The 144179-nt window shown below is 45.0% G+C and overlaps 1 protein-coding gene across 1 annotated transcript; it reads left to right on the top strand.

Annotated features, from left to right (window-relative positions):
• Window positions 1-43194: 43194 nt before the first annotated feature.
• LOC109415593 (homeobox protein slou) lies at window positions 43195-139175 on the top strand. Its single transcript, XM_019689489.3, has 5 exons — window positions 43195-45479; window positions 62691-62997; window positions 138451-138607; window positions 138689-138812; window positions 138892-139175. Exons 1-5 carry the CDS (start codon window positions 44571-44573, stop codon window positions 139105-139107), a joined length of 1713 nt encoding a protein of 570 aa, XP_019545034.3. The 5' UTR covers window positions 43195-44570; the 3' UTR covers window positions 139108-139175.
• The last annotated feature ends 5004 nt before the right edge of the window (window positions 139176-144179 follow it).

Here is a 144179-nt window from a genome sequence, read left to right as displayed (position 1 = left end):
TCCCTTACAATTTCTTCGGGGTTTCCTTCTGAAATTCCTTCGGTGAGTCTTCCTAGAATTCCTTCGGGGATTCCTCCTTCCTGAGTTCTCCTGGAATTCTTTCGGGGATTCCTCTTGGAATTCCTGCGGTCCTCTTAGATTTTTCTTAGGAATTTCTCCCGGAATTTATTCAGAGATTCCTCCTGGATATATTTCGTTTATTCGTCCTCAATTTTTTTTGGGGATTATTTCTTGAACCCTCCTTGAAATTCCCACTGCAATTATTTTAAGGATTTTTTCTGGAATTTCTTTCGTGTACTGCTTGAATTCCTTTGAGATACGCGCTGGTATTTTTTCGGGATTTTCTCTTGGAATTCCTGCGGGAATTCCTCACAGAGTTCTTCCGGGGATTTCTTCAGGGATTCCTCCTGTACTTCCCTCGGGGTTTCCTCTTGAAACTCCTTCGAGGATTCCGCTTGGTGTGCCTTCGGAGATTCCTTCCGGAATTCCTTAAAGGGGTTCCCCCTGGGATTTCTTCTGAAATTTCGTCGGGTATACCTCCTGGACTTCGTTCGGGGATTTCTTCTGGAATTCCTTCTGGAATTCCTTCGGGTATTTCTCCTAAATTTTCTTCGAGGATTCCTCCTAAAATTCCATCGTGGATTCCTCCTGGACTTTTTTCAGGGATTCCTCCTGGACTTTAACGAGGATTCCTCCAGATTGTTTTCCAAAGATTTCTCCTGGAATTTCTTTGAGATTTTCTCCTAGAATTCCTTTTGAGGTTTCACTTCAAATGTCTTCAGAGATTTCTTCTGGAAATCCTACGAGGATTCCTGGTGGAATACCTTCGGGAATTCCTCCTAGATCACGCCGAGGACCTGGGATCGAATCCCACTCCCGACAAACTCGCAAAATGTGAGTTCTTCCTTCGGAAGGGAAGTAAAGCGTGGGTCCCGAGACGAACTAGCCCAGGGCTAAAAATCTCGTTAATCCAGATAAAAAAAAAAAAAAAAAAAAATTCCTCCTAGAAACCCCTCAGAGATTTTTCCTGGAACTCCTTCAGAGATTCCTCTTGGATATTTTTCGATGATTCCTTCTAGAAATCCTTAGGGGATTCTTTCTCGAATTCACTTTGAAATTCCCACTGAAATAATTTCGATCTGGATCTGCTTGGAACTCGTGCCGGAATTATTTTGGGATGTCCTTGTACAAATATTGCGGGAATTTCTTTTAGAATTCTTTCAGGACTCCCTTATGGAATTCTGATGGCTCCCTTCTCGAAGGTCGAGCAGGTGCTGGTGTTTATTCTCGTGAGCTAAGGCTGTATCTGTCTCACTCACTTGGTAGACACTGCACCGTTTTCCAGGCCGAAATCTTTGCTCTTATGTGCGGAGTGCAGACAGCACTTCAGCAGCACGTAATGAGCAAAGTAATATACTTCTGTTCAGATAGCCAGGTTGCTATTTAAGCACTTGCTTCGGCCAACTCCAGGTCGAAGATAGTTATCGCTTGTCGAACCCAAATAGAGGAGCTGAATTCAGTAAACGCTGTTCACCTTGTATGGGTGCCTGGCCATTCTTCCATCGCTGGAAACGAATTGGCTGATGAGTTAGCTCGCACTGGAGCATCACATGACTTCATTGGCCCTGAGCCAGCTATTCCGGTATCCAAGTGTTGGGTAAAGCTTCAGGTTCACACCTGGGCTGCCACTCAACATAGACAATACTGAAATAGTTTGGAGTCATGTCGTCAAACCAAATTGTATTGTACTGAGCCATCTCCAAGGGTGGCGAAGTATCTTACAAATCTGTCAAAGCAGCATTGCAGCATTCTGGTCAAAGCGTTGACTGGCCACTGCCGACTCAGCTATCACATGGCGAATATTCAGCAAGCTGATTCATTTGCATGTGATAGCTGTGAATCCGATTATGGAACTTCGTATCATATGATATGTAACTGTCCAGTATTTGCGCAACTGCGTTTCCGAGTATTCGGTAAACACTTATTAGGTGAAACTGACTTCAGATACCTATAGGCTCTCTTTCGCTTTATGCGTTATTACAGTGCCCTTTTCAGGGAGCTGTTTGAACCCATTGTGGTACGCTCATGCGTTAGTATCCTCTTCCAGGGTACTTTTACTATTTCCCTACATGTCCTTATCCCCATCCTTATCCTTATTTCCTTCCATTTCCCTCAGGTAGATGATGAAATAGGCTATTATTTTGGCGATGGCACAAATGTCCCCAATGGAGGATAACGTGCCTCTGGAGCCGGCCTTCTGATACCTGATACGGTCCGAAATAGCACAAAGTGTCGATTAGTCGGTCGGTTGAAGTAACATCATGTTCAAAGTGCGTCGAAATGTGCCAGTGTCGACCAGATTGCCCGTAACTAGGTAACTCGACAATTTTTCAAACCTTTATTGTTTTTATCAAAGGTTTAAACCAAAAAAGTTCAAAATTTTCTCTTGTGACAGAAAGAGTAGAAACTGAATTAGCATTCAAATCTAAAAAAAAGGATTTATTTTAAGGCTCCATTCCTTTGGAACAACTGTTTTTCTCAAAACCTTGATTTTTGAGTTCTCTAGTTCTAGCATTAAGGGGACGATATGTATTTGTAGCGTTGATCTCCGTAGGCAAATTACTTAACAGTTCGATGTATTCTAAAATATAACATAAAATACGCAGGGGTGTCCATTCTGCCCCGATGGGTGACTGTCCATTGCACTCCGTACCGTAGAACAATGACCAGGCAACTGGCCTTGTTGAATGAAATAAACATAACGTAGCTACAAATATATCTCCAATGACGATAGAGTAGCCTTTTTATAATGCATGCAGGTACAAGATTCCTAGTTTGCTTTTTGGGAACCCGCTTAAAATAACGGAGTTAAATATCTTTTTCATTCTGACCGAGTATTAAACATTGAACTGAAAAGCATCACAATCGTTGTATTTGCATTTCCTCTTTTGTTAGTAATATAAACGAAAAAGCAAATATTGCCAACCACGCCACGATAATATGAATATAAAATCATTGGCACCACATGTTACGATCTTTCGAAACGACTTCTAATAACTTCGCTCCTCCTGCATGAAAGAATATTTTTGCGATAACCTGAACGGAGCAACACCCACCAGAGATTGGTTGGTCTTTTTTTGTTGCTTTTCACGTGCCAAGCGTTTTCCACTCCCGGTGTTCCCCTGGCCACCGCAGTTCGGTTATTGGAATATTTTCCACCACGCATTCGGGCTCTCGAGAGCTGCTCCAGTCTTTCCAATAATATCAGTGATGTTTACAGCTCTTTTTTTTTTTGTTTCTTATTTCAACCAGGGAGCATAAAAAATTCACCACCCTCACGCGTGTAGATTGCGAAATAAATATTTAATGATGCGTTCCAGCAGCAGAGCATCAGCGAGCGTGGCTAACCGACTCAGTCAGGGAAGGGCCCTTCGCACACTTTCCACGGCGAAAAATTTTACTGGTGCTGTGCAATCGGTCCGTGTGTATGTAGTCCTCCGTTGAGTGAGATGCAATATAAATGTATACAAAACTGGTCATGAAAAGCCACAATCAGTTCAAACCAAACCCCTGCATCACACGGCGGTAAAACGGTGTAAGATCGAACCATGTGTTGCACGCTGAAATTTTGATTCACCATTTCCACCTCGATGAGGAAGATGGGTCCACAGTTTGAAAGAAGAATCATTAATTTTATGATCAAAATGATGCAACCAATTTTGTTATTCTCTCTGCATAAATCTCCTGAACACCGCCATAGATTGTCCGTAGCACACGACGCTGTGGCATGGTGCAACGCTTGCGTCCACTCATAAGTTTTCATGTGATTGTTATGCACATTCATGAAATAGAAAATACCATGTGTATGTTTGGTTGTTGTCTTTGTTCAGTTCATATATAGAAAGAAATTATTTTCGTGTCACAATTTTCTGTTTACACCTAAACCTTGATTTACGTCCACTATTGGCTTAGCGAAAAAAAATCTACCCACAAAATAATGATCAAAATACACATTTTTATATTTTTGTACACTTCTCCTAATCACGAAGATGTTTCAAAAAATATAAAACTGTTGAGTTTGCTCATTGTCTTAGCGGTAGAATTTTTTGTCGCTCAGCCAAGCATGGACGTAAAAATAAGGACAAGGTGTATATCCACAGTTGATAAACATTCCTGTTTTGAAGAAACTCTTATTCCTAATCGACAAAATCTAATTAGCACAAACAATGGAAACAAAAGAAAGCTCTTAAGGCCAACATAAAAATGCAGACCCAAGCTAAACAACCGTCCCCGTTTGGAGCAGATCCGACTTCAAGAAAGGAAATGAACCAAACGAAAAGCCACTTTCGAAAACATTCTAATAAGTTGTGCACACAGCTGTCGGAAATGGGAGAAAAAGCTCATTAAATTAATCCCACAGAATCGTTTCCATTGTTCTGGCAAGGGATGAAGCAACCCGGTACCCTCTCCAAATGGGTTGTTCAGATGTGGGAGGGAGCTGGGTTAGTGGGTGTTGGTGGTGAGAAGAAAGTTGTTTTGAATGAATATTGAGCAAATAGAGCTAAACCGGAAATAGTTCAGAAGCAAAATATGAGCTTTTGTTCCAGCTGCTAGAAGGATGGCGAGGGTTAGGCTTAAACAACGTTGTAGAGCTGCAAAAGCATAGCAGTTTTCTTTTTCTACTTGGCATAACGTCCCAGTACAAAACCTGCTTCTCAACCTAGTGGTCTATGAACACTTCCACGGTTATTCACCAAAAGCTTCCTCTGATAATAACCATTTTGCATGTTAATATCACGTGCCATGTACGAAGACAGTTTATGCCCAAAGAAGTCTAGGAAGTATCCTTTACGAAAAGTTTCAAGACGGACCGGGAATTAAACCCGCCGCCCGTCTTGTTGAATAACAGGCACATTAGGTTGCACATCTGCTGCTTGTGTTGCTCGTTTACGCACGTCATTTTATTTGCTCCGCTTTTGACGTTTGAAACTGCAGAACTAGTTGTTTTAAACTGCCGAAATTGATCACGAATGTTAATTGATATCCGGACTTAGTGTTATCAGTACGAGATCTGCACCTCTGTTTTTGCCAACGAAAATAATTCGACAATTAACTGTGAACCCAACGTATTACTTGATCACACCATATTCGTTCGCAATGGAGAAAAAGTTCAAGAAGTGCTCCCTTTCTATCAATGTTGACGACGAGCCATACACAGTGTGTGAAGGTGATTGCGCCAAATCATTCCATGCTGCGTGTGTTGGTGTTACTGAAGACGACTTGTGTGCTTTATCGAATAATATTATTTGGATGTGCGACCCTTGCATGGTGGTGTTCTGCAGAAAAAGAGAGAGAATGCATGCCGATGCGACTACAAATACGGAACCTACTCGATCGATGGAACATGAGATTGATGATCTTAAGCACACCGTAACCCAAATTGTGAGCACGCTTGCAAATGTTATGCAGAAGTTAGATGTAGCTACTCCAGTTCATCATTCTACGCCTGTGTCGTCCTCTAAACTGCTCGATGGAACAAACGAAGTGAGCGCTTGTGACAATATACAACCTGAGGAATCATCGCAGTGCCGCATGCAGATACCTGAAAGTGAAACTTTTTCGCTATACCTCACCAATATTGATAGTAGAGCAACTGAAAATGACATTAGTGTGTTGATATCACGCTCTTTAAATGTCCCTTTGTCATATTGTACCGATGTAATTAAGCTAGTACCACAAAACAAAAACGTGCGTATATTAGATTACGTGTCATTCAAAGCTGTGTTGAGTAGAGATTTGAAGCCACTAGCATTGAGCTCTTCTACGTGGCCGAAAAGAATAAAATTCCGCGAATTTGTAAACCATATGAACGAAACCTGGAAGCCTTCGTCGTAAACATAACTTGTCAAATAATATGTGTTTTATATGTTCAACTCCAGCAATCGATATTGTTTTATGTGTTTTTTTTTTGAATGATACGTACGTTGGTTTTAAATTGTTTATGTGTTAATAATTAAGCATTGAAATGTGAAATAGTGTTGTTGATGTGTTGCTTAATGGTGTAATGTAAATTTGCTGTGAATGTGTTTTATTGTACAATAGTTATAAGGAGTTCAATGAGACCATTATAGGTCAGTTGGATATAATCAAACAAATAAACAAATAAACAAATACAATCCAGCAAACCACGGTAGCTGTCGTAATCATCGCAAAGCCGACGATGGCCACTCCCACCGGGATCTTTAATCTAACACCTCGTCGTACACGACTCCTGAGATTAGGTGAAAGCACTTTCGACCCACCTCTGTTTCGTAAACTAGTACTAGACTCTGGAAGAAACTTCAGAGAATCTTGTACAGGTACCCAAGTATCTACAGATTCAGGAACGCATCGGCAATAGCCACCCAACTGTCACTATTGCACGCGTTCTTTACATCCAGATTCACTACTGCACAGAAGCGAATCCCCCTCCTTTTACGCTGGTGCGCAATCTTGGCGACCGACAAGCTAGCGTCTATGATCGACCTCGCTTTCCGGAAGCGTGTGCTTTAATAGTCTGCTGAGGATGATGTTCTCAAGCAACTTCTCCGCCGTGTCGATCAAACATATTGGTCTATATGCCGACGACGGGTCTGGGTGGTTTGCCACCTTTGCCCATAGTACCAGACGCTGCCACGTCCTAACCTCTGGAAAACTCCCTTGTCCATGCATTTCTGTCTGGCAGATCTAAACATTCCGGGAGACTCTGCAATTCCTGTAAGTTCCTCATCGTAGACCGTCTCCTTATCGCCAACCTCAGCGGTCCAACGAAATGATGCCAAAAATGAGGATCATGACGCAGAAAGAGCTCTTCGATGATCCCCTCCAACATCTCTGGAGACTGTTCTGTAGAAACTATTGCAACTCTTGTCTTGGTCATCACGATCCTGTAGGGCTGTAGGCCACGGATCCACATTGACAGATAGGTACCTTCAAAGCAGGCCTCTTTCCTTGCCCTTTTCTCGGTCTTCAGTGCGACTTTGGCAGCGGCGAACACCACCCGTCACTCATTTCGCTCATCATCGTGTTCGCTGTATCCGCCTTTTGACCCCTAGGCAGGTGCGGCGTAGGTCCACAATCGCTTGAGTTCACCAGTACGCCGGGTGGTTTCCAATTTCTAGGGCGGACTAGCCTAGGCATGGTCGCATCGCATGCACGCGCATTTCGCTCACGGCGAAGCACCTCCCTAAATACACCTCGTCGTTGAAGTATGATGCCTTCCACCTGCGAGGGCTTGGCCCTAGCCTAGCCGCCTCTTCATCTACCCACTGGCTGCTGTTGTTGTAGTCGGTATTATAGCGAACCGCCAGGTGGTCGCTGTGAGTGTAGCCATCATCGTCTACTCTCCGGTTAGAACTAGGGTCTGGGACCATTTGGGCAGGAGCACCTATTTTGGGCACTTGCTGCTATAACTCAGTCAATTTCAAACCGATTGACTTGAATTTTTGTACATCGCTAAATACTGTGCCTAGCTGATCGTGTCTCAAAAATCAAGCCAATCGTTTGAAAATTGACTGAGTTATAGCAGCAAGTGCCCAAAATAGGTGCTCCTGCCCAAATGATCCCAGACCCTACTTGTTAAGTCAGGACTACAAAAAGTAACGGCAATAATCGACTCCACATCGTTCTAATCAAAGGTACTCTTGGTACCGACTAAAGGTACCTGGCTAATGCCAGGTCGACGTCAATAACATGGCCACTGGCCAGGATAGGTGACAAAACAGGTCAAAAGACAAAACGTCGAATGTCAAAACGTCGAATGTCAAAACGTCAAATGTCAAAACATCGCAGGGACAAAACGTCGAAAGGACAAAACGTACTGTTCAAAACGTAGACAAAAGGTCTTGGCGAGAACGTAATCAGGATAATTGCTCCCTAAATAATTAAGAGCTACTGAATTACCTGCATTGTGGTGAAAGGTCTCTCCACTCGCACTATTCTTTAAAATTTTCGACTCCACACTGCAATGATGATCTACACGCTTGCCTGATTTGAAGTGGGCGATGGACGCTCAATAATCAATGTCAATGTCAATGTTGCTTTCCGATCAGCAACACGAGAGCGAAATGAAATAGGTACTCACACTCGCACGCAGCGTGCTGAAAGCGAGAGCTGACAGGGCTAAATTTCCATTCAGTTTTCTGTAGTTGAGTGTTTTCACCCGTGGTAACGTATAGGGCACTCACTCTCACAAGCCATCACTTGAGACGAATGGCCTTTCAGCATGAGTAGTATATGGATGATTCGGAATTGATCTTGTTGGGTCGCTCACGAATGGAGCTCTCGGACTCTGTCAGTTCTCACATCGAGGAACTGAAAACGACCGCCGCAGTCATTCATTTTCGGCTGAAAAATAGGCACTGAGACTGATATTTTGCAGGACTGTTGCTGGGGGCCTAACAACGGTCGCAACCACCCGTTCCCTTCCATCCGATGCGAGCCAGCCTTTTCAAGCTCACCCTTTCAGCTTTCCGGGACGCGTGGCTGGGCATTCATGCTGACCTTCGGGGTTAGTATTCTCCCAACCTTGCGAGTACCGCCAGACAGCTCCTAACCCGACAGCCTCATCCGCTTCTGCGAGTGGTTATCATGAGCAGTCGCATCCGCCACACCTTTTTGACTTCCTGCAAAAGAGAAGGCCTCCGTCTAGCTAGACTTTGAAATCTTCATCTTCATGGGTTGTGTCACTGCCACAGTTGCCACGAATTTCTCGTGATCCTGCCTGGTCGCCATCATTGATTTACGAAGTCTAATAAGGGCCTGCTTGAGGTCCTTGCTAATATTATACAACGAGGACGCAAAGTCAATGATGGAGTCAAGCTGCTGCGCAGCCACCGCCATCGTAGAGAGCCCATCTCGGTTTTCGTTGTTGGCTCTCATCAACCGCGCTCCGTCCATTATCTTACCTGACACACTAGCCTGGTCAGGGGTGCCTCGGGTACATCAGGAGCAACGCCAGTAAGTTCCTGATTACGGCATACTGGCGCGCGTGCTGGAACTGGTCAATAAGATGGTACACTCCTAGATGACCGAGGAGTCGAGGTGTGCTGGTGGCGACGGCATTCTATCCTCTTAGTAGGGCTGGGTGACACTGACCTGAAACGACGGATGGGCTAAAGCCGGAGCTGCCTTCCGTCCCATAAAACCTTGGCAAGGCCTAAGAGTACGTTCCCGATCTGTACCCAGCTTAGGAAACTAACTGGGTGGAGGTAGGTTCAGTTGAAGTATTTATCCTGATTAGCGCTGATCCTGGCTCTGAGCTCAGGTCCCATAAAGGCCTGTGCCAACCCGTGGGTGGCCTACCTGCTTGCATAGATAACCACCGGGATCCTTGGGCGACTACTTCAGTAGCAGTGAGGGATAGCGGCTCTAAGGGGGTCCCTTGTAGCAGTGATGGAAACGTTTTTAATCAAAGAGGGTGAGGTGATCAACCCGTTCGCGAAAAGCGGACTGGTCAGATCACCAACGCAAGCGGCGAGGGTGGAATCCCCTCAAGTGTCAGACTACGGCACACCGAGGGTCGGGTCAGCGACCGAGGACACGCAGATGAGTGGAGCGGAACTCTGATATGTGTAGTGACGAGGCCGATGGTTTAGTACTGAATGACGTTTATTCCCATAACATTAATTTCTATGATTACTAGATCCTACATCCCTCCCTTCATTTTATTATCAATCTCAATTCTTTAAGTATTATTTGCAAATTCCAATTTCATTTAAATCATAATCGTTCAAGTACATTGGTTTCGTTCTGGTACGCTTCGGCCGTGGTCCATCATCGTTGCTGGTATCTTCAATATTGTCAGCATGTTCTTCTCCTGTAGATACGGGGTTCTTGCTCAGGATACATTTGGTATGGTTCACGTGGCGGCTTGATGTCACTCCAGTCTTCAAGTTCTGCAAGGTCAACCGCGTTCCTTCTCGGCGAATTACAACGTGTGGGTCAGGATGGAAAGTACATGTCAGTTTGTTTTTCTTCACGAAGTTCTTTACGACCACGTGGTCCCCGACATCTATAACGGAAGGTTTGGCGTTCCTTTTACAATCAGCATACTTCCTCCCCGATTCTTTAGATTTCACATCATTTCTTCTGGCTTGTTGGACATCAATCTTGCGGTGTGTTCCTGGGAGTTTATCTCTAATGTTCCAACCAAACATCAATTCAGAGGGTGAAAAGTTTGTTGTGGAATGGGGAGTTGCGCGGTATGCGTGAAGAAAGTCTTGAAGATCGCATCGCCAGTTTCTACCCATGGTTGCGCTTATTTTTATGGTTTTGAGGAGTGTTCTGTTTTGTCGTTCCACTAGGCCGTTTTGAAAGGCAGCATATGGAACGGTGTGTTGAATATTGATACAGTTAGTTTTGCAGAAACTTCGAAATTCTTGAGAAGAAAATGGTTGCCCATTATCGCACACTATCTCCTCTGGGTATCCAAAACGAGCAAATATTTCGCGGAGTTTCCTAATTGTTACTGAAGCAGTCATTGATGAAAGTATAGCAATTTCAACAAATCTTGAATAGTAATCGGTAGCGACTAGTATATGAACTCCGCTCGGTATTTCCATGAAATCAATAGCTATTTTCTCCCACGGTTTACCAGGCATTTCGGATCTTGTGATTGGGTGAGTATCGGGATCTGATACAAGAACACACCCGTGACAATTTCTCACAAACTGTTCTACCATGTCATCCATTCTTGACCACCAAACCTTTGTTCGTAATCGACGTTTCATGGCTGTGATCCCAAGATGCGGCTCGTGCGCCAATTCCAGTGTACGTTTCGAAGTGTTCCCGCCACTTTTCCCAGCGAATGGCCGGGGAACCTTCATCATTTTCCACGAACGGAGGGACGATTTGGTTGATCTGATTCAAAGTAGGAAATTGATACCCATTGACTTATACATGTGTAATCTTAGTAACCGTTGCTAAGGAAATCAAACAATTTAGCAGAGAAAATATTCATTCGTGAAAATGACATCCTTTCAGCCAATGGTTCGAGCTTTCCTGAGTCATCCTGATTTCTCCAGGATTTCTCCATGTACTGAGGATCATCCCGAATTCGGGCCTCAATTCAAACTGAACCTCTTTCGAGAGAACCATCCCGATCATACGGGTCTCTCGAAAATATTGAGGGCCATCCCGAAAACCGGGCCTCAACACGCGACACTGTGAGAACCATCCCGGATCTTCCGGGTCTCACAGCGAGAGCCATCCCGGGTCTTCCGGGTCTCACTGGAGGATCATCCCGTCTGGCGGGCCTCCGTTCAGTTTATCTGTGAGGCGCATCCCGGCGTCCCGGGTCTCACTACGTACATGAAGGCTTATCCCGAATACGTCGGGCTTCCTTTTTCACAAACCAATGGCTGCAAGTTTTATCACATTTCACGACATTTTTAATTGTTTGTTTTCCACAATGCTTACCATAGAAAATGCCATTTTTCTTCAGATCTCCTGATTTGGGTTGATAATTCTCCTGCTCGCTCCAGAATTCACGCTTCAGTTCTTTTTTTGATTTTCCGGTCGTCGCCAAATGTAGTGACGAGGCCGATGGTTTAGTACTGAATGACGTTTATTCCCATAACATTAATTTCTATGATTACTAGATCCTACAATATGGGCTTCCGAAGCTACTGGTGGTCGCTGAACAGCTCGACGAGCTAATCGGATACACTAGCGGGCGGAACAATATCAGAAAAGACCATAAAAAAGGTCTGCTGAGGCTCCAGGCCAAGAAGGAGTATGATCTCTTGGTCGAGCGAAGCAAGGTGACTGGCACGCAAACGGACCGCCTCTCTACAGAGAGCGCGAATAGGGTGCAGCCAGGTGGGACTGCAGAAAGAGCAAAAATCTCGGCCCAAGTCAAACGGCCGAGATCAGTCGACAAAAAGCGGCCAGTGAGTGGTAAACACCCGCGTAGTGCGAGCAACCCCAAGCCAGTCGCGAAACGAGCTTGGGGCAAAGAACCGAAACCCCGAGTCGAGGCTGTTAAAAGCGGTAGCGGTGACCAACCGGTCCAAGGGAAGGAGAACCCATGGATTACGGTTGGTAAGAAAAGGCGAAAGGAGAAGGTTTTGAGTAAAACCAAAGCGAAACCTGCGCGTAAGCGCACGAAGGGCGACGCACTGGTCCTCAAAACAGAGGGAAATAGCTACGCAGATGTGCTGCGAGCTATGCGGAGCGAGAATCGCCTCTCGTAGTTAGGCGCGGATGTCAAAAGCATCCGGCGTACTAGAACAGGAGAGATGATGCTAGTGCTCAAGAAGGATGTCGTCAACAAGTGCTCCTCTTATACGGCACTAGCACAGGAAGTATTAGGTGAGAAGGTACAGGTGAGGGCTCTGACGCCGGAGGCGACTCTCCAGTGTAAGAACTTGGATGAGATCGCCACCGCGGAGGAGCTCTCTGCTGTACTTAAACAACAGTTTAATGTGGACGCGCCAAGCGCATCGATCCACGCAGGTACGCAGATCGCAACGATCATGCTTCGAATTTGGGAAGCGAAAAAAGCGGATGAAAAGGGCAAGGTAGAAGTTGGCTGGTCGGCTCAGTATCTGTGAGCCGCCGGAAGTGTGCTTCAGGTGCTTCGAGCGAGGCACACAGTCGTGGGTATGCAAAGGCTCCGATAGAAGTAAACTCTGCAGGAGGTGCGGAGCAGAAGGCCACTTCACCAGGGAGTGCAAATTGACAGTATCTGATTTGCACGAGACGGGTGGGCGAGTGCCCAAGCATAGGAGGACAGAACGGCCGAAAATGACGCAGGCCACACAGTTGAACCAAAGTCCAAATTTGGGCTTTGGTTGAACTTGAATCACTGTGAAGCCGCGCAGCAGTTGTTGTGGCAATCCGCCTCGGAGTCGAGTACAGTCGCGCTACTTTCGGACCCATATCGCATCCCCCCCAATAACGGAAACTGGTTATCGGATAAGGCCAAGAAAGCGGTGATCTGTACGACCGGTCGGTACCCGGTCCAGGAGATAATCTCCACGACATGTGACGGCTTCGCAATTGCGAAGATCGACGGGGTCTTCTACTGCATTTGCTATGATTCGATACAGTGTCGAACATGGCGGTAGACGGCAGCAGTCAGAAGAAGGATGGCTTACCTCGAGTTTCGATAAGCCGGCATTTGCGGAGCGATTGCTCATGGAGCAGAACACCGATTACCCGTCTAACGACGGTCTAGTTGGTACCCTGAGACGAGCGTGTGATGCGGCAATGCTGAGACGATCCATACCCAGGAATGGACGAAGACCGGTATGCTGGTGGTGTCAAGAAATCTGTAACCGATGGTCACAAATATTCCACTTGTTGCCTCCAACACAAGTCACATTCTAATAATGTTTTTTTACCGTGTATACAAATTCAGACGAAGGATGAGTGCCGGCTCTCACACGTCTATTTGACAGGTGAAGCGCTCACGATTCCTCTTTTCCCTTCACTCACAACTCGGAATAATTTGTTGTAAGCGGTTCGAGCGCAGCGAAACAAACGCTTGAACACTCAAACAAAATCACAAATAGAGGTCGTTAATGTATTTCGACAAGACATTACATACCAAGATAGGAGGTTGTTAAAACGTCAAACTTCGTATCTGTACGAAGTTTGCCCTCCGAATTTCCACCAACTAATAAAACTACTCAGTCGACACGGAAAAAACCTCTTTTCTGTCACAACCATTGGACAATTAGAAGTGCGCGTCGTGTTTAATTCCGAATTTTCCCAAGGTGGGATTTGTAAAAAGTGTTTCTCTGTGACCTTATTAATTTAATTTTGTGTTTTTTTTTCTAGAATAAAATAGTGTGCTAGAAAATAGTCACAGAAATTTGAAGTAGTGGTGGAAAGAAAAATAATTAGGTTGGTGAAAAATGGTTCATTGTAGTAAATGTGCTAAACTGTGATTCTTTTTGTTTAATTGTTTGAAGAATTAGATTCGACAATAAGCTATTGTCAAGCTATTGTGAAGAGCTATTGTTAGTAGCTTAAGAAGAAGAATAAGCTGAAAAAAGGTAACTATACGCAGGAAACTGGTGATAGTGAAACAATAGGTTATGACGTCACGGTAGGGAGTCTAATGCCATATGGTAGGTCCACAACAGGGCCTTTTTTCTTTTGTTTCCGGCCTAATTCCCAGGAATACTCCGACGCGATTCCGGTTGGTAACCCCAGCGCGCCACCAATGATACCACTCGCTATTGTGGACGTCCAAAAGCCCCGAAGTTGTGCAGAAGAGATCCGCGCCAACCGCCTGGAGTTCTGGGATCAGCCATAGACATCCTCTGGCCATTTTGGATCGGCCATCGCTGGTCGATACCCTCCGCGAGCCATCAGTGACACCTCTCCGTTCGTGAAGCCCCGAGAGCAGTGCCGGAGCATCGGCTCGCCTGCTTGGCTCCTCAGTTTCATCGTTTCGGGCCACTTGCTGGCCAGTACACTCGTTCAAAAGGTTCTCCATCGCCCCGCCACCCCCGGCGGTCGTTCAGAAGGTTCACCATCGCCCCGCCTCACCCGGCGGTCGTTCAGAGGACTCACCACCAGCCCCGTCCTATCTGGCGGGCAAACCGACGAGGCACCATCCGCTTCCCGCCCGTCCAGCAGTCGCAACACCTTCAGGCATGACGATGCCTTCGGCAAGTACTCCCTATCATTGTGTGACGTCCTATAGGGCCCAATAATGGGCGAATAAACCCAGAATGTTGTAAAATGTATGAAGGTGATCTCTATTTTTATTTTACAAAAGCGCATCCTTGATTTAATAAGGTTACTGGTTCACTTCCGTTTCCTCCGGGCCCAAAAGGGAGCCATCAAGCCTCGTTCTCCTTTGGTTCGCTTTAAATATGTTTTTTCCGTTAGACTTGTTGAGACCTCTTGTGTTGAAAGACCTTGGTAGGTACGTTCGTAGCGGTTGCATGTAACACCCCTGTGGACACGTGTTTCATTTGCTTGCGTTCCTACCGTTCAGTGAGTTACTCCCAGTCTGTGGGGGAAAAGGGGAACTTCGTTCTTATTGGAATAACGACCCTGAATTCCGATTTACATTACCTAGAGAGTTCCAAATCGCGGAGCGCCGCGCATCTTGCCACAGGGCATGGAGGGCTGCGAAATCGTGCGCGAAATTCAACTGTAATAATAATGAATTTTGGCCGAGTCTAAATGGGTGCAAATGTCGCAATACCGATGTGGATGAAACTTTGCTATCGTATTCAGTAAAGTGTTTTCCCCAGAACAAAGATCGTTTGGGCTCGAGCGTAACTTTTGAGAAGAATGTGTGTTCTTGACATCATTTTTTTTATCTGTAACATGGAAACCATTCGTTATACTTGAACATGAGCATGAGCATAGATGACCGTACAATTCGTAGTTGCTACCAGTCAGTGCCTTAGATTTTCAACAAATGGACTTATCCACCGATGAACCGAATTCATCGCATTTCGAGAATTTTGACACTAGAGCGAGGTCGTTCCAATCAGAATTGAACGATTCTGATAGGGAATGGCCCCGCTCTAGTGTCAAAATTCCCGGACCGCGATGAATTTGGTTCATCGGTGGATAACTCCATATTTATGAAAGATAAAACTGGTTTTGTTCCAGTGTAAGCTGAAGTTTATTATATTGACATGGACTTATCCACCGATGAACCAAATTCATCGCGGTCCGGGAATTTTGACACTAGAGCGGGGCCATTCCCTATCAGAATCGTTCAATTCTGATTGGAACGACCTCGCTCTAGTGTCAAAATTCTCGGACCGCGATGAATTCGGTTCATCGGTGGATAAGTCCATTCGTGTTTACAACTAGGTTCACGAATATCAACACAAAGTTCATCCCATTCGCGGAAACCGAAAATGAACTTTGCTTGTTGTGATCAATGAACGTGACTTTCTGGTTTGATCAAAAAATCCTCATTCTGTTGTTGACTGTCAACCGGGTAAGCATGAATTCCAGCATCCCAAGAATGACTTTCACTTTCATCTTCATATTTTGTTTTTAGCTTCTGACGAATTTAGATCCGTAATCCGAAAATGGATAAACCAGTCGAAGTGTCTTCCTCGCCGCGGAAAGGCCAAAAGCGCCGAAGCGTCATCAGGAAAACTCTACAGGACATTGCGTACCAGTTTATAGATCGCGTGGGCAATCAAGGCACTTGCCGCATCGACGAGGCCAGTGGTTGCTGCTACGTACAGACGACGTGCGATGTCAGAAATTTTATCCGGCATTTTCGCACGCAGCACCCAAATGCTGCGAGGCAACACGGGCTGTACAAGGATCCAGACAAAATCGCCAAGAAGCCGATAACGATCCTCAAGCGTCTTGTCGCCTTCGATCGCCGGCTGCTGCTAGAAGCAATAACAAAGCTGGTGTGCTACCACAACCTCCCACTTTCGTGTGTTGAATGGGAAGGATTGAAGCAGCTGTAGGCGTAACTGTTAATCGAAGCAAAAACAAGGTGTTCCTCCATGCGGTTGCCAACAGAATTCGGCAAGCATTAGCTGCCAGAGGAAAAACAGGCTGCTGTTCGTGAAGGTCGATTCAGCCTCACGGTATAACAGACAAGTTTTAGATATCAACGTGCAGTACGTTTTGGACTGCAAGATCGTTATCCGCACGCTAGGTAAGATAAGACACGGAAATTATTATGGTGAGGATGTCACCATATGGGCAGGGTATCTTGTTTATGGGCACTTTTCATCAACTCAAATGTATACCAACTGGCAATGATACATATTGCCCTTTACTGGAATTTTACCAGATTTGCTGATTTCTTCTAAATGTGTCGATGACTCAAGCTGGCACACAACTATACGGCGTTGAAAGTAAGTAACGAAACATATTTCGAAACAATTAAATTTATCACCTTTCTCTAATAACTCCACCGTCTGCCCCAAAAACGGAACAAAGCCATTTCCATCAACATGCTGGAATAGAAAAGTCTCCAATTTCGCTCTTCGCCAACCGGAGCCGTTTATATAAAAGCCATAATAACTATGTCAAATATAAAACTGTCCTCTCCACCCAACCACCCAACTTTTCATCGGGACTAAATCAGGCACCAAAGTGCCAGACCACTCTCCGGTTGACTAACGAACGCTCACGTTATCCCGAAAATATCCTATTATATTTTAATATCCGTATGCATTTATCGTAATTTGAATCTAGAGTAAATTGCTCTGTGCGGAAAATTATGACACCAAACTGAGCGGAACGTGCTCCGGCGGGCTGCTGCGAGAGTGCCTCGGCTGACGATGCTTCGATGGCCGGCTGGGTTGGCGATGATGGTGGGAACAAAAAGTGGCGAAAGTGCTCACTGGGATAATAGTTGAACGGTCTGAAGGCCAGAAGAATATGCCACTTCGCCAGCATGCTTTCGATAGTGATTCTGGTACAGTTTGCCGGACAGGAGGTGAGAGAAAAGACAAAGGGATTCGAGAAATGGACCATGCGCAGAACGTTTTGCGACCAACACAGAGACAAGCATCGCTGCTCCAACCTAATCAAGTATTGTTGGAGGTTTCCTGTCGCAGAAACAGTTTATTCCACTTGTACCTTGGATGAAGTCGGACAACTTTAGGATAAGAAATTTTGCAGAAATACGAGATTCGTGAGGAAAAGCTTGACCAGTTTTATTTTGAAAATTCATGTCCGTTATAAGCAGTTTCCTCAACTTAGAAAGATTATTACAGCAGCCAAACAGACGATAATAGGCGAAGCTACTACCAACCCCCGACGTTTCTCAAACTTACTATGTTGATTACACCATAATCGCTGCTGTTTGGATCATAGTTGTCCCATGTTTATGGGGATTCCCATAGAACATGGGACCACTATGCTGCATACGGCAGATCAGAAGCGTCAGTATTGTTTTTCTGGGATTGGACGCTTGACAGTAGTACTTTATGTAGACCATGTTTTTTTTTTTCTTCTCTAAACTCTAAGCAATGGGAAGAAAATTTATTTATCAAATTCCCGAGCGGGAGGCTAAGGTAATGTGGGCTTAGTCACCCCCAACAGCCAACGAAAGAAGCAAAATCACATCTCCGTCCTACTAATTTGTTCCCTAAGCCGCCAAGCCCTACGCTTCTCCGGGACCGTTTAAAAGGCGCGTTACACGCTTGAAGTAAGTTGAAGTTTACTGTCACATTGCCAGCTTCCCGGGTGGCCTTAGCACTGATTTTGGCGATAACCGAAAATACGGCATTCCAGCAATCACGTCCTCTAGACGTGATTGTCCGGAGTCGTATCCCAACACCATGTGGCATGTATGAGGTAACGCATTGTGCGAAAATGCTGACACAAATCGTGTTCCGCCGTTTCCTCTAAACCTTCACAGATCAGGCATTCGGGAAAACCCGCATGCTGTGTAGTTTCCGGCTTAAAATAGCACTACCAATGACTTGTTCGAGTTATAAGAGTCCACCAAATAGGGTAACCCCAATTTAAGGTGTCAGGTGACTCGTGTCGAGGAATGAGTGATAGAGGGGAAAATATGCTCGATCGTTAACGGAACCTGTGGGGAACCTGGGCACCCCCAACTGTTATTTATCCCATACCGTGTTAATGCACGACTCTGGTGTGGTAGACTTCTGTTCCCGTGCAACTCGTGGGATTCTTATATGAGCGAACACGAATAAAGATCAGAAAACTAGTAGCAGCCTTAGGGGCTGTCCATAAACCACGTGGTCATGAGGGGGGGGTTTGGCCAATGACCATTTTGTATGAACAAATAAAAAATTTTGTATGGACTAATGACCACGCAGGGGGGGGGGGGGTTGAAAAGTCCCAAAAAAATGACCACGTGGTTTATGGACAGCCCCTTAGTAGTGATAATGGCCAGGTTATTCCCTACTGTTCACGTCGGAACTGTTCACGACGACTGATGGCAGCAAGTCAGCGAAAGCGACGACGATGTATCGCAATCACGCACCGTTGGTCCCGCCTAACTCCATCCGGACCTGGGGCCTTACCTACGCTAAGGGACTTTGCCATCCCCGCTAGTTCCCCATCGGTGACCCTCTCCTCATCGTCAGCCACAGTCCCCGGCTGTCCTACGAAAGGAGGCCAAGGACTAGGATCATGACGCGGAAAAAGCCTTCCGATGATCCCCTCCAACATCTCTGGAGATTGCTCTGTGGGAGCCATCACACCTCTCGTCTTGGTCATAACGATCCTGTAGGCGTCACCCCACGGGTTCGCATTGGCACTCTGACAGAGACCCTCAAAGCAGGCCTTTTGGCTTGCTCTTATCTCGGTCTTAAGCGTGGCTTTTGCAGCGGCGAACACCACCCGCCGTTCGTTTCGCTCTTCCTCTGATCGTGCTCGCTGCATCCGCCGCCTAGCCCTTTGGCAGGCGCGGCGCAGGTCCGCAATCGCGTCGGTCCACAAGTAAGCCGGTGACCTCCCATTTCTAGGGTGGACTCACCTAGGCATGGTCGCACCACACGCACGGGAGAGCACCGCAACCAGCTCGTCGCCGTCTAAACCAAGTGAGTTTCACTCACGACGGAGCGCCTCCCTAAATACCTCTTCTTCGAAGTATGATGTCTTCCACCTGCGAGGGCTTGGCCTTGGCCTAGCCGCCTCTTCCTCTACCTATTGTCTGTTGTTGTTGTAGTCGATACTGTAGCGAACCACCAGGTGATCGCTATGAGTGTATCCATCGTCTACCCTCCAGTTCGAACTCCTTGCCTACAAAAAGTAACGTCAATGATCGACTCCGCACCGTTCCGATTGTAGGTACTCTTGGTACCGACGTTAGCCAGATCGACATCTAGCATGGCCAGCGTCTCTAGCAGGATCTGACCCCGCAGGTTCGTGAAACGGCTTCCCCATTCCACGGCCCAGGCATTGAAATCACCCGCTATTACCACCGGCCTTCGCCCTGTCAGCACGGTCGTCATACAGTCAAGCATCTGCGTGAACTGCTCGATCGACCAACGCGGAGGCGCATAACAGCTACAGAAGAAGACCCCGTTTACTTTGGCAACCACGAGGCCCTCATAGGTCGTAGTAGACATCAACTCCTGGACGGGGTGTTAACCCGTCGTCCATATCCCCGCCATTTTACCGGACCCATCCGCGACCCAATTGCCGTTGCCGGCGGGTACACGGTGAGGGTCTGCTATGATGGCGATATCTGACTCCCACTCAGAAATTGCCTGACAAAGCAGTTGCTGAGCCGCATCGCAGTGGTTCAGGTTCAGCTGCGTTTCCTGCACTGTGATTTGTTCCCTGCGGTTTTCTTGAAGGCCGGGCACCTTGGACCATCCGTTGTGTGTCTGTCGTGGATTTCCCAGTACAAATCAGACACGTGGGTGGACTCGTGCAGCCTTATGCCTTATGGCCTTCGCCGCCGCATCTCCTACGCAACTTGCTCCTGTCAGGGCCTTTATAGTCCCACGACTTGTGCCCTGGTTCAAAGCATCGAAAGCAAGCGCTCGGTGGCTCATGCAGGGTCAGATGTCAAACTGACCAGCACACCATTAACTTCCCTATTTTAACGGACCTATTCGCGTCCGCCACAGGTAGCTGAACCTGCGTCCCTGCCGAGCGAGCCCTTCCGTAGCCGAATGGCTGCAGCGGCCACCACTACCTCGCACTGTTGCCGCAGTGAGAAACCTCGGCGTCTGTTGACTCGTTCAGGTTTCTCACCTTCAGAGTCGCCTCCGCCGTCAGAGCCCTCACCTCCACACCTTCGCCCAGGACTTCTTCCGCCAACCGTTTGTAGGCGGTGCCCTTTCGCTCCTTGTCGCGCTTTTGCTCGATAATCATCTCGCCCGTACGAGTACGTCTAATACTGCGCACGTCGACTCCGAGATCGTCGAGCTTGGCGTCGCTTCGCATCGCCTTCAAGACGTCCGAGTGCTTAGACTTTTCCGTCTTGATGACGAGCGCGTCGCCTTTGTCGCGCTTGGCACCTGCTCTATTATGCCGTCGCGGTTTGGCGTCCCTAGAAACCTCTACCTGCGGATTTTTCTTCTTCTTCCGCTTCCGCTCCACCTTCGCCCAAGGAGGGTCCTCCCCTCGGTTCGCCCTAACCTGTGGTACCTGAGGGCCTATCATCGGTCGCAACCCCTCGTTCCCTTCCAACCGGGACGGGCCAGCCTTTTCAGGCCCACCCTTCCCAGCTTTCCGGGACGCCTGGCTGGGGTCCGACTTGCCGGCATTACTGCCGACCTTCGGGGTTACTACCCGCCTAGCCATGCGGGCACCACCAGACAGCTCCTCACCTGAACTAGTGCGTGTAGAGAACATAATCTGTCTCGAAGAACACAGCCATGGTAGTGCTAGACGTACAAAAGGCCTTCAACAACGTCTGGCACGAAGGCCTCAACCACAAGCTGGCCCAGACGGAGTTTCTCAGCTACCTGACAAGGAAGGTAAGAGGGTAATTCTCGCTGAGACCGGCCCACTATTTACACCTTGTCTTCAAAAATGTTTAAAGTGCCGATTTTCTGAAAGCCATCGCCTAAAAAGTAAGAAAAATGCATTTGGTTACTCAAATTGATGGACCCCCCGTTAGTTAGAGCCACAACAATTTTTGCAGACCCCTCGATTTTGGTCAAATGGTGGCTCCCTAAAACCGTTATAACTCGAAAGTTTAACCGAAAACCACCTCAAAACGAAATGTTGTTGAAAAGAGGAGAGATAGAGCTACTATTTACAATAATAAAAAGTTGGGTCGGCCATATTGATTTTGGCCGCCATCTTGGATTTTTATACAAAAACATTTTTTTCACCATGAGGGCAACCACCGATTTTCGAAATTTTTGCATCAATTGAAAGCTGGGACATTTATACATAACATATCAAAAAATTAGAGATGTCTTTTTCTTCTTTCAAAAGTTATCTGCCGTTTCGTAAATCTTGCCACTTTTGCGCACTGGGCCCGGTGCCGACCGTTTACATAAATGCAGCGTTTTTTCGCAGTGTTAACGAACAAGAATTAAAATTCTGAACCCACTAATGGAAAGCTGAAGGTTTAAGCTTTTCAAAACACTAAAAAAGTTATAAAAACAATGCCCGCATCATTGACAAACAGTCAAAAACGGAAACGAACCTCCGATTTGGCCAAATTTTGCGACACGCGCCTTTGTGTATACATGCAGGCGTAAACTCGGATGCTGTTGCATGTCTTTGCCGGTGCGCATGGAAATGTATGGAGAAAACGTGGCTCAATTTACAAAACTGTAGATAACTTTTGAAAGAAGAAAAAGACATCTCTAATTTTTTGATATGTTATGTATAAATGTCCCAGCTTTCAATTGATGCAAAAATTTCGAAAATCGGTGGTTGCCCTCATGGTGAAAAAAATGTTTTTGTATAAAAATCCGAGATGGCGGCCAAAATCAATATGGCCGACCCAACATTTTATTATTGTAAATAGTAGCTCTATCTCTCCTCTTTTCAACAACATTTCGTTTTGAGGAGGTTTTTGGTGAAACTTTCGAGTTATAACGGTTTTAGGGAGCCACCATTTGACCAAAATCGAGGGGTCTGCAAAAATTGTAGTGGCTCTAACTAACGGGGGGTCCATCAATTTGAGTAACCAAATGCATTTTTCTTGCTTTTTTGGCGAGGGCTTTCAGAAAATCGGCACTTTAAACATTTTTGAAGACAAGGTGTAAATAGTGGGCCGGTCTCAGCGAGAATTACCCAAGAGCATACCTATCGAACCGATCATTCCAGGTATCCCTAGCAAGTACACCGTCCGGAGTCCAAGCTGTCCCAGCAAGCGTTCCGCAAGGCAGCCTCTTTGGTCTGATGCTGTACAATCTGTAAGTCGCGGACATCCCGCAGCTCCCGGGCGACGACTTCCTGGCACTGTATGTGGACGACAGTGCAATAGTGGCCAATAATGGCCTCACCTCGCAGGACTATCGCTCTCGGCTGCAACGGGGGGTCACTTCCTACGTAGACTACGTGTCCAGCAGGAAGATCAAGGTGAACGAGGCCAAGACCCAAGCGATCGTGTTCCGGCATCGACCTTCTCCGAAATTTCTCCCTCCGCCGGACTGCTTCATGCGCATCAACGGTAGGATAATCTGTTAAAAGTTCGACCAGTCTAATGTATGTAGCAATGTTTATCGTCATGTCCTGTGCCGACGCTGCCTAATGTATGTATGCTTGTTATTGTTTGTACATAGATTGTTGTCAAAATAAACCGACAGCCGCGACGAACGCACGTACTTTGTGTTGCCTCCGTCTTACGTGACCCGAAACATTCCTCCGGTAGTTTGTTGTCGGTGCCCTGGGTGACTCAGTGTTCCTTTGTGGACAAGGTTGGACAGTAGTATCCAACACAATCGGCTGGCTGGACAAGGTAGACGACTACTTGGGCGTTACGATGGACAACAAGAGGATCTACCGTTCCTACACCGACAAGGCGACACTGCGTTTACTGCGTAACTGCGTAACAATTGCATCGGGCTCCAAAAATCGTTAAACCCGCTGATATGCCGGCAGTCCAGATTGTCGAGGCGAAACAAACTGGTAGTTCTGAAAGTCATCATTACGCCATGCGGAAGCGCACAAACAGAACCTGCCAGTGGTACAAAACACATTTTCGCCAGATACGTGTCTAGCTTCCTTTCGACGTCCTCCGAGAGCAGCGGTCCACCCGATGAGGAGATTTGTAGCAGCGGTATTACAGTCCACCATGGGCCGAGTTGGTTGCTTCAACGGACTTGTGGAACCCTATACGCTCTTTTCAGGGCCAGAGGGGTTGTTCGCTCAGCCACAAGTTCCCGAGAACAACACTCGTCACTTCCTCCGGTTCCCGCTTGAGCGACACTCTTCCCTTTCCTGGCGTGTCAGGGCGTGTTTTGTCATGCCACAAGAGAGTGTGAAAGCCCATCGCGTCGATCATTCTCCGGAGCCTGACACGGCCCCGACTCCTACACAAGAAGCTGGTTAGCTAAGTATCTTTTGAGGAGAGCGGAAAAAGGAGGAGGCAGCTGTGCACGTAGTTCCGCGTAGGCATTCCCATTTCTTTTCCAGCTAGCTTATCGAGAGAGGTCAGTAAGGACCTCTAGTAGACCCTGATGAGATTTCGGTGGCCAAGCAAGATCATGAGAAACTTATGGCAACTGCGGCAGCGGTGAACCAGTGGGGCTTCCAGACGGAAGCCTACGCATTCGCGGATATCCCCAAAAGTACGGCGGACGCGATTGCTGTTGACAAGAAATCACAGAAGCGTGAGAGGCAGCCAAAATGTAATGAGCTACAAGGCGGTTATTAAACCCGAAAGGCGGCAAAAGTGCCGGACAATCGGAACGCAGCCAGGGGTCCCTTAAAGGTGCATATGCCAACTGATCATACACGAGCCACCGGAGGCTTGCTTCAGGTGTCTGCCTCACTTTACCATACTATAAATGAAACTCCGTTTTACGGTAATTACGGTTATATCAGAGGACATGATGTAAAGAAGAAAAAACTGCATATATTTTACTAGTCTAGAGATTTTATGTAAGGATCATTTTACTAGCCTATTTTACTAGGGAATTGCATCTGTTACAGTAGAACTTCAATGATCTACGAATGGTTTCAAAAACTTCACTGTAATAAATCAAACAATTTGGCTCGAGAAAGCATGCTTATATTTCCTCGCCGACTAAGCAGCTTTCGCGTTTGCAGTTAGTGTATGTTTGTTTTCCAGAATAATAAATACTGTGCTAGCTCCAAACGAGCATAAGCTTCTTTGAAGACGGCAGCAAAGTATGCCCAAAACCATATGAGTCGCCAGCAATCATCCTAAACGGCGGTCTGAACTTTCTTCTCCAAGCGGTGCAAACATCATCAAGATCAGCAACAGCAGAAAAGAAAACCCAAATTGAAGCTGAAAATCGCTTTCCTCAAGTGCCCCCTGCCCAACCGCACCCCAACCACAAAGCAATGTTTCCAAAATTGCTCGTAAAACTTTCGCACAGCATCATTAAGTGAAAAGAACCCAACCACATCGTCCTTTACGCGTTCGTTCGTTCGTTCGTTCGCTGGCAACGACGCCGGGTGACACCGCGGAACCGACTGGTGGTGCGGCGGAGACCGGGACGAAGTCGTCCCTCGAGCTATAAACGAATTGGAAAGTAAATATCGCAAATTGGTCTCCACGCACACGCCACATACTTTCCAGACATCCAATGCAACTTTCTTCTTGTTAACCAACACACCGATGCACAACTCTGTAATTAATGTTCCCCTCGTTACGATTGGTTGACCTTCAGGGGGCGGTCCTTAGAGCATCCCCACTAGCGACGTGAACACACCACTACTACCGTGCTCTCGTCTCTATAGAGTACACGCCAAACAAAGTAACCATTTCGCTTCCCACTCATTTCCACGGCATCCTGCGATCTGTGCACAACCCTTGTGATACGCTCTCCGCTCGCCTACTTCGCTTCGCAACCGACACAGGCAGAGAGGTGGTAGAGAGCAATTTTCCGAATGAGTGCGTTCAATGCCCACCGCTTCCTACTGTATACTATGGGCACAAGCCAAAACCAAGCGGAGGATGTCATATGGAGCATATCATCGTACACTTTTGTTGATGAGGTTATGTAGTTACTCGTAATTTGCTATCGTTTACCGCTTTGGCACACTTTCCCTTGGTTCTTACAGCTGAACAATCCATACATCAACGCAATTTGTTCAATTGCCACTACTGCTGCTCCGCTTTCACCGCAACGTGTGAGGATCAGCACGCGTAGATGAATGCGTTATTACTATACTTTGTGTGCAATAATTACCACTCTTTACATACAGGCAATCGTATTAATCGGTGGCAAGTGTTTAATACAATTAACAACGTTCAATTTGCTGACAATTTCCTATTGGCTACTTAAATCTGCAGTACATTGCCCGCTCTACTACCACTGACAGTTGAGTCGGGTTATTACCACCCCGACGGCGTGAGTCGATATACAAGTTGGCATCACGCCGTGCAACCGAGCCGACGGCATGGACCAAATGGTGGTCCATCGCGTTCCACTTTCAGTAACCGGAGAAATGCCTTTTGTCTCCCAGACGACCATGAACTGGTTGTTAATGCTCTATGCACTTACACGAAATCCTTGAAAGTCCCGATTTTCAGCAGCACTGGCTCACTTTAAGTGGTTCAGGAACTGCAGCCGAAATTTCTCAACATCTCTTGTCGCTAGAAGGACAACCGGTACTATATTAGGCCTATTAGGCAGTTGGGCTTTCCGTGAACTTCACCAGCCTGTCCAGGATGATCTTCTCCAGGAGTATTCAGCATGCATATCGATCGATAGGATGCTGGGTCTTCTTGAAGTTTAGCTAGTTTTAACAGCAACACCAGCTTTTGAATCCTCCTAATGTCAATGTCTGAGATGTAGCTATCTTTCAGACATTCTTGAATGTTTTTATTTTCCGGCGTTTCCCAAGCAACCAAAAGTTCGGATTCCACTTGAAGAACGAACTCAGAAGTTCAAGTTTGGTTCAATTCCGGTTTCGTTGAACTTAATTCTCCAAAAAGTTACTCTTGTATTGTTTATGAACTTGGAAGTACATGTGCAAGCTTTTGACTTCTCTTCAAAGCGACATTAAAGTCGAAAAAAGGTTCAAAAAGAACTTATGTTGAACTTTAAAACAGAGTTCAATCAAATATTAACCGAACTCATGTTGAACTTTTGCGTGCCTTTAAAACTCAAATAAAGTTCAGTTGGGCATATTCCAACAACTTGAAAAGTTCCGTTTCGAACTTGTTCCGTACTTGTTTTGAACTTACTACTCCAAGTTCGGATAAATATTAACCGTACCAAAAGTGAACTTCACTTGAACTTTGGCGACAGCGGGGCCGGGGAGAAGTTCTCATTCAATTAAATCACTCGGAAATCGAGCCCAGCAGCCACAGCTTGTGTTAATTTCACAAGTACACTTTTTTCCACTATAATATTTCAACGTACTTACTTGTAATCAACGCAAAGGATCCGTATTGTGTGGCTCAAAGGCTTCCCACGCAGCGAACAACAGTTCCCCCCTGGATTCCGCCGGGGGTTTTTCGGCTGCGCACAAAAATTTTCCAGCTTTGCTGGATGTTTTCACACCCGTCTCACTTGTCGCTGCAGCGCGCCGGTAATCGACGCAATCGTAGTCACTGGAAACCAAGCTGAAAACTTATAATCTTTTCTTAAAGTCGATACACTGGCCCTAATTTATTGCTTTGCACTTCGAACCACAACAAATTGAAAATGTCAAACTTCGTAACTTCACAAGAAGTTCCGCGTGAACTTCTTTCGAACTTTCGACTTCAAAAAGTATTCCAAGTTCAGGGAAAGTTCACACGCGAACCTGATTGAGCTCTACTATATGATATCAGCACATTGAGTAAAATCTCACAGTGCCTAACAACACATACATGGAGTAGTGGTTAGGCACCGGCTTTCAACGAGGAGAACCCGAGTTCAAATCTCAGTAAGTAAAAAACATCAAAAATTATTTCAAGATATTAGTCAATTTAGATTCCACATGAACTAATGTTCCTTAATAATAAATTACTTTTGAGGACTAAACACATTTTTTTTTTCATTTTTTCGAAGCTTATTTTTAAGCTGAATAGCGTTCCTTTCAGCGACACAAGTGTACTTTTTGTGAACTCAAGTTCGGTTAATTACTTAAAAAGTGAGCTGAATAGAATGCTTTTCATCTTCCTTCGGATAGCTGATTAAGCCCAATCATGCTATTTTATCCGAACTTTTGGTTGCTTGGGTTGCTTCCATCGGGCTTTGGAAAGAGACCTTCTACAATTACCCTTAGCTTATCAGGGCATATTTTAGCTGGTATCGGAGGACCGCGGTAAGTTTGGCCTCAAGGGTTGGCATCTGCTAGTAGAGACGGCTCCTTGTTAGCTCAGAACTATCTCAGAATGGCAGTACCGCTGCCTGCTCAAAGGTCCTCAGCATAGAGTTCGTTATCGAATCAGTTTGTGACTGTGACCAGTGAACCTCTGCATTCAAGATATCTTCGTTTGGCCTTAACACATGATGAAGTAGACAAGCTATGTACACTAGTATGGGACAAACATCAAATTCTCGCTCCAGTTGACTTTTTCGATTCCATTTAGGTCTCATATGAACTGTACAAAATTTTAGCGCAATCGGTGAAACTATAATTTAGCGCAAGCGGTTCATAGTTTTCATAATATTTACTATGGGAAAAGTTACAATTTCAGATAAAAAATCCCAGAGGTCGCCCCTTGTCTCCTTAATTCAAATCGATCAACGCTTCTTGTAAAAAAATCATTTATGAAACTTTCCTTCGAAGACCGCAAAACAATTGGATGCTTGTGGAAAAAGTTATTGATTTATTACCGATTAGTGATCCGACGAACGGCTTTTTGTTTTGTTTTATCAGCAGCACTGCTGCTGCCGTTGCTGCATGGGGTGGCGGGTACAGTCACTATATACACAGTCTGGCGGACTGTCACTTTCGACCGGAGCCAATCGAGCATGACGTCACGGTGTAGCATTTATCGGTGTGGACACTATGACGTCATGCTCGATTGGCTCCGGTCGAAAGTGACAGTCCGCCAGACTGTGTATATAGTGACTGTAGTGGCGGGTGGCATCACCACCCCCAGAAACAGCAGCAGCCAAGGCAGCAGATACAGTGCTGCTAATAAAACAAAACAAAAAGCCGTTCGTCGGATCACTAATCGGTAATAAATCAATAACTTTTTCCACAAGCATCCAATTGTTTTGCGGTCTTCGAAGGTAAGTTTCATAAATGATTTTTCTACAAGAAGCGTTGATCGATTTGAATTAAGGAGACAAGGGGCGACCTCTGGGATTTTTTGTTTGAAAGTGTAACTTTTCCCATAGTAAATCCTATGTAAACTTTGAACCGCTTGCGCTAAATTATAGTTTTACCGATTGCGCTGAAATTTTGTACAGTTTAAATGGGACCTAAATGGAATCGAAAAAGTCGACTGGAGCAAGAATTTATTTTTTCCATTCAAGCGTGTCCCATACTAATGTACACTACCTCAAGATGATCTGCCCAGACTGACAAGCACGTAAGTAGTGCTGTTCGGATAGAAATGCAAACGGTCCTCAGAGCAGTATTGTTGTTGACAGCTTGAAGTTAAAATAGAGTTTATTGCTCAATATGGTGGTTGAGATTTAGAATTGAAACGCACTTACAACAAGTTTTTCTTCCACCTTTCCTCAGGGAGCCAAATGACGATGCTCTAAACCGGTTGTAAGCGATCGTAACCCTAGTGGTTTTTGTACAATATGATATAGATAATAAGTTCATAATCTCATAACAATACTGCATGTGAAACTTACTTTGCTTTTTTTAGGATTTAGTTTAGATTTTGGATTTAACTGTAACAATTGTACAGGTGATTCATAGGAATTTAAGTTATCAAATTTTAGGTTTTATCTAGGGTAATAAATTCATCTTTAGTTGCAGGAAATTCAATATATGTTGTACAAAACTTACGTAACTCTAATACGCACTGTGTTTAGAAACGAAATTACTCAAATTCACTTAGCTAGTATTATTAGAATTATATAATAAATCCAACAGTGTGGTAACTATGATAATCGTGATTCATCAATTTTCGGGTTGTTTTTTTTTCATCTCCTATACTCTTCGGCCTGCCTACATGTATAGGTAGATCTGATGACGGTCTTTTGACACGCGCCGATTCTATCCCCGTTGGTCGCAGCTCGTCACATCTTCAACAGGGGCATCGGTAAGCTCGGCGGTACAGGGTTGTCCCGATATTCCGAACACATCCCCGGCTCGTAATCCTGTTCTGGAAGCACCGTCCGGAGCAGCGTTACTTCCCTCGATCTCCAGTACCGCCAGGTTGGCGGTCGCCCGTTTGACCAATCCGTAATTGGTCCTAACAATCGCTTGGCGAATCCTTCCATCGCCTGCTGTTATTGGTTTTTCGACAATCCCTCTAATCCACGCTTTGCGTCGGTTTCCGTCGACGATGTACACTAGATCCCCTTTTCGTAACGGTGTTGATTCGTCAAACCACTTACTGCGTCGATTTATGTTCGGAGTATATTCTTTTAACCAACGTTGCCAGAGATTATTGGAGAGCTCTACAGAACGCTGGTACGTGTCACGAAGTGCACTAGCTGGATCGGTAGGGGGCAGCACTTCGTGCGGTTCGTTTGCAGCCGTTCCTCGAAGAAAATGGTTAGGAGAAAGAGTCTCCTGAAGAGCACCTTGGGATGCGTAGACAAGTGGACGGCTGTTAACCATGTCTTCAGTTTCAGCTAATGTGGTGAGAAGGATTTCATCATTTAGTCGACGCCCGTCGTTCAGGACCGCCATGAAGTTCTTCGCTGTCCTGACCATTCGCTCCCATATGCCTCCCATATGCGGAGCGACAGGTGGGTTAAAATGCCATTTTGTCCTAGCACTTGTAAACTCATCAGCACATTCTGCGCTGATTTCTTGCCATTGCTGCACAAACTCCTTGCTTGCAGCTTTTAGATTGGTACCGTTGTCGGAAAAATACTCTGCTGCGGGGCCCCGTCGACAGATAAAACGTCTGACCGCCATTGTACACGATTGCGCTGTGAGGTTGTGGACCACTTCGAGATGGATAGCTCTAACAACCAGGCACGTGAATAACACTATCCACCTTTTCTCTGAACGCCGACCTACCGAGACTTGTACCGGGCCCAGGTAGTCAATCCCAACAAACGTGAAGGGTCGTTTGTAGGGCGTTAGACGTTGTACAGGAATAGACGCCATTCTGGGTACCTTCGGCAAGCTCTTGCGTACCTTGCACCAGTTGCAGCTTCGCTCGACTTTCGCCAACACGGTATTCACACTAATGATGAGAAACCGTTGTTTGATCTCATTTTTCACAGTTTCCCTAAAGGCATGACCGTACGCTTCATGGTAGTGGCGCACCAGAAGTTCGGTCACTGGACCATCTCGGGGAAGGATGACAGGGAACCGCATGTCGAACGGTAGATTCTCGGCCTTATCGCATCGCCCTTCCATTCTCAATACCTTTTCGTTGTCTATGAGAGGCGTCAGCTTATAGAGTGCGCTGTTCTTTTCCAGGGTTATCCACTTCGATGGTTCGAGGTCTTCATTTTTCAGGAGCATTTTAATTTCATCCCCAAATGTTTCATATTGTGCGGATCGGAAAAGAAGAGTTTCAGCTAGTTGATATTCATTTTGCTTCAGAGGTACCCGCGTCGAATGTACACCGGAGATTATGCAACGTTGTTGATTCTTCGTCGGCTTGAGTGTTTCGATGGACTCCCCGCGTATTTTCCGTTGACAATTCGAGATAAACGTAGCGCGCTCGCCAACGTCCTGACGAGAACGTTCCATTTTGAAAACTTGGTAGCATCGATCAGCTTATCTGGGAACGTGACGTCGTGGAACAAATGTACAGCCCTTAATTCCGTTTTAGTGTTCGTAGGAGGAAGCTGTTGACGCGGCCAAGTTTCTTGGGGTTGGTAGAAAAAATTCGGCCCACGAAACCATTCTGGAACCAGGCCACAATCGCTTCTCCACTTCGTAAGGCAGTCAGCAATGTTCATCTTCGAGGATATCCATCTCCATTCCGACAGCTTTGTCAGGCTTATGATTTCCCCGATCCTGAAGCTGACGAATTGTTTGTAGCGTTTTTGATCCGATGCTATCCAAGACAGGACAGTTCGAGAATCAGTCCAGAAAAAGGTTTGATGTACTTGGAGTGACAAATGTTGTTTGAGTTGCTGCGACATCCTTGAGGCTAGTACAGCCGCTTGCAACTCGAGACGGGGGATCGTGAGTTGTTTTAGAGGAGCTACTTTGGATCGTGCCATAACCAAGGAACACTTGACCAGCCCGTCGACTTCAATCCGTAGATATCCAGCACATCCGAAGGCGTTTTCCCCTGCGTCGCAGAATATATGCAGCTGTACGTGTCCAAAATCCGTTGACTGCACCGCGCCGAAGTAGCTACGTGGAATTTTCAAGCTGGCTATCTCTGGTAACGCGCTTACCCATGATCTCCACTTGTTGTACGAGTCGTCGTCAATTTCCTGGTCCCAGTCGTATCCGGACCTCCAAAGATCTTGAACCAGCATCTTCCCCAGCGAAGTGAACGGGGCTAGAAGACCCAAGGGGTCGAACAAAGTCATAACTGAACTAAGGACGACCCTTTTTGTAGGTTTGATAGAGTTGTCCAGTGAGACCTCCATTCCGGATGGAACAGCAAAAGACAGAGTGTCCAATTGCGGGTTCCAGATAACGCCCAGCACTCTTTCGTTTTCGGTAGCTTTGTCCTGGTAAAAGTGTACCAATTCGGTTGATCCTTCCTCGCCCAGACCGCTTAGAACCAGCGGCGAGTTCGAAGACCAGTTTCTGACTTCGCACCCCGCTATAGCGTTGATGAACCTCACTTCCTTGGCTCTCCGTAGAGCTTCCTCCTCAGAGTCTAGGCTATCAAAGTAGTCATCCACGTACGTACGATCTACAATTGCTGAAGCAGCATCGGGAAACTGTGTCGAGTGTTCAAGAGCGTTCCGATTTTTTACAAATTGAGCGGAACAGGGGGAGCACGTAGCCCCAAAGGTAGCCACGTCCATAATATAAACCCCAGGAGGATCCGTGGAATCGAAGCGAAATAGGAAGCGTTGAGCTTGTTTATCGGCATCCCTAATACGCAGCTGGTGGTACACACTAAGATTCAGATGTTCCAGCTCAGTATTTTTTTCACTGAGTTCAGTATGTTTTTCATCTTTTTACTGAGTTTTCAACAGCAGATTTATTTCGGTACACTCGGTAATCGTATTTACCGTTCACCAGTAACGATATTTACCGTGCATCAGCAACTTTTGACAGTTTGTTAGCTGAGCTCGGTAACACATTTACAGAATATCTGCAAAAGAAACAACCGAGCGTACCGAGTTAAATCTGCTGTTGAGAACTCAGTAAAAACATTGGAAAAATACCGAGCTGATCTTAGTGTGTACATTTCGCGTATGTCGCCACCAATGGCCACTGCTCGTTCGCGAAATTTACAGATCACCGACAGTAGGGAAGTGAGGAGGTCTGGGCCCTTTAGCAGATTTGAATTGAGGGAGACGCCCCTGACGGTCGCCGCCGCATCCCATACAAGGCGCACTTTGTTTGGTTTTTTGGGGTTAAGGACCACATTCAGCGGGAGGTACCAAACCTTGGAACTGTCTACGATTGCCAACTCGGCTTCAGTCGCCTGGTGTGCGTACCCTTTTTCTACGTACGCTTTAATTTGCTGGTGAACTTCAGTTTGCAACCGAGACTCCTTAGAAAGCCTTCGCTCTAGTGTCATCATCCGCTTCAACGCCATCGGGTAACTTTTTTTTTTTTTTAATTTCTTTGTATTTGTGAATTTTAACTTATTGCTAATTCTTCACACCCATCGGGTAACTGTCTGGGAATGTTACGCCATCGAGTTTCCAGATCAATCCCGTTTCGAAACGGTCTCCCACGCGTCTTGTCGTTTTCTCAAGAATATCTCTTGCCCGTACGACGTCTTCTGTTTCTGGTATCGATTCAGTTTGCTCGTAGGGACCCTCCATGCTGTACTGCGCCCTTAGCAAATCGTGTAGATACTGATTGCTCACCGACTCTACCAAGTGATGATGCACGTACGCCTTTGGTGAGGTCCGCTGTTGATTTGGACCGTAGATGGACCACCCTAGTAATGAACGTACGGCTATGGGTTCTCCGGAATTCCCTACTTTTGATTCCAGAGGAGCAAAAAGATGGAGATTGTCGAGGCCAATCAGGATTTGAGGAATTTCCGTGCCATAATCCGAAATCGCTAATCCTGCTAGATGACTGTATCGACTGATGATCTCTTCGTGGTTGATGTCCTGTTTGGGCAGAACGAGTTCCCTCACCGTACGTGCTTCGTTTAACGCATACCGTTTCGAGCTTCCTCTTGCTGATATTTGAAGGCAGATTCTCCGTGATCCTTGCTCGCACCGCTTCATATTTGCTATCCAGACAACTTCTAACGGCTCTGGAATGCCGTCAGCTTCCAACGTCTTGGCAATCGAATCTTCTACTAGCGTTGTCGAGGCACCTTCGTCGAGGAACGCTGACGTGTCAACCTTCCGAGTTCCGCAATACAGTGTGATAGGAACGATGCGGAATATTACCGACCGGTACGACTGCAAATGCGCATTACTCTCGACTACCGAGAGCTGGATGCTTTCTACTGCTCGGTGGAGTAGAGTATGGTGTCTTTTGGTGCAATTTGGGACTTTGCAGCGTCCTTTGAACGTGCATTGTGCTTTACCATGGTCGTTGAGACACAATTGGCAAAGTTTGAATTTCTCAACGATTTCTAGCCGTTCGCCGATGTTCAGCTTGGCAAAATCATCGCAATATCGCACTTTGTGGTCGTTTCGCTTGCAGACGACACACGGCTTCCTTGGTTTCGGATGTATTTCCGAACGCGACCCACATGACCCGTTTTGTTGGGTGTTGTGGGTGTTAACGAACTCCTTCTTCTTCGGCTTACTCTTCAGCGGTTGGCCGATTATCCCATGCTCCGCTCCAGTGAAGTCCGCTACCTCAGAGACCTCCGATACAATATCGTTGATGAAATCGGTGAAGTTCCTTAGCGGCGTACCGATTTTTCCGCGCTTGAACCGGACCCAGTCCAGTTTATATTCGGGCGGTAACTTGTTGACAAGCACTTGTACTAGCATGGGGTTACTCAGATGATCGTACAACCCAGCTGCCTCGAGGTGATCGCAGAGTTGTTTGACTGTGATCCCGAAGTACAGGAACGTCTCGAGCCGATCCATTCGTGGAGCTTGGGCCTGTCGTACCTTCGCAACCAGAGACTTCAGCAACTTTTCCGGGTTACCGAACAGTTTCCGGAGATCCTCAATAACTTTGGGTACAGAATCCGGAATCAGCAGACGGCTTTGCACGGCTTCCTTCGCCAGTCCCTGAAGGCTGTCTTGAAGCCTTTTCAAATTGTCCGTGTTCGTAAACCCACACGCGGCCGTAGTATACTCGAAGCAACTTATAAAGAGCGGCCACACCTCCGGCTTCCCACGAAATACTGGTAGATGCTTAGACACGGCTTGTCTAGCCGCTAGCTGTTCTGGCGGGGGTCCTCGTCCTCCAGCGTAACCTTGAGGTTGATCTTCGGGCCTTCGGTGGTTCCTAATATTCCGGATGACGAGTTGTTCCTCCGCAGTCAAATCCGATCGATGCAGAAGTTCGCCCCATTCTCGAGAAACATTAGTTGTTGCTGGTGGATTTGGCAATGAACGTTGAACGAAACTTACAGCTGGCTCGATCCCCGGCTCGTTTAGCATCGTGGGTCTCGGTAACTCTCGGTTGACGTTTCGCAAGCTGCTCCCAGTTGACGGTTTCGTGTGAGCTCTGCAGAACAGGCTCATGTCCGTCACTTTTCTTCGGATACGCTCCACGGGGATCATCCCTTACCGTATCCAACCAAGTCTTCGCTCTATCAATCCCTGCCGCACCTTCCTCTTCATCACCAGACTCGTCGGGTTCCTCGTACTGCTGAGAGAGATCCAGTTTGAGTTTCTGGAACCGGTTTCGAAGCTCCTGACGTCGTTGAAGAAACTCCTGTTCATCGCGCAGCTGTTGCTCCAGAACTTCCTGCTCCTGCGCTAGCTCCTCTTCCAGCATTTGCCGTTTCTGCAGCCGCTTCTTCTCCAGGAGTTCCCGCTCCATCTGCAGACGCTTTTCGTGTAACACTTTTTCTTCGTCCAGCTGTTTTGATTTAGCACTTTTTTCGTGTTGCAGCTGCGCCAGCGACTCCTCAAAACTAGCGACAATAGCGTCCACTTTCCCTGACTCAGACCCAGTATCACTCTTATGACTAGTTTTCTTACCGGTCTTCTTCGAGGGAACCTTTTTGGAGTTTTTCGGCACCTGCAAGGTATTCGTGCACTTCGTACAGACCCACTGTGACTCCTTCACGGCTTCGGTGACACCAGCGCAACCATAGTGGGCCCACAGGTCGCAGTTGTCACATTGGACCATATCGTCCACGCTTTCGTGATCCTCGCAGAGCATACAGATGAGATCGCCTCTTCCCGGTGCATCGTTATCCTGCGGCATTTCGAGGTTATCCGAGAGATTGTTCTTCAAGAATGTTCGGATAGAAATGCAAACGGTCCTCAGAGCAGTCTTGTTGTTGACAGCTTGAAGCTAAAATAGAGTTTATTGCTTAATATGGTGGTTGAGATTTAGAATTGAAACACACTTACAACAAGTTTTTCCTCCACCTTTCCTCAGGGAGCCAAATGACGATGCTCTAAACCGGTTGTAAGCGATCGTAACCCTAGTGGTTTTTGTACAATATGATATAGATAATAAGTTCATAATCTCATAACAATACTGCATGTGAAGCTTACTTTGCTTTTTTTAGGATTTAGTTTAGATTTTGGATTTAACTGTAACAATTGTACAGGTGATTCATAGGAATTTAGGTTATCAAATTTTAGGTTTTATCTAGGGTAATAAATTCATCTTTAGTTGCAAGAAATTCAATATATGTTGTACAAAACTTACGTAACTCTAAACACAGTGCGTATGAGAGTTACGTAAGTTTTGTACAACATATATTGAATTTCTTGCAACCAAAGATGAATTTATTACCCTAGATAAAACCTAAAATTTGATAACCTAAATTCCTATGAATCACCTGTACAATTGTCACAGTTAAATCCAAAATCTAAACTAAATCCTAAAAAAGCAAAGTAAGTTTCACATGCAGTATTGTTATGAGATTATGAACTTATTATCTATATCATATTGTACAAAAACCACTAGGGTTACGATCGCTTACAACCGGTTTAGAGCATCGTCATTTGGCTCCCTGAGGAAAGGTGGAGGAAAAACTTGTTGTAAGTGTGTTTCAATTCTAAATCTCAACCACCATATTAAGCAATAAACTCTATTTTAGCTTCAAGCTGTCAACAACAAGACTGCTCTGAGGACCGTTTGCATTTCTATCCGAACATTCTTGAAGAACAATCTCTCGGATAACCTCGAAATGCCGCAAATTCAATATATGTTGTACAAAACTTACGTAACTCTAATACGCACTGTGTTTAGAAACGAAATTACTCAAATTCACTTAGCTAGTATTATTAGAATTATATAATAAATCCAACAGTGTGGTACCGTCTTACCCCGTTCGTTCGACACGTTTTAATACGACACTTTTTAATTCGTACCCCGCTTGTTCGACACATGTCGAATTAAAAAGTGTTCGAATGTCACAGCGATGTACACTGTAAATGCAAAACAGTTTGATATTGCGCTTATACTCCCACCCGCAGCAGCTCCTCCTGCAGCTGGCAATTCCGGAAGTTCTGAGTTGGTGCTATTCTACACCCAAACCGCCTGGAGACCAACCGGAATGAACTAAGGATGGCAATAATCGTAGAAAGAACGAGATTTTCATTCGCACCACCGCATTATCTGTTTAAATTATGTTTCATAACAAATCCGGAAATCGAAACAAAAACAAAAATAGAGTTGCCAAAATTCAATGATCATGATGGTGTAGGGTGACCAGTTTGTCGAATTAAAAGTTTACCCCGGTTATTCGACAACAGTCGGTGTCGTATTAGCGGGGTAATACGGTAACTATGATAATCGTACTTCATCAATTTTCGGGTTGTTTTTTTTTTTCATCTCCTATACTCTTCGGCCTGCCTACATGTATAGGTAGATCTGATGACGATCTTTTGACACGCGCCGATTCTATCCCCGTTGGTCGCAGCTCGTCACATCTTCAACAGGGGCATCGGTAAGCTCGGCGGTACAGGGTTGTCCCGATATTCCGAACAAGTGCAATCTAGCGCTTGACCATTCCTGCTTCCTTGCTTCACGAAGATTGGCCCGAAATAGTCTACACACACCCTTGTGGGTGAATGGCCTCATGAAGGCAGTCAATCGAATTTCTTGGAGTGCAGCCATGATCGGAACCTGAGGAAATGCCATTATTGACACTGCACTTGCATGCGCAGCTTTTTCTTTATTCTCGCTCGTCCTCTTTGATAAACAGAAGAAAGAGTGAGATTCAAAAGGGGGCAAGTGCCCCCTCTTTTATATTTCTCTTTCTCGTATTTGTTTACGAGAGTGAGTAAGAAAAAAGGAAAAGCTGCGCACGCCAGAGTAACACTGTCTAGTTATCTTGGAAGTCAGAGTTCGTAGTCGTGAAATCCGGAATCGTTGCCCTAGTTCATTTAAAACGATATTGATGCATAAAAAACGAACGATTTAGCTATCCACTAGGGTAAGTGCTCCAATTATGGCTATAGTACCAATTATTCGCCATAGTTGATTTTCACCCTTTAACGATGTAAATCAACAAGAAAAAAATATGGACAACAGATCCCCTTTCACAAAATATGGTTGCACTCATTTAAACTCCACATTTTGCTCAAATTATGGTAGGAATAAATCATTTTCCTTAAAATTTCGGCTTCCTTGCACCCTTTTTCGCCATAGTGTACCAGTTATGGCTAATCCCATATGGAATGCATGCAAATAGTGCGAAAAGGAACCGAAGTTAACAAATGTAGCCATAACTGGTACAGGGTTCCTATCATTGGTACACGCTTTAATAAATACTAAAGGTAGTTTTGGCTCCGTTTCTATATTTTTCCTGTAAAGTATGCTAGCTCAGCTATCTTTTAACATATTGGTGACATTCGTTGGTCTTCTTGTTATTTTTATACAAATATAGTTTTGCTTAGGTAGTGCCATAATTGGTACACTTACCCTAGTAACTGCGTCACTCGGTGGGTTTTGGGTAGTAATATTGGGTACCTCGCATATAATGTCACCCTAGGAGCCGCAGCAATGCAGCACTGTTCAACCTCATAACTGCGTCTTCGGTCAGCATCGGGGTTATTTTGTATAGAGAACTAGCATTGTTGATTTGGTTGAGTTCCCTAACAGGATACTCATGGCTGTAAATTAGTTTAACATACTCATCAAGATTTGAACTTGTCTTCAAATGAGGTATTCCGCTTGCTGCAATTCCTCCTGCTTTAGTGGACCTCTGGCGCATCCAACAACCCTGTGTATTCTTGAACATTTTGAGAAACGGTTGACATCTATAAGCTATTCCGGTACAACTCGATGATGAAGGAAGACGATTCGTGCAGCAATTGGTATTATAAACGGCTTGCAAATACTATCCAGAAGGCAAGCACCAATCTCCAGCCGCGGAATTGAGATGGGTTTCAGCGATGCGACCATCGCATCGTTTTGGCTGCCATTATTGTACACCCTGGCATACCACTGCAAGAACTGCGGATATACGTCACACAAGCATATGCGTTCTCGCTGGCATCAACAACTTTGGCGTAGTAGACCCGTTCGCAAAAAAGCACTTGACGTTTTGTTGGCGCTTCCTGACGCTCCACAATGCCATAAATCCCTTCCTTCAGGTTTATGTCGAAACTGAACACATTTCCGGTTGATCTCCATATAATGCCAAGCACTCTTTGAACTTTGTCGGACTGTCCAATTTACTCAATTACTTCGGCAGAATTCAACGGAAAAGTTCCGAATCTCGATTCTGGCCATGGAATGTAGATATTTCACTTCTTCTATCAGCTTTACTGCTTCTTCTACCGTATCCACGCTGTCGAGGTAGTCATCGAAGTAGTGCTTTTCGATGACTGCTTCTGCCGCTTCGGGAAATTGTTCTGCATATTCCGTCGCGTACTTATTCTTCAAGTACTGCGCAATACATGGCAAGCACGCAGCACAGCAGGTGGCGACACCCTTCACAAAGGTTTGTGGGTCTTCATCCAGATGTTCTCTGGGCCTGTCGATCTCTTGGACAAATAAGGAATTGGTGGAAAATTTCCTAATATCTCCACAAAAAGCTATTTGATGTTTCACGGAAAAGAGTTAGAATATTGGGTAACTCTGCTATCTAATCTGGTCCTTTCAGCATTCTGTCGTTAAAAGGCGCACCTTCCACTCTGGCGGTGGCATCCCAAACCAGCCTAATATTTTCCTGCTTCTGTGGATTACGTACGCCCCTTGTGGAAAGTACCATGCGGCAAGTCGGGCCGGCTCTGTAGACTCAAGCTCTGCAGCAGTGATGCGGTGCGCGTATCCTTTCTCAACGTACTCCGTTGTTTGCTACCTGACTTTTCTATCAAGAAAACTGCCAATTTCCTCTCCGAGAGAAACTATTCGGAAAACACGGTTTGCCAAATCGGGACAGTAGCCAAGAAATATTCCGGCTACTCATCTGATGGTCTTGTCCAGAATATTCAAGCACGCTTATTGTCTTCTGATAGTAAATTTGTGGTTGCCTCGTAGTGAATCGAAGGAAATTTGATGAGTGGTGATGCTGAAGAGAAACACTGCTGATGCTGGAAGCAGCTGAGCTGAACTCAGATTTTCCTGTGTGCAGCAATGGGTTATGGCGCATGCGACCGTTTTCAATTCCACACTCCTGCTTGGAGCGACACGGATATGTTCGATGAGGAATTAGGCAGACTCGGCAAAACCCCTTATGACGCATCATTTTTCAGTATTCGTCCAAATTCAGCTTTATAAACTCTCCGCAGTCTGCTATGCAATGATCTTTTTTTTCCGCCGTTCGTGCACGGTTTAGCGGCCAAGATGGGTAATTCCTTTTTATGGCCAGAGGTATGTTAACTTATTTATGACGGAAGGCTTCGGGGATCGTTTGACGGACAAATAGTTTTTCTTTCGATCGCTTCTCCCTTTTTGGTTTTTACTATCTTCCTTCACTCTGCTGCGGAACCACGTTTACTGTGGAATCACTTGCCATCGTTACAAACTTCATCATGAAGTCGTTGAATACTGTCCACAGTTTGGTGTGGTTCGTGGGAAGTTTGTGCACCATTTCTTGCAACAGCATCGGTGGCTCATATGCTGCCGCTGATCTGTGAGAATCATGTGCTCCACTAAGTTACCAACTCCCATCCCAGACTTGATGAGGTTTTTGGGATCAACGTCTTAGGGTGAAGGGATGCTTCGCATTCGTTTCAACAAGGATGGATTATGACCTCAGGCCTACCGGAAAGCCGTTCCAGCATATGGCACTTACTCGGGAACCAGTAGACGACTCCGAACGCTCTCCAGGGCGTGCTCAGGAAGACACTTCTGCACCCTTTCCAGGTTCTCGGCATCTTTGAATCCCCATGCGTTGGTCGAGTTGTTGAAAGAGCTGAAAAATAGAGACCAATCATGTGGATGTCCTGAGAATGTCGGCAACTCCTTTGGAATGACTTGGCACGCAGCTAATTGTTCGGCTGTGGGTCCAGTCCATCTATTTACCGACCCGAATGAGTGACTTATAAGCCTACTTCTAGTCCCTAACTGCGACTAAAAGCTGCCTGGATCTTCTGCAACTATCAAGGGGAACAAATTCTATTTCTGATCTGATTTCCTTCGTGCTTATGCTAATGCGAAAGCTCTGGTATCCACGCTCCGGGCCACATCTGGTTATCGGTGCTGCTGTTGGACCTGATTCTGTTACAGGTACGATATGCGTTGCCTTTGGTCCAACGTCGGCATAAGCCACTGCACAGCAGCACACCGCTGTTGCGATTAACTTGTTGCTCTGAGCTGGAGAGTGGCCTTGATGTGTTTTCGTTCTGGATAACACGTTACCACGGTGTTTCGAAAACCGTTAAGTTTTGTTGTACAGGCGAGTGGGACTGCAAAACTTATAGCTGAACGACGACGCGATGAGGAATAGTTCTCTCCTCGACACTTGGTATTCCAGTAGAAACCCCAGTCAATTGGGCCGGCTTAACTGGTTCGACACTGCCCTCTGGCGCTTGAAGCTGGAACTCTTCTTGATCATGGGTTTGATCATCGTCAAGAACAGAATGTTTTCTTGAACGATCCTGGAGCTTACTCTTTTCCTAAAACTGCGATTTTCCTCCTCTGCCAGAAACTGGGCTTCGACTGTTTCGAGCTTCTACTTCTCAAAGTCAGCCTCTATCTGTCTATGTAAACGCTGAATCTTTTCAGCATCTGCTTACTCCTTCAACCAGTTTCGCCGTTCTGAGTCCAGCTGTTGCAACCGCAGCGTCAAACGGGCGGCACGCACGCTACTGCGGCTAGCCGAGCTGGATCGTCTACTGAACCGGTGTGATGAAACGATGATGGCCTTCAGTTTCTCGATCGATTGTTGCCGAAGCCATGACGTCATGATCAGCATAGGAGACTTGAACGCGCAGGTTGGCCAGGAGGCGGAAGTCCTGACGAACGAGAATGGCTCGTGACTGATTGATTTCGCCGCCTCTTAGAAAATGGCCATACGTATCATCTATTTCTAGCACAGCTTCCGTTATTAGTATACCTGAAGATCATACCTTCAGATGGAATCCCAAATCGACAACGACCTGATTGGCGGACGGCACTTCTCCGACATTATCGATGTCAGCACCTATCGTGACATTAACATCGACTCTGATCACTATATGTACCTGGTGATGGTAAAAATGCGCTAAAAATTCTTCGTAATCAACAACGTACGGAACCGACGGCCACCGCGATATCACCTGGAGTAACTGGTGCAACCGTCGCTACCGCATACGGACAGAATCTCGAGGCAGTGTAGCCGAGCGAGGGCGAGCTCAATGGTATAAAAGAATGCGGAAACAGCAGATTCGCCTCTTCCGGGAGAAAAGGCGTCCTCTGCCAACTCCATGGCCAACTCCCTAGGTGAGGGAACTCATCGGATAGGCCCGGAAGGTTGACTGGATCGGGTACCAGAAAAGCGACAAGTTGGTGCAAGAAAATCTGGAGGGCAGCGTGCTAAACTGGCGGACTAGGTGCAGAATAATCTGGAAAAAGTGGAACGCGGCCACGAACTCGATGCGAGGAATTGTTGATTCAGTTTTATTATAATTGTAATCGCCTAATAAATTGAATGAAAAACCTCAGAATATACGTTGCTGTACTGCACGCGTAGTTCTATCGGTAAATTACAAGATCTAATCAAAAGTCCCTCGTCACTTTAGATTTCTGTCGCCATCCTTCCTACTTCCAGAAAACAAAAAGAGGCTCTCTGCCATTCCGTTAATCGTAATCAAGATATCATTACGTCGAACAGAAACAACAACACGTTATCATTTACCGTGATTGCAGCCGCAAAACTCGCGCCAATAAAGATAATAGCACAAAAGAGAAGTCAAACACCATTTTTCGTCATTTCCATAAAAGTTATCTGGCCGCTTAAATATCACATTGTATCAATTACAGTGAGTGGCACTTTTTCATTGCCAAGCTAATTAGGAACAGCTCCGTGTCTGTACATTCCCCAGCAAAGGCCTTGGCAAACAAAAGCTCCATTTCTTCCTTCCCCGAAATCCAAGGGAGATCGCTTAGCCCAAATAGGTGTACCCCAAGGTAACGGGCGAAAAAGCGAAGGTAGAAGGGAGGTGCGACGACACAAAGACAAATCGTTAATTTTAACGAATCGTTTTGTTTTCTTCATTGGCTTCTCAGAATAAATAATAAAACCCAAGCGACGGGACCGCCGCCATCTTCATCGTTTATAACGACGACGATGCGATGATGATGATTATACGGGGAAAATTGTCGTGCCAAAAACACACCGACAACGAATAACACAGCTTGGTGGAACCATTTCCGGGGGAACGAAACCAAGGGGAGATGGAGAAAGCTTTTAAATCGAGTAGCAAGTAAATAGAGCAAATTGCTCTTCAATCCCTCGAAACATGGCCACCGTGCAAAAGCCGGACGTCACTACCGTGAGGGAGGGCTTGGGGGACGACGCGGGGAAAATAATCTCTTAAGAGAAGCGTATATATTTTAATTACTTATCGTACTTAATTTGATGTAGACATTTTCCGGGCAAAGACGACGTCGGTGATGCCCGGCCGGAAAATGAAAGTATATCATCACAGCAAGCCAACGTCGCAATTTAGTATGTTGACACAAGCGAGTTTGAAGTGGTTCCTAATAGCTTTACTCTTCGAGCAGTAGGCCGTTGCTATGTGTTGGTAAGGCAGTCTCCACATCGAGGAGAAGTAAGGGGCGTGGTCTACTGCACGTTGCATCCGACGATGAAATCGCAGCGGAGAGCGAGATCCAATTAGAAATTAAAAATGAAACACGTGCTTTGCTGTAGTGGTGTGTTACCAGTACAGACTCGGGCACTGTCTGCGAGTTCAACTGCATGCTGGGAAATCGAATTTTTCACGATTTTTCAAGGGGGAATGAGACGTGAAAATTGGGCAAACAGTCAGTCTTCGTTCGGTTATTGCTTGGGTAGACAGCTTTCGGAGTTCTCTGGAATTATCGGTAGAAACGGATAGTGCGTATCGTGTGATCCTAAATAACAGGAATATTTTGGGTTGTGATATGCGAGTTGCATGATTGTTATCGAAGAATGGCTAAGGCGGTCATGAGTGTTTAGTAAATTTGGAATATTATGCGAGTTCTGTGTTCAAAGTGAATAGACCGTGAGAATTTAGTTTCGTTTAACAGTTGTGTCAGTTAGTGGAAAGTAGATTCAAGTGGATACTATGGTTATGATGCAATCTCCACAATCTGATTCAGGACAGGCTGAGAGCCCGTCACATTCGCAGCCCAACTCCCCCTTGTCCCCAGCAGAGTCTAACCAAATGAACCATGATAAACTACATAATACTGTGTTGAAAAGTATCTCCATGCCAATGTCCGTCGGAAGTCAATCGGAATACCCGTCGGATCGGTCACCTCCAATGTTACCCAAAACCGACGGACTGTTGATCCGTTTTCAAGAACATCAAATGACAGAAGGAAAACAAAACCTTGAACTGAGAGCTAAGTTCCCCGCCTTCTCCAAAGAAAATATTGTCCTACGTCCGGTGAACGGTGATCATATTATCTACGCAAAAAGTGATCGTGATTTATTAGAACCCAGTGCAAAGTTTTCCATTGAAAGACTGAAGCAGCTAGCCGAGCACAACGTCAACTCCCGACTTAGTCCGTCCGACCTGGATAAGACACCATCCGGAAAATTCTCGATCGATCACAGTGTTAAATATAGCATTCCGAACGACACCGGATTGCCACAACCTCAACACTTCCCACCGTCCCATCCGGTGCCACTGATGCCAACGGTTCCGTCGGGGCTTTCAAGCATGCAATCCCTGGGACAGCATGCAACGCTTTCGGCAGCCGCCGGTCAGCACCATCCACAGCTACCGCAGCACACCCACCCACAGTTACAGCATCCATTTGCCGTCAAATATCCCCCGGAAAGTGCATCTTCGCCGGATTTGGAAATCGAACGGTTCAAAATTGCCCGGTCGATCAGCAATGGCAAGGAGTTGTCCGATTTTGGTTTCAGGATACAGCTCGGTGGCCTATCGGCCAATTACGCGCACAGTGATACAAGCGAGGAGCTCATCGTCGACGGAAATGAGGACGTGTCGCAGGATGCCACTTCGGTAAGTGCTGATGTTGAAATTTCGTTGAGGCTCTCAGTCATTGAATGATAACAGTGGTTTACAAAATAAAGTGAAAGTCATGAACTTCTACCAACGACAAAAATGTTTAATGCATAATCACGTGCTCATTCCATAATCGAGCTACAAAAAAAAATGAGCAGTTATAAGGCCATCCACAAGACAGATGCGATCAGCTGATTTCTTTTGTTTACAATGTATTTTTGACAGCCGATGAACGGGGTGACAGTTGAACATAAACGAATTTGTTAAGTGGCATCGGTCACTTGACGAAACTTTGTTTAGTTGTATTTACATTGTGTTTACACTTTTAGTTGTCACCCCCCATCGAGGATAGCCATTAGAGTGGGTCAAGTATGGAGAAACTTTAAATTGGATCGCATTAGCCCGGAACAAAGCATTTTTGATTCCTTTTAGCATCCAAAACAACTGTGCAAAATTTGGGAGCGATTGGTTGCGTCCCCGTATTCCGCATTGGGATTGAAATTTGTATGGAAGATAGTATGGGAAAACGTAGGGGAGACTGAGGAGACTTGATCCCTGGGGAGACTTGTTCCCCCCATATTTGCTCGGAATCAAAAACATTTTTCTTCTAGCATAATTTTTCCAAAACTACTGCTGGATAAACGACTATGTTTTGGCTATAAGTGATTTCGATTGTACACTGCATTATTTTTTAACGGTTGATGGTTTATTTTCAGTCCTTCAGAAATCTTTTAGGCGAATCCGAAAAATCTCAATAACTTTGTGAAAATTGAACCAAATCGTGTCAAAATTTCACAGCACATAGTTTAAATAAACTACTTTCAAACTTATTTATCCGAATAAGGCTATTGTTAACACATTTTAATTAATTCAGTTTAGTATACACAACAGTGACATGGGGAGACTTGATCCCTCGAGGATTACACACACATTGTACATGTGAAAAATAAAATTCTATTCGGAAACCTCTATTTACTTGGAATTCTAGTCTATTCAACGATAAAATGTGTCAGATAATTATAACTTAAGTACAAACCAAGAAAAGAGGGATCAAGTCTCCCCATTTTAAAAATACGGCATATCCCTAAAAATTTAAGGAAATCTTACAATTTCAAACACTCCATATTCATCGAAAATACAAGAAAACTCGAAAAGAAAATGAATAGGAAGACTCTGGAATTATTTTCCCTTTAAATACACCATGTGCTCAAAGGGGGATCATTCATTTATTTAGTTAACATCAAATTCATGATAATACTGAATCAACAATTTGCCGCCATAATACTCGATTTGCAGCTGCAGCTCTCCAACGTCGGTCACGCCCAACACTCGCCAGATCACGCTCCACCTGGTCCGCCCATCGTGCTCTCTGCGCTCCACGCCTTCTTGTACCAACCGGAAGGTTAGCAAACACCAACTTTGCAGGGTTGTTGTCCGGCATGCTTGCAACATGCCCTGCCCACCGTATCCTTCCGGCTTTGGCTACCTTCTGGATGCTGGGTTCGCCATAAAGTGCAGCGAGCTCGTGGTTCATCCTCCTCCGCCACACACCGTTCTCCTGCACGCCGCCGAAGATCGTCCTTAGCACCCGTCGCTCGAAAACTCCGAGTGCTTGCAGGTCCTCCTCGAGCATCGTCCATGTCTCGTGTCCGTAGAGAACCACCAGTCTTATCAACGTCTTGTACATGGTACATTTGGTGCGGGGGTGAATCTTTTTTGACCGCAGTTTCTTCTGGAGCCCATAGTAGGCACGACTTCCACTGATGATGCGCCTTCGTATTTCACGGCTCACGTTATTGTCAGCCGTTAGCAAGGAACCGAGGTAGACGAATTCTTCTACCACCTCGAAAATATCCCCGTCTATCGTAACATTGCTGCCAAGGCTTGTCCTGTCTCGCTCAGTCCCACCTACCAGCATGTACTTTGTCTTAGCCGCATTCACCACCAGTCCGACCTTTGCTGCTTCACGTTTCAGGCGGGTGTACTGTTCTGCCATCGTTCCAAATGTCCTAGCAATGATATCCATGTCATCCGCAAAACATACAAATTGGCTGGATTTCGTGAAGATCGTACCCCGGCTGTTGAGCCCGGCTCGTCGCATAACACCTTCCAGGGCGATGTTGAATAGTAGGCAGGAAAGTCCATCACCTTGTCGTAGTCCCCGTCGAGATTCAAATGAACTGGATAGTTCACCCGAAATCCTTACGCTGCTCTGCACACCGTCCATCGTTGCTCTTATCAGTCTAGTCAGCTTCCCGGGAAAGCTGTTCTCGTCCATAATTTTCCATAGCTCTGTGCGGTCGATACTGTCGTATGCCGCTTTGAAGTCGATGAACAGGTGATGCGTTGGGACCTGGTATTCACGGCATTTCTGGAGGATTTGCCGTACGGTGAAGATCTGGTCCATTGTCGACCGGCCGTCGATGAAACCGGCTTGGTAACTTCCCACGAACTCATTTACTTTAGGTGAAAGACGACGGAAGATGATCTGGGATAGCACTTTGTAGGCGGCATTCAAAATGGTGATTGCTCGAAAGTTCTCACACATTAACTTGTCGCCTTTCTTGTGGATGGGACAGATTATCCCTTCCTTCCACTCCTCCGGTAGCTGTTCGGTTTCCCAGATCTTGACAACTAACTGGTGCAGACAGGTGGCCAACTTTTCCGGGCCCATCTTGATGAGTTCCGCTGCGATACCGTCCTTACCAGCCGCTTTGTTGTTTTTGAGCTGGTGGATGGCATCCCTAACTTCCCTCAGCGTGGGAGTTGGTTCGTTCCCGTCCTCTGTTGCACCAACATAGTCATTTCCTCTGCTGCCTTGGTCCTCCGTGCCTACATTCTCTTCGCCATTCAGGTGCTCGTCGAAGTGCTGCTTCCACCTTTCGATCACCTCACGTTTGTCCGTCAGGAGGCTCCCGTCCTTATCCCTGCAGATTTCGGCTTGCGGCACGTAGCCTTTGCGGGATGCGTTGAGCTTCTGGTAGAACTTGCGTGTTTCCTGTGAACGGCACAGCAGTTCCATTTCCTCGCACTCCGCTTCTTCCAGGCGGCGCTTTTTCTCCCAAAAGAGACGGGTCTGCTGCTTCCGCTTCTGTCTGTATCGCTCCACATTCTGTCGGGTTCCATGCTGCAGCATTACCGCCCGCGCTGCATCCTTCTCCTCCAGAACCGCTCTGCACTCCTCGTCGAACCAATCGTTTCGTCGACTCCGTTCTACGTACCCGATAGTGCTCTCGGCTGCGTTGTTGATGGCTGCTTTAATTGTACTCCAGCAGTCCTCTAGAGGGGCCACATCGAGCACACCCTCGTCCGGCAACGCTGCCTCGAGATTCTGCGCGTATGCGGTGGCGACATTCGGTTGCTTCAGTCGCTCTAGATCGTACCGGGGCGGCCGCCGGTAATGTACGTTGTTAATAACGGAGAGTTTTGGGCGCAGTTTAACCATCACCAGGTAGCGATCGGAGTCGATATTAGCGCCACGATAGGTCCTGACGTCGATAATGTCGGAGAAGTGCCGTCCATCATTCAGAACGTGGTCGATTTGCGATTCCGTTTGTTGTGGTGATCTCCAGGTGTAACGATAAGGGAGGCTGTGCTGGAAGAAGGTGCTACGAATGGCCATGTTCTTGGAGGCGGCGAAATCGATGAGGCGTAGGCCATTTTCGTTCGTCAGCTGGTGGGCGCTGAACTTTCCAATCGTCGGTCTGAATTCCTTCTCCTGGCCTACCTGAGCGTTTAGATCCCCTATGATGATCTTGACGTCGTGGTTTGGGCAGCGGTCGTACTCGCGTTCGAGCTGCGCGTAAAATGCGTCTTTGTCATCATCAGTGCTTCCGGAGTGAGGGCTGTGCACGTTTATTATGCTAATGTTGAAGAATCGGCCCTTGATCCTCAACCTGCACATTCTTTCGTCGATCGGCCACCAACCGATCACGCGCCTCTGCATGTCGCCCATCACTATAAAAGCTGTTCCTAGCTCACGTGTGTTGCCGCAACTCTGGTAGATGGTATGATTACCTCTAAACGTTCGCACCATAGATCCTGTCCAACACACCTCCTGCAGCGCTACGATTCCGAACCCGCGGTCCTTCAGTATATCGGCGAGTATGCGGGTGCTCCCGATGAAGTTGAGAGATCTGCAGTTCCACGTACCGAGCTTCCAATCGCAAGTCCCTTTTCGTCGCTGTGGTCGTCGCCATTGGTATCGGTTCGCATTCTTCTCTTGTTGATTTTCCGGTGCTAGTCTTTTTTACGGCTGGCTCGCAGGGCCTGACACCAACCCACTAACCCAGGGAGCTGGGCTTACCTTCCCGGAAGCTACGGGTTCTGCATTGGCATTTCCTCCAACTACAGTGCTAAATAGCTAGGCTCGAGCGCCAGTCTTCGCCGGGGGTGGTGTTTTTAATGGGCGCCCAGGAGATAATATTTTACCTGAGCTTCCACCCCCTCAAAGGGGGATCAAGTGTCACCAATTTATGAAAAATGCATCGTAAGACATGCCTTCATAAATACACAGTTTTGAAAACTTTAACAATAATTTAAAGGCCTTCTGTTGTGTACTAACATGCAATAGATATTTACCTGCCATTTTGTACGGAAATCGGATCTAGTTTTGTGTTTTTCTTAAAGATTCAGGTAAATTAAGAAAAAGGGATCAAGTCTCCCCAGTCTCCCCTACTTTTTTGCATTTTAGTCATAAGTTGAATTCTTTTGTCTAACACCATGTAACTAATGACGTTGAAGTATAGCCTAGGATATGCCGAAAAACTTTGCCGAAGACCGCAAAGTGATCCGACGCTTGTGAGAAAAGTTATTCGCTTGGTAACTTAGGCAAACAACTGAGATTTTATTATTGATGTTATTCCTTTACATGTTAAATGTTAAGCACCACTGGGCAATCTGTACGTTATAACTTTTTTCACAAGTGTCGGATCACTTTGCGGTTTTCGGCAAAGTTTTTCGGCATATCCTAGGATATACTTTGAAGTCATTACAGTAAAACCTCCATGAGTCGATATCGAAGGGACCATCGACTCATGGAAATATCAAGCAGTGGAACAGGGATCCTTTGGAAAGCATTTTGGAGGGACTATCATAGTAACCCAGTAATTATTTTTCATTATGGAAAAAAATACCTCCATTAGTCGATATCGAGTCAAGGAACATCGACTCATGGAGGTTCGACTGTAGTTAGATCGTTTTAGACGAAAAATTTCAATTTATGATAAAAATGCAAAAAAGCACGTTTTCCCATACTAAATTCCATACAAAATTCAATCGCAATGCGGAATACGGGTAAGCAATCAATCGCTCCCAAATTTTTCACAGTTGCTTTAGATGCTAAAAGGAATCGAAAAAGCTTTGTTTCGAAAAATCGACTTTGTTGACCCAGTCTAATAGCCATGGATAGCCTTATTGAGTTATAAGTTAGAATCTAAACACATTAACAAATAGTGAATTAATGTATGAGTACCCTTCTTCGGCCTATGCATCTATGTTTATCCTATTCCAAAAAATACGAATTAAGTACTAATTGTTTGCGTTGTTTTTGTTATAGTGCATTTGCACTCCTATCAAAAACAAAACAAACAGCACTTATTAGATTTGTTTTAGGATGAAAATGGGGGCACTTTGCTTAAGATGGGATCCGTTCCCCTACTAAAATTTAAATACCTATCTTGCTTTGCATTGGAAAGCATCGTAAATCTCAAATGTTACATTTCTGATTAAATTGATGAAAATAGTTGTGACGCTGTTGGCTGAAATGCGGAAGAGTTTATGATGGAGCTTGTTTGAGAGTATGTTTTGAAAATATCTACGCTAGCTATGATATTTAAGTGTTTAATATATTGATCAAGGTTCTATAGAAACTTCAAAAATATTATCTGGAACTTATTCATCCTATATACGATGTTCCAACGAGAAATCCTTTTGTTTTACAAAATTTTCTTATCTACTATAATGATTTTTCCAAATCATCGATGAGATTTACATCTATTACTTCGAGATATCGATCAAACTGTTTTTGCCAGGAATCCATCAGTTATGACCGGTATTTTGTAACTGACGTAACACTTCGAACATTTTTAGATTCAAATCATAGTCACGGAAACATGTTCGCCCAATGCTATAAGGGCTGAGTTTGGCTAACCATCAACTAGGTGGCGGTAGTGGGCTAACGTCAAACTCGAACAAAAACGATGCGAGCGCCACGGATGGCCAGTTGGCCAACTATCAAATTTTTAATAAGACCGGTCATTCGGTGTACGATGGGAAATATCAAAGTGTTACGTCTGTTTGTCTGTGGCTCCCGTTCATTTCATCGATAATAATTCCAAGAATTTCTTCTTGTGACATCTCTCTCTCTCTCTCTTCTTGGCGTAACGTCCTCACTGGGACAAAGCCTGCTTCTCAGCTTAGTGTTCAATGAGCACTTCCACAGTTTTTAACTGAGAGCTTCCTCTGCCAATGACCATTTTGCATGTGTATATCGTGTGGCAGGCACGAAGATACTCTATGCCCAAGGAAGTCATGTGACATACGTCAAGGTTTTTCTCTGGAACTGCATTCAAATCTCTTTCAGCAATTCGAATCTAATTGAACCTCAATAACTACACCAAAGCTCCCCAAGCATTTCTACGAAATTCTCACTTGTATTACAAAAAATCCATCACAGAAAATTGACGGCACACTCTACCCGCTCTCCATCGATCAGCTTTTTAACGGTTGCTTTAAATAATCAGTAGGTGGTCGATTGGCTACTCACAGCGCACGCGTTTGTTTTGCTCTTGTTCAACATTTAGCTACCGCCATCTAGTGATAGCTTGGTCAAACACAGCCATATTAGCATTGGAAGTTTGTGATTTCGTAACGATTTTTCAACTGTATTTTGTACTAAGTGTTACGTCTGATTGTCTGTGATTCTTTTGCTTACCACGCTCATCTTTTCTGTTATCAGAGAAAGCATCAGGTTGGTGAAACTCGTGTTATTGCACATGTAAAGATCTCCATAATTATTAGCAAATTTAAAAAAAAAAAAATCGGCAAGCCTCGTTGGATAAATCCACGACTTGTGCTGAAAAAAATATATTTTTTTTGCAACTCTGTTCATTTCTCGCTTTAGAATTTTCAAAAATAACGTTGATTGTACTCACTGAAATAGTTATTTATGCAACTAGTTGCAAAATGAAGTTTTTTCAGCACGAGTTGTACATTTATCCAATGAGGCTTGCCGAGCTGGGTAAAAACGATGAGTGCTAAAAAAATCGAGTTCTGCAACGATTTGCATATCCTTTTTACGGTTATTACGAAAAATTAGGTTTACATAGCTTTTTTTTCTAGGTTACAAATTTCTGCGGAATGATTTACGACTGAGTATCATGGTCAATCATCCTCATTTAACATGCAGTTCATCCTACTATTGATTACACACACGAAAATGAATTTAAAAAACCCTAATTAATCCACCTAGCGGTGATGGCGCCTTTCTCGTGCCTTCGAAAACACATTTCAACACAACTCAAGTGACATGTTGATGGATATTGCACTTTCATACATTTAACAGAAATCCATTTCATGGCATCAGAGACCATATCGTTTATCTGGTTTTTGATTCTTGAGCCGCCGTTTAGGATTAAAGTCCGGCAGCTTGGAAATTCTGGTCGCTATTTTTGGACTCCAGACTTCTTCCCCATACAAGATACACCCATATTGTACGGTTTTAGAGCCCGAAACTCCATTAAACAGAAGTCATTTTAAGTTTTGATCTGCCATCTTGGATTGTAGACCACCATCTTGGATACTCTGTTTGTCATTTTTGGAGCAAAGATTGCTTCCCCACCATTGCATGGTTTCAAGTCCTAAAACTCCATTAAACAGTCGCCACCTTGAGTTTTGAGACGCGATCTCGGATATTTTGGTCGCCATCTAGGATATTTTAATCGTCATTTTTGGACTTCCCACATCTTTCCAATACCAAATATTGCATGGTTTTAAAGCCTGAAACTCCTTTAAACAGCCGCCATCTTGAATATTAGGATGCCATCTTGAATTTTGGACCGATATCGTGGAATTTCTGGTCTCCAGTTTTCATTTTCGCATAAAATTCGTAAACCATGCTAAAGGTTACAAAAATCGCCGCAGTTTGATAAGTCGCATAATGGGGCATGGTTCAGTTTTATATACGGCCAGTTCCACCGGTGCTGGTCTGAATCACTGAAATGGCCATAACTCCGGAACGCCTCGACCTATCCGTACCATTTTTAATAGCAATACGCAATAGACTGGATCAACAAAGTCGATTTTTTGGAACACAGCTTTTTCGATTCCTTTTGGCGTCCAAAACAACAGTGCAAAATTTGGGAGCGATTGGTTGCGTTCCCGTATTCTGCATTGCGATTGAAATTTGTATGGAATTTAGTATGGAAAAACGTGTTTTTCTGCATTTTTCTCCTAAATTGAATTTTTTTTTGTCTAAAACGATCCAACTAAAGACGTTGAAGTGTAGCCTAGCCTACATGCTGAAAAACTTTGCCAAGGACCGCAAAATAATCCGACACTTGTGAAAAAAGTTATAACGTGCAGATTGCCCAGTGGTGCTTAACATTTAACATGTAAAGGAATAACATCAATAAATTCTCAACTTTTGGCCGGATCACTTTGCGGTCTTCGACAAAGTTTTTCGGCATATTCTAGGCTATACTTTAACGTCATTAGTTACATGGTGTTAGACAAAAGAATTCAAATTGGGAATAAAATGCAAAAAAGTACGTTTTTCCATACTAAAATCCATACACATTTCAATCGCAATGCGGATTACGGGGACGCAACCAATCGCTTCCAAATTTTGCACAGTTGCTTTGGACGCTAATACAGATTGAAAAAGCAACGCTTTTTCAGCTCCATACAATGTTGACCCACTCTAATACACAGATACAGACATCATCTCAATTCGTCGAACTGAGTTGATTGGTATATGTAACTCGACTTAGTGTTCTTAGAGCACTTCCACAGTTATTAATTGAAGGGCTTTCTTCGCCCGCCATTGCATGAATTTGTACATTGTGTGGCAAGTACAATGGTACATTATGTTCAGGGAGTCGAGAAAATTTTCCCGACCGGAACGGGAATCGAACCCGCCGCCTCCGGATTGGCGATCCATAGCCTTATCCATTAGCCTAACTGGAGACCCCTCTAACACTCCTTAAAAAGTTTGCATCCACCCACCGGGACCCCCCAGAACCGGTTCCGGAACACTACCGGTTCAGATATGGTTTGATACTGTTTTCCTGCTAACCGTTCATCAGGTTACCGGAAATGCCGCTGTTTGATGTGTCGCATGAATGAGATATGTTCAATTTTGGCCTCTAATATTTGACCACTTCCAGCGGGACACCCAGAACCAGTTCCGGAACACTACTAGTTCAGATATGGTCTGATACTATTTTCCTGCTAGCCTTTCATCAGGTTATCGAAAATGTCGCTGTTTGATGTGTCGCATACATGGGTTTGGTTCTCTTTTATGTTTGGCAACTTCCAGCGGGACATCCGGAACCGGTTCTGGAACACTCCCGGTTCTGATATGGTCTGAGACTATTTTCCTGCTTAGGTAATCGAAAATGCCACTGTTTGATGTGTCGCATGAATGAGTTATGTTAAATTGTATATTTGGCCACTTCAGGCGGAACTCCCAGAACCGGTTCCGGAGCACTACCGGTTCAGATATGGTCTGAGACTGTTTTCATACTAACCGTTCATCAGGTTATTGAAAATGCCGCTGTTTGATGTGTCGCATGCATGGGTTTGGTTATCTTTTATATTTGGCCACTTCCGGCGGGACATCCGGAATTGGTTCCGGAACACTCCCGGTTCTGATATGGTCTGAAACTATTTTCCTGCTTACCGTTCATCAGGTTACTGAAAACGCCGCTGTTTGATGTGTCGCATGAATGAGTTATGTTCAATTTTATATTTGGCCAATTCCGGCGGGGCACCAAGAACCGGTTTCGGAACACTACCGGTTCAGATATGGTCTGAAACTATTTCCTGCTTACCGTTCATCAGGTAATCGAAAATGCCGCTGTTTGATGTGTCGCATGCATGGGTTTGGTTATCTTTGATATTTGGCCACTTCCTGCGGGACATCCGGAACCGGTTCCGGAACATTCCTGGTTCAGATATGGTCTGAGACTATTTTCCTGCTTAGGTAATCGAAAATGCCGCTGTTTGATGTGTCGCATGAATGAGTTATGTTAAATTTTATATTTGGCCACTTCAGGCGAAACACCCAGAACCGGTTCCGGAACACTACCGGTTCAGATATGGTCTGAGACTGTTTTCATGCTAACCGTTCATCAGGTTATCGGAAACGCCGTAGTTTGACGTGTCGCATGCATGGGTTTGGTTATCTTTTATATTTAGCCACTTCCGGCGGGACATCCGGAACCGGTTCCGGAACACTACAGGTTCAGATATGGTCTGAAACTATTTTCCTGCTTACCGTTCATCAGGTTATTGAAAACGCCGCTGTTTGATGTGTCGCATGAATTAGTTATGTTCAATTTTATATTTGGCCAATTCCGGCGGGGCACCAAGAACCGGTTCCGGAACACTACCGGTTCAGATATGGTCTGAAACTATTTTCCTGCTAATCGTTCATCAGGTAATCGAAAATACCGCTGTTTGATGTGTCGCATGAATTAGTTATGTTAAATTTTATATTTGGCCACTTCAGGCGGAACACCCAGAACCGGTTCCGGAACACTACCGGTTCGGATATGGTTTGAGACTGTTTTCATGCTAATAGTTCATCAGGTTATTGAAAATGCCGCTGTTTGATGTGTCGCATGCATGAGTGTGGTTCTCTTTTATATTTGGCCACTTCCGGCGGGGCATCCGGAACCGGTTCCGGAACACTACCGGTTCTGATATGATCTGAGACTATTTTCCTGCTAACCGTTCATCAGATGATCGAAAATCCCGTGGTTTGATATGTCGAATGCTTGGGTTTGTTGCATTTTCATGTCTGACCCCTTCCAGGGGTACCGGTCCGGAACACCTAAATGGCCATAACTCCGGAACGGCTGGACCGATCTGAACCATTTTCAATAGGAAACAATGGGACTGTATGCCGCGTCGAATGAACCGTCGGTCATTAAAATCGGTTGAGGTTTACTGCCAAAAAGTGATGTGAGTTTTTTGTACACACACATACACACATACACACACACGCACACACACACACATACACACATACACACATACACACACACAGACATCACCTCAATTCGTCGAGCTGAGTCGATTGGTATATGTGACTCGACCCTCCGGGCCTTCTATCAAAAAGTCAATTTTGGAGTGAACATATAGCCTTTCCAGTACACTTAGTGTACGAGAAAGGCAAAAAGTATGTTTGCAAAAGTGCCGAAAAGTGCTATTTTTCACAGCAAATGTCGAATAGTACACACTTAACTGTTTTCGCCGAATCTCGGCAATTTTTCTTGCTTTTTACCGAGATTGGCACCGCTGAGCGTTCAGAAAACCTGTTTTTCAACGAGATCTCAGCAATCGTGTTGTTTGTTTGCTGAGGTTCAGGAAATGTTTTGCCGAAATTCAGCTAACAAACATTATTTTTTACCGAGATTCAGTATACATATTTGCTGAGCCACTGCGGTGCCGGCGTTTGCCGAGCTCAACTTAGTGTGTAGTACTTCTTGGTACTCTTATCTTAATGAAAAAAGTAGGCCGTTTTAGCGCTTTTTTGCTTAGTGAAAAGTTGACGTTTTCACAACGTAATGGCAAAAAAAAAATAAAAAAAAACTCTAGTCTGAATAACCAATTAGTCATACACTCGCAACAGTTATGTCATAGAGAAACAGACGTCCTGTTGTGTTTATTCTCCTTCAATCACCAGTCTACGTTTTATTCAAATATTTGATAGATAACACAGCGGAACAAAAATTAATTTTTGGTCTGTCTCAAGAGCAAACTTATGTGTCTCTGACAGATTTTGGGCCGCTGAATCCGAATCCGGGCTCAGATTTGCTCCAACACGTCACAATTATTAAGCATGGAAATATTTTTTTTAAGCAATCAAAAGGTTTATTGGTCAATTATCATCTAAATTAACGACTCATGCAAAATCTTTCGTTTTACCATATCGAATTTGATAGTTTTAAGCGATTTATGTTAGGTACGATATTTCCCATACAAGTCACCCTCCAAAAGTTGCATGCAAGTTTTCATACTAACATAAAATGCTTAAATCTATCAAATTTGATTAGGTAAAACGAAATATTTTGCATGAGTCGTTAATTTAGATGTTAATTGACTAATTTACCTATTGATTGCTTAAAAAAAATATTTCCATGCTTAATGGCTTGCAGTCAAAAAAGCCCAAAATCGCATATTTTGCCCTATAGATTGGGGTACCGTAAACCGGGGTCAAATTGATCAGCGGGGTGAAATTGATCACTTGGGTACTACATTGTAATTCCATACTAGGAACTCTTAAGCGTCTTAATGATCTTAAACCACGGGTTCCCAACCGGTGGTCCGCGGCCCCCTGGGGGGGAGGCCAGTCCAGGGGGGCCGCGATGTTACCAAAATAAAAATGTTATTTTTTTTTTCAATTTTGTGCAAATTATAGCAATTTTCAATTTTGTATACCGCCAGGGGGGCCGCGATATTACCAAAATAAAAATGTTATTTTTTTCCAATTTTGTGCAAATTATACCAATTTTCAATTTTGTATACCGCCACCCCCAAAGCCACATTTTGTGGAAGAAATTTACAGTATAAAACGGCTTCAAAAGAAAAAAATTTCGGCTGCGCCGCTATTTTCAGGTAGGGAATCGCGCCACTTGGGCGGTGGCTTCTATTTGCGTCTTTTTTCCGCTATAACTCAGTCAAATTTGAACCAATTGATACAATTTTTGGAATGCGGTGAGATAGGTATAGTATCTACCCGTGTACAACATTTCAAATCAACGGGTTCAAAATTGACTGAGTTATAGTGGATAACAGACCAATATAGAAGCCACCGCCCAAGTGGCGCGATACCCGGGCCTATGACTCAAATTGAATGTACATGACATCATTGTTTACGAAATGTGAGTGTCGAATAAAAAAAACGTATCATTGATCGTCGAAAATCCCTCCCACAGTAAATTTCTGGCTACGTCACTGTATCCAAAAAAAACTCGGCTTCGTTAATTTAATTCATATTTCTTACCAAAAAAATTCTTTTGGCCGCAGATGTTTTGATATTTCTTAAAGGGGGTCGCCACCTCAAAAAGGTTGGGAACCCCTGTTTTAAACTTTTTACGTCATCTGATTCGTAAATGTCTAGAGATGAGTGTAGACTTTTAATTTTTTAGAAAAAAAAGTAAGGCAAAACTTATTTTTTCAAGGAATTTGCAATGTATTTCTCATTTAACTGAAATCATTGCTGCTAAACAATCAATTGCTAAAAGGACTTCCCGTGAATTCTCTGTTTTAACATTTTTGTGGAGTCTTGGTTGGGATGTTAAGCAGCTAATCAGAACATGAAATTGTTATAAAAAGTTTATTTTATGAAGAAATTGTCATTTATTGTAATAGAAATAACTTATTTCAAATGAAATTGCCTATCTTTAGGCGTTTAAGGGGAAATTTCGAAATTTAATTTTGCATTTAAAGTATTAAATTCACTAGTTGTAAGATTTTAGACGCGTTATTCGGTTTTAGAAGAGCAAAATTAAGCGGTGAAGGAAATTTTCCTTTCCAATTGATGCTTAATTGTATACTGATCAATTTCGCCCCAAAGTGGCATTTCCAATATTTTGATATTTGTAGTTATTTAACCTAAAGTTTAAATTTGTTGAACAAAATTCTGTCACATGGTTCCGTGGAGATCCACTGGGTACTGGTTTTACAGAAATTCTTTTGGCAATATTTGAACAGGCACTGATCTTATCCGCAAAAGTTGTTTTAAAGTGATCAATTCGACCCCGGATTACGGTATAGCTCAAAATTGTGACGTGTTGGAGCAAATCTGAGCCCGGATTGGGATTCAGCGGCCCGAAATCTTTCGAAGACACCTGGGACGGGACCCGTCAGGTGCTAGTGCAAATACGAAACCATTTGCCTGTCAGAAAAGACCAGTTCTGATTGGTCGATTTGACAAAGGCAGCGTTGCATTCCGTTTCGTTCGTTTACAAGAGGGCACTTTGTTGTTAAGTTGGCTGTGTTGCTAGTAGTCACTGATTTTTTAAACCTCGTATTATTGAAATTTGATAATTAAGAAGATTCATCATTTGTCCCACTTTCTGTGCTGTTTTTATTATGAATTTGATACGGTGAATGCACAAAAGAGTGAAAAATGTTAGTTCGGGCTCGCCGGTCGAGGAAAAATTCCGGGCGCCGACAAGTGAGTCGCGTTCAGTGTATTTCTGTGTGGAATAGACTAAAGGTTTCTGCTCCCTAGTGGAGTGGAGACGCGCGATAGAATTTTCTTTTTGGCTAGTTTTTGCGTCGAAAAGTGGTCGGTTGTTAACGGCGGTTTGTGTATATTGATCCATTGTCAAATCATATCACCAACCATAGGTGACTCCCGGACTGACAATGTACCTTACCCTACTAACAAAAAATTCCTTCCTGAGACAAACGTGGAGATGCAGCGATTCGCGGTCTTTTTAACAACGTTTGTCTTACTAACATTCCCTCCCATCCTCGATGACCGTAAGGACGTGGCCGGCGCCGTTATTGACCTTATTAAAGTTGAGAGCTCTCGAACTGTGTACATTGAGAATAGTAAGCTAGTCCCAAGCCCTATTCATTGGTTCCTTGTGCAATTTCGATTGCTCTGGTCAATCACGGAGTAGCAACTACGAATTGTGCGGTCATCTATGCTCATGCTCATGCTCATGCTCATGTTTTTATTATGAATTTGATACGGTGAATGTGTGAATTGAAGTGCAAAAAGATGATTTTGGGATCTTCAGATTAATTTTTACCGGTTTTCCAAAAAACCAAAGGTTCGCCAGCAGTGGATGGAAATCTATGTGGGGAATGCAAGCGAGGAAGACCTGCTGCTTGTTTTCAAAGTAATCCCTCGAAGCAGGAAAGTGAAAATAAAATCCACAAGGTTTTATTGATTTGCATATAAATATTATTGACAACACTGGAGCAACCCCCGTTTGAATTCTAACAAAAAGAATAAGACGGCTTGTACCAGTGAGCTGACTTGTCCCGTCCCAGGGAGACACATAAGTTTGCTCTTGAGACAAAAAAATGTTGCGCTGTGTAATAATTCAACACAGGAGCCGCATAGAACAACAAGGCCAATTAGAATAATAAAGCTTGAAAATAAAAACTAACACTTGGTTCGCTAGATCAGTCAGATCGAAAAATGGCGTTTTTACAAAAACTATTCTTGAGAAGAATACTCAGAACTCGATTCAGGCTTAACGACTAATCTTCAAATGACCTAAGGTAACGCAATTGGTCATCACTCAAATAATCCAAGTTTGAATCCCTTTCATATTTTTGAAAACTTCTGGGCTTAGCTGGGAGGGCTGCCACCTTTCATAGTTCAAACTATTTTGACATCTCCTTGATACCATACTATACAAGTTTTCTCTGATTCATGTAAAGGATTGTGAGTAAATCAATTCCAACTTGATAGTCTAGTCTAGTCTAGTCTACACATACACAGCCATTCATTGAAAGAATCCTGAAAAATGATAGAATCGACAACTTCTATCATTTTTGTTGTCATTCTTAATGATTGCAGTACAACATAGATGCTTTACAAGCATTAAAGCGGCCAGGCCTAATGTGTAGCGTTTTTGATTCAACAAAGAAGCTATTGAGTGGGGACATCTCGTACCAATCTCTCAGCTTAAATTAAAACAAGAAATAAACGGGAAAAAACGGTGGGGGCGACGATGCTAAGAAGGTTAATGTCTCCCCTAGTTTCTTGGTCCTGGGATGGAACACAGGTATTTGGTCCGTGTCCTGGCCCTAGTGCCTAGGCTTAAGCGCCTTTACTCGCTCTCTGAAAAGAAACTAAAAATTATGGCCAGGGTTCGTTAGTTATTGGCCAATCTCACAATGTCACAATGTCAAAGAGAACTACAATCAATTACGTAATTTAATGCTAAACAAATTGATCAAATCAGAAAGATCTCAACAGGAAAATGTCCTGCTCCAGCTGATCTAGTAATCCCATCAGTCATCTTTCCGCAGCGCAGCGACTAGCAAAACGGTCCTTCTCACCTCAGAACGGTCGGTATCCAGCACTGTTGGGACTGTATCGATTAGAGGGCAGCTTCCGAGGCTCGAACCCGACTAACAATCGTTTATTCACTAGCATGCTATTTAGCCGAATGCCATCTGGCCGAAAGAGTCGTTTGGCCGAATCATGATCAAAAGAATTCATAGGAAGTTCGTTTCGTTTACGGAATTTGATACAGGTCCACTCATATTTTTTTTTGTTTGGAATCATATGCATTCCAAATGCATAGAATCAAGTACTTCTATTGAAAAAAATAGAGGAAAAATTATCAACTTCCCCCTTACGGTACGGAAGTTGTTAGTTACATCGTGAAAACTTTTTTCTGCGTCAACCTGGCGTAAATGTAAACCTCATGATGATCGTGACGTTAATAATTGGGATGCTTAAACGCTATACAAACGAATACAGATCCACAAAAAAAAGCCTTTTCAATAGCCAGCACGAATCATCCAGTAAAAACAAATACCTATAAGGGCCGATTTCTTCACCTCGGCTTAACTCGTAAGCCAGGCTTACCCATATAGTTAAACCTGGCTTAACGCCTAAGCCAGGGTGAAGAAATCGGCCCTAAGCGTCTTACTTTCAATGTCATGCGGCACATGAGCTCCCTTGATTTGAGGTTTACCGAGACAAGATTGCGTTTCAATGTTTCGAAAATACAATCTGGGAAATTATTGCGGAGATCCCAACCGTGTAGACTTCTACGCGCAAATTAGTTACGTGAATTTTGTTTTGCGTGGCCCCACAGACCGCGTATTAGTGGGTATTGGACACTGTATTATTGAGTCAACCTTTGGCAATAGTTTCGCATTGTTCACAAACATTACTAATGCACCCCGCTAAAAATAAACCAAATCATGCAGAAAAAGTCAAACATTATTATTTCAAGAGTGAAACTATAAAAATGAAATATTTCTCTCGTTCATTCACAGGGATGCCCAGTCGACTTGACGCGTTCCATGGACAGCAGCAGTGCCAAATCGATTACAAGTAGTGACAAAGAAACCACCCCAAAGCGTTTAGCATTTTCCGTGGAAAACATTCTGGACCCCAACAAATTTAACGGCAAACTTAATCAAAACAACAATAATAGCAGTATTAACAATAACAACAACAACAACAACACATGTAGTCAAAACAGTAGTTCCAACAACCATAGTGTAAATAGTAGTAACAAATTTTGGAGTGGCTTCGACCGGGATGATAAGCTGGACGACGACCAGAGTGATTCGCGATCAGGTAAGTTCTTCCGGCCGATTTGACCGACCATCAGACAATCTCCCATCAGACACGACGACCTAACGAGCCATCTTGTGTTGTGCATCTCATCGAACCATCAGAAAGCAAACAGATTTCCTCTGCCGGAACATTCGGGGGTGCGTTCGAATTACACGTATTTGACAAATAGTTTTAGATGCAGTTTTTTTCCTGCAATGGCCATCCTATCAAGTCGCATCGTTCATTGAATGACGCTGGCTGGTCCGCACGTGGTGGTCGTCATGCACCTGTCGAACTCTGGACTGCTGCAGTTCGCTTCGCAGGGTCCGGTATTATCTCGTATTGCAAAATACTTCATCCCTTCTAAGCTTACTTCGTTGCTCCTAGTAGCAGAATAAAAACGGCCTACCCCGTCAAGCTAGAGTTTAGACCTGAAGCGCTGGGACGAAAAAAAAACTCCAATAGAAGAATCGCAGATTTACCGGAAAAGAGAACCAACGCAACGTTGCTGCATCGTAGCTTGCAACGATATGGAGGGCAAATGTGCATGACTGACTGCGATTGCACATGTATGCTCCTCGGGCCAATGGCAACTATGACCGCGCTGCTGGACCATCCCGGCAGCAACGACGGTTGCTGCATCATGCATGCTAAAAAGCAGATAACATTTAGGCAAATAGACATTCGCTGTCGGGAGCGATAGCTTAGTCAATCGGCGCTCAGCAGCATGGCATCTACCTCTGTTTTGAACTTTTCTGCAGTCAGAGTGTGTAGTAGTGGCAAAAAATGTCATTCAATAAACGTTGCTAGGACAACTAAACTTGCAAGGTGGGATCGATTCAACTGAATATATTTATCGCCGGTAAGGGGCCGTCCATATACCACGTGGACAGAAAATTCATGGTTTTTGACCCTCTCCCCCCTCCCCGTGGACAAGCGTGGACATTTCATTGACCCCTACCCCCCTCCCCCAATGTCCACGTGGACATACGAAAAAAAGTTTTTTTTTCATATTTCTAAAATAAATGGAAAAAGTAATTTTGAAAAGTTTTTTTTTTCAATATTGTTTATTTTTTCTTCGTAAACAATGTCTTAAATATAATTGAAAACTTTATAAAGAACAAATATTCTATAGCTTTACATATAATACAAACAAGTAACACAAAAGAGGTACCTACAAGTTTTCAACATTGTTTTTAATTCAGCTTAATGTTTGTGAGAGTGTGGGTTCGACTCTTGCGTCAGTTGGTGAAATTTTTTCGTCAAATGAAAAATTCCTCTTTGGGTGTATTTTTTTGTGTAATGTCCATCGCCTAATGTTAGTGATTGTTCAATGTTCAGTCTGTACAGCCTCTGGTTGAAGAAGGTGTTTTCCAGAATGTTTGTTCAGTCTATGATTGTCTGATTGTTTTGTTGAAATAAGGTAATATTAAATCTTAGATTTATGTTGAGATAAGATTCCATTTCTTAGATTCTTACAAAAAACTAGATTGTGGAGCGGACCTGGTGTGATGGTTAGAACACTTGACTATCACGCCGAGGACCTGGGATCGAATCCCACTCCCGACAGACTCGCAAAATGTGAGTTCTTCCTTCGGAAGGGAAGTAAAGCGTGGGTCCCGAGATGAACTAGCCTAGGGCTCAAAATCTCATTAATACAGATAAAAAAAAAACTAGATTTACAGCAATTAAATTGTATTACTGAAGTTTAGATTTCAATATTCATTAGAGTTATTTTAAATTTTAAAGGAACCTACAAAAAAAGTGTTGGAGATAAGCCTGCAAATCCCTACATGTATTTTGAAACTTTGAAGTAGTTTAAAAATTTGATATGAAACTTCGAAAAATTCATACAGAACTTCAATGAAAATTTTCTGACTGAAACACCAACATTTCCATGGTCTACACTCCATTTTAAATCTCCAAAATATTCCTCGATGAAGAAAACTAAGTAATTAGAAATTCTGATAGTTTAAAACAAATTAGTCAGTGAATCAATACCATGATTTTTTCCCTTGAAGAAGTAACTTACAACTAAAAGACAATGTATAATAAAATAAAATGTATGGAAGAACTGTCGAAGAGAATCTCATCACTAATGCGACATAATTTGTTTCGTTATTGTTGATTCTTGTTTCCTAATTTATATGTCAATGTTGTCCACGTGGACATTTGACGAACCCCCACCCCCCTCTCCGTGGACAAGCGTGGACTTTTCGCTAACCCCCTCCCCCCTCCAAGCTGTCCACGTGGTATATGGACGGCCCCTTAATAAGTTAGATTGAAGATTGATTGATTGTTTAGCCCAATGAATTTTACAGTGTATCTCCGAACAGGATTCTACAATTTTAAAGTTGCCAGGGTTCGTGGCGCAGTTTGTCAAACATTTGCACCATAAGCGGATAATTATGGGTTTGATTTTCAGTTGCTCTCCAGACCAACAAATTACCACTCAAATGACTAGCTTGGCCTGGAACACAAAAAACCCTGCAAATCCGCCAAACTGAAACATTGTCAGACATCGAGTTGAAGTCTGATCAAATTTTACCGAGTAAGAGACCACTGCACTGTTGGACCGACATCGGATATCTATTGGGTCTATGTAGGATTTAGCGGCCAAAATAGGAACAGATCAGTAATAGGTTTATGTGAAATTTGTTGTCATCTATGACGAACATAGCTTTAAGGCTTTTTACGGCATCATCAGCATCGGCAGCCATGTTGGATATGAGCCACAAAATTTCAAAGTGATAATTCTCTGCCATCAAAGCGAATATTCGTATGAAAAAGTATCATCGTATATGCTCACTCGCAGTGATTGCGATGACACTTTTTCTGCTGCGTTGCTGCAGAATTGACAGTTTTTTATCACTTCCAAAATGCGAGGTAAACAATCATTGAAAAGCAAAAAGTCAATGATTCGTTTGAAAACTTAGTGATGCAGTAAGACACCAAAAACCTATGTCACCTCAATTTATGCTCGCTAGCTGGAGCCTAATTGAATTATTAGGATAAATATTTTTGTTGAATTAGAGAGCCTTGACTGTGCTGAAGTTAGTGTAAATTGAGTTGTCAGAGCCCAGTTAATGATATCCCGATGGTGAATGAAACGAGTGGTTGGCTATCTCAAGGCGTTTCAATGAGTTTTAGGGGACTTGTAGGGAGGTGTTATAAGAAGGTTTCTGAGGGATTTCAAGGCGTCTCATGAGGTTTCTGAGGGGATAAAAAGAGATTTCCGGAGAATTCGTGAGGCTTACATACATAGGTTCTGGGGTCATTTGGGCAGGGAGACCTTTTTTGGGCACTTGCTGCTATAACTCAGTCAATTTCAAATCGATTGACTTGAATTTTTAACATGGCTAGATACTGTACGTATCTGATCGTGACCCAAAAATTGAGTCATTCGGTTGAAAATTGACTGAGTTATAGCAGAAAGTGCCCAAAATAGGTCCTCCTGCCCAAATGGTCCCAGACCCTACATTTATTTGTTCAACATCACATTTAGGATTAGATATTTTTTGCTATAGTACGCCACAATGCTCGGTTCGTGGCTGTTGCTCTCCATTCTCGATCACGCCCACCTGGTTCGCCCATCGTGCTCTCTTCATCCCATGTTGCTTGGCATTCTTGCAACAGGCCCTGCCCATCGTATCCTTTCAGATGTTGGGTATGTCTGTATGTTGGGTTTGCCGTAGAGTTCAACCTTCTCCGCCACACACCGTTCTCCTGCACACTGCGGAAGATCGTGCTTAGCACGCGTCTTTCGAGAACCCCGAGTGCTTTCACGTCCTCCTTGAGCATGGTCCATGTCTCGTGTCCGTAGTGGACCACCAGTCTTATTAGCGTTCTGTACATGTTGTATTTGGTACGGGGGTGCATCTTTTAAGACCACAGCTGTATGAAGAATTAGCATTAAGTTAAAACTCACAAAAAAAGAAAAGGCCACAGCTTCTTCTGGAGCCCGTAGTAGGCACAACTTCAACTGATGATGCGCCTTCGAATTTCACGGCTCACATTGTTGTCAGTAGATAGTAAGGATCAGAGGTAGAAGAATTCCTCGACCACCTCGAAGATATCCCCATCTATCGTCACATCACTACCTTAACAAATTCTGTGTGTTAGGTTCTGCCTACTAGTTTGTACTTTGTTTTGAAGGCATTCATCATCAGTCCGACATTTGTTGCCTCGCGTTTCAGGCGGGAGCATAGCTCTGCCATTATTCAAAATCTCTCTCTCTTCTTGGCGTAACGTTATTGGGACAAAGCCTGCTTCTCAGCTTAGTGTTCTATGAGCACTTCCACAGTTATTAACTGAGAGCTTCCTCTGCCAATGACCATTTAGCATGCGTATATCGTGTGGCAGGCACGAAGATACTCTATGCCCAAGGAAATCAAGGAAATTTCCTTTACGAAAAGATCCTGGACCGACCGGGAATCGAACCCGTCACCCTCAGCATGGTCATGCTGAATACCCGTGCGTTTACTGCCTCGGCTATATGGGCCCTACTCATTATTCAAAATGTTCTGACGATAATGTCCATGTCGTCCGCAAAGCAAACAAATTGACAAAGTTTTATAGGTTAACGGCTACGCAGTCTGGGGATTAAAAACGAGTTGTTTTATTCACCAGACATTCTGACACGGAGATAGTGTATTCCTCAGGGGTTTGATGGATATGTACTATTATTTTTGTCAAATGTGTTTTCCAACTGTAACTGTCCCTTTTTGTGTCGTTTTTAGTATATGATTTCAGAATCACTAGATCAGCGGTTTTTTGGCGGGCCAATCCTGCTCTGTACAGTCGATACTGTCGTCTGCTACTTTAAATTCGATGAACAGATAGTGCGTTACGGCCTGATATTCACGGTATTTCTGGAGGATTTGCCGTATGGTGAAGATCTGTTCCGTTGTCGACCGGCCATCGATGAAACCGGCTTGATAACTTCCCACGAACTTATTCTTTTAGGTGACAGACTACGGAAGATGATCTGGGATAGCACATTATAGGCAGCATTCAAAATAGTGATCGCCCTAAAGTTCTCAAATTTCAAATGGTTGCCTTTCTTGTGAATAGGGCAGATAACCACTTCCTTCTACTTCTCTGGCAGCTGTTCGGTTTCCCAGATCCTGACTACTAACCGGTGCAAACAGGTGGCCAACTTTTCTGAGCCCATCTTGCTGAGTTCAGCTGCGATACCATCCTTTCCAGTTGTTTTGTTGGTTTTGAACTGGTGGATGTCATCCTTAACTTCTCTCAACGTGGGAGTTGGCTTATTTCCGTCCTCTGCTGCATTGTCGTAGTCGTTCCCTCCGTTGTTGTCGTGTTCTCCCATGCCTACGTTCTCCACGCCATTCCAGTGCTCGTCGAAGTGCTGCTTCCACCTTTCGATCACCTCACGTCCGTCCATCAAAAGGCCTCCGTCCTTATCCCTGCATATGTCAGTTCGCGACCCGAAGCCGTTGCGGGATGCGTTGAGCTTCTGGTTGAACTTCCATGTTACATGAGAACAGCACAAGGGGCCGTCCATATACCACGTGGACAGCTTGGAGGGGGGAGGGGGTTAGCGAAAAGTCCACGCTTGTCCACGGAGAGGGGGGTGGGGGTTCGTCGATTGTCCACGTGGACAACATTGACATATAAATTAGGAAACAAGAATCTGCAAACGAAACAAATTATGTCGCATTATTGATGAGATTCTTTTCAACAGTTCTTTCATCCATTTTATTTTATTATACATTGTCTTTTGATTGTAAGTTACTTCTTAAAGGAAAAAAATCATGGTATTGATTAACAGACTAATTTGTTTTAAATTATCAGAGTTTCTAATTGCTTAGTTTTCTTCATTGAGGAATATTCTGGAGATTCGAAATGGAGTGTAGACCATGCAAATGTTGGTGTTTCGGTCAGAAAAATTTCAACGAAATTTTTGTATGGATTTTTCGAAGTTTCATATCAAATTTTTAAACTACTTTGAAGATAGGGAATTTGCACTACTTTGAAGTAGGGATTTGCAGGCTTATCTCACAAACTTTTTTTTTGTAGGTTCCTTTAAAATTTAAGATGTTTCTAATGGATATTAAAATCTACACATCAGCAACACAATTTAGTTGCTGTAAATCTTGTTTTTTTTTTGTTGTGAGAATCTAAGCAGTATAATCTTATCTCAACAAAAATCTAAGATTTAAAATTACCTTATCCCAACAAAACAATCAGACAATCATAGATTGAACAAACATTAAAAAAACACCGTCCTCAACCAGAGGCTGTACGGACTAAACATTGAACAATCACTAACATTAGGCGATGGACATTACACGAAAAACACCCAATGAAGAATTTTCCGTTTGACGAAAATTTTTCACCAACTTGAACAAGAATCGAACCTACACTCTCACAAACATTAAGCTGAATTAAAAACAATGTTAAAAACTTGTAGGTACCTATTTTGTGCTACTTGTTTTATTCTATGTAAAGCTATAGAATATTTGTATTTTATAAAGTTTTCAATTATATTTAAGACATTGCTTACGCAGAAAAAAAAACAATATTAAAAAATAGTTATTTATGCAACAAGTAGCAAAATGATGATTTTTTCAGCACGAGTCGTACATTTATCCAACGAGGCTTGCCGAGTTGGATAAATACGACGAGTGCTGAAAAAATCGAACGAGTGCTGAAAAAATCGAGTTTGCAACGAGTTGCATACAAAGTTTTTTGTAATTGCAAAAATACCCAGTATAATCTTTCCTGCTACACGAACTTGTATCAAGAGGCACCACGTGTTACCATTCATGCGCGTCAGCGTGGTGCTTTTGTTCGATGTGGTAGGCTATGATAGGGTAGGTGTCAGAAATTTGCAAGCTCCCGTCGTCATCATACCGCAGCATGGGCAAGAGCAAAAGTAGTTTCAGATGCTGTTTCTAAGCCTGATCTGCTGCAGTCCTAATCAGAATCTGAATAGTCCTAATTCGGATTCGAGCTGCTCAGAGGATGTAGAAGCAGCAGCTGAGTCTACGGTAGTCGCGAAAGTCGTGCAAAAGTGTGTTCTGGCAAAGGTGCCGAAAAGTGCTACTTTTCAGCACTCTTAAGAGTGCCGAAAAGTAGTACTTTTCGGCGCTTTTGTATTAGTGAAGAAAAGTAGGGCGTTTTATCATTGAAATCGCGAGTGAAAAGTAGGGAAAAACGCAACGCAATTACAAAAAAAAAACTTTTCAAAATCACTTTTTCCATTTATTTTAGAAATATTTAAAAAAAACTTTTTTTTCGGATGTCCACGTGGACATTGGGGGAGGGGGGTAGGGGTCAATGAAATGTCCACGCTTGTCCATGGGGAGGGGGGAGGGAGTCAAAAACCATGAATTTTCTGTCCACGTGGTATATGGACGGCCCCCAACAGTTTAATTTCTTTGCATTTCACTACTTCCTGTTGGTGCTTTTTGTCCAGAAAGAGGCGGGTCTGCTGTTTCCGCTTCTGTTTGTAAAGTTCCAAGTTGGGTCGGGTTCCTTGTTGCAGCATTACCGCCCATGCTGCGTTCTTCTCCTTCAAAATCACTTTGCACTCCTCGTCGAACCATTTGTTTCGTCGACTCCTTTCCACGTGTCCAATGGTGGTCTCGGTTGCATCGTTGATTACTGATTTTATTGTTCTTTTGTAGTCCTCTAGAAGGATCACATCGAGCTCACCCTTGCACCCTCGTACCGGCCAAAAATTGGAAATATTTTTTTTTTTCAGTGCATGAGCTTGTATGTTAATAATAAATCAAATGATCCCAAGAATGCAGAAAGTCATTTTTACGTAAGTTTTTTATGCATATTTTCATTGACAGCTTGAGCACTATTGTACAATTTAACATTCTAAAGTCTGTCGAAAAATTACATTTTTTTTAGATGTTCACCGCGTTTTCGTAAAACATGGATCATGGATCATGCAATGCAGAGAATCAGAATACTGCCGATCTTCTGAAAACAGCCATCAGCCACATTGACAATTTTTTTTACATTTTTGGTTATTATTGGTTATTATCACTTTCAGTAATGTTGCTTTTCACATACAAACATGCTCCGTAGGCCTTTTCAGAAGTATCGCTAAAACAATGAAGCTCCAGAGCGATGACACTCGCACGGTGTCAAAATTTCGATTATTATCGAACATTCATGTACCTCGGATTTTTCTTCGAAAATGATTAGTTTTTGGGCTATATAGTCATAATCGGACAACTAGAAAATATTTCATCGGCGAAAATTTTTCCATACATTTTGTATGGGACGTTTTTTGGACTAAAATAGTAGTTATTGATTTTTAGTACCGTCAAGGCGCCATTCACCGTGGGGGCTCCATTCACCGTGTGCCTTCGAATATTTTTTCATTATTTCCATATTATGATTGAATGATATGACAATTTCCCTTCAATTTCACCAATACAACACTAATGTATTGTTACCATGTCAAAACGCTCATTAGAAACATTTAAAAGTATCATTTTGACACTAAAGTGTGTTTACATGAAGCGGGTTTCTGCTCATTCACTGCATTCATAGTGAAAAAACGAAAACTGCGCTAAGGTGATTTAAGCGATAAACTAAATGTAGTAACGTTTTTATTCCACCAAGAGCAATTAAATTCACATATCAGGTATGTATTTTGCATTACCGAAGTAAGTTTAACAAGAAAGTACGATTACTCGTACTTTTTAATTGAAACCAAAAAGGCACGGTAAATGGGTACCCTAAAAATCAATGGTCTCCAATCACCGTGCCCCATATTGTCCCATATATCTAGAAAAAATCGAAAATTCGAAAATTCGTTTTTCTAATAAAATCTTGCAAGTTATTACTTGAAATGAATTTAAACGAAGAAAATTCCCTTGGCTGGGTTGTTTTGATCATTTTTAAACAAAGTAGAATAAAATTTCTCATACACGGTGAATGGGTCCCTACTACCACGGTGAATGGTGACCTACCACGGAATTTGGCGACCCTACTACCCTTTACTAATTGTACTATATCACCAAATTTTGTGAAAAATTTTCTACTTCTGTGGATATTGCTTTAATTTTAACCTATAATGAAGGCAATTAAAAGCGGCAACAACAATGTTTATAAGACTGGTGTCAAATTAGAGCCCTTATTTGCCCCGAATCCTCTTAGACCCACGGTGAATGGTGCCTTGACGGTATGGAAAATAGCCAAAAACTCACCTAACTCAAATTTTCCCCGATAAAATATTTTCAAATTTTGCATTTATACATTATAGCCGAAATTCTAACATTCTATGAAGAAAAATCCGAGGTACATGAAAGTTCGATAATAATCAAAATTTTGACACCGTGACTCGGGATGTAACACAACAGTCTATGTGGATCAGGTTGAAAAAGGGAAGCTTCTCTTGAAGCCGTCTCCACGACTCACTCACCATTGCCATTGGAGGAAGCGGCTGGTCCCAGCCAAGCGGTTTGAATTCCCCGTCTCGTAGTTTACACAAAAGCTGTATAATATCTTTGCTAATTACTCCTAGCCAGTGTACGCAGAATATGCCACCGCAAGCGAAAAATAGGCAACAAAGAAGGCACGGCAACAACGCTTTGTTTTTTCGTTAGCAGATAATGACAAAATCGCTCCTGAGTTTGTTCACAACAAAAACGGTAGGAATATTTGTCTCGTTCTATTCACATCGTGATTTTCGCATAGTTTTACAACTGAAACTCAACTCTGAGGTTTGCAAGTGTCTTATTTAGTCCAAATGCTTATGAATTCGATAATGTCGGTCGAAAATTTCAGCAGAAAAGCCGGAATATCAGCACACGCACGGCAAGCGATATTTGTTTTATTGCTCTCATCGCCTGACACACGGTGTCAAAATTTTGATTATTATCGAACTTTCATGTACCTCGGATTTTTCTTCATAGAATGTTAGATTTTCGGCTATAATGTATAAATGCAAAATTTGAAAATATTTTATCGGGGAAAATTTGAGTTGGGTGAGTTTTTGGCTATTTTCCATACTAAAAATCAATAACTACTATTTTAGTCCAAAAAACGTCCCATACAAAATGTATGGAAAAATTTTCGCCGATGAAATATTTTCTAGTTGTCCGATTATGACTATATAGCCCAAAAACTCATCATTTTCGAAGAAAAATCCGAGGTACATGAATGTTCGATAATAATCGAAATTTTGACACCGTGTGACATGCGTTTGTTGCGGAGCGCCTTTGTTACCAACATGCACCGCTTAGGACAAAGCGTTTGTTTCTCGACGTGATCCGTTTTACGTACCCTGCTCCTAGCAGTCCCAAAGGATCGAACAAGGTCACTATTACCGAATGTACGCATCGTTTGGTGAGGAACGTGTAACTCGCTAGCTCTTCTTTTTCTTGTCACAGGGTCGTTAATCAATCAGTTCTACTCACCAAAACCGTAATCGAGTCCTTGCTTCCAGGGGAGCACCACGGTGAAGTGGTAAAACGCGACACTTGCCCACAGATGATTCCTACAAAAGAAGAATAGCAAAATAGTATCTTACAAAGATTCACTCAAAAGCTTTAGACTAGTAAACTCTGAGGGGACCACCCTAGGCGAGGCTTGAAGATTCCTTTCGAGTCCGGCAAAGGCGGAAACAAAAGCTAAGTGGTGGACTAATCTAACTGTGCCTTTCTAGGGAATGCGCTCTCATTAACTTCACAATGGTTAAATACACATGCTTATTTATTTGCCAAGATCGGCTATTAGGGTAACGTCACATGACACCGGATACTTGCGGTTCTCGGGACAATCCAATGGCACTTGAACCAGTCCATGGTTACGGTCGATCCGCTTGATGTTTGAGGACAGTCCTGTGCACCAAGACGGTCTGGTCTCCTGACCGACGGACTTCTCGAAGCTACTTCTTCACCCTGGGCGATTGGGGTCGGCTGCTGGCTTCCAGCGGGTCGCCAGGCACTTCGGAGCTTGATCTCTGCCGGCGGGTTCGCTGGGCGCTTTTAACTACCAGCGAAATGCCGTACACGTTGAGGACTACCAGCGGGTCGCCGGGCGCTTCAGGTCTACCAGCGGACTGCCGGACACTTCGGAACTACCAGTGAACTGCCAGACACTTCGGGACTACCAGCGGGTCGCCGGGCGCTTCAGGGCTACCAGCGGACTGCCGGACACTTCGGGACTACCTATCTGCCAGCGGGTAGGCCAGGAACTCTTCAGCAGGTTTGCGATACCCGAATGGCCGAACGAGGGTTCGGCGAGCGTCCTTCTTGCTTGTTGTGGTTATAGGACGTATCAGCTAAGCGATGCTATCGGGGGCGTCTTCCCATCGGAGGCGCCCTACGCAATGGTGGTCGATGCGGGCGGGGCTTCACTTTCGGACCTCTTCCTTCAGATCTCTGCTCGACCTTGACGTTGTAGGGTTGCACCTTAGGAGACTTCGGTGTGAGAGTGCGCTGAATGAGGAAGGATCCGATCCTCGATCTGGGAATACAACAAACGATCGCTTTTCGCAAAGCAATAAGAAAGAAAAAGGCCCACTAGGACCTGTCCACAGCCATTAGTATTGTACCCGGTGACATTTACAAAAGGTTCTTTGAGAGCAAACAATACACTATAACAATTACCTTTTTCTTACAGTTAACAATCAGACAATAGCTTTTCTTTCGGTTGACACGTGGGGAATCTAACCTATCGAACTATAGTTAATATTTACTAATGCTTTGCAATTACATTTTACGCACTTTTGATCTGTGATTCTTTTCTCCTGCACTTCTGCCTGGATCGGTTTATATACTTTTCCCCTATCTTCAACCTAGAACAAATTAACACCAATTAGAAAACTACACCACTTCTAATAAGACGGTTCGGCCGTACTTTAACTAAACTTTATGGGACACGACGCGCACTAATCACCCAATGATGGTCGGTAGCAGAAAGAACTAGTCTAGCCGAAAGCTGAGTATTTTAAGTGTAAGAAATGGTCAAAATTTCATTGTGGTTGGTTCATTGAATCCGGAGATATAACAGCTCAAAGTTGGCAATCGGATAATTATACCTTTTTCCTAGAATCTTTAAAACATTGTGCAGAATAGCCCGAGCTTTTCCAAATTTTGACCACTGATACACAACTAGTTGATTATTTTACAGTGAAAATTTGAAAATATTTGGTTCACTTTTGGAAAAGTTACAGCTACTTGAAATTTTTTTGAGAAGGGAAAATTTTGCCTGTCTCGATCATTTTGTCTATCCCCTGTACAATTTTAAAGGCAGGATCAAACTATCTTCGGAAAAAAAGGTGTTTTTTATACCGACAGGTTTGACAAACACAAGTTTTTTTTTCCAAAACGAAGCAAAAGCTTGAGCCGTGAGTTCTGACAGTTCCCGAGTCGCACATATATTTTTCACACACATATTGTACAAGAGTTACACTTATCTATATAAAACTTGTGCGTCACTAGGGTTACTACCCGGACAAAGTTCAAGTACTGACGATCAAAATGTGATATTGGTTTGTTTGAGATAAGAGGTAAAAGTACTGAAAATAATAGCAAAAAATTGTTCTTGAACCATCTAACCAATAGCAAAATATGATATTTGAAGATGAATCAAATAGCTCACTGCTACCCGAGCAGGAATGAATAACTGCCACATAACTGGAGCATACTAAAGTCAGGTATCATTCCAAGACAAGGTATTGGTCGGTTATCCAGGTGTTGAAAATAACTTATTTTGGTATTTTGTAGGTATTGATGAAATACCTCAACGAGTTATTGGTTTGGTGTTGAGGACTGCTTGAGGTATTATTCAATTATGGAAAAATCGCTAATTGTATGGAAAAATCACCGATTATTATTTGTGTATCGCCATACCTGATGTCATTATTTACGCGTTATGCACAGAATACACACCAGTTATTGGTATTTTACCTCTTATGCAGGGCTACTTAATACCTCATTTAGGTTGTAGTTATTCGGTTTTCCAATACTGAGTTAGTTATTCTTCATCTATCTTCTCCTGCTCGGGTATTGGCTAGATCTTACCAAGAGCTAAATGTGCTATGATGATGATGTTCCAGGAGTAAAATTGAGATATTATTTTCAGTACTTTTACCTCTTATCTCAAACAAACAAATATCACTTTTTGTTCTCCATATCAAAATATGCTATTATTGAGCTTTTTCTCGGGTAGGGTTACTTGCGTAACCATAGTACGTAGTTTATGTAATCTCTTCTACGACTTTCAAACAATCCAGTCAATTTGTCTGTTACGCGGGTTCTTTATCATCATGATCAGTAGAACATTTGAAAGAGCGGCATTATAATGTACCTGTCTGAAACATGGTGTAATGTAATCGGTTAGGTTGCAAATTTTTAAACTTTTTATTTTTTGAGCAAACGAATGGCAGAAAATCTAATGATTACAATACTTGATCTGCAGGCAGAATTTACGTTCACTATCCCAACAATCATCACACTCGCCAATAAGCGCACCTATTCCGGGCCAATTTTTCATGCAGTGCATGCCATTTATTCCCGATTCCAATATCCCATCTCACCATATCGCTTCATTTGCATAAAAACCTATCTCTTCGGTAGCACTCTGACAGATTTTTTAGCCTCATCTTCCGGCCGAAACTGCTTCTTTGTTCTTCTACCTCTCGCCCACGCGAAATCTGATGCATCCTAAATGACCGGATCCCACCAGATACGCGCAGTTGAGTGCGGATGCTCGGGCGCGGAAACAATTTGCTCCTATTTGGCAAATCCCATTTGCGTACCATTTTTTTGTTCTTCATTTCTCCGTGGGCACCAAAAACTTTTAATGGATCAGTTCCGGCAGCGTGACACGACAATGAGACGAAAAAAAAACGGTAAAAGCTCCGCATCGAACCTTTCCCAGTTCGCTGCCGTGTGGTCACACTCAGCCAGAAAAGAGTGGCAAAAAATCTCTGCATCGTTTTTTTTTACCTCACTCTCTCGCTCTTTCTCTATCTCACTTAAACAGAGATCGGAATTTACATAAATCGAATTGATTTTCCTCCACCCACATCATCGGGACGGCTGAAACTAGAACGTACCGTATATTCGGGTTCGATTGAGCAATGAGTAACACGATTTAGTCAAGTTTGCACAATTTGCAACGAGTTGCAAAAAATGAATTCTTTTAGCACAACTCGTACATTTATCCAACGAGCCTTGACGTGGGCTGAAAAAAAAACATGTTTTGCAATAATTTGCGTTCAAAACTTTATGCAATTATACATATGTCATTATACAATAAAGTTGAGCTGCATAATGTATTTGTTATGCAACCCAAACGTTGACGTCATTGTACACGGTCGCCATGTCGAATTTCAAAATAACTACGTTGACTCATTTTTTGTAACCTCCAACACCTTCTATATTGTTGTAGGCATTTGTTAGACTTATCCGAGGTAAGAATTTAAGGCTTCTCACTTTTTTCTTTCTTTCGAATAAAGAAAGCATTCAAAAATCTGTTTAAAAATGATAGATACACCCTAAATTACTGTGCCGAATCGAATTCAGTCTCGACCAAAAGCTCTCTGTCCTTCTCTCTCACCCTGTTCCTGTTTATTATACCGAGCACCGCAGAGCACTACTGTGACTGGATCTGACTGATGTTTTTAATTAAAATATCGATCGATGTGTAAAATTGGGAGAAATAAAAATTAAATTTGTATGTCCGGTGGGCTTCCACCACCGCTCGCAAACCAACCCGATGACGATGGCTGGCTGGCCAGCAGTTGCGACCGTTTCTTTGGTCATCCGAAATCGAGGAAACCATTCGGACTTGCACTGCCCACTCAGGACTGGAAGGACATATCCGAGTAAAAAGAGCGAAAAAAAACTCAAACCAATTGACGGGATAGGACCATTCCTCGGTTCGGTAGTTAATTGAAAAATTATTGGCTGGAGCAATTTACAAAATCTGCTTTCGGTCGTCGATGTCGGTGTTTTTCGGTTGAGCGGCTGTCAGTAGCACTAATTAGATTTAGGTTTGCGCTTGTAATTCAGTTTTGGGAAGTATGCAAGGATGGATTCTTCTCGGTTTGATTATACTACGTATTGCGGTACTATGGATGACACTTTTAATTGAAAATTATCAGCCGTAAGGACGAGGTAACGATACTTGTGGTGAGGTTTTTTTATAATAATGCTCTCCTAACGTTCGTCTCTAGCACAAATTCTCTTGCAATCGGTGATAGACAGTTGCATAAAATATGGGAAAGTACTTCTGATCGTATCCTGAAAGTATCCTGATCGCGAGGTAGTTCCCGCAATCCAGCTTGTAACCTTTTTTGTAGATAGGACACACAATACCTTACATCCACACCTCCGGATATATGTACCTCTTCCTCCCAAATCTTGATAATATCCCAGTGTAGTGCTCTCATCAGTGCTTTTCCACCGTATGTTAGAAGCACGCTTAGTATTTGATTTGCTCCAGCGGCTTCGTTGTTTTTCAATCGGCCAACCTCCTTCCCAATCTCTTGGAGGTCAGGGCCAGAAGACCCGAACTCCTAGATAAGTTAACGCGCCATATACGTTGATTGCAATGTCGCCTGTAAGGTGCTCAACGTAATGCTGTCACCACCTCATGCTCGCTTGTGAGACGATTCCCATGATAGTCTCGTTACATGTTGGCTTGTGGCACAAAGCCTCTGTGCGAGCAGTTCAGCTTCTCGTAGAACTTCCATGTGTCCTTGGCGCAGCACAGCTCTTCCATTGCTACTATCAGTAGGTCAGCTCCAGAGGCAACTCATTGCTACTAACTGTCGATCTTCTTGTTGACATTTTTTTTCTCCGAAAGACTGAGTTCTGCCAGTTCCACGTCTCATTCGCACTCGTAGGATGTTGCAGTATTCACCTTTTGTGACTGCTTACGTTAGTCGTTGTATTATCCGCATCTGTGATTCAGAACCGCTGACCCTTTTTTGCTTCACTATGCAATGGAAGAATAATCTGCTCAACAGATATGTGAACAGGGTGGTCCAGGTAGTGTGGGGATAGGGACCACCTCCCAAAGACAAAGTAGGACACAGGACCCGTTGCCGCCAAACTCTACGTCACTCCGGCACCACTAAGAAGGCCCGCCATACCTTAATATGAACGAGGTGACACTAACCAGAAGCTTGCGCTTGCTGGCATACACCGCAAAGCTATTGGACATCATCCGGGACAGTGCCATTATAACTGTGGAGGCTCTTTTGCAGGCGTTATCAACGTGGCTACCGAAGGTAAGCTTATCGTCGGTCATCACCCCAAGTGTTTCAAGGAGCGCTTCAAAGTGATAGTCCAATCGCCTACACTGATCAACGCTTGCTGCTCCGACCATCGGTTGTTCCCAACCACCACCTCAGTTTTGTGGTGAGCCAAACTCCAGTTTCCTAGATCTCATCCACTCCTCCACAATCGCGATCGAGTGGGCAGTAGCCAATTCCACTTCTTCGATCGATTCACCGTAGACTTCGAGCGTAATGTCGTCAGTAAAGCTGACAATCTTCACTCCCACAGATAACATTAACCTCAACACCTCGTTGTACATGACATTCCATAGCACCAAACCCAGGGTGGAACCTTGCGGGACTCCTGAGGTTATGTGAAAGCACTATCCGACTTTCGTGTCAAAAACTAGTACTCGATTCTGAAAGTAACTTCCGAGAATCTTGTATGAACAGGTACCCGGGTATCCCCAGACGCAGGAGCACATCAGCAAAAGCCGCTCAACTGGTACTATTAAATGCGTTCCATACATTCAGAGTCACTACTGCACAGTAGCAAATCCCCTTCCTCTTACGCTGAAGCGTCTACGGTCGACCTCCCCTTCCGGAAGCACACCCTCGGTGTGCCTCAACATTCTATTGAGGATGATCTTTTTGAGCACCTTCCCCGCCGTGTCGATCAAGCATATTGGTCTATATGCCGACGGGTCTCCGGGTGGCTTCCCCGCCTATGGTAATTGAACCAGGCTCTGCCTCTTTCAAACCTCTGGGAAAACTCCCCTGTCCAGGCATTTCTGCATAGAATTATGAACATCGTGGGAGCCTCTCCAATAGCTACTTTTAAGGTCAGGGTCGGAACTCCATACGGACCTTGGGCCTTATCTGCGCTTAGAGACTTTGCTATCCCCGCAAGTTCCACATCGATGACCCTCTCCTCATCGCCAGCCCAGTCTTCGGCTGTCCTACGAAAGGAGGCTAAGGACTAGGACTGGGGGATCTGGCGCGATGATCCCCTCCAACATCTATGGAGATTTATCTGTAGAAGCCATTACACCTCTCGTCTTGGCCATCACGATCGTGTAGGCGTCAACCCATGGATTCGCATTGGCACTCTGACAGAGACCCTCAAAGCAAGCCTTTTTGATTGCTCCGCAGATCGTGCTCGCTGCATACGCCGCCTAGTCCGTAGGCAGGCGTGGCGCAGGTCTGCAAGTAAGCTGGTGGTCTCCCATTTCTACGGTGGAATCGCCTAAGCATAGTCGCATCGCACGCGTAAGCACCGTTACCAGCTCGTCATCGTCTAAACCTAGTAGGTTTGATTCACGGCAGACCACTTCCCTAAATACCCCTTTGTCGAAGTATGATGTTTTCCAGTTTCGAGTGCTTGGCCTTGGCCTAGCCGCCGCTTCGTCCGCCCGCTGCCTGCTGTTGTTGCAGTCGATACTGTAGCAAACCTCCAGGTGATCGATGTGAGTGTAGTTATCGTCTAATCTCCAGTTCAAACTACTTATTAGGCCATGACTACAACAAAATAACGTCAATAATCGACTCCGCACCGTTTAGACTAAAGGTACTCTTGGTACCGACATTAATCAGGTCGACATCTAGTATGGTCAGTGTATCCAGCAGGATCTGACCTCGCTAGTTCGTGAAACAGCTCCTCCATTCCACGGCCCAGGCATTGAAGTCACCCGCAATTACCACCGGCCTTCATCCTGTCAGCACGGTCGTCATACAGTCCAGCATCTGCTTGAGGTGCTCGATCGGATACCACGGAAGTACATAACAGCTACAGAAGAAAACTTCGTTTACTTTGGCGACCACGAAGCCCTCACGGGTAGTAGATACCAACTCCTGAACGGGGTAATTACCCGTCGTCCATATCGCCCCATTTGTATGGGTCCGCGACCCAATTGCCGTTGCCGGTAGGTGCTCGGTATGATACCGATATCCGTCCTTCACTCAGAAACCGCCTGACAAAGCAGTGGCAGAGCTGCGTCACAGTGGTTCAGGCTCAGCTGCGTTACCAGCGCTGTGATGTGTTCACAGCAGCTTTCTTGAAGGCTGGACACCTTGGACCACCCGTTGGATGCCTGTTGTTCACGGATTTCCCCGTACGAATCAGGACTCGTGCAGCCTTTGCAGTAGCCTGGTACACGGTTTATATGGGAAAATATAAAAAATGGAAAAACTGCAACTCCTGTATACTTTTTGAGTTCCATTTTGGCCCCATATCAACTGTGCAAAATTTCAGATCGATCGAAGAAACTATATTTTGGCGCCAGCCATTCTTAGTTTTTCATACGATTTACTATGGGGAAAATTTACTTCTTCAAAGAATAATCGCTTGAGGTCACCCATTGATCCCTAAAAATAAGCCGTTGAATGATTTCTGTAGAAAACTTCACAAGGAATCAGACCTCCGAAGACCACAAAGCGATGCGGCATTCGTGGAAAAAGTTATTAAGCTTTACCCGATCGATAAAATGACGAGATTTTATTATTTATTGTTATTCCTTACGTGTTAAACAGCGTTTGCATGCCATTCGGTTTTCAATCAATAACTTTTTCCACGTGCCTTAGATCGCTTTGCGCTCTTCGGAGGGTTTGTTCCTTGTAAAATTCCCAACAGAAATCATTCATCGATATATTTTTAGGGGTTAAGAGGCAACCTGGGGCGATTTTTCTTTGAAAATGTGATTATCCCCATAGTAAATCGTATGAAAGCTTAAAACGGCTGGCGCTAAAATATAGTTTCTCCGATCGAGCTGAAATTTTGCACAGTTGATGTGGGGTCAAAATGGAACTCAAAAAGTGTACAGGAGTAAAATGTCTTTTTGTGTCCCACGCTACTTTGCAGTTCCGTGGCTTGTATCCTGGTTGCGGACACCTGCATCAAACCTCCGGTGGCTCGTGGAAGGTCAAATGACATATTGACCAGCCTACCTTGACCATCCCTACTTCAACGGACTTGTTGATGTAGGGAAGGTCAAGGTAGCTGAATCAAGGCAACCTGTGTCCCTGCCGGCCTCTTCCGTAGCCGAATGGTTGCGGTGGCCAACTGCACATCGCACTGTTGCCGCAGTGCCGTAACAAGCTCTTCCGCTTCGGTGACCTCGTCTAGGTTTTTCGCGTTTAGAGTCGTCACTGCTGTCAAAGCCCTCACCTCGACCCCTTCGTCAGGGACCTCTACCGCCAGACTTTTGTAGGCGGCGCCCTTGCGTTCCTTATCCCGCTTACGCTCTAGAATTATTTCACCCGTACAAGTACGTCTAATGCAGCGCACATCGGCTCCCTGATCCACGAGCTTGGCATCGCTTCGCATCGCCTTCATCGTCCAAGTCCTTAGACTGTTCGGTCTTGATGACGAACGCGTCCCCTTTCTCGCTCTTTACACCTACTCTTTTACGCCTTCTTGGTTTTTCGTCCCTGATCGCCTCGACCTGCGTTTTTCTTTTTCTCCCTCTTCCTCTTTACTTTCATCCAAGGAAGGTCCTCCCCTTTGTTTGCTCTACTCTGTGGTTGCTGAGGGCCTAATAACGGTCGCAACCCCCTGTTTCCTTCCATCCGGGACGGGCCAACCTTTTCAGGCCCACCCTTCCCAGCTCTCTAGGACACCTGGCTGTGGTGTGGTCCGACTTGCCGGCATTATTGTCGACCTTTGGGGTTAGTATTATTCTAGACTTGCAGGCACCGCCAGACAGCTCATCACTTGACGGCTGCCTCACCCGCTTCTGCGAGTGCTTATCACCAGCAGTCGCATCCACCACACCTTTTGGACTTCCTGTGAGAGCGAAGGCCTCCGTCTGGGTAGACCTCGTATCTTTTACTTTCACCGGTTCCGCCGCTGCTGCGGTTTCCACGAGTCTCACGTGATCCTGCTTGGCATCGTTCATCGATTAAGGAAGCCGCAACAGGGCAGTTTTCAGGTCCTTATTTATGTTGGATTTCGTGGACGTAAAGTCGATGATCTGGCCAGGCTGCTGCTCAGCCATTTCTATCACGGACATCGCTTCTCTCTTTTGGTTGATGGTCCTCATCAACCACGCTCCGTTCAATATCTCTACCGGCAGGCTCGCCGGGAAATGGATCGGAGCACCCACGCTGGAACTGCGTGCGTAGCATTCACACGGAAAGGAACGAAATATTGTGGGGGGTGCCCAGGTACCCCACAGGCTTCGTTAACGATCGAGCATCTTTTTCAATCCTCACTCGGTGCCGGTCGCTTGACACCTTGAATTGGGGTTAATAGTCCTATTCTTTGCCTGCAACTACGCGGCTGACTCGCAAGCGGGGGTGTTCGTCAAGCCCCGGGACTGTAATCCCTGCTGCTCCTAAGTCAGTCTACCCCTGGTCAGTCTGCCTTGTTTACTATGCTCCATTTCATATTGTACCCTCTGAATTTCTTGAAAACAGCATCTTTGCAGGATTACTATCTCGCATTCTTGCAATATAACCTTTCCAATGTATCACTTTTCGATAACCTGTTGCCAATGGTCTCGCTCAGTTCCACCTACAAACACACAGCTCTGCCACCGTTCCAAATGTTCTGCTGAAGATGTACATGTCGCCAGCGAAACAAACAAAGTCGTTCCCCGGCTGCTAAACTCGACTCTTCACATGACACCAGTCCTCGCCAAGATTCGAATTGACTAGATTGCACACCGGTAACAATCGTTGCTTTTACCAATCTTGCAAGCTTCCTAGAAAAACTTCTCTCGAAGCTCCTATTATCCGCTGTTCTGATGTATGTAGTCATTTCTTCCGATGCCTTGTTCCCCGGTGCCTGCGTTCTCTACATCATGCAGGTGTTCGTCGAAGGGCTGCCTCCATCTTTCGATCACCTCACGTTGGTCCGTCCAAGAGGCTCCCGTCCTTGTCCCGGTATTTTGTGGCATGAAGCCATTCCATTTCCTCGCACTCCGCTTCTTCCAGGCGGCTTTTCTTCTTCCTAAAAAGGCGGGTCTGCTGCTTCCGCTTCCACGCTATGTCGAATTCCATGTTGCAGCCAAACCACTCGCGCTGTTTCCTTCTCCAAAATCTCTCTACACCCCTCGTCGAACCAATCTTTCCGTCGACTGCTTTCTATTTACCCGATGATGATCTCGACTGCGTCGTCAATACCTGGTATAACTGTTCTGCTGCAGTCCTCTAGAGGAGCACATTGAATTCGCTTACGTCTGGCGACGCTGCCTCGAGGAACATAGCGCACAGTTGAGATTGTATTTAAAGACAATTCACACCGTCTTCAGCCAGAGGCTGCACAGACTGAACACATTACTTACACTAGACAACGGACACGACACAGAACATCCAGTGGCCCAGTGATGAATTTTTCGTTTGACGAAAAGTTTCCACCGACTGGAGCGGGAATCGAACCCACACTCCGAGGCTTACGAAACGCCTAGACGACTGCCGCCGCTAACCGCACGGCCACGAACTTAAGTGAACATGGGAAACAGACGCTATTGTAAGCCGCTTTGAAGAACAGACTTTCTTGCTTGCAAAAGCATCAAACATCAGCACCCCCCCCCCCACCTGTCATGACCGAATTTCCATAGGGGTTGATTGCTCGATCTTCCGTAAAGTTTCTAACAACGCGGCCGGGGTCACGAGGAGGTAGGGATAGGAGTTGCTGGAAAAAGGTCAATGTCCTCTGTATTAAACGATACGGTGATATATCAGGGTATACCCTGCCCTTACCGTGCCAAATGAAGATATTATTCATAGAAACAAATAAATAACCTGTTTGCCCAATCGAAATCGCCTCTAACAGCGCCTTTCTCTCACTGAAGCTTGATTTTGATTCCCGGGATCAAAAATCGATTCAGGTGACTTTTCACCTTGTTTGTAGCCACTACCACGCTTTCGGAATGTGCCAAAGTGTACGTGTACGCAATATAAAAAAAAAAACTTACAACCCACGTTTTCTTTCCCCAATTTTGACTTCACGGGGATCATTTCGGCAAACAAAAATTCTAGCCATGTTTGCGCTTTATCGTTGTTATTTCACCGTACAACACACCAACCAACCAACAACGCCATACGCATCACTCTTACCCAGACGGGGAATCAACGTTTTTTTACGCTGTCACCGGCCACCGCCGATGCTCCCCCATTTTTGCTTCAGGTTTCCGGTGCCACAAGCACTGATTTTCCACCTTGCTTGTTCTTCTCTTCCTCCATGACGACATTGGGTTTCATTCGTTCTAGTAGGGCTGGTTACTACGAAGGGGCTCAACTACGAAGAATGCGCATGACGGTGGTAGCATTGTCAACCATCAAGGTTTACGGGGCCAAGCATTTTCCACAGATTTATGAAAGTCGGTGACACACTCAGATGTTCCAGGCTCAGTCGTTTGCACTGATCATAACAGAAATTCTGAAATCTTTTCAAATTTAAATCTTTCGAAGAATGTTTGAATTACCAAACATTATTTTTCACACCCCATCAACCCGTACGGTCTTTCCCTAAAATTTGTCAACCCGCTGTAAAAGATAATTGCTTTGAAATTATAATTCTAAACGGCTTGCCTCACCGGCAATGAACGCCTGCGTGTACAACGAATCGTGCCAGGAATCGAACCGTGTCGAGACGGTAGCGCTGATTTCCTCCATCCGTGTAATTAATTTAATGATGGCGTGAATCCCCAGAACAACCGATATGCCGAACGCAAAACCAACGCCAGCTAAGCACCGTGCGGCTTTGTGGCAGTGGAGGTGGTGGCATTCCGGAGTGGACAGACACACAGTTTAGAAGACCACCTCATCAAAAACGAACCGAAATCCCACTCGGAAATGACACTAATTCGATTAAGCCTTCGACATTTTCCACTCCTTTTTGGAAACGTCTCATCCTTTTTTATCGCAGTCAATTTGCGAGCAGCAGCAATGGAGGGAGGTTGTTCACGCCAGCGTTAACAAGAGTGATTTTCCGAAACGCTAATTCGAAAAAGGGATCTTACTGAAAAAGTGTCATCCTTGGATGAACTTGTTTTGTCTCTTTGGAAAGCGATTTGTACGATCCGGAGGAAAGGTGGGCAGTTTGATTAACATTTTAAATCGTTTTTGCATTTGAATCCGAAGAGGGTTACGATAAAAGGTAAAATTCAGGAGCTGTGTATGCTTGAAGGCCAGCATCTGCATTAAAGGGCTAAGTTGGAAAACAAACCTATTTTTTACGTTATCTATTGCGCAGTATTCGAACCGAAATAATCAACTTTTGCTCAAAAGTTGTTAAATTTTATTTTGTGATTGCATCACCAGCATTTATCTATAAGAAGAGAAAATTGGTTGTCAGTTGACTACACGTCGACTCCAAGCCAACAAAAAAGACGGTGCGACGAAAAAGTGCTTCGTTGAGGAGCTGGAGAACCGTGCTGCGGACATTCCGGAAAGTGGCAGCGTAGAATGCCAAGAATGCCTGTATGGTCACTTCACTGGCGAGATTAATCTGGCTGAGCTACACAATCAGGAAAAGCAGTGGATCACAGATAGCACCTGGATGAAAATGAAGTAGCAAATGAACGCCGAAACCGCGATTGAGTGAGCGAAAACACCAAGAGCCGAGCCGCAGTCCGTTAGCGCTATTTGGTTCGCGGAAGAAGGAGAAACGCTCATAGACTAGACAAAATAAAACCCAATTCAAGTGTTATTCCCTATTTCTAAAAATGGAAACCCAAGTAACAAGAAGTATGAAAAGACCCTTCAAAACCAAGGAGCTTATCTGGTGCCTGTAGTCTTCTAAGCAGTCACATTTTTAAGTAGCTACAGAACTTAGTTCATTGTGTAATGCTTACAGAGTCACCCAGCGTCAAAAATCTAAAACTTGTGTTGGCGTCTGCAGACATGGTTGCGTTTCGTCACACAAACTTCAAGATAGTTGTACATCTACTTAGACTTCATGGACTTGAACCAAAATGTTACTAAGGCTTATAAGCGTCAATGGATACTGATTCCGAAGGAATTTCTTGAGCTTTTTCAAGCTTTTTTTTTTCATATAAAGTTAGAAACATGCATTCAAATACAAAATTCTTAAACCCAAAATTTCATTCTTAGTTCAGGCAGTTCAAAATGACATGAACGGTGCTCTCGCCTAAAACCGATCTTTCCATCGTTCTTACATTCGTACAGTAGAGCTTACGTATGTACAGATAAACCTATTGAATTGCCATCAGAAAGATCACCAGTTAGTGTTTACGTTGACCATTATATAACTTCTGAAAGTTAAAGCAAGAAGGCAGTTTTGGTTGTGCTCCCGAAAATTTACAGTTTTAACTAGTATTACTCATCAAAGTGCGTATAAACCATTTCCCGTTGGTAGATGACATTCCCGCGAGTGAATAAGTACAATGTTTGAGAACTTCAGGCCCATTGAGGAACCGGTTAGGCTTGAGATACGGACATCTCATTTTTCTTACCCTTTTTACACCCCCGCTAGTGTGCCAGCCCGGAATCTTCGCTGAACCTACCAGATCTACGCCCGCCACGTGCCAAGGAAGTTAGCTGTTTGGAAGCATTCAAATTGCGTTGAGAATATAATTATCTTTCCAACATCTCTATCATTTCTCCTTTGAGCTGCGCGGTCTTCCGCCTCCCAGATTCCTCCATTTGCTGGACATTGTCGTCATTCGGCTACGCTACGCGCCCACCACGTGCCAAGGAGGTTGGTCGTCTTGCACGTTCTATACAAGGCCTCGACATTGTCTTACTAAGGAAATTAGTATTCCAACACTTCCATCCTCTTCTGTTTTGAGCAGCGCGGTTTTCCGCCTTCCAGACCCGTTTACTTACTGGCTTCACTGTATCGCCACCATGTCAACGGAACAATGCATCAATGACCTCCAGATGCGTCTGAAGAGCCTACTAACCTTGTTCAATCTCATCAAAACCTTCGTGAAAGAGTACCAGGAAGAGCAGGATTCTCTTCGGATAAACTGGATAAACTGATACGATTAATCGAGGCGACGATGGATCGAGTGATGTGCGTAGTTCGAGTATCAGGGACACTCCCGAGTCCCTTCGAAGTTCGCAGAGGGTTACGGCAAGGTGATGGTCTTTCGTGCTTGCTGTTCAACATTGCTTTAGAGGGTGTAATAAGGAGAGCGGGGATAAACACGAGTGGGACGATTTTCACGAAGTCTGTTCAGCTGCTTGGTTTCGCTGATGATATTGATATTATTGCTCGTAAATTTGAGACGATGGCGAAAACGTACATCCGACTAAAGAGTGAAGCCAGGCGAAACGGATTAGTCATTAATGTGTCGAAGACAAAGTACATGATGGCAAAGGGCTCCAGGGAGGAATCATCGCGCCCGCCACCCCGAATTCATATCGACGGTGATGAAATCGAGGCGGTTGAAGAATTCGTGAACTTGGGCTCACTGGTGACTGCCGACAACGACACCAGCAGAGAAATTCTGAGGCGCATTGTGGCAGGAAATCGTGCCTACTTTGGACTCCGCAGAACTCTACGATCGAATAAAGTTCGCCGTAACACGAAGTTAACCATCTACAAAACGTTGATTAGACCGGTCGTCCTCTATGGGCACGAAACATGGACCCTACGTGCAGAGGACCAACGCGCCCTTGGAGTTTTCGAACGGAAGGTGTTGCGTACCATCTCTGGCGGAGTGCAGATGGAAGACGGGACTTAGAGAAGGCGAATGAACCACGAGCTGCATCAGCTGCTGAGAGAACCAACCATCGTCCATACCGCGAAAATCGGGAGGCTACGGTGGGCGGGTCACGTCATCAGGATGTCGGATAGCAACCCGACTAAAATGGTTCTCGAGAGTCATCCGACCGGTACAAGAAGACGTGGAGCGCAGCGAGCTAGGTGGATCGACCAAGTGGAGGACGATCTGCGAACCCTACGCAGAGTGCGGAACTGGAGACAAACAGCCATGGACCGAGTGGAATGGAGGCGGCTACTATGTTACAGCAGAGGCCACTCCGGCCTTAGCCTGATCGGTAAGGTAAGTAAGGATTCTCGTCAGGTCTCGGTGCGTCTTGAGGAACGTCTGGAGGGACGTGAACACAACGCAGGTGGAACTTGAGACGCTGGGCCAATATCTAAAGGTCCGTACTGACTTTGAGACCAGTTACAAGTTTGCTGAACCCGTCTCACCATCTGCTTCTCGCTCACCCGTTCAAAACCCGCAATCGTCCTCGGCACGACTACCCGACGTGAAGCTGTCCGTGTTCTCCGGTTACCTCGATAGCTGGCTTAACTTTTTTTCGCAAGGCTGATCATCGCAGCATCAGCGAACTGTTAGCCGGTCTTAATTGGGGCGATATCTCATATACCGAGGACATCGAAACTGCCGCTCGCACTCTGTCCAATGTGCTGACGTACGTTATTGATAGACACGTTACTAAGAAGCTACACCGTCATACATTGCGTCCTCCATGGGAAAGAAGTGAGCTCCGTTCGTTGAAATCTGGTAAGAGGGCCGCCCTGATGAAATTCACCAGACACCGCACACTGTTACTCCGGAACTACTATGTGAGGATCAATTACGAGTATAAACGAGTTGGGAAGCGATGCTTCCTACGTTACCAACGCGGCATTCAGAGAAAGCTCAAATCCCATCCAAAACAGTTTTGGAAATTCGTGAATGAACAGCGTCGCGAATCTGGTTTGCCAGCTTCCTCTCCGCAAGATATATGTAACCTTTTCGCCGACAAATTTGCTAGTGTTTTCGTCGACGAGGAGCTGGATGATAATCACGTCGCACGTGCCACTAGCACAGTTCCACAGCTTGGGCAATCGTTGAGCAGCGTTGACATTAACGAGACTATGATTGCCAGGGCTGCCTTAAAACTCAAAACGTCGTACAATCCGGGTCCCGATGGTATTCCGTCGGCGTTCCTTAAGATGCAAATCAACAATCTTCTGTCACCATTGCTTCACGTTTTCCGACTCTCCGCAACCACTGGCCTATTTCCAACGTTCTGGAAGTTTGCACACATGTTTCCAGTCCACAAAAAGGGGAGCAGACAAGAGGTTGGCAAACCGTATATTAGCTCCGACCAACATGGATTCATGCCGGGTCGCTCTACGGCCACCAATCTGCTGTGCTTCACCTCCCATATCATCAAGAGCATGTCGAAGCGCGTTCAAACAGACGCTATTACACCGACCTGACTGCAGCATTTGACAAATTTCACCATCGTATTGCTGTGGCTAAACTAGATCGGCTGGGAATCCATGCTGCAATTCAATGGTTTCAATCTTACCTCACTACTGATCGGCGCCTGTCCGTCGTTATAGGTGATTGTCAGTTCTCTTCATTTGTCGCAACATCTGGTATCCCACAAGGCAGCACCTTAGGACCGCTGATCTTTTTGATCTATTTCAACTATGTAAACATGGTGATCGAAGGACCGCGATTATCCTTTGCGGATGATCTTAAACTATACCTTCGTGTTCGCTCAATTGAAGACTGCTATTTCCTTCAACGTCAGGTGGATGCATTTGCTGAATGGTGTACCTTAAATCGAATGGAAGTCAACCCATCTAAGTGCTCGGCGATCTCGTTCTCGAAAAAAAAGGCCTATACTGTTCAATTATAATTTGTCAGGTACCCAAGTTGAACATGTTAGTCATATTAAAGACCTTGGTATAGTCTTGGACAAACAGCTCTCCTTTAACCCGACCCGTAGAGGGTATCAGATATTCTGCAGGGACGCATCGAATGTCCCGCTCTCCTAGGTCAAATAGACATCAATATCCAACCTTGTGCTCTTGGCAACAACTATGTACATGCTGCGGCTGCCTTTAAACCGGGCAAACTACAGCATGTTCGGGAGTGTCAATGGCGTAATTTCCACAGAGTTTCTTCACTGTTTGATTTTAACGTGTCTTGTCAAATACTTCGTCGGAGATTCAGTCTGTTTATTTTTTTCAAGGTCTACTTAGTGTTTATTCCGTATGCTGCTTTTTTGTTTTTGTATGTGTATTTTTGATTATAATTTGTATTGTATTAATTGACTATCCATTGTTAGTATGTAAGCTTTATATGTGACTTTAAATTTTGTGCTTTAAATCTTAGAATTAAGTAACATCATTGGAGCTTAAACATAGCCTGTTGATTACACAAATAAACTGCAACTTTCACGATTTGTTCGTCTCTCTCGTCCACTCGTCCCATGAGCTCTAAAATATTCAGAAATTTTACTACCAGTGTTCTTCGCTTTCCGGAGATGCCCTCAAGCTGATCCAGACCATCACAATCAGCGCCAACAACTATCAGTCGTAGACTCACTTTTCGAGTTTCCTTCACTTAAAAGGGAATATGCTTCAGAGTTACACTCTCTGGGTGAAAAGTTCGAGGCGAACATCCGGGTACTCCAACAGTTGGGGGAGAAGACGGAGTTCTGGGACATACTGCTAATCCGAATGCTGAGCAGCAGACTGGATCCGACAACCAGACGTGACAGGGAGGAGCACTCATCCACTAAGGCCAACGTTACGTTCAACGATCTGATGACCTTCATACAGCATAGAGTCACCGTACTGCAAACGATCAGCAAGCCCATCGAAGTTCTGTCTCAGAGTGCTCCGAAGAAGCCCGCTCCTCACTCCGTTGCCTGCCACGAGGCCATAGTCAACCCAACTATCGCAAGTGTCACGTCTTCTTCGACCATCATTCCTTGTACCTCTGCGCCGTTTTCTCAAAGATGATCATCGAAGATAAGGAAAAGGATGCCCGACGCTATTAGCTGTGCCGCAATTGCCTTCGTAAAGGCCACCAAGCTCGTGAATGCCCCTCGTTCAGTACCTGCCGTATAAGCAGAAACCGTCATCATACTCTACTCTGTCCCGGAGAAGCCCTTCCAGTGTCTGTGAACTCTAGAACCTCGGAAGATGTCCCACCAAACGCACCCTTTGTCTCTGTCGTACAAGAGCCACCTAGAAATTCCGCTTCTGGCATATCGCCACCCGTATGCTGCGCTTCTTCCAGTCTGAAACCGAAAATCATTCTTCTAGCCACGGCAATAGTCATTATCGTCAATAACAGCGGAGTCGAGCATGCCGCAAGAGCCCTTTTAGACTCCGGCAGTGAGTGTTGCTTCACGACCGAGTCGCTTGTTCAGCAGATCAAGGCTAAACGCACCAAGATTAACGTTCCGATAACTGGCATCGGACAGCCCTCAACACACGCTCGTCACAAGCCTCAATTACCATCCGCTCTCGTGTCAGTGGATATTTTACCGCCGTAGTTCTTGGTCCGTCCGTAGAGACATCCGTCTATGTCTCTTCTTGGGAAATTGCGGACGGAATCCAACTCGCAGATCCGTCGTTCCACGATACGCGACCCGTTCAGCCCGTATTGGAAGCGGAAACCTTTCTCGACCTCTTCAAGGTACCCGGTTGGATTCAACTCGGTGAGTCGCAACCAAACCTAGTCATATCTGGAGGCATTTCCAACTGCCGACCGATATCTGTCACGGTCAACGCCGCTACAGTCATGGAGCCTCATGGAGGTGTTCTGGACAATCGAAGAAACCAACGAGTCTTCCAACTACTCCGTTGAAGAATCCGTCTGTGAGGCTCACTTTCGTCGTACCATTTCGCGCTCACCCGATGGCCGCTACATTGTTCGACTTCCGTTAAAATGAGACGTTCTCGCAACCCTCGGTGACAATCGCCGATGTGCTTTCCACCGTTTTCATTTCATCGAAGATCGTCTGTCACGCAACCCAGAATTAAGTGGTCATTGTCGAGAATGCATGCGAGACTACGAGGAGTTGAGTCACATGCAGCTAGTCCACGACTATGAAACGCCACCCTCACCTGCCGCATCACGCCGTCATCCGTAAAGAACGCATCCTGTCGAACATCAGAAGGATCATCTTGAATTTCTGAAAAAAAGATGAAGATTTCCTTCCTCTTTTTTTTTTTTTCAAATCGTTTATTTGGAAGGCTCAGACGTGTATTACACTTAACAGAGCCGAAATCAATATGTTTGTAATAAATAACAATAAATTATTCTGAATAAAAATCAATTTTATCTACTGCTAAATTCAATACTTTAGCTATTCTAATCTTATCTTCTTCTATCAATTGACCTCGTTCAGTTTCGTCATCAATCCAATCATATGATGCCACTTTGCACCTCTGTCTCCTAGGAGAAGAGCCAGGGTCAGCTACCAGGTTTGCTTCGCTGTACGTGGATCTATTCATGTTCTTCTTTTTCTGTGATCGGCTGGACTCCAAATCAGATGATCGTTGTCGCTTCACGTCGGGCTTGCTCAATTTCTGCTCTATTGTTTCATTGTTTTGATCAGTGACCTCCGGCTCGGCGTCGTCTGTTCTAGCGGAAGCTAGAGCTTCTTCTTCCTGGTCGTTGCAAACGGTGTCGATAATGTCGTTCGTAACTGCAGCTGTTGACTGGTTTTTACAACCACTGCGCCGTTCTTCAAAAATGGGACAGGACTTTTTCAGATGTGATTCCGACTTACACACATAGCATTTCGGTTTCAATCCATCATAATAGATTCTCCCTTTTCGGTTGCGGAAGAAGAGTGTCTCCGGGATGTCTTTCTCAACTGCCATGTGAACGCCACGGACTCCCGTGAACATATCGAGCTGATACTCCGGTGGGAACCGTTCACGTACGGTTCGCTTGATTTTTCCGTATTTTGCCAGCACAGATGATAATTCTGAGTCGGATATTTCGGGAGGAAGGTCGAAAACCCGCACGTACCGATTATTTCCTCCAGCGACGGACATTTGCACCATTACCTGCTTACCATTACTGTAATGGAAAGGCAAAGTCTTTGCGTTGTTCTCCAACGTAAACTGCATCGCATCTTCGTTCTTAAAACGTATAAATACTGACTTTTCGTCAGATATTTTATACGCTGTCAGATATTTTATACACTTATCTCCTTTCAGTGATTTGACAAAGCGTCCCATATCAACCAAGGTTGGCTGAATGGCATTGTCCGGAAACAAAAAAGCCAGAGTGTTCTTTACTACCACTTCGCTGGACATTGTGACCGATAGGTACAAACGCCGCGCAAAGTCAAAACGAGCACCGAAAATAAACGGATGAGCAAACAAACGCGTCTGTCCGCCTCAAAGCGTGATCGTGTACTGACTTCCTCTTTTGCATAACTAAAATAAATAGCTATTTTCCATAACTTTCATTGCAATGTTGCTTTTCACATTAATGTTTACGATTCTGACAAAACTGATCCGAACAATTAGAGAAGCAAGTCCCATTACAGAATATAATAATTTCGAACCCCGGGAAAACACAATAACACGCCGAAACCCGGCACATCAAGCGACAATGCGCGAACATAAATAACAACCCACCACTCGAAAGCCGCGAGCAATCGAATGCGCACAATTTCCCATTGCAATCGCTCATTAGCATTATGGTTTGGTATGGTGTGGTATCATTTGGTTGCTGTTTATGTGCATATGCACTGCACATAAATGTATTTTTGACTGCAAACTTTCCGACAAATGGGGTCTCTATTTATTCACGGTTTGTATCCATCCATACACACACGCTCACATTATGCAGCCTATTTCGCTTGGTCGAATGGGTGGTTGACTCGTTTGGATTCTGGATTTGGTTTGTGGGTATGACGCCGACGGACGGGATCAGATCGGTACGGCGAGGCGGTAATTGCCAACTGCTATTCGGCGCGCAGTTTGCGATTGTGTGCCGTCTGCCGTCTCGTTAAATATTTTAAATACACAATTTATAAATAAAATATTGAATAATATTTAGTGGAGTAATTAGCGTGGGGTTTTATTATAATTGCTATAATTAATTTCATATGGTGTTCAAAGCTGGGTCGAGTTTTCGTGCTGTATGTGTGCTGAATGGTGGCAATAAATTGACCTGATTTTGCAAATTGGTTCATTGTGAGTGGGATGTGTTGAATGGGAAATGTGTATATGGGTATATCGCTTATTGAACATAGAGCAGTAGTACGATGCCTTCTTCATTTAACTCCGTCCGATATGATTTTCGTCGATTCCGATTTATTTATTGCCTTTTTTATAGCTATTCTCTGTCGTAGGTACACCATTCCAAGTCACGGACAACAGAAACATTCAGAAGGATTCGTTTGGAAACCCTTAGTCCGAGTAAGCTTCGCTCGTGACAAATTACCTCCCTAAACACCTCATAGTTGAAGTATGATGTCTTTCCTCGACGAGAACTCGACCTGGTCGCTTCTTTATTTGCCCGCTAGCTGCTGTTATTGTAGTCAATACTATAGCGAACTACCAAGAAGTCATTGTGAGTGTAGGCATCGTCTCTCCAGTTTTAACTACTTGTAAGGCCTTTGCAGCCCTGACTGGCACAGGACCCCGCTGGCATTGTAAGTCACCCGCTATTACCACCGGCCTTCGCCCGTCAACTTCACCTTCATACAGTCCGCCAACTGCGTGAGCTGCATTATCGACCACCGAGGTGGCGTATGATGAAAACAGAAGAACTCCGTTGGCTTGGCGACCATGAAACCCTCGGTAGCTGTTGGCGCCAACTTCTGGACTGAGAATTTACCCCTCGTCATCCAGCTGTTGAACATCATTTGCGACAACGACATGATCGCTGTACTGACCTTTTGCCTTTTGCAGACGCAATCGCAATGGTTGCCGAAGTTCATGACACCCAGCTGCGTCAATTAGCACTTCACAATCACTTCCGCCTGTGGTAACCACCGCCCGTTACTCGGACTTGCAGTTATTCACCACCTCCGTCACTTCCATTTTTGAAGAGCGAGTCCATACTGCCTCGGCCTAAGTCAATTCTACACTATACCCTCTCGGTGTAGAGCGTCGGCCTCGACAGGGTGATTCGCTCCAACAGCTTCCCGGTGGTGTTCAACACACAGATTGGTCTGTGCATCAAAAGGTTACCAAATGACTTCCCTTGTTAGAGCAGTAGAGCTAATCATTGTCTTTTCTTCTCCGAAAATTCACCTCTGCAAAGGGACTTCTGTCTAGCCATACTGTCTGTCTTCCCTTTTTGACGAGAGGCAGAGACGAATGAGTGAGAGTATTCGTAACTGTGTGAGAGATAAATTGCAGCACTAGCTCAACTCTTTACGCCCTGAAACCAAATTAATTTAACAGCAACTAAAATGAAACCAAATTCATTAAACACCTCTAAAATTTCTTGAAGTGCTTCAGAAACCCTATCCTGAATACCCCTGAAACAGTCTCGAAACCTCAGAAAACCCACGAAAATCGTCACTGATACCCCTTTTTTGTAGAATGAGAAAATCTTCCGATCAGATACCCATGAGGTGGTTCCTCGGGTTATGTGAGGATCGACCGACTAAAAACTCATTCTCTCTCTTCCTTCCCTTCGCTGTACGCCCGATGACTTCCAGGTCCGTATATGTGTACTCTCTAATAGTAAGCGTTTCACCAGTTACCGCCTTAAGTTGTTCACTCTCCCCTAGAGGCTCGAGTCCTGGCTAGTACATAGTCTACCCGTTGAACTCAAGCTCCTGGATGGGGAAGGGAGGCCAACTCAACTAGCTGTTGTTCGGCTCGCTATTTTCTCTGTAGTTCAAGTACGATTCGGCAAACCGTGGAAGTAACGGAATCCCATTAATCCGCCCTCGTACACATCCTTTCAATAATGTTGTCAGGCGTGATATCCCCATCGCATACCTCCTGCATACTCGACCTTTGCTCCCCGAAACGTGGACATTCAGAGAGCACATGCTCCGCGGTCTCGTCGCAGTCTGCACACTCCGGACATGCGGGGGAACATGCGTGTCCGAATCTGTGCAGATACCACCTAAAGCACCATCCACTCATCCAATCCTTCACTATGCCAATTGCGTGCGTTGCTTTCAGTTCCACTTCCTCTATCGACTCGCTGTATACCAGGAGGGTAATATCATCGGCAAAGCCGGCCAGCTTTGCGCCCGGTGGAAGTTTGAGCCTCAATACGCCATCATATGCCGCCGCGTTCCATAGCACCGGGCCCAGGATGCACCCCTGAGGTACCCCCGTGGTGATGTTGTAGCTCCTTTCACCTTCCACGGTGTCATAGATTAGCACTCTATTCTGAAAAGCTAACCGGGACTCCAAGGTGGTGTATGGCGCACTCGATGGCGGCCTAGCTGACGCTGTTGAACGCATTCTTTACGTCCTGCGTGACAACCGCACAATAGCGGATTCCCGTTCGCTTCTTTTGGAGCGCCGTTTTGGCCGTTTTGGTTACAGTCCTAATAGCGTCCACCGTCGATCAACCCTTCCGGAAGCCGAACTGGCCAGTGTCATCGGGTTTCTCGGTATATACCATTAGCCTCGACAGAATGATCCGTTCCAACAGTTTCCTGGTTGTGTCCAGACAGGTAGGTATGTATGCCGACGGGTCGCCAGGTGGCTTCCCGGGTTTGGGCAGTAGAAACAATCACTGCCTTTTTCACCTCTCCGGAAACACGCCTCTGTTTAGGCACATCTGCATAGCCATTCTGAACATGTCAGGGCTAGCCTCAATGGCCGTCTTGATGGGTAATGTCGGGATACCATCCGGACCCGGAGCCTTGTTCAACTTAAGCGACTTCGCTATTGCAATGAGTTCGTCATTTGTCACCGGGGCGACCTCACTATGGCCGGTTTTGCCATAGGGAACAGGGGACCCATGGTCTTGTATTGTGGCGCGGGAACAGCATTTCCACGATCTTCAGCAGTTTCTCGAGGGAGCGTTCTGGGAGTGCCGACGCGCCCTTGTTTTTGGTCATGACTACTCTGTAGGTATCACCCCATGGGGTCAAGTTGGCTGCCTGGCAGAGATTTTCGAAGCACGCCCGCTTATATGCCTTAATCTTATTGTTCAGAGCTAGTTTAGCCACCCTTTGGGCCTCACTTCGTTCAATTCTACCCTCGGCGCAGTATCATAACGTCCGAGGCCAAAAAGTCCCAGGACTTTATGGCGCATTTTTCCGGGGCATAACGTCCGAACTTGCAGATACGCCACGAAGTCCAAGGAAAGAAGGCACATAGGATATTATGACGCATCCAAACTTTTGGACGCTATTTCGCAAAAAAAAACGCGACTTAATGTCCGGGACTGTATGGCCTCGGACGTTGTGACCCGGCCCCTCTACCCTCATCGGTAAGAGCTCTTTGCATCCTCCTTCTAGCACGTAGGAAAAATGCGCAGAGTTCTGCGATTTCTGGGCACCACCAGTGCACCGGTTTGCGTCCATTCCTGAGTAGGGATCGCCTCGGCATAGTGGCGTCAGATGCACGACTTAGGGTTCCGACTAGATCTTCGTTGGATAGATCGTCGGTGTTATTCTCTATAATCAATCGCTCCACAAATGCCTTCCGTTCGAAAACTCCAAGGGCGCGTTGGTCCTCTGCACGTAGGGTCCATGTTTCGTGCCCATAGAGGACGACCGGTCTAATCAGCGTTTTGTAGATGGTTAACTTCGTGTTACGGTGAACTTTATTCGATCGTAGAGTTCTGCGGAGTCCAAAGTAGGCACGATTTCCTACCACAACCCAAGTAACGCAGAAAACATCTTCTAAAATGTAATTTAAAAAAGATGTTGCAGTACAGTATTATAAGTGAAACTGCATACATCTTGTGTTGAAATCAAGTGTTAATTATGTTCAGCAATAACAAGTTTTTAAAAATCTTGTCAATCTCAAAACAAATTATAATAACGTTTATTTAATGTTGATGACACAAGATTTTTGTCTCATCGCCTTCCTTCAATTAAAGAATATATGTGAAACATCAGCAGCGCATATTTATAACCTTTGGGGACAAACATGTTACGATAACGTTATTTTTATGTTTTAAATACGTTAATATACCAGTTTGGAAGTTCGTATTCTCTTCTCACTCACTAAGATATTCTCCATGAAACATGTTTTGCACTTAAAAATACGAGGCAATTCAATTATGATATTCTCAATTTAGTTGAAAATCGGAGTTTTCGACTAGCGAAGTTGGGATTTTCTCCAAATCCGTGCGGCGGACCTAACTTCGGAAGTGGTACGCTGTATAGTAAACCTGGTCAGCTATACAGCGCACCACTTCCGAAGTTAAGTCCGACGCACGGATTTAGAGAAAAATCCAACTTCGCTAGTCGAAAATTTCGGGTTTCAACTGCATGGAGAATATTCTTCGCACTTAATGTCAGGCCAATAACAGCAAATGTTCACCTAAAATACTTACGTGTCGACTACATCTCACTTCGAAGCACAGTTTAATCATTAATCACTGGGAATATTAGAACTTTTTTTGTTTCAGGAAGAACTTCGCTCAAACTTTGTTATTGTTATACTTCAGTTCAAAACAGGTATCAAAAAACAAAAATCATATCGATGGAAACGGATGTTTCAAATTCGTTGCTATAACGTTTTTTGAATGTATTTCAACCAATTGAAGTAGTTTTCGGCAAACATGTTATTGAGAAGTGCTAGCGATGTAATTTAAACGTACTTCTAATGTTTTGAATTCTTTCCTATCAGTCCAGATAAATTAAAGTGCCTGCTCAAAAGTTTACACTAATTATTTTATGTTAAACCGTTTGTCCATCTGAAAAAGTTTTCTATTATTTTTTCTTATGACGTTTTAAACATTTATTGAAATAATATATTTTCCTTATTTGTAACGAACGTAAATTCTGCGATCTAAAAGCAGATCATTATTACAAACAGTATTCTAAAACTTCCTGACCGTACTGTGTCATGAAGCCCCATGTTGCATGTCTGAAAAATTGTTCGAAAATCTCACACAAACCCGAGAGATGAAAAAACTTCCTTTCTTATTTTTAATCGGATGGATATCCAATAAATTAATGAAGAGTGAATGCGTTAATTTCACCATAAATTTTTAATGGCACATGAAATTATGTCATAGTGACCAAACACTGAGATGGTAAATTACCAATAGAATGTAAGGTTCGAACATTATTTTGAGCCATTACCAAATACCACATAATAGCTGTCATATCAATTTACTTTTTTTCCTGCTAGCAATAAATTAGTATTTAGAATGTTTTTGAGAACATTATTGTCGTGACCTCTGCGGCTATTCTTACAGCCACAACACCGACCGCAGAGAGGAAACTCTTTAAAACCTCTCTGTGGTGGACTGCTGTGTACTGCAAATGCCATTGCTGCTGCCTTTTGGTGCGTCCGTTCGTATCCACTATCGTCTATCAACTGAATTGAATCCACGATGCGCAGCTCTTTTTGTATGTTCGCTTTTGTTGTTCATTCTAGCTTTCCACTGGGTCGGCCAATCAGAAGGCGCATATTTTTCGCTTCAATCATTCTCTTCTCTGTCTCTATTACTACATTCCCTCTCACCCCTACTCTCAAGTTTTAAATTTCGCTTGTTTTTACGAGCATAACAACTCGCCAGTTTGCTTCAATTCCCAGCAAGTCTGCCCTTCCGCCAGACTGCTTCTTTTCAAAAGGAGCAAAACTGTCCTTTCACTCGCCAGTCTGCTTTAATTTCCAGCAAGTCTGTCCTTCCGCCAGACTGCTTCTTTTCAACAGGAGCAAAACTGTCCTTTCACTCGCCAGTTTGCTTCAATTTCCAGCAAGTCTGTCCTTCCACCAGACTGCTTCTTTTCAACAGGAACAAAACTGTCCTTTCACTGGCCAGTTTGCTTCAATTTCCAGCAAGTCTGTCCTTCCGCCAGACTGCTTCTTTTCAACAGGAGCAAAACTGTCCTTTCACTCGCCAGTTTGCTTCAATTCCCAGCAAGTCTGTCCTTCCGCCAGACTGCTTCTTTTCAACAGGAGCAAAACTGTCCTTTCACTCGCCAGTCTGCTTTAATTTCCAGCAAGTCTGTCCTTCCGCCAGACTGCTTCTTTTCAACAGGAGCAAAACTGTCCTTTCACTCGCCAGTTTGCTTCAATTCCCAGCAAGTCTGTCCTTCCGCCAGACTGCTTCTTTTCAACAGGAGCAAAACTGTCCTTTCACTCGCCAGTTTGCTTCAATTTCCAGCAAGTCTGTCCTTCCGCCAGACTGCTTCTTTTCAACAGGAGCAAAACTGTCCTTTCACTCGCCAGTTTGCTTCAATTCCCAGCAAGTCTGTCCTTCCGCCAGACTGCTTCTTTTCAACAGGAGCAAAACTGTCCTTTCACTCGCCAGTCTGCTTTAATTTCCAGCAAGTCTGTCCTTCCGCCAGACTGCTTCTTTTCAACAGGAGCAAAACTGTCCTTTCACTCGCCAGTTTGCTTCAATTCCCAGCAAGTCTGTCCTTCCGCCAGACTGCTTCTTTTCAACAGGAGCAAAACTGTCCTTTCACTCGCCAGTTTGCTTCAATTCCCAGCAAGTCTGTCCTTCCGCCAGACTGCTTCTTTTCAACAGGAGCAAAACTGTCCTTTCACTCGCCAGTTTGCTTTAATTTCCAGCAAGTCTGTCCTTCCGCCAGACTGCTATTTTTCTACTAGCGCAAAACTGTCCTTTTACTCGCCAGTTTGCTTTTTTTATGCATTTATACTTACAAATATTAGGGAGACTCTACTGTGCCAATTGTCGTGACCTCTGCGGCTATTCTTATAGCCACAACACCGACCGCAGAGAGGAAACTCTTTAAAACCTCTCTGTGGTGGACTGCTGTGTACTGCAAATGCCATTGCTGCTGCCTTTTGGTGCGTCCGTTCGTATCCACTATCGTCTATCAACTGAATTGAATCCACGATGCGCAGCTCTTTTTGTATGTTCGCTTTTGTTGTTCATTCTAGCTTTCCACTGGGTCGGCCAATCAGAAGGCGCATATTTTTCGCTTCAATCATTCTCTTCTCTGTCTCTATTACTACAATTATCAATACATATTCTTATGTTACAATGATGTATTGAAAAACATCTTTAGCAACATCGAAGATGTTTTATAAGCCGCCATTTTTTGCGCTTTTTCGGTTATATAAGTGTGCGAAATTAAGTTTCGAACTCGAGAAACAAAACATGGGCGTTTGTATGAAACATGTATTTTAAACATTAATATAACAAGTTGTGTTACTTGGGAATGCGCCTCTGAATTTCTCTGCTGGTGTCGTTGTCGGCGGTCACCAGTGAGCCCAAGTACACGAATTCTTCAACCGCCTCGATTTCATCACCGTCGATATAAATTCGGGGTAGTGGGCGCGGTGATTCCTCCCTGGAGCCCTTTGCCATCATGCGCTTTGTCTTCGACACATTAATAACTAATCCGATTCGCCAGGCTTCACTCTTTAATCTGATGTACGTTTCCGCCATCGTCTCAAATTTACGAGCAATAATATCAATATCATCAGCGAAACCAAGCAGCTGAACGGACTTCGTGATAATCGTTCCACTCTCTCCTAATTACACCCTCTACAGCAGTGTTTCCCAAACTTTCAGGAGGTATCGCCCCCTTGGAGCTTGAGAAAAACATTTTCGCCCCCCTAAGTGAGATTTATTTTTTCCGTGATAAAAAGCTTAAAATTCGCTTAGCGGAAGCCTTTCAAAGCCCACTTTTTGAAACTACTGTGTGGCAGAACTAGTGTTTGTGCTATACATATTCTTGAACAGATTTTAATAAACAGGACATACTGTGAACATTTACTCGTTTTCCTCAACTAGATGTTTTACCAGTATTCTAAAAGGGGTTCAATTACAAAAATATGTTTTATGCAAAAAGTACAACTCAGAAACAATTTAGGTGAATTTTCAAATGTAGTTAGCTTTGCTGAGTGATTAAAAATTAAGAATAGCCAGTGGTTCGAATTGACAAGCTTTTTTGAATTGGACTTCTCTAATTGACAAATAAGTAGATATGCAGACATGCATTCAACCAAATATGGTTTTAAGGGAATTTAACGCTGAATTTTGAAAATAGCTCCTAGTATTAATCAATGTTTGGAATTCCTCCGGAAAGCTTCTCTGAAATATTTACAAACAATGTGTGACGACTGTCATCCGAAAGTGTTCTAAGATTAAACATAAACTTCATGTTTTTTATTGATTTTTATATGAAAAAAAACGCAGATAAATAAAAACAAAACTTTCTTGTCAAATCTAAAAAAAAAACTGTTCCTTTCATAACTTTGTCTAAGTTCAATCAATCATGAATTTTAGCCATAGAAGTTTCTTATTTATTGGATCTCCAGAATAACTAGGATTTTTTTCGGAAATTCGTGAAGCAGTTCTTTTGTTTTTTTCTTGAAATGTTGCCAAAAATTTCTCATAAACATCATAAATTCTGTAAAGTTCAGTCGATCTCGAAACGGACATTTTTCAATAATCCTAGAAACAAAAAATGTTGAAATGCCTGACAGTTTTAATGATTCAATTGACATTCTGGACTTCAATATTTTTGGTATTTCTTAATTTAAAAAATTCGCCCCCTTTTTAGTATTTTCGCCCCCTAATATGGGCATTTCGAATTTTCGCCCCCTTCGGCCTGATTTTCGCCCCCTGAGGGGCGATTTCGCCCACTTTGGGAATCACCGCTCTACAGCAATGTCGAACAGCAAGCACGAAAGACGATCACCTTGCCGTAACCCTCTGCGAGATTCGAAGGGACTCGAGGGCGTCCCTGATACTCGAACTACGCACATCACTCGATCCATCAACGCCTAGATCAATCGTATCAGTTTATCCGGGAATCCGTATTCGTGCATAATCTGGCATACCAAGTACTAAGTACCTCTTGGTCTAGTGCTTTGTAGGAAGTACCTTTCTTGGCTGCTTCCTTCTTCAGCACTAGCATCATCTCTCCCGTACTGGTGCACCGGATGCTTTTTACATCCGCGCCCAGCGGTGAAAGACGATTTTCACCTCCCATGGCCTTCAGCACCTCTGCGTAGATGCCTGCCTTGGTTTTGAAGAAAGGTTTTCCTTCCCTTGGACCGGTTGGCCTCCGTTCTTCCTAGGGTTGGCGTGCTGGGGCTTGGTTTCCCTGCCCCTTGCGCGCTTCGCAACCGGCTTGGCAGCGTGGTAACCTTCTCTTTCTTCGGCTTTGCACTCGTCTCTGCCGGACGCTTTTTGCGCCGCGATTCATCAGCAGGCTCAGCAAAGAAAAAGCAGTCCGCTCTTCCCTGCTCGCATCAGCAGCACTCCGCTCTTCGACCAAGAGGTCGTACTCCTTCTTGGCCAGAGCCAGTGATTTGCGGAGCTTCAGCAGGCCCTGTTTCATGTCCTTGCTGATGGTAGTCCGCCCGCTCGTGTAGCCGATCAGCTCGTCCAGCTGTTCGGCAACTACCAACATATTTGGTAGCCCGCTCAAGCAGGGGTGAATTAAGGTAACAAGCGATGAAATGAACTCTCAATCATCAAGCTTGTTCATAATAATAGGATAGCCAATACCCACAGCTACCAATGTAGAAATGGCCAATTCAAAAAGACAGACCTCAGTGTATTGCTGTGAAAGTGCTCGTGGAATACTAGGTTTACAGGCAGATTTTGTGCCACTAGAGACGCTTTACCAAGAAGTAGAAACCGTATCTACAGCGGTTGAGTTTTAAACAATTCTGTGCTGCCGTTCAAACTATTGATTCTTATATAAAGAAATCGCTATGAACGCTTGAACTGCATCATTCAGCACCAATTAAATCCACTCATCACCCACACTCTGCAGAATAAAATCTGCAACCAATCTGTTTTCGGTTGAATTCCAATCCAGCTGAAGCCCTTACCCTGGACATCCGCCTAAGCCATCACCATTCGTTGAGTCGATGAATTGTCGTAGAGGCATAAAATCCGATTCAATGGTGAATGTATTTGCACTTCATTTGCATAAATATGCGATTGCATTTCGGAGCCGTAGCAACCAGCAAGACCGGCAAGTTGATGATGGTGCTGATGATGATGCTGATGGTTTGCTAACTAGTTCTAAATGGGAAGCACACATACGCAGAGAATGTTCATGTTCATCGACTAGTCGAAAAGATGCCCTCAACGTTGCACCAGGCAGGCTGGTGATGGATCAAGGAATTAATAATTGAATAATTGATGATTCCGACAGATTATCATGCCATTGCCGTCGATGTAACCATACACACTGACTAATTAAAGGATTTTCGTTATAGCATTGCTCCGGCTAGTAGCACACCACATCCTACATGTCTAATTAAATAAATGTGCCCGGAAGTGCGGTAGGTACAGCTGGTCAGCCAGCAGGTCCCGATTTATTCGAAAGAGATTAGGTCCTGAATTTCTAATCGCCCCCGAGTGTTTGAGAACAATTTCTGAAATCCCCAGCTGGTCATCTTCACTGATTGCGGTTTTATTATTCACAAAATTGGTGTCCAATTTGCTCGAAGCTTGTGGGTTGCGGCAAGACATATGGATGCTCCTGCTGGTTGTGGTAAAAGCCGCAAATCGAATATCGACATTGAAGGCTTCAGTGTCGGCCGTTTTGTTGGATGGCCATACAGCTTGTGATAACGAAAAGTAATAGTTAAACATTGCGTAAGATTAAATTTAACTTTTTCACCTCTAAATTAGTCAATGAATTCAAACCAATGACTGAACAAAATTGTTTGGTTTGTAGATGCTGTATAAATCCATATAATCGGTACTTCGCATACCTAAAGGAGTATTGAGCTCTAGGTAAAGAGTTCTCAAACACTCATAAGATATAGACACCAACTCCTGGACTGTGTATGTCTTGTGTATTTTTTTTTTACTCTTCAACCACTTAACCTAATTTACAGCTCTTTCGTCCACTAGGGCACAGCGTGAGCGATTCCAAGTAGCAGCTGCATTTTACACTTTGTACAGCGCCTAAATGTATTCGAATCTAATTCTACTATATCGACGAGGATGTTGATGCGTGGCTCTTGATCCTTTTCCAGTCCAATTGGGGGTCCATTATGAATTGCCGTTAGCTAGAATTGCCGCCCTAATCTGTTCTGGCTAAGAAGTCACGCAAGGTCGCAACAGCCTGCTCTCTTCAACTCGGGACAGACCGGCCTTATAAGGCTCACGCTTCCCAAATTCCGAGAATCCTGGCAAGGTTCTCCATGCAAGTGCCGTCTGGTAGCTCCTCTCCCGACGGCTACTCCGCGCGCTTCTGTGATTGGTAGCCTTCGAGTTCAGTCTGGGCAGAACTTTGCACTATCTACTTCCTGGGATCTGCTACAATCGCAGTCACCAAGAATTTCCCGTGGTCCTGCTTGGCCGCCATTGTCGGCATACGGCTCCTTTTGAAAATCTTTCTGACTTGCAAAACCAATGACGGAGTCACGCTGACGTGCAGCCCCACGACAGAAAGCCCATATCTCTGGAGCAATATTTGAAAAGGGTCCAGGAGGACTTGTGACTTCTTATCTATAATGCTCCGTAGGACCCACGCAAACAAGCACCATTATCCAAAAGATTAAAGTTTGCTCTTTCTGATAACGACGTGCGTGTAGACCGTGTTTACCAATGTTTGTCCTCACTGGAGCCACCACTATCGAAGCTCTGCTTGACGCCAACAAACATTTAAACGGACTTTTCGCAAGAGGCGGCTTTTCCCTTCGAAAGTGGAGCGCTAATCATCCAAGCATTCTGGAACAGATTTCAGATGATCTCAAGGAAGATCAAACATCATTGGAACTCGATCGATCTTCATCAATTAAGACTCTTGGACTTCTTTGGTTTCCAAAAGAGGACAATTTTGGATTCAAAGTTCCAGAACTTCAAACTATTTCGAAGCTGACAAAACGTACGGTACTATCGGAGATGTCCTCGCTGTTTGACCCGTTGGGTCTTGTAGGTCCAGTGGTATCAAGCGCAAAGATGTTTGTTCAGCAATTGTGGCAGGAGAAACTAGATTGGGATGAAGAACTTCAAGAACCTCTCCAATCATGGTGGCTGTCATTTCGAGCTTCGATTAGTAGCATCTGAAATTTTCGCGTACCTCGATGGGTATTCGGAGAAAATGTAAAGCAGTTTGAGTTGCATTGTTTTGTTGATGCCTCTTCGAAAGGGTATGGAGCTTGTATCTAAGCAGTTTCCGGAAGTTCGTCCACGATCCTTGTCAGTAATTTGCTTATAGCAAAATCACGAGTCGCTCCAGTAAGTGGCTATTCTACCCCACGATTGGAACTCTGCGCAGCCGTTCTGGGAAGTCAACTGGCGGATAACATGTGCAAAACAACAAAATTCGCCTCGAAGATCACTTTCTGGTCAGACTCCTCTATCGTGCTGCATTGGATAAGCTCGTCATCGTCTTCATGGAAAATATTCGTTTCCAACCGCGTTGCTGAAGTCCAGAAGCTCTCCGAAGGTGCCCAGTGGCGACATGTAGCTACACAAGAAAACCCCGTTGACCGTTTATCCCGAGGAATGCAACCTGAAGACATTGAGGACGACATGCTATGGTGGCATGGACCATCCTTCTTGCTCGAACCACCAAATGGTTCTCATTTGTAGCCGTTACATACGACGATTCGCTAATTCTTGAATTTTCGCAACTTTCCCATCTGCTCAGAGTTGCTTCGTATTGCTTGCGTTTCGCCAAGAACTGCCGATTGCCTAAGCACGCTCGTGCCTTGGGACTTATTACTCCAATGGAATACGACAATACCTTAAAATTATTGGTACGAGTTGTACAAGCTACAGCAGGAGCTGCACCTTTTGTCAGAAAATAAGAATACTCCGCAGGTACTTCGAACTGCCAAGTTTAAGTCGCCTTTGAAAGATCTAAATGTATGGGTCGACGACTTCGATCTACTCCGACTGAATGGACGTCTAGCGCATTCCCGTGGCTCGTTCGATAGTCGCTTTCCAATGATACTACCAGCCGATCATCACCTTTCGATGTAAATAGCGAATTCCGTTCATCATCAAACCCTTCATTCGGGCCCAACTCAGCTGTTAGCAACTATCCGGCAACGTTTCTGGCCTCTTCGTGGCAGGGGCCTAGCTCGTAGGACAGTTCACCACTGTATGACATGTTTTCGCTTTCGTCCTCCGGCTAGCAACCAGTTTATGACTCCACTTCCAACAAACCGTGTCACAGTAGCAAAAGTGTTTGAAACCATCGGGCTAGATTATTGCGGGCCGTTTTTTGTTCGACCATTGGCAGGTAGAGGTGCATCAGTAAAGGTGTGGGTCACAGTGTACGTTTGTTTCGCCGTGAAAGCCGTAGTTCTCGACATTGTCGCCGGTTTGTCGACGGAGTCGTGCGTCAATTCGTTAAGGTTCTTCATGAGTCGTGTCGGTCGCGTTCGTACTATACACTGTGACAACAGCACTACGTTCGTCGGCGCGTTTCGTGAAATTAAGGAGATGCGACAAGTTTTGGTGGATCAGCTGAGCAACACTGCGTGGACAACTGAATGTTTGGAAAGACGCATCGAGTTCCAATTTATTCCGCCACGGGCACCACATTTTGGCGGCCTATGGGTGGCCGCAGTAAAGGCCTTCAAACGGTTATTTCTGAAAACCATCGGGCTTGCTCCGCATCACTACGACGACATGCGCACAGTCGTTGCGCAAGCAGAGTGCATCATGAACTCTAGGCCATTGACACCTCTATCCAACGATCCGCAGGACCTCTCCGCACTGACACCTGGTCACTTTCTTCTAGGAGAGTCTATCTATTGCTTACCTGAGCCAGATCTTTCCGAGGTTCCGACTAACCGTCTCAACCATTTCCAGGCTACTCAACGCTCTGTCAACGACCTTTGGAAGCGTTGGTCCAAGGAATACATTGGGCTACTGCATCAACGGCCTGCAAAATGGCGGAAGACACCCACCGAATTCCACGTTGGTACCATGGTACTAGTGAAGAAAGATGACGTACCATCGAATGGCCTCTTGGTAGAGTCGTGGCCGTATTTCCCGGAAACGACAATATCGTTCGCGTAGTAGATGTGCGCACCCAGCTTGGCGTCCAACGTCGTGCAACCTCTGAGTTATGCGTTCTTCCTACCGATAACAACCGTTGACCAACAACTACATAATCTTGAACACTACGGTTCAACGGGGCCCTGGATGTTGCGGCCTAGACCCTATAATATCACCACTACAACACTCTCTTGGATTTTCCTTACATGTATTGAACATTGTCAAACAATGCGCCGAACTCCACAATAAATTAGTTATGTTCAAGCAACCGTACGAAGCAGACACTTTCTTGTCACGTCCGAATATCTCTCTCGGTTCGCATCAGTACCACGTACTTTAGTTTCGTCGTCGTTCCAACTCATACCTTTCGTCGTCGCGCCGGCCAGAATCCGGTGAAATACGCCACAATGTTTGTATTCCCTTTTCAAATGTTACTCCAGATCTCCAGATCCAATCTGTTTTTTTTTATTCATGACTGTCAGCAAATAACGCTCCATCCATAATCACTGCCAGCTTGCTAGCTGGGGAGGAAATGGGGTTATTTACATCAATCGTCTGCTCGGAGTCTGGATGCCCCGTCTGGTCCATTGAAGCTCGCGGGACTGTTCATGCAAAGCACGACTCAGCACGGTTACCACGAGTAACTCCCGTATTCCCAAAAGCGGTTGACTCAGCTTGACAAGATTCTCCACATGGCGGGTGCATCGATCATCGACAAGGCTTCGGATGTCCTTAGATGACTTCTTAGTAATCTTCTTCATATTCAACAGCCCTAGAATGTGAGCCTCCAAGATTAGTTGCTTGCTGCCAAACCTCTCCTGCAGGATGGCCCATGCGCGCTGGTAGTTGCTGCAAAGTTTTGCGGGCGGCATCTCCCGTCAAGGAATTCTCCAGATGGTACAGTTTCACAGCGTCTGAATCTGATGACCGCTGAATCAGATCCTGGAACATGGCTTTGAAGCGGGGCCATGCTTCATAATGACCATCAATGGTTGGCAATGGAGCACCGCAGGACTGAGATTGTACGATGATCGGCTGATGGTTTGTGAATCACGGTGGCTGCTGAGTTGGCGGCACGGCAAACTTATTGTTCCAACTGTGTAGCAGCACAGATACCTCCTCGTACAGCTGCATGAACTGCACGGAGAGATCATCTTGCTCATAGCGCTTGTTGGCCACTCGGCCTTCTCATTCTCAACACTTCTTCAGTATACTTTGATTTGGGGTGGTCTGAGTTCGCTTTTACCCACATCGGTCTACTTGAGGATGGTAAGAATTCGGGTCACGTTTCGTTGTGCTAATCCACGGTTGTAGACTAGCGCACCTAGAATCAGGAGCCTTCTTCACCGTTTTGCTGGCATGCTGATGTAGTCTTCCACGGATTGTGGACAAAAATTTCGACGCCTCTGTTGCAACGGATGGGAGGTAGCATACGAAATTCGGAGCGGTGGCTGTAACACTTAACACTACGGTGGGAAACGGAAAACTTCACTTCACGGAATACGATCACCGAAACCGGCACGTGTGTCTCCACGAAGGGAAAAATCACATCGATTCCGAAGCGACAAATACAAAACACTACCCTTCGGTGAAGTCGATCACTAGAAAAATCTCGGAACCAAAGCGCTTGTCACAAAGCGTGCAGCACTGTCACAAGATGCCCAGAGTGACGGCAGGAAGCACTACACGACTGCGGATTTTCTCGGTATACCCACAAATCGAGGTTTACTACGCCAGAACCCTGCATTACGGCGGTAAGGAACAGTGTGATGGGTGCCCACGTTTCCTACAGGTGCCGTAAATGATCGAGTATGTTTTTAATTCCTTGATCATTCATTCCTCGGCACGGTTAGCTTTACCCCTTGAAATGGAATAAACTTGTTTGGTAGACTTTTGCCACTGTAACTAGTGATCCGTAGTGCCATTCCAAGCCCGCAGGTACACACTGCAGGCTTGGGTTGAGGACTACAAAAACTGTATTTGCAATGCTTTAGGGATCCAAAGCACGAGGGCTTCGCAATAGCGAAGATCAACGCGGTGTACTACTGCAGTTGTTATGCTCCCCCCCAGGTGGCCGATAGACCAGTTTTCGTCTATGCTGGATTCGATATCGCTATAGTGGGATTGAGTCCCGTGGTCATCGGTGGAGACTTCAACGCCTGGGCGATTGAGTGGGGTAGCCGCTTGACTAACACGAGAGGCTGAGCTCTACTCGAAGCTATGGCTAGACTGAAAGTGGATGTCGCGAACGTAGGCGACAAAAAAAAACTACAGCAGGAACGCTGCCAAGTCCATCATTGATGTGACCTTCTGGAGCCCGGGTCTAAACCCTAGCTCGGACGAAGTGAACCCTAGCTCGAACGAAGTGAGGCCTACAGGGCGGCTAAACTGGCACTGAACAAAGAGATTAAGTCACGTAAGCGGGCGTGCCTCGAAAATTTCTGCCAGGCAGCCAACACGACCCGTTGGGGTGATGCCTTCAGAGTAGTCATGGCAAAACGAAGGGCGCGTCAGCACCCCCAGAACGCGCCCCTGATATGGTGCAGAAGATCGTTGAAACGCTGTTCCCGCGCCATGATAGAAGATCATGGGCCCCCGTCCTGGCCATAGCGAGGTCCCCCCGGTGACGAATGACGAGCTCATCGCAATAGCGAAGTCGCTTAAGTTGAACAAGGCTCCGGGTCCGGACGGTATCTCGACAGTAGTTATCAAGGCGGCCGTCAAGGCTAGCCCTGGCATGTTCAGAATGGCTATGCAAATGTGCCTAGACAGAGGCGAATTTGCGGAGCTGTGGAAAAGACAAAGATTGATTCTACTCCCAAAACCGGGAAGTCAACTGGCGACCCTTTGGCATACAGATTGCCAGAAAACAGTTGGAAAGGATCATTCTGTCGAGGTATATACCGAGAAATCCGATAACTCGGATAACCAGTTCGGCTTTCGAAAAGGTCGATCGACGGTAGACGCTATTAGGACTGTAACCAAAACGGCCGAGATAGCGCTCCAAAAGAAGCGAACAGGAATCCGCTATTGTGCGGTCGTCACGCTGGCCGTCAATAATGCGTTCAACAGCGTCAGCAAAACGCTTCAGTTGTTCCACTTTTCCCGGCGGAATTTTGCTCTTGGCGTGCTTCTGAATCACTCTTTTCTTCTACCGTTTTCCATCTTAATTAAGAATCGCTCTACTCGAAGCTATTTGTCTCTGATTTTAAAACAATTTTCCGCAATTTCAACAAGGCGTCTCTGCAAATAATCTTCGAAAAGTACTACTATGCACTCTTCTACTTAAGTAATTACCTGCCTGAAAAATTCGCAAGGTTTTAACGCTTTTAAACTAGAAAAAAATCACAACCTGATTCGCGTACATGGCTTTCACCGGATCGCCATTTGTACTCCTCCGGAGATGTTGGTTCTTTCTGTATCATTCTTTATGACGGCCTAAATAGACCTCCTTCAGTCCTTCCGAAAAAGAACTTCCAAATCAGCTTGGATCACAATCCATCCTCGAGTCCGATCCTGGCAAGAGGTAAATGACTTCCAGTGAGACTCCTCCGAGCCTCCTACGTTGTTGTGGCAGTCAATGTACAAACTTTGTCCTTCGCTTCGGAATACGGAACTGAATGATAATTATGCAACATAAACACCGCCCAACTTTCCTCAAGTATCTTCTCCTCGCGATGCCCTATCATCCGCTTCGTACTACGTCGTCTCCGTCAGCTTCATCGCCATTTGCGTTCCGCTATCAGCATGTTTCGTTATCGATCCCAGCGGACCGGTTCCGGTGTATTTTGTGTTTAATATTAATTCTCTCATTTTGGCCCCAAAAGATGGAACTTTCTCTTACGCTCTACACCACCGACGACGGCTGTAGTGTGTGGATGTCGGCACAAACACACTCGCGCCGCATTTACAGACATATCTACTTATACTACAAAACCGCAGAGAATGTGTCCCATGTAGAAGTAGTGATTTGAGAAGGGGAAGTACCTACAATCCCTCCCCCACCACCACCGCCGTTCCGGAGAGATAACTTAAACGAACACAGCAATCATACAGCAAGCCATGAGACAGCAAGAAGCGTGGAGTGGGGAGATATCCAATTATCCACACCCGCCTACTTCGGTACTCTGCCATTGGACTCTGGCATGGCATGCTACGAACGACCTAGGGGGAATATCAACTCCGGACCGGAGCGAGCGTGTGTATAAGTGCTCTGGGTTCCATGTTTTAGTGGGCGACTCAATCCAGCACTGCTACTGCTGGCTGGCTGGCGGCAGCGACTGATGGTGCAAAAGCGTCCCCCGAGGGAAAGTGTGATCGCTGTAATTTCGAAATTTAAATTTTTGTTTGTTCATTTTCCCGCTTTTCGTCGTCCGTCGTCTGCCATGGTTTTATCTTGACTTGCCAGCTTATGTGCGGAGCGTTCGGGAGAGGGATCTGTGGAATCTACCCGAAAATAGCGCAATCGTTGAGAGCACAAAGACGGGGCTCGGCGCTGGATCCCTTCTGGGAGAAGGGGATGGAGGAGCCGTTTAGCCAAGCGTGGTACTAAATCTGGAAGTTTATGGTTTTACTGAACGTTTGGTGGCGGTAGCTCTAGCACGGTGTTAATTAATCGAAATTTTATAATTATCGTCCTCCTCTCAGCTTTACCCACAGAGTGTCGTTTTCCGCCCCACGAGCGGTGGCATTATGGCGTGAATTTGAGATTTTCCGAAAGGCATGGCGGCGCTCTGCCACGTGGTGGGGTTTTGTTGTGCTGATATGATAATAAGTTTAGTTTTCACACAAAACACATGGTGATGATAAATTTATAGTTTAATTACGGCTCGTTATTTGCAGCTCACGTTGCGTCGCCACTTTGATTGCCACTCTTGTGGTCTGGGGCTGAGGTTGCGATGATGGGGGTGTTTATGGTACGGTGATTTCGCTCAACTTCGCTCATTAGGGTCGGGGGAAGAAATGCTTACGCGTGATTAGGTCCGGTTGCTGCCGTGAATCGAGTGGCACTGTACCGCAAACAGTAAACTTGTGTGATTAAGCAATTTACACTGTAACATTTTTACACGTAACTGGTAAACAATTTTCATATATTTTATACTAGCTGTCCCGGCAAACGTCGTACTGCCTGCCTACTGTGTTTTTGACATGCAGCTCTATAGGGACGTCCCTCACAAAGTCAACTGTATGGGAGCCCCCCGTTCCAGAGACCGGAGAGGTCTCACACCAAGCTAAGAACCTTCCCCGGCCCCAACAGCACCCACGTACAAAATTTCACACCGATCGGTTCAGTAGTTTCCGAATGCATAGCGGTCAGACAGACAGACAGACAGACAGACAGACAGAAATTCATTTATATATATATAGATATAGATATATATATAGATATAGGTTGCTCACATCCTTTTCTTAACCAACTGTTGGCGTAATGTACTGTAGATCGTAGTTCATCCTTCACCGCCAAGCAACGTTCTTCTATACACCAAGGATTACCCTTACCATACGTCACTCAAACACACCGCGTCACTGCGTCAGTTCAGTTCCACCTTAGTAGGTCCTCTGATGAACGCTTCCCTTGTTGCAAACGAGAATAGGAAAACTGTGATTATGATGCTGAACATTGGTAATTCCGCTCAGGATTGGACACGCGTCACCCAATTCATGTGGGTGGTGGCTAGGCGACCTCTTGGAGGCTCATCAAGTTCCTCTAGGAGAGTGGAACCCCTGAATCGAAGAAGATGTCCCGTTTAAAATATGATCAACGAGTTGATGATAGGATCGGCGGCTATCGGGTGACTTCCGGCTCGAGCGTAGTTAAGCTACCGAAACGTAGGACTGGCCAATTGGGAAGGGGTGTTGCAATAGTAGTAGGTAATTAGACGTTCCCCTCACCTCTGGGTCTTCCTCTGCTGCGATGTCCTACTGGGTTTCTTCAATCTAATGCTTGTTTGCCGATTTCAGCTACCAGCTCCAGCTACCGCGACGCAGTGCCTAAGGTCCTCATCGGTATAGACAACTTACGTCTGGCTATGCCTCTGAAGGTTCTTCTTCTTCTTTATGGCTCTACGTCCCCACTGGGACTTGGCCGGCCTCGCTTCAACTTAGTGTTCTTTGAGCACTTCCACAGTAACGGGAATCGAATCCGCCGTCTCCGGATTGGCGATCCATGGCCTTAACCACTAGGCTAACTGGAGACCCACGGTGCGAGAAGGTGATGGACCAGCACCGGTGGCTGTAAAAACCAGACTTGGCTGGTGCGTCTACGGTCCCCGGGAAAGCAGTAGCATTGAGTCTCACAGCCAGAGGCGTACAATTTCGTTTCAATGATACACTTTCATGCAACATTTGAAAGAGTCACTTCAAGTGTTTCATACATTTTTCTAATGACTCGGTCGTTAAAAAAAACTTTTCCACTCATCGTAGCACTCGGTAGTTTCCCACCCGGTCGCATTGCTTGTGCTTCACCCGTCAGAGCATTAGTGTCTCTCTGGTGCGCGCTAGTCTCTCAATGGTTACGGGCGCCGGTTAATTGGATTTAAGTGGTCGAATTCGTTATCCTCTTTCATAAAACATAATTATCATTCTATTGGCGGGCACCACTATTTAAAAATGTGGTTTAAATAGTGTTTTTAGCATGTTGAAGTATTTCAATGACTCTTATATGAAACGAAAATCCAAGTGTATCATCCCATGTTTCATACACACTTGTTTCTGTAGCAGCAACGAACGAGTGTGTTGCTGGGTGAGAGATGAAGCATCACAGCAGTCCGTTCGCATGGGAAACGATTTGCTACAGTCGTCGTACGTCATGTTTTCCTTTCGAAATTGCACGACCCTGCTCACAGCTTCCATATTTGCGAGTGCTCTTGTGATGAAACACTTCACGAGGCTGTGAAAGACTTCATTGCTATCGAAGGAGCAGGAGCGGGTCCGACAGCGATTTCAATGAAGAAGGAAGGTGAAGGGGCGCTTACTATAATGGAAGCCACAACTCATCGAGTGGGGAATTGTTTCGAAACGGGACTAATTTGTAAGGGAGACCATGTAGAGTTCCCGAACAGCTATTCCATGCCAGTTCGTCGGTGGGAATGCCTAGAACGCAGGATGGAGCGTGACCCGGGTCTGAAGGAGAATTTGCACCGGCAAATACGAGAGTAAGAAGCGAAAGGATATGCACACAAGGCTACGATAGCGGAGATGGAAGCAGCGGAACCAAGGAGAGTGTGGCACCTGCCGGTCGGAGCGGTAACGAACCCCAAGAAACCGGGGAAAGTGCGCGTCATCTGGGATGCGGCAGCCAAGGTTGAAGGCGTATCGCTCAATAGCGCACTCCTGAAAGGCCCGGATCAAATATCTTCCCTTCCTGCTATTCTCTTCCGTTTCTGATTGTACGAGGAGGTGGTCAGCTCGGATATCCAGGAAATGTTCCACCAGATCCGATCCCGAGAAACGGACAAAAACTCACAGCGATTCCTGTGGCGCGACAACCCATCCGAAAAGCCGACGGTGTACCTTATGGACGTTGCCAAATTTGGCAGCACTTGCTTGTCAGCCTCGGCTCAGTTCGTCGAGAATTGGAACGCCGAATAACACCGCGAGCTGCATCCGGAAGTGGCGAAAGCGATTATCGACGACCACTACGTGGACGATTACCTGGCTAGTTCCGGCACGGACGAAAAAGCAGTAAAGGTGGCTCGCGATGTACGATACGTACACTGCAACGGAGAATTCAAGCTGCACAACTGGCGGTCCAATAGCAGTACCGTTCTAGAACGGCTGGGTGAAATTCCACATGCAGAGGAAAAGCAGCTGAAACTTATCGACGGAAAGAGTGCTCGGAATGTTGTGGAGTCCTTCCACGGATGAGCTGAGTTTTTTCCACCCAGATGAGTGAGGAAGTTCAGGCGCTGATTCAAACGTCCACGCGACCGACAAAGAGACTGGTGCTACGGTGCGTAATGACGCTGTTTGACCCATTAGGGTTGCTCTCACCATTCCTCATCTATGGCAAAGTCCTGATCCAGAACATTTGGAGAGAAGGCGCTGATTGGGATGAGCAAGTCAGCGCAGACGTCTTTGCGAAATGGCAGCGATGGGTGCAGATGATTGAGTACATTTCCGGGGTGCGCATTCCAAGATGTTACTTCCGGCTCGCGAATCAGAAGACATACCTCAACTCCGAAATCCACGTGTTTGTCGATGCGAGTGAGGTGGCATACTCTTGCGCAATCTATCTGCGCACGCTCGACATTGAAGCTAATCCACAGTGTTATTTGATTGCCGCAAAATCGAAAGTCGCTTCACTTAAGCCATGGTCGATCCCCAGGCTGGAACTACAAGGGTGCGTCTTGGGCGCACGTTGGTCGAAGTTCGTCCGAGAAAACCAAGGAGTTCCTGTTTCCAAGATGGAGTTTTGGACGGATTGCAGGACAGCCTTGGCCTGGATAATGGTTGACCCCAGAAACTACAGGCAGTTTGTGTCCTTTAGAGTAGGTGAGATTCTGGAGCACACCACGGCCAGCGATTGGAGATAGGTGCCATCCAAGTCCAACCCAGCACATGAAGCTACTACATGGGGAAGCGGCCCATACTTCGATCCTAACAGTAAGTGGCTTCAGGGTCCTGAATTCCTACATCTCCCGGAGACTGAATGACCTCGTCCCAAAGAGCCGGTGACCGCTACTTCAGAGGAGATACGTGCATCAATCCTGCACCATTTATCGAGTCTGTGATCGATTTCGCCCGGTTTTCCTCGTGGGACCGGTTACTACGAGCAACAGCCTTCGCTATCCGATTCGTACACAACTCGCACAAAAGGCAGATGAAGTATGCAGGACAACTACAACAAGCGGAACTTCGAGTAGCAGAGATAACGATTTTCATGCTGGTGCAGCGCGAGTCCTATCCCGATGAGATCGCTGCACTCTTCAACAAGGCACCGAATGAAACCGGACAAGAGGCCATTGGGAAACAGAGCTCCATCTACCGACTTATGCCGATTCTGGACGATGACGGCTTGTTGCGCAAATGCGGACGGATCGGGGCTGCTGGAGACATCTGTTACAGCGTACGTCATCCCATTATACTCCCAAGAAAACACCAAGTCACGGAGCTTCTGGTTCGCCGAAATCATCAGCAATACCGTGACGGCAATGTGGAAACCGTTGTCAACGAAATCCGCCAGGTGTACAACATCCTAAGACTGCGTTTGGTGGTCAAGAAAGTAAGCCGTGACTGCCCGTTCTGTAAGATCCGTCGAGCGAGACCAGCGATTCCACCGATGGCAATTCTTTCAGCTGCGCGTCTGGCTCACCATGAACGAGCCTTCACCTTTACAGGTGATTGGTTCAGATGGCACCGGCAGTAGTGCGGACGTAGCTCTTTTATCTTCTACAATTGGTGAAACGTTGGTCGTGTCAGATTGTTCCGGACCTGCCGCTCCTCACAAAACCGACAGCTAGATGCCACAAGAACTGGGGCTTCACTCTGTTCTTTTGGATCAAGCCCTGAATCCGTGCTTGTGGTGATTATCCTACGAAGTTGAACAATGCACTTTAATGCGACTGTCACTCACGGTTTCATATGGACGAGCACTTGGCGGAACTGGCCGGAGCCCATTACCTCCCACCCCTCGACTAATATGACGGTCTGAAAAGGCCGAGGTCGAGGAGGAATTGCGGAAGCTACTCCAGGTCGTCATCCAACGTGGAATATATCAGTACAACCGATTTCGGGTGCATCATCGACAGCATGATAACCAAGTTCTCTGAAATCATAGCGTATCTTGAAGACATCCTTATCGCAAATCGGACCAATAAGGAATACGACCACAATCTCTACGTCGTTCTCAAGCGTCTACCTGAGTATGGTTTCCACTTACATCTCAAAAAGTGTTGGGTATTTCAAAACCGATGCCATTTCCAAGATATTACCGCCGAAGGATGTTCAGGAGTTGCAGGGTAAGAGGTCAAGGACTTCAACGGGGACTATTTTTTCCTTCAACTATGCGTTAATCATCTTTTACTGCCAATTTGAAACGGCCTGCTAAATAAATGCACTCGAAGTACCTACATAAATCATAGACACCACCCCCCCATATGGTTATGTGACAAACCGATGAACAAATCTGACGCATCGTAACCAGCAGAACCCCATTAGTTTAACGTGTTTGCCACTAGCAGCGGTTTGTAATGCTACCGTTTGAGGTTGACGTCGATGGTCTCCCCACTTCGATAGAAAACATTCCCACTAACTGTTGGTCATTGCATTGACCAGCACAGCATCACCGGCGCGCAGATGCACTCATTGACCAGCGGTCAGCCAGTGGTGGGGAAATTTATTTTTGACTACAGCCCTCGCATTTGCACGCAGTTATCGCATCTAGGTACATACATACGTTCGCTAGGACGACGGGGCGGTAGACAACGGTTTTAGTCGGTTGGTTGGTTTGGTCACGGACGGCGGCGGTAACCAGCCAGTCAACCCCACGGGCAACGCAGTTTCAGCGACCGGCATTAGAAGCGGTCGTTCGTCGTTAGGCTGTTAGTCTCCCGTCCGGCCGGCCATTCCATGCGATGGATGGTTGTTGTAGCTCTAGCACTCCGTTCGAGTGTTTTTGTTTTAATGCCAAAGTGTTGATAATATAATTAATTTACATCGAAATAATTATCGGCGAAATTAACTGACCGTGAAATGGACTGCGTAGCAGATGCCAATAATGTAGGAAGGTACTGCTATTGGTCGTCTCGTTTCGCGTCGGTTGATGAGAGGATGAGCAAGGAGCGGCTTGCAATAGGGCGCCGGCCGCCGCCATTCCGCTGCGGGTTTGCAAATGGTGACTAATTAGCTGGTTTTCTTGACGAAGGTGTCTGGCTTCATTAATTACAGCTAATTAATTAGCGTCTCAGGTTGGTTGGCGTTGGATTAAGGATAACGGTTTGAGAGATGATTTTCCAGATGATTGCTCATTTGCTGCGGTAGCCGGCTTCAATCGGTTGGCTTGTTGGAATTATTTGAAGATGGAGTTAGTTATGCTTGTTGGGATAATTTATGACGGTGGACCAATAAAGTTGTTGAACAAGAACCTTAGAAAACATTTCTAAGAATCTGTAGGTCTGTCAAACTCATTAGCTATAGACAAGACTGGACACTCCACAACTCCACTCCATAGTAAATTGTACCTTACCGTGTTAATTTTGGGTTCTGCCGCATTGGACCTATTTTATCGAGCTACTCGTGGGACTCTAAAATGAGCATAAATACAAATAATCAGAAATCAGTTAGTAGCGGTGTAGTGAGGATAACTCCTTCACAAGAAATGGGTTTACTAGGTTGCCTAAGTAAAACAGAGAGAGAAAGAGATAGCTGTGTGCGAAACGGTAACGTAGCAACAGGGATTGGCGACATGCACCGTGCGGTGCAAAAATAGCGTGTGCCTCACACAATCTCAAGTGCTTGTCTCCCCGTTTTGCCGAGAAATAGAGACGTATGAGTAAGAGCTTTCGTAATTGTGCGAGAGACAAATCGTAGCACTAGCTCTACGGCGCAGGGAGCAAAGCACGGTGCTTGGGACTGTGCTTGTCAACAAACAGAAAAAAAATCATTTAATAAATTAATAAGAGAGTTTTTGTTTTCGGCAAAATTTTTAAGCTTGTCAAGGATTGACAAATGATAGGTCGTTTGATTCGAAATGTTCCCAATCATATGTAGTGTCAAACAAAGTGCAAAACACGGAGACAAGCACAGAGAGAGTGCATACGACAGAACGTGAGAGGCAAGAGACCTTCAGCGCACGGCAAAGTAAGCGGGCAACACACAATCGATTGCACGTACTCGACTCCTTCTGGTTTGTTGTGCTGTCTCATACCAACGTGTGCGCCACGCAAAGAGTTTCGAGTCGCACCCTATTCCTGCGTAGGAAACATCATTTCTCCCCAGCTAGCGCGTCGGGAGGGGTCATGGATAGGGCGTGGTTGATAAGGGCCGTCACTAAGAACAGATCTGCGCGGCAGCTAGACTTCATAATTGACCTTGCGTCCTCGAAGTCGAACATCAGCAAATACCTCTAGGAGCCCCTGTTGAGACTTCTTAAGTAAACGATAGCGGCCAAGCAGGACCATAAGCAACTCATGGCAACTGTGGCAGCTGCGGAGCCCGTGATTTTGAAGGTGCCGAAGGTTGTTAACCTTTCCGGGCGCGCGCCATAAGTAGCTGAAACTGCACCACGCTCGCGCTATATACGACGAATGAGGTTTTTCGGTAGTGTTGTACTTTTTACAACGGCGCGCGTCCTGAAGGATTAACCACGCGAGTGAGGGTAGAAATTCTGACAAGTCGGACCCCAGCTAGGCATCCCGGAAATGGTAGGCATGAAAAGGTGGGCTTATCCCGAATAACAGTGAGCAGGGAGGTTCGACCATTTGAACGTCTTCAGCCACAACAGGTTACGGCGGGTCACGGGGTAGAGTCCCTCTAGACTCTATAGGGACTATAGTGGATAGGCAAATAAAGAAGAGGAAAAAGATGGATGAACAGAAGCGCAGCGACACCAAGGGAAAGCAGGAGGTCAGGTGCCAATAGAGGGAAGGATGGCTCACTCGTCATCAAGAAGCGCAAGTCCAATAATCGGAAGTCTGGATGTTTTGCGAACACAAAATTTTCAGGGTTGCTGTTCGGCATTCTGCCGTGTCCATCGTATCCTTCCAGCTTTTGCCATCTTCCGGGTGCCAGGTTCGGCGTAGAGAGCAGCGGGCTCGTGGTTCATCCTCCACCGCCACTCACCGTTTTCATGCACACCGCCAAAGATTGTCTTAAGCATTCAACACTCGAACTTTTCGACTGGTTTCGACTGGTTGCATAATGCATATCCTCTCAGCATAGTTCAGGTCTCGTGCCCATTGAGAACCACCTGTCTTATCAGCGATGCATTTGGTACGGGGTGAATCTTTTTCGACCGCAGGTTCGTCCCCGTCTATCGTAACACTGCTGCCTAGTCTTGCCCTTTCGTTCACGGTTCCTTCAGCCAGCATGATTTACGTTTTTGACGCGTTCACCATCAGTCCGACCTTTGCTGCTTCTTGTATAGTTCTGCCACCGTTATGGATGTTTCAGCAATAATATGTCATTCGCAAAACAGACAAATGGGCCGGATTTCGTGAAAATTGTGCCCCGGCTGTTAGGTCCACCTCGTCGCATAATGCCTGTCAGGGCTATATTGAACAGCAGGCATGAGAGTCCATCACCTGAAGCAGGCTCCAACTGGTGGTGCGGCATTTTTGGAGGATTTGCCACACAGGGAAGATCTGGTCCACTGTCGAGCGGTCGTCAAAACTTTTCACTTGATAACTTGATAACTTCCCATAATAGCATTCGCTTTAGGCGAAAGACAACGAAAGATGATCTAGGATAGCACTTTGTAGGCTACATTCAGATTTGTGGTCGTTAGGAAGTTTTCGCACTCCAACTTGTATCATTCCTTGTTCTCTTCCGGAAGCTATTCGGTCTCCCTGATCCGAACTATTAGTCGGTACAGGCAGGTGGCCATCTTTTCAGGGCCCATTTTGATTGGTTCAGCTTCGACATCATCTTTCCACTTGACTTGATGTTCTTGAGCAGCTGGATAGCATCCTCAACTTTGTCGGTGCGGAAGTAGGCTCGTTGGCGCTGCCTGCTGTACTGACGTAGTCATTTCTCCGGCAAACTTGGGCGTGCATATCTGCGCTCTCCGTTATATTCAGATACACATCAAAGTGCTGCTTCCACCTCTCGATCACCTCACGTCCGTCCGTCAGGAGACTCTCGTGCTTATACCTGCATATTTCGGCTTGCGGCACGAAGCCCTTGCAGGTTGTGTTGAGCTTCTGATAGAGCTTCCATGTATCTTGAGAACTGCACAGATGATCCATTTCCTCGTTCTCCGCTTTTTCCCGGTGGCTCTGTATCTCCCGAAAGACACGTTCCTGCTTTTTTCGCTTCGGTTTGTATCGTTCCACGTCCTGCTGGTTTCCATGCTGCAGCATTACCGCAATCGCTGCATTCTTTTCGCTCTACACTTCTTGTTGAACCATTCATTCCGTCGACCCCGTTCCACATACTCATTCTCGACAGGCAACGCTGCCTCGAGATTATGCACGGCTGCTGAGGTGACATCCGGTTGCTTCAGTCGCTCAAGGTTGTACCGTGGTGGTCGCCGGCACCGGACATTGTTTAACAAGTCATGCAGGTATCCACTACCTTGAATATCACAGGATTCTCGTAAAATTTTCGCATCTCATTCACAACCGTCTCACGATTGCGATGCCGACGGTGATAACAATCAACTAGGAGAAGCGTAATGTGATGTAGATGTGGAAGAATCACATGGTACTTGGAGTGAAATGTCATCCAAACGGCATTTCGCAGGCGACTTCTTTTCCGCATCACTCCCGTGTAGTCAATAAATGGTCAAATCTTATATAGCGGACTCACTTCGTGAACAGGGCTTCGTGGACATCCTCTGGGTTTCTCTTCGTCTTCTTCAATAGCCGTACTTCCAATGCAAAGGACTGAGCTTGTGCTTGGATCCAAAGTGATCTCTCGGCAACCACCAATTCGTCCTGCGTTAAAGCTCCAAGATTTCGCTCCAAGTGTTTTTGAGATCGTTGTGTATTCCCGACAAATCGGTGTACGTAAGCCATGGTACGATGTAACTTCTCCCATTTGCTGAACAGCGACATCCACCAACGAAGAATGTACTTCCTCATGAAGATTGCATGACAGCAACTCATCCTCAGTGAAGTTGATTTGCTCAATTTCACTTGGCCAGAATGCTTCCGGTTGTTTGAGGAATGCTGGAGCTTGGAACCAGCCACTTTCCGACCTGATGTCTAGCCCAGTTCCCCATTTCGTAGCGTCATCAGTAACATTCTCTTTTGTAGGAACTTTCCGCCACTCGTTGACATCCGTCACTGAAAGAATTTCTTCGATTCTGATCGCCGCTGCTCAGACCGAATCCAGGTGAGAACGGTATTAGAGTCGGGCCAAAGAACACGCTTTGCCACGGACAGGGCTTGCTAGGTTGTTACGCTGTTCAGCAGACGCGATCCTAGAACTGCGGCCTGTAGTTCGAGGCGAGGGATCGTCAGCAACTTCAGAGGAGCAACCTTGGATTTCACTGCTACAAGGCTAACTACAGGACCTTCCAGTGTTTCTACTCGGAAGTAAACTGCGCATGCATACGCGGGCTGCATTGAATCGACTAATGCGTGAATCTGCAACTTGGAATAGTCGTTTTCTCTGGCTCCTGTAAGGTAGCAACGCGGAATGCGAAGAGTGCTCAACCTTAGTATCCACTGCTTCCATTGCATCAGGACCTCTTCTATGAGCGGGTCATCCCACTCCCACTTTATTCCGGTCTTGCGGTGCCCTATCGAATGGTTCACGCGGATGCTGGAATGTATGACAACATGTCGACTGGATGTGGATCTGGACAGTGTCGGTACCAAAGGTACTTTTAGCTGAAACGAAGCGGAGGCGATCATCGACGTTACTTTTTGTAGTCCTGACCTAACACTGGAGGGTAGACGATGTCGACGGGTGCCGTTCAGCTGCCAAAGCTGCGATCAAGACCGAGATAAAAGCAACCAACAAAGCCTGCTAAGTAAGTCTCTGTCACAGTGCCGAAACGAACCCTCGGGGCGATGCCCGCGGGATCATGATGGTCACACAAATAGCAGCATCCAGAGAACCTGGATGATTCGAGACCTTGGCGTTCTTCATCGCTGGGGTCTGGGAATGGTAATAAAGGGAAGGTCATCGATCAAGAACTAACGGGAATTGCAAAATCCTTTAAAGCAACTAAGACCCAAGATCCGGACGAAGTTCCAGAACCTGGCCTTTATAGTAGCTATTGCAGAGGCTCTTGGGATGTTCAAATCTGCTGTGTAAAAATGCCGGGACGAGGGAGTTCAGTGGGAGGGAAAATTTGCTCAACAGACACCTGAACAGAAAGGTCCGGGTAGTGTGGGGTTCAGGCCGTCTTCTACAAAAAAAAGTAAAAGACAGGACTATTCTCTCCATGAACCACTAAGCACATTCCCATGGTCGCCAAACCCTACGTTTCTCCAGAACAAACCAAGAAGGAATATCTTCAGAGAAGAGTTAATGCCCATCACACCCTCAAACTTAGCTGCGTAGCCTGCAGCAACGAACATCGATGACTCGCTTTGGAGAGTCCATCACAATAGCATGCTGGCGCTTAGCCAGTCTCCCGAGTGGTCAGCCCCACGCCCGCGCTCAACTACTTTGCAGACATCAACTGTGAAAACCGGGCTATTGAAAAATTGGAAAGGCATTGGAAGAACTGTACTATTGTGAAATATGGAATGGACTATTGCTGAGTCTAAATTACTAACTGTAAGTACTCTAATTCTAAGTAAAAACGTACTGACTTGCTAATTTATTCCTATCGACATTACAGGGACGAAACAAAACAAAACAAGGATGGTGGATCTACGTGCGAGGAAACACTGGTGTGACATCTCTAACACGGATAGGAGTACCTCTAGGAGTGTTTTGGACAGTATGCTCTGGTTGAAGGAGACTAGCTCGACTTCGACATAGCTGGTTCTTCAGTGATTCTTCAACGTGAGTTCACACATAAAGTGACTCTCTCAACGTTGGAATAAACAACCTCAGGGGAGTGTTTTCATGATAACAATACTCATAGTTTATGTGCACCTAATGATGACACCGACATAGCTTGAGTTGCCAGTTTTATGCTCTTTTTAAGAACGACCCGTGATACACTCCAGAGATTCGTTTACCGTCTAAGCTCTCAAGGATGTAGGAATTTGTCCCTACTTTTTCCTTCACGCGGACTCTCGTGAATTTACTCGCTAGTTTGCCCACATAGTCTCGACTTTTGTCGGACAAATTTATGTTTTTCTTAAAAACGATGTGACCGGGATCGAAGTTGTGTTTGGCGTTTGCTCGAATGTTGTACGTCCTGGAATATTTGTGGTATGCCTTCATGAGATTCTGTCGAACTATTCCAAACAGTTGTTTCATTTCTTCGCTTAGTTTCAACGGACATCGAGCCGCATCTTCCGATTTTCGCAAGAAATCATACTCTGCACCCGAACTAATCATATTGCGTCCGAAGTTTATGAAAAACGGAGGATGGCCGGTGCTATCGTGAACCGTTGTCCTGATGGCCTGGGCGATTTGGTGGATAGATCGATCCCATTCCCGGTGATCCTTTTGTTGATGTAGGGAGCAGCGAATAGCGGTTACTATTACCCGATTCACCCTCTCAACGGGATTCGGGCTAGGGTGGTAGACAGCGAGATTCCAATGTGTGACGTCGTAGGTCTTCAGTAGCTTCGCAAAGGCATCGGATTTGAAGACCTTTACGTTATCTGTGATGCAGATGGCTGGCACTCCGAACAGGTTAAATATCTGGTTCTCCACAAACATGCACACGGCCGGGGATGTAGCGCTGCGCATACATTGGACCATGATAAACTTCGAAAAATGGTCGCAAACCACCAGAAGCCAGATGTTCCCATTGTTAGATCTAGGGTAAGGTCCCAGAAAATCGAAAGAAATCATTTCCCAGGGACGAGAGCAGATTTTCGGTTTTCCACAGACCGGCCGGACATTAAGATTAGGGGTTTTTGACTCTTTGCAAATCAGGCAGTTATTACAAAAGCGCTGGACCTCCGACGCCATTCGCGGCCAGTAATAGCGCTCACGAAGGCGGGCAAAGGTTTTAAGAAACCCGTAATGAGCTTGTTCGTGGGCGTGTTTGATGAGATCACGACGTTCCGGTAAGGGAACAACATACTTCCATCTAAATCCTGGATCTTCCAAAATGGTGCAGTTAGTAATGAACTTGAAAACTTTCCCATCTATGATCTTGAAATCTTTGTAGCGCTCAGGATACTTTTCGATCATGGTTCGTAACTGGGTTATGTACGGGTCCGGCAAGCTGTCATCAAGCGTATAAATAGATCGAGACAGGGCATCCGCGGGAATATTCTCCGATCCCTTCTTGTATTGGTATAGCACATCGTATTTCGCCAGCTTCAGAGCCCACCGTGCAATTCGAGGTGACTTGGACTCGATGGACATACTGTGAAAAAAGGTCAGGCTCATAGCGTCCGTTTGGACTATGAACTGGGACCCTTCCAGGAAGTGTTTGAAATGTTCGATGCTCATCAGAACCGCTAGACACTCCCGTTCTGTAGCGCTATATCGGCGCTGAGTGCTGGACAACTTTTTCGAGAAGTATGCGATAGTTCGTCGTTCTCCATCCTGGATCTGCACCAGTACAGCACCGATGGCCAAATCGGAGCTATCCGTTTCGAGAATGAAAGGCATTTGGAAGTTGGGATTTGCGAGGATTGGAGCAGTCACGAGTGCCGTTTTTAACTTTTGTAGAGCTATATCCGCTTCTTCGCTCAATGCGAATTTCTTCTTACCTTTTTTGAGAAGGTCAGTGATGGGGGTTGTTATGTCGGAATAGTTTTGCACGAATTTCTGATAGAAACCGGCTAATTCGAGAAGTCTCCTAGTGTCCTACACGGTTTTTGGAGTCGGGTAATCAAGCACGGGTTGGATTTTACTGACGTCCATCGCAAGACCTTTTTCTGACAAAACGTAGCCAAGGTAGCGGATTTCCGTTTGGCAGAATCTACTTTTACTAAGGTTGATGGTTAATCCTGCTCGGCGAAGGCGTGCAGCTACAATCCGTATGAGCTCCAAATGTTCCTCCAGGCTATTCGAGACGATTATAATATCGTCCAGGTACACGTAAACCCGGGGCTCTAAATCATGCCCAAGAACCTTGGACATTAGACGGGCCATAGTCGCCGGAGCATTGGTAAGCCCGAAAGGCATGACGGTAAATCGAAAGAGACCCTTGTTGGTCTTAAAAGCTGTCTTATCTTTGGCGGACTGTGCTAGTGGAACCTGATAATACGATTCCGAGAGATCGATAACCGAAAAGAATTTCGATTTCTCGATTCTCTGAAGAATTCCCATCATATTTGGGAAGGGGAAGTCGTCACGTTTAGTACCTTGATTGAGTCGCCTCGAATCCAGGCAAATCCTCCATTTGCCGTTAGACTTTTTGATGGGGAGTAGAGGATTTACGAAATCTACGACTCCTGAACACTCTTCGATCACCCCTAACTTGAGCATTCTATCGACTTCCGCATCGATTACCTGTTCTACGACCGGAGACCAACGGTATGAGGGGATTCTCCGAGGTGATGCCCCTGGAAGTAGCTCAATCTGATGCTCCATGATGTGAGTTCGGCCTAATGATCCTTCTTTAGTAGCTGGTAGTTCTTTAACGACATTGAACAGGGCTAAACGTTCTTCTTCGGACAAGGCATGTTCTGTATGAACATCTTCAGGACCATTTAAAGGACACTCTGGGATTTCAATTGTGGGGACTTCGAGGCTTTCGTCCACTTCGATGTTTGCTTCCTTTTGATTTTCCGGCATCGACACCGGCTCCAACTGAAAACAAATCTTTTCTCGATCTCCGAAGTATTCTTCTACACAACCAAGGCCTTCTCGAAGTGCCAACGATTCTGAACTAGATCCTTGAGGACCAACAAGCTGGAATCCGAATTTATTCAAGAAATCGACTCCTAGGATAAGATCCTTCTTCATTTCCGGCACTACAATGGTCGGTAGAATGTGGGTTGTTGATTGATAGGTCAGTGGCAAGTTCACAAATCCAAGGCAATGGTAAGGAGTCCCGTCTGCCGTTGTTATTTGTAGTTGAAGCGGCTGAATCTTCAAACCAAGCTTGCTTATAAGCTTCACCGAGCTAATCACTGATATGCTTGCTCCAGTGTCGGCCAAACCTTCTACGTTTTCTGACATTATCTGGACTTTTAGGTGGGGACATTTATGGACTCGAGTATCGGTCTGAAGAACTTTGTTGAACTGAGAATACTGGGGATTGGGAATCTGATTATCAACGGATGAGGAAAAGCGATTCCCACACCGTTCCTCGCTTATTCGTTTTTTGATTCGTCGTCATCGCGTGGTTTTAGATTATGTTGATTGGGACATCTGTACGCAGTAGTGTCCACATGTCCACAAATGTGACAAAAGATCTCCTTTTTCTTATTACAGTCCTTCCACAGAAGTCCGGTCTGTCTACAGTTCCAGCAGACTAATGGTGACCCAGTCTGATTCTCTGAATCTCCTGATCCATCCTTATTGACTCGTTTGAATTTGATAAACCGCTTTTGTAACGCGAAAATCTGATCCATTTCCTCCGAATCGTAGTTGTCTTCCTCTTCATCCTCGGCTGTAAGTTGGTGTACCGTAGCTTTCGTTACATTTTGGAGCCCAACGTGCAACCTGTCCCGAGCAGAAGAGAATAACAACAGAATAAGGAGCTGTGTTATTTGGGCAAAATAACTGAAAAACAAAATCGATTATTTTTAAGTTATTAAAATAACATATTATGTTATAAACTTGTCTGTCATAAGCGGCAAAATAACAAAAATCATAACAAAAAAATATTCCTGGAAAACCATTGTAATAGTTTGTTATGTTGCTTTCAATAACAACTTAATAACAGTGAATTCGGAAAATATTTCAATAACCAATTTTGATATTAATATGTTGTTGAAAATAATCGGAGAGCAATATTTGTTATGATATCAAACGTATAACTAAGTAAGTTATAATGCTTTGTCTCATAAACCCGCAAATAGGTGGAGCGGATCTGGTGTGATGGTTAGAACACTTGACTATCACGCCGAGGACCTGGGATCGAATCCCACTCCCGAAAAACTCGCAAAATGTGAGTTCTTCCTTCGGAAGGGAAGTAAAGCGTGGGTCCCGAGATGAACTAGCCTAGGGCTAAAAATCTCGTTAATACAGATAAAAAAAAACCGCAAATAACATGAGTTTCATCACTCTGACGAAAGAAATATTTTCAAATAATCGAAAAATGCTATATTCAGTTTTCAATACATTCTTAGAAAATTGAAGTTTGTTCACAACAACGCAAGATAATTGAACTTAGACTCCCAGCTGTAATTACACTAGTTAACAAAATAAAATGAAAGTCGTGAACTTCTGTAAACGACCAAAATTTTTAGAGCACAATTTAGTGCTGATTTCGAAACCGCGCATTAAAAAATTTAAAGTAGAGCAGTTTTTGAGTTTTAGCTCAATATCGAGTTTTACAACTTTTAAAAATATGGAATTTATTAAAATTCAAATATCTTGCGTTTTGTTTAACCAATTTCAAATCTTTTTCCATAAATTAAAAGCTGAATACAATACCATTTGATAATCTGAATGCAGGTTTTGCGTCAGATTGATGAAATTCAAGATATTGGCGAGTTTTAAGGACGATCTTCTTAAATTTTAGCCAAATTTCCAAAAATATATGAAGAAATGTATTTTTTTCAATAAGAAAAAAACAATTTAAAAATTCTTTCTCAACGTTTATTTGACATATCATATGTAGGAAAGTTACAGTAAAAAATTAAGCTCAATCGGAACATTGATTACGAAGAATGAGATGTGTGAAGTGAGCGACGTTGTTTAAAAATAGAACAAAAATCGATTTCAAATCATCAACCTTGTATGAAAAGTCGAAAAAATTTCCGCTCTACTGTAATTTTTTTCCTTCGCGTTTTCGAACTCAGGGCATGATTCTACACCAAAAATGATCATCAGCTTACCGAGTTCAAAAATGCTGTAAACTAGTGTTATTATACTGTTCTACTTTAATTGTTTTCAAAGCGCGGTTTTAAGATCAACACGTAATTATGCTTAAAAAAGTTTGGTCGTCGATAGTAATTTGTGATTTTCGTTTTTTTTAGCATTTTGATGATTTTTTAAAATGCTTAACAGTTTTGCACAACACTTTTGTGATATTAGATTTTTTTTCTGGAAACTTTGTTTAAATTGATCCGGATTTTCCCTGGATTCAAGAATTATGTCGAAATTCCTTCCTGGATTCTACAATTCCAAAAAAATGCTAGAATTTCTCCTGAACTTCCTCTGATGATTCCACCAGAAATTTCTGCTAGATTTTTTACTAAAATTCCTCTATCGATTTCTCTAAGGATTCCGTCAGAAATTCCTTTTATATTTATTAAGAGACTTCTCTGAAGTTTTTTTCAGGAGTTTTTCCAAAAAATCTTCCAGAAATACGTCGACAGATTTTGTCCTTAAACTTTTCCATAAAATACCCCTTCAAAGATTTCTTCAGAATTTCCTGTCATCATTTGTCCCGAAGTTCATCTTGAGATTTCTCTGAAAATTTCTTCGAGGATTCCACCTGGAGCTTTTACGAAGGATTCTCCAAAAACTTCTCTCAGTTAAGATATAGTGCTAGAAATAGTAAGAAGGGGAACTTACGTGAAAAGTGCACGCACATGTGGGAAACAACGTAATCTAAGAATGAGTGTAATCAGTTTTGTACCTTTTAATTCCGCCCTATGTTGCTTATCATTTGACAGATACGCGTATTTCGACTACCACTTGTAATCTTCCTCAGTGTCAGTTATCCACTGGATAACTGACACTGAGGAAGATTACAAGTGGTAGTCGAAATACGCGTATCTGTCAAAGGATAAGCAACATAGGGCGGAATTAAAAGGTACAAAACTGATTACACTCATTCATAGAGGGTATTCTGCTTAGAGGGTTCGAAAAGTCGGTACAAGATCAACGTAATCTAAGTACATCTCGAATGATGTTGCTTTGATTTTAAAACTTGTTACTGTTGTGCTATTGTTGATAAATTGATTAATAGTATAATAATAACAAAACTTGTACTTCAACAAAACATGTTATTGAAATGTATTTTATTGAATGTATATCATTAGCTTGATTATAACAAAATGAGAAAGTCTAACAAAATTTGTTATAGAAAAGCTATGCCATGATTATTTAGCAATAACAAAACAAGTTATAAAAACAGGTTATGTAATTTCGTAGTTATCAATTTGCTATTCTCCTCTGCTCGGGGTCCGTAAGGAAGAGTATCACTACCCTTCAGGCCCTCTCAGATGCACCAGAAAGTTGCTGACAGCCCCGGCACTTACCGGAGACCTCTATCCAACCGCGGGCTCGGATCTAACCCAGCAGACCGACGCCCCAACAGAAATGCTACCAGGATGTTATCTCCGCGGCCACTTAATCGTTGTAAGGATCGATTCCGGCCGTATGGCACCGACTCAGAACACATGAACCACCGCATCTGAACTAGCCATTCTCCGAACCAACGCGCCACCTCCTCTGTAGCTCCAAGACGATGTGGGTGATAGTCGTTGAAACGGCATTCCGACCAAACTCATCACTACACATCCTTTGGACAAGATTATCCGGAGTTGTGTCCTCCCCGCATATGGCAAGCATGCGGTCACGCATTGTGCGAAAACGCGGGCACACGAACAAAACGTGTTCCACCGTTTCCTCTTAAGTTTTGGAAGTGGTAGACCGTGGTTCAATTGGCAAAGGCTCGGAAGTCACCCGGATACCCGTAGACCAATATGCTTGCGAGACACAGCGGGGAAATTGCTCGAGAAGATCAACTTATTGGCTAGTGTCGGCTCGTTCATACTTAGATATGGGGTCCGCGTCCGGCCAAGTGTCGTGCCTCAAACTACGCACCGACAGGGGAAGATTCAAAAATTACGTCCATCGTTTTTCGGGATTTCTAGACCCATTCCCCCTCCCCCCTCTGTCACGCAATTTTCCTATACCTAACACACGTACTGTCACACTTTTGTAGAAACCCCCCCCCCCTCCCCCAAATGTTTGACGTTATTTTTGAACGTTCCCCAGCTATGGCGGTAAACTGGAAAGTGCGTAAAGGCTAATGTTCTCTGTGTCATGTATTATATCTATCGTCATCCTTATCGAGGAAGACATAGAGTGCGCGGTACAATGGGCTTACGTTAGACTGCCAAGTTGGCCTCAATGTGCGTGAGACAGTTTAACCAAAGTTCGAATGATTTGGAACATCAAACTCGTGAAAGCAACACAGTTTTAGATGATTTTCGTATGAGCAAAAGCCCATGAGGACAGTTGCAGTTGTGAATTCCAACATTTCTAAACAGGTTTTGGTGGCTTTTAATCCATCCTTTTCAGTTTTTGCTGATATTAGAAGGCCTGTTATATTGTGTCTTTGTTCTCCGAAACGATTGATAAATGTACTCAAAAAATCATCCCTCTCACTTTTCGAAGGCAAGGCCACGATTGTCTCCTAATGAGATATTGTATTTCTCACAAATCATGTTACATGCGGTAACGAGTCCCTTGGGAAATTTTCCTGTTTTGTACCTAAGCCTGCCACCGCTTTCACAGTCGCAACGCTTATTAACGCTACAAGTGTTGGATGGACCGTCGAGATCGTCGTCAACGCGGGCCTGCCGCCGCCGCTTCGCCTCCCGGGGATGAAGAGAATGACAGAAGAAGACAAATTATTGTCTCGTGTGCGTTTGTCACATTAGTGCTAAATGTTCGTGGCCCATCATCATCCCCCGGCAGTAGCTCGTTACGGTCCGCCTGGTGGACACATGGTCTTTCTGCTCATTGGAATCGTATTGAATTAATTTCCTATATCGGTTCGAGCAGGAACACCACGAGGGGTTGGAATCGTTTAACGAAAGGTTTGGTTTTGCCGGCATCAACGGCAATTCTAACCAACACCAGAAAGAGATTCCGGAGTCCACCGAGGATTGACATGGGTGAGGATTGTTCACGCTAATTGAAAGTCAGAAGGTTTCAATTATTTTGGTTCGGGTTGAACATGAGTGACAAGGAGTGTTTATAAATTACGTAGCTCCCAGTAGTTTTTACTTTCCCTTCATAAGAAAGGACTTTTTATATACAAGACTATTTAATTTACTAACGCGGTATATAAAAGAACGTGGAGTACAGCTAGCACACTGGAAGTACCAAGTACAGCGACGCGACCATGGTAGCGGCAATTCGAGCCACTTGTTATGAAGATCTTACCCTATGCTCTTGCCGAACAACTTCCAATCAATTTTCCTAATCGATTCACCCCAAAATCACTCTGACCATTAAGTGATGATCGAAAATTGCATGTCCTCTTCAAATATTGGAACTTCACCGTATATATTGTAGAGAGCTCTTCAGCATCATCTTACAGTTCCAAGAAAACGGATAGAGCCTTCAATGTCAACATCTTGATTTCAATCCCATCCCCGTGACGACCATCAAAGCCACGAACATCAATGAGCGACGACGCAACGACGAAGGAAATATAACTTTGTTAACAGTTTCATCTTGTTCGCCATACCTCCTCCACCACACCGCACTCTGTAGTGGCAATGAGCGACAAATAACCCGTTCAACAGCTTCCGACCAACACGGCACGGCGCCCAACCCATCATCCCAGTGGGGAATTGATATGTTTGCTGTGATAATAAAATGCTGGGGAATTTATTTATAATGCCGCTTCCGCTCTTCCAGCTGGTTGTTGATACACAGCGCCGTCGATGACTTGGAACACGTCGACGACGACAAACTTCATAGACGGGCCCCGCAGGCTCATTGTGTCAGACCATCATAATGATGGTGAACAACACAGAGTGCCATCAACAACAACAACCAGACGTGAAAACGCGCGCGCGAAAATGATAACGATGGTGATGAAATCATAAAATAATTGCCACAAATAATAATCTTTTCAAACCTGCTTCCTTTTCAGTTGAACGGAGAGGAACAGGGAAATACGATAGCCCTGCTAAACTTACTTATATCGATACATATAACAAGCGAAGCGATGGAATCCAGGCTGCACGGTTACACAGAGGCGTGCACGGACAATACGTCTTCTTTTGCCGTCTAGATCTGCAGCGAGCACCTCAGCAAATTCCAACCTGGTAGATGTGTTGACCTGCCATAACCTTTATTTTACCTCACCTGCCCGACTAAGGCCTGAGTGTCCTCTGTGTACGAATGCAGGAGTCGCCTCTCCATTCGACTCGGTCCATGGCTGTGCGTCTCCAGTTCCGCACTCTCTGAAAGGTCCGCAAATCGTCCTCCACTTGAACGACCCACCTAGCTCGCTGCGCATCACGTCTTCTTGTACCGGTCGGATGGCGCTCGAGTACCATTTTAATCGGGTTGCTATCTCTGCATACCTGTGCCAGGAGGAGCGGCTCACAACAGCATCTGTTCCTCATGTTAGGGGCGGCTGATCGGCGTCCGAGTGCCTGGAAAGAACTTAAAGCTCTCACCAATATTGAGCGACTGAAGCGAGCCGCGATTGTCTCAGCATACGCGCAGAATCTCAAGGCAGCATTGCCAGAAGAGCGCGAGCTCGACGTGCTCACCTTCTAGAGTACTCCTGGAGTACAGTAAAAGCATCCATTAAAGACGCAGCCGTGAGCTCAATTGGGGACTTCGATAGCAGTCAACGGGACGAGGATTGCAGCGCGATTTTGGATGAGATGATAGCAGCGTGCGTGGATCTGGATACGCTGCAGCATGGAACCCGGCAGAACATAGAACAAACGATACAAATAAGGGTAGAAATAGCAGACCCGCAGCTTTCGGAAGAAAGTTTACCAGAAGCTTCGTACCGCGAGGTAATGGCTACGCCAGTGCATCAGAGGATGGAACTGAACCAACTCCTACGCTGAGGGATGTAGAACAACTGAGTGTTGGCATTGTTAAAACTCTCCGCTAACTCCTGATTGGCCAATTCATTGTTGACTGGTACCGACAAAATTTGTTCCATAATCTGTATAGATCTGTTAAGGACTCTGTTGAGAACGACACAGCGTACTCCTAGTGGACACCTTTAACGGTGGAGCAGTCAGTGAAAAGTCTGACCGACCTTGACGATGAAAGGATCGGGATAGTGAATGCAAATCAGCGAAAACGGACGTTTGGGTTCGGCTGGAGTCTTCGCAGGACATGCAGTTTTCCAGCAACAAACTGTCAACTAGGGCTAGAAAAGTGTGACAGTACGTGTATAGGGTATAGGGAAATTGCGTGACAGAGGGGGGAGGGGGGTCTAGCAATCCCGAAAAACGATGGACGTAATTTTTTAATCTTCCCTTAAGCTCTTTTGACCCGTCTACATGAGTGTTTTACTTCCAACTCGAGAGCCGAGTAGCGCTAACGGGCTACAGCTATGGCTCCTCGTGTTTCCACACGCTCTATCGTGGCTCTGGCGTTCCTTCGCTTCACTGTTATCTGTGATCCACTGCTTTCTCCAGGTGCGTAGCTCACCCAAATTATTCTCGCTGGTGGCGGTGAAGACGTAGTTGATGGCCTGATCACCTACGCATTCACCTTCCGGAATATCTGCAGCACGGTTCTCTAACCTCTCGACAAAGGACTTTTTCACCGCAGCGTCCTCTAGTCGACGTGTGTTGAACCGTTCTTCGATTTTCTCCTTCTGTCTATGGATCCGAGTAATGCGCAGCAGGATCTCGCCGATGATGATCGGACGCAATGTCAGCGCTCATTTGTTACGCACGTCAAGAAGATTCCGTCTCTATTTTCGGCTGATGCTAATGTGGTCGATTTGATTTTCCGTGACGCCATCACGGGAAACTCATGTCACTTTGTGCACTGGTCGATGAAGAAAGTGCAATCCCCATCCCCATTGTTGCACAAAACCCTGCAAACAGCTCTCCGTTCCCGCTCATTTCTCTGAAACCATGGCGTCCCATAGTCCCACAGTGTTCATAGTCCGAGTTGTCGGAACGAACCTTCGTGTTGAAGTCGTCCATGAGGATAATGATATCACCTTGCGGAATCTTGTCAACGACAGCATTCAGTTGGTTGTAAAAGTTCTATTTGTCTTGCATTTCGGCAGCATCAGTTGGCGCGTAACATTGGATCATGACAAGGTTTCGAACTCGTGTTCTGAATTTGGCTACAATTATCCTCTCATTAAGGTTCCCACTTCATGAGCGCAGCGTGGACGTGAGCGCAGAGCAGGAAACCAAATCCACGGTGATGAAGAGAGCGTTCACCTCGTAGGCCAGAGTATAGAAAAATTTGACCAGACGCCAATCTGTATTCTCAAAAGTTCGACCAACGGACTTCGCGCAGTCCTAGGATATCAAGCTTCATACGGGCATGCCCCATTGGCTAGTTGTGCAAGTTTACCCTGCAGGGCTAGGATTAATACCAAGGATACTACATTCCAAGCTTCAATTCTTGTAGGCTGTTTCGCGCTAGAGGTCTTGCCGTAAAATCAGTTCGTAATCTTTCATTTTCGGATTCTGTAACGGTTTTTGTTGAGTTTCGGGAACAGTAGGTTGTTGGCCTAAGGAGGGCTTCTGTGGTGGGGCTGCCACCTTAGGTATAGCTTCCGTTGGAGGAGGAGCATTTCATACTCAACCGCTGGATGCCAGAACAGACGCTCTCCTGGTGACGAAGCTTTTACTGCAGTGCTAGCGTGAACAGCTCACGGAAGTAATTTCACGGGACCAAGACGGTGACACCCAAGACGACAAAAGAATTCGGATATACAAAAAAAGTGCTACAAATCTTGGCTGGAATACCGTTTCATATGATATCGTCCAAATCGTCTCGGAGCTACAGAGGAGATTGCGCGTGGGCCGACAGTGGCTAGTTCAGGCGTAAATCAAGAGGTGGTCCAAGGGTTCGGAGTCTCTTACGCAGGTCATATCGGTAAATTGTGGTCGAACTAGACCCTTCTATCGAACAAACGGCCACGTTGGGAATATCCTGGTATCGTAGCTGTCGTAAGGTTGGGCTGGGTTGGATCTGAGCTCGTGGATGAAAAGGGATCCCGGCCTGGTTCGAGGCAGATGAAGGCCCCTAATCGACATATTTTTCTAGATGATATGAAGTGAGGACTTTCAGATCTTGATTTTGACCCTATTCCGTTTTCCGTGGACAAAGATATTGGTAAGGCCTCCTCGAAAACCAATGCATCAAGAAGAGCGTGCCATGATGTTCATTGCTGCAGAGGCTACGCAGCTAACAGCTCCTTTCCGACTAGTTTCTGAGGAGAGACGTAAGGCTTGGCGACAATTGGATTTTTTTATTGGTGGGTCGGGGCTGTAGTTCTGCCTCCTTCGTTGGCTGTTTGCCAAAGCCTCCCGCATAGGTTGCTGTTGGAGGTATCCCCTCCATTTCTTAGAGAAGCGAAAATTGCATTGATTGCATTTCTTTACAATTTATCTTATTTTCAATATTTACAGACTTTTGACAATGCATATGTACAAATTTTTCAAACTGCAATCCTCATAAATGTTATCTGCGCACCTACCCCCTGCATACGCCATTGTCAACAACACACCGAATAATGTCTCTTGCTCGTTGAGTCTGATGAGGATGACGATGCCACGCGCTGTTGAAGCGTGAAATTAATTAATGATCTGTTTACTGATTTTTCTTTTCCGTTCTTGTTCTCACTCTTTCTCGTGGCTGCTGCCGTTGCTACTTGATAATGGTTTCCACTGGATTCGGTCGTATGGACAACCACAGCGAAAGACATGAACGACCTCGACCAGGAGGAGATGGGTGACGACACGATGGGCAGTGACATCGATGACCACGCCAGCGAAACCGACTCGAAAAAGGATGGCGCCAGCAGCCGGTCCGGCGATGGGAAGTCCCAGGGGAATAGCTCTAAACCCAGGAGGTAAGGGATACACCAGATTGGGTGATTGATTGTTGTGAAAAGCTATGCTTCTAATGGTTTTCTCTTTTTTTTTTCTTTCAGGGCGCGCACCGCATTTACTTACGAACAATTGGTTTCCCTTGAGAACAAATTCAAAACCACCCGATATCTATCGGTTTGCGAGAGACTGAATCTAGCCCTAAGTTTAAGCCTTACAGAGACGCAGGTATGGTATCCCAACCCAAAAACGCAAGCAGTTCAAACAGTTCTGAATCCATATCTACCCCTTTCTTTCCAATCCTCAGGTGAAAATCTGGTTTCAAAACCGTCGCACCAAGTGGAAAAAGCAAAACCCCGGAATGGATGTGAACAGTCCGACGGTGCCTCCTCCGAACGGTGGATCGTTTGGTCCCGGATCGTACGCCAGCAGCCTTCTTTATCCACATGCCGTGCCATATCCGCCGTACGGTCCGTACTTCCATCCACTCGGCAGTCACCACCTGGGTCACTCGCACTCGTAAACCGAGCCCAACTGTTGTTGCCATTATTACGATTTGTTTCACCGTTCTAGGTCGAAAGTTTAATTTTTCTCATTCTGGAAAAAGGTCGGGTTGTGCAAAATGTATAAAAGAATGCTAGAAAAAAAAAAGGGATTCTCCATTCCCCCTAATTCAAAATCAAAACTTCAACCTTATTCTATTATCAAGTGCTTCGAGGCAATGAACAGAAGAGTAGCTGCGCTAAATAGGTTTATCACTAGGAAGAGTAACTTTTAGTCAATTCAATAAGGGCCTGTAAATATTGTAAAAAAGAAAATCGATATCAGAAAAGAAAATTTTCTTCAGTATTTCGGGAATAAACAATTGAAAACACTACAGCGCTGCAACTTATTTCAGATATCACAGTTCATAGAATAAGAGCATAGAGCAAATCGCACACATTCGTATGCTGATACTAGGTTAGGGAGTTTAGGATGCCAAACCGGCCATAGCGAGGTCGACGACGAGCTCATAGCTATAGCGAAATCGCTACAAAAAAGGCGACAAGCTGGATTGCGGGAACTACCGTACGATCACTCTACTACACAACGCTGCCTACAAGATATTGTCTCAAATTTAATGCCGAATCTATCACACTGACTGCAAGAGAGTTCGGATTCATGGGTGAACGCGCTACAATGCACCAGATGTTCGCCATCCGCCAGGTGTTGCAGAAATGTCGCGAATACAACGTGCCCACACATCACTTGTTCATCGATTTTAAAAAAGGCGAATGATAGGTACAATCAATCAAAACCAGCTATGGCAGATTATGCACTAGTACGGATGCCCGAATAAACTGATACGATTGCTTAAGGCGACGATAGATCGAGTGATGTGCGTAGTTCGAGTATCAGGGAGACTCTCCAGTCCCTTCGAATCTCGCAGAGGGTTATGGCAAGGTGATGGTCTTTCGTGCTTGCTGTTCAACATTGGCAAGCGGGTAACAACACGCGTGGAACGATTTTCACGAAGTCCGTTCAGCTGCTTGGTTTCGCTGATGATATTGATATTATAGCTCGTAAATTTGAGACGATGGCGGAAATGTACATCCGACTAAAGAGTGAAGCCAGGTGAATCGGATTAGTCATTAATGTGTCGAAGACAAAGTACACGACGGCAAAGGGCTCCAGAGAGGAATCACCGCACCCGCTACCTCGAGATTCAATCGACGGTGATGAAATCAAGGTGGTTGAAGAATTCGTGTACTTGAGCTCATTGGGGACCGCCGACAACGATACCAGCAGAGAAATTCAGGGACGCATTGTGGTAGGAAATCGAGCTTACTTTGGCCTCGGCAGAACTCTACGATCGAATAAAGTTGACCATCATACGAAGTTAACTATCTACAAAACGCTGATTATACCGGTAGTCCTCTATGGACACGAAAAATGGACCCTACGTGCTGAGGACCAACGCGCCCTTGGAATTTTCGAACGGATGGCGCTGCATGCCATCTACGGCAGAGTGCAGATGGAAGACTGGACTTGGAGAAGGCGAATGAGCCACGAGCTGCATCAGCTGCTGAGAGAACAAACCATCGTCCACACTGCGAAAATCGAAAGGCTACGGTGGGCGGGTCAGGTCATCAGGATGTCGGATAGCAACCCTAGAACAATTTTATTCTCAAGAGTCATCCGACCAGTACAAGAAGACGTGGGGCGCAACGAGCTAGGTAGGTCGATCGAATGGAGGACGATCTGCGGACTCTTCGCAGAGTGCGGAACTGGAGACACACAACCAGGCATACCGAAAGTCCATCGCTAACCGCTTGAAGCACTTCGACGCCTTAACTGATCCCCTCCAACATCCCTGGAGACTGTTCTGAAAAAGCCATTACACCTTTAAGCCAAAAAGATCCTGCAGGCATCACCCATGGATTCACATTACCGAATTGCAAACACACTTTCCCACTTTATTTCGACTTTCGTGCACACAGGTACCTTTATTCCTCCCACTTCCTTACAGCCTATCTCCTACCTTTCTCTATCACTTTCTTCTTCCCTTAAACGGTCGGCGGGGCCCCTTCTTCTTTCCGCAACCACAATTTCCACCTATCTCCGTCGATGCTGGCTCGCTTCGCTTGTCCCTCGACGGTGCGATGGCTTCACTTCCTACTTCCTCACTCGTTGTCTTTTCGTTGGCCCAACCGCCAAGCGTTCGCGGTCGTTGGCTTGACGATGCTCCGGGCAAAATGGCGGCACTCTCTCACCGTCGGGTAACGGCACGGTGATGAGCGGTTCTATCCAGCAGGATAGGCGGCCTACTACTGCAGTCTCGGGTGTAGGATTCGAGAACTGCGGTTGACTGAGAGGCGGTAGGCCCACGCAAGGGTCTCGGTCGACTACGCGCACTCTACGGACTTCACCAAGGTAAAACACAAGGGGTCCTACGGGCGGTTTGGAAACGAATGGGTGGCGCATTAGTGACGGGGTCGATTGGGTGATTCTGGTCGGGGAATTGTTACCTGGATACTTTTCAATATGCTGGTTCTTCCACTAACTTTCATTTCAGCTTATCTACGGCTTTTCAAACTCCAAATGTTTTTTCTTACGGGTTTTCAAACTCCAAATATTTAATCTCAACACGTCTGTTCGATATGGTTTTGCGTTTGATAATGTTGTGGAGCAATGGAGCTTGTCCTATCCAGAATCTCCGCCCAATAGTTTCCCGCTTTGTTGCAATTCGCCCCATCATGGCTCCTTATACGCCACCCCTCATGGCTGCCTTATCCTTAGCCTGGTGGTGAGTAGCGGAACTGTGTGGTGTGGTTGCTAGTTGTCCGGTGGGCGGAGGGTGGTAGTTGGTGATGCTCAGCGGATACACAAATATCTTTTTGGTATTTTTAACATTGAAAACGAAACACTACACCGCGAAAATCTCACGAATCTCGGACAGACAGACACACCACTGGTTACACGTTTCCTTCGCTCATCATCAGTACGCGCTCACTGCATCCATCTTCTGGCCCGTAAGGGCAGGTTCACAATCGCTTGAGTCCACCAGTACACCGATGGTCTCTCATTTCTAGGGTGGACTTGCCTAGGCATGGCCGCATCGCATGTACGCGAGAGAACAACCCAGGTCGTCCCCACTTAAACCGAGTAGGTTTCTCCATCGTGAGCGTCTCCAAATACCTCATCGTTGAAGTATGATGTGTCCCACCTACGAGGGCTTGGCCTTGGTCTAGCCTCCTCTTTCTCTACCCACAGCCTGCTGTTGTTGCAGTCGATACTGTAGTGAACCGTCAGATGACCGCTGTAAGTATAGGTATCGTCTACTCTTCAGTTCCACTACTTATTAGACCAGGACTCCAAACCCCCAAAAGTTCGTCCGACTTTCTCCATCTATAACGTACGCAAACGCGTTATCATAGACTTTATTTTTTTTTTCTTCTTCTTCTTCCTCTTCTTCTTCTTATTCTTCTTTTTCTTCTCCTTCCTCTTCTTCTTCTTCTTCTGCATCTCCTCCCTCTTCTTCTTCTACTTCTTCTTTGCATAATATCCAAACCTTAGTTTTCCATGAGCACGAAACCACTAGGGCGCTGTCCATAAACTACGTAGACTCATTTTTGTCTATCTCAAACCACCCCCCCCCCCCCTCCTAGACTTTTGACAACACAAAATTTTCGAAATTTGTATGAAGCGTAGACTTTGCCCCCCCCCCCCCCTGGTCCCCCTAAGAGTCTACGTAGTCTATGGACAGGCCCTAGGTGACTGAAATTCACATTCACCTCGTAATGAGTCGCCTTCATAGCACTTCAATGTTTTTGCAGCCACACATACGGATCTTGGGAATAGAAGGTAAATTCTGTAAAAAATGGAAGCAATAGGAGTCCAAATGATGAGGTTTTAAAAAAAATAGCCGAATCACTGTTTTCTGTACAGCTCAATCGGAATAAAACAACCAACAGTAAATCAACCAGTCAGTTTCCGAAACAGTTGGTCAATCGCTAGAAATATCATGGACGGATTCTGGCAAGGATGTTGGGTGCACTCGTCACTCGAATACTTAAAGTGTTAGTAGATTCTTATTGAACATGACCCAGGTTTATTCTTCATTACACCAACAAAGCTAGCCATGAAAATGTTTGACACTTCTCAGGTCATTTTGATAGACCACACATGCACGAAAAAGATGGGTCATATATTCATACTCTATCGATCTTGTTTCCGTCCTTTTCATGCTCATGTTACACCTGTCAAAATGTCCTGAGAGTTGTCAGTCATTTAGAGGTTAGGTTCGTTGGTGTAATAAAGAATAAACGAGTTTTACATGTGACATTTGGGCTGGGAGTGAATATTTCTAGATCGTATCTGACTCTGGAGCAAGTAGTGCACAAGACTTTCACTGAAGATGCATTTCACCTCAAAAACAAAGTACATGCTGGTAGGCGGAACCGAACATGACCGGATCCGTCTGGGTAGTAATGTTACGATAGACGGGTATACCTTTGAGATGGGGGAGGAATTCGTCTACTTAGGATCCTTACTGACGCGTCATAACGGCTGACAACAATGTGAGTCGTGAAGCTACGGTCTAAAAAGATTCACCCATACACAAAATGCAACATGTACAAAACTCTAATAAGAACGGTAGTCCTCTACGGACACGAGACATGTGTAAGTTAGAGTTTTCCAACCAATAATGAGCATGCGACTTACAGTATCGGACAATAAAAATGCACCAAAGCCGTTTTCCCATACAAACTAGTCAACTTTGGATTGCCATATCTCAGTTATGCCTCAACCGATTGTTTTCATTTTTCTGTGACGAACTACAAAACATTTCAATTTTCAAAAACTATTGAAAAAGTTCAGTGATAACTATTGATACAAAAGTTACAGATAGGTTGAATTTTGACAATAAAAATGCACCAAGACAAAAAAATTTGTAGCCTAAAATGCTGAAGTCAAATCACTATGGTGTCTTCAGCAAATTTATTGGTCATCACACTAGAAACATATTTGCCGAAGACACCATAGTGATTTGACTTCAGGATTTTTGGCTACATATTTTTTTGTCTTGGTGCATTTTTATTGTCAAAATTCAAC

The sequence above is a fragment of the Aedes albopictus genome, chromosome 1, assembly GCF_035046485.1.
Source record: "Aedes albopictus strain Foshan chromosome 1, AalbF5, whole genome shotgun sequence".
Classification (NCBI taxonomy): Eukaryota; Metazoa; Arthropoda; class Insecta; order Diptera; family Culicidae; genus Aedes; species Aedes albopictus.
The sequence above is the reverse complement of the archived record's forward strand: the minus strand, read 5'-3'. Positions and strand labels throughout refer to the sequence as shown.

Excerpts from the sequence above, each read along its gene's own strand:
- LOC109415593 (XM_019689489.3), top strand. The coding sequence starts at position 44,571 with ATGGTTATGATGCAATCTCCACAATCTGATTCAGGACAGGCTGAGAGC. Across the intron at positions 45,480-62,690 it reads TGTCGCAGGATGCCACTTCG|GGATGCCCAGTCGACTTGAC; the intron begins GTAAGTGCTGAT and ends GTTCATTCACAG. Across the intron at positions 138,813-138,891 it reads TAAGCCTTACAGAGACGCAG|GTGAAAATCTGGTTTCAAAA; the intron begins GTATGGTATCCC and ends TCCAATCCTCAG.